This window comes from Trematomus bernacchii, unplaced genomic scaffold, assembly GCF_902827165.1.
Source record: "Trematomus bernacchii unplaced genomic scaffold, fTreBer1.1, whole genome shotgun sequence".
Lineage (NCBI taxonomy): Eukaryota > Metazoa > Chordata > Actinopteri > Perciformes > Nototheniidae > Trematomus > Trematomus bernacchii.
In genome coordinates, this window is record NW_022987648.1 from 11,464,622 (window position 1) to 11,608,800 (window position 144,179).

Below are 144,179 nucleotides of genomic sequence, written 5' to 3' on the forward strand. Positions count from 1 at the left end.
GTACTGTAAAAAGCACGACCAATCATTTTAGCCGGCCCGGCTAAAATAACTGGATGGCCTACCTGCCTGTCAGCCTTCCATCTGTGCACAAACTTATCTCGTGCCCTCATTGGTCATGTGCACGTTCGTGTGTGTTGGAGGAGGGGCTCTGTAAGGAAGTGGCAGATTTTTTCTAGCGCACTCGAGCTGGTTTCTCCAAAATTACCTACCCCACCTTTAAAGTGGACCTATCATGCTATATTTGAATAATATAGTGTAGGACCATACCTATATAAGGCATATTTATACTTTTTTTTTTTCAAAATACCAAACAGATCATGCATTTTAGCCATGCCTCATTTTGCTCAATTTGACATTTTTTAGCTCTGTTTTTGCAAGGGCAGATTCTGTGAGAACAGCACCATCTACAGGCCTGGCATATGTACTACAGCGTCTCCAGCGCTTTCGAACGGCCCAATAGCCGTAGCGCCACTGTCCTGACGTCAGGACAGTGTTCGATTCTGGATCAGTTTTGATCAGATCCGTTGCAGCCCCTTTTTTAGAGATTTGGGTATGGAGGAAAATAGAGAGGGTTGTGTTTTCTGACACTTGGTGAGTTCCCTGGAACACCGGGGACACATATTCATGTATAAAAGATGTACAAAAGTGCATTTTGCATGATAGGTCCCCTTTAAGCTAGGTCGAAGCTTCAGAAATTGAGCAAAACGTGAACATTTCTTAAACGTGTGGTTATCAAATACTTTATTTCATAAATGTACCCAGAAAACCCTACAAAAAAAACATTGATTTATATTGAGATTGAGAAAGTGAACCAGAAGTGCTAAAATGCTAACTCAATTTCAGATTTTAGGACACCACTACACTCTTAGCTTTTAGGGTCAAATAAACCGAGACAGCACAGGTCTTATCAAATTCGGACAAACAGGCACTAGAGCTGGTACTGTTCGTTCACCCTAAATACATTAAAAAAAAAAAAAATCTAACATTACAGTGTGACTTCACTGAACAGCACACAGCGTGAGAGGTTGCTCAGTATGCACATAGGGTTTGATCCAACACATATTGACAGGTATGTGGGCAAGAGCAGTGAAGTAAAGTTGGCTGTGTGGGTGAGGACAGGGAGTATAAAACACAGGCATGCTGCTGCTGGTGCCAGTAACACCCGCTGCAACACACACTCACACACCGCTGTGCCACCTACCCAGATGAAAGTGTTGGCTCTGTGGCTCCTAGAGGCCCTGTGGAGGGTTATTGTTGCTATTTATAGGAAAAGAAGTCAGCAGCACGCATGCCAGTGTGTACCGTACAGCATGGTGTGCCTGTTTCTGCAACACACACATATTTTTCTTGGTGTTAACGATTACTTATGTTCCATTTCTGAAGAGAATTTGTGTATGAGTGCTGTGTCAACTTGGAGCTTTTCAGTAAGAGCTGCTACATTCACACTGCGGCTGGATGCGCATAGGTCAACACACACACACACACACACACACACACACACACACACACACACACACACACACACACACACACACACACACACACACAATCCACTGAGGGGGGGAAAACCCACAGCCTTGGATGGTTTGAGAGTCTTAATGTCAACAACCACCTCTAAAAGCACAAGTATTTGTGGCCGAGCTGTTTTAGATAAGCCAACGGCTACCGAACGGAAAGACTGATATCATCATAACAGAATGTGCTGGCTGTACCGGTGACTGATGAGAAATGTTTTACAAATAAATAAGAGAAGGGGGAAAGAACCAGGCACTGATGATAAAATGATTCATAACAGAAGCGTGCAATGAAGGAATGAGAAAAAGGAAGAGGAGGTTTTTTAGATTATTCACAGTGAGCAAGAAGCATGGCATAGAAGAAATATTGAATAAAGTGAGGGATTAATGAAGGAAAGTAAGACATTGGATAATAAATATAGGTTGGAGGACAAAACATGATGAATATATATCATAAGAATGGATAACTGGAATAAGGAATGAAAAACATGCAAATAAAGAGTTAATCGTACATAGAAACAGTTGTTCAGGTGAGCTTTAGTGCTTGAGAGTAACTTTTTAATTTGGCACAAATTCAGAGACCGTTGCCAGCACCTGGCAAACAGCCAAACAAATAAAAACTCAGAAATGAAAAAGCAATAAAGCTTACACTGTGATAAGATTAACAACAATCTTATTTGTACTGGTGTGGTGAGTAAAAAAAGCTTTTGTCTGATGAAATGTAATTTGATTTAGAGGCATGCAGCCATGAGTTCGGGACATTAGGAGAGCGGGGGTGCTGGAAGCTGCCAGGACCAGGAACAGCTTTCTCACCCAGGACGCCCACCCAGGTGGCGGACGACAAAAAAAAAAAAAACATGTAATGGATTTTATACAGTCTATAAAGGAGACATTTTGCACTTAGCTTACTTCATGTTTTCTACAAATTGAAAAATAAGATTTGGTAAAAGGCTACACAGCATGCAAATTAGATTTGTAGCTCTTTATTTTAAAAATGCCTTTTAGTCCCGTCCCATCTTCGCTGATCTCAGTGCGCCTCCATTAACTCTTAATGAAATTATAAGGATTTAAAGTTTATTTATGTGAGGAAATTAGCTGGGAGAAGGGAAGCAAATATGCAACAGTTGCAAATATGGAGGGAAAGAAGACAGAAATGTTGGAAAAATATTTGAACAAATTGTTTAACACACATATACTTATTTTGATAAATGATACAATAATTTGAAGGACTGGAAGTATGAATGACCAAGTTGCAAACATGCAGGATAGAGAAGGAAAGAGGAAAGAACAATTGGTTCATTTAGTTTCCATCTCAGCAAAAAATAAGTGCATCAAATCATCAGTTTTCTTTGTAGAACTAACAGTGTGATTTTGCTCAAACGAATGAATGCACGAACACTTACATTCAAACAGTAAAATCAATGTCTTCATTCCCATCCTAAACGAGGCCAAATGTTGGAATATTCTATGCAAATATTGAGTTTGTACTTATTAGACGTTGTTTATTCAGTGTTGTTGTTGATGTGGTGACACACAGTATGCAAATGTATTATATTTGTAACTGACATTATATTAGGAGTGATGGTTCATCATAGAATAGCTGAAGGGTTAATGCCATTGCCTAACAACGAAGAGTTGTATCCTTTTCAGGGTCTTTCCATTTGAGTTGCCTCTTGAACCTAGGCAGGTATGAATTTATATTAGATCACAGAAATACACATTTAACCCAAATCTATTTTACAGCTGAATCTGATCACTTAGCTGCCAAGACTGCAGCAGTCCAATAAGAAGCAGGCTGACCACAAAAAAAGGACTGCCTGTTGGTTTATGTGTGTGCATCTGGTTGTGTTTGTGATAAAAGGCGAAGCAGGGATGGAAAAAGTATTATTGGAGGGCAGGCTGAGAGAGGAGGAGTGATATAACTGTTGGGTAATGTCTGCTGTGAATTCACCCTGATACATTCTAAATTCAACCTTTTCAAAGCTAAAGATGGTCACTGGATCTTTATGCTGTAAGTCAGGTATCATGTCACATTTCGTTTTCCATTGACCAGTCTTTAAACACTTCCAGAGCCCATACTGTGTTCGCTTTGGTGTTTACTTCCTGTTTGTCTGTTCTTCTAAATTCTCTGACATTCAGCTCTCTTTCTGCATGGTTCCCTTTACTTGAGACAGTTTAGCCATCATGAATCCAAAGTTTTGTGCTCTCCACACAAATAAAAAATAAATATAAAAACATTTGTTCAACAGCTTATTTTTTGGCAACGCTGACCTATACTGTAAATTGACCAGACTTCTTTCTGCCGTTGATACGACTGCACATAGTCCCTTGATCAGAGTTTCCTCCTTAAAAAATAGCAGACTGCAGAATGTTTGAAATTGACCAATCAGCTTGGAGTATTCAACTAAACCATGTAATTATGGCATTGATTGCCTTTTAAGTGTTATAACTAAAAATATCAAGTGTGAATTTGCCTAAAATAATTTGTTTAATACTAACCTCTTAAGGACGACGGTCCCCCCATTGGACCCCTCCCACCGTTTTTTTTTCGAGACAATGTCAAGGGCTTCTTAACATTTATGAAACTATTAATGTGTAGCACCAGATTAACGGGAATAATCTCAGCTAACTGAAGATATGAACCATTTTTACCAAAACAAAACACAAGTCTCATAAGAAGCGTCTAAATGACCCCTGAGCGAAAAAATGCAAACTGACTTTGGCACACAACTCAAGATAAAGATACCCTTATTACTTATCGCAGCTGCACATACAATATATCCGATTAAAGATGAGACTCCACAGATTATATAGTTATAGTATCATCACTGAGCGATCCGAACTTGCGACAGGGGAAGCAAACACAGACATCACAACACGTACCTTTACGGAGCTTTTACGGGAGATCGTCTCACCGTAGCTGTCAATCTGATCAAAAGACGTGTTCAATGGCATTAAAACGAAAAAAAAAGAGGCTACAACTGTTGATCCATAGGTTAATAATGTATCTGTGCCTTTGAAAAATTATTTATAATCCATAATTCCATTTTTATGTAAAAATCGGAGCGAAAAAGTTAGCTGCTAATGGTAGCCACCAGAGTGTATGCAGCTTCCGGTTTTGGTAACGCGTCACTCTCACTCCTTATTTGTTAACGTGTTGGTGTGTATAGAACTTTCCCTCGATTCCATTGGCTCTAGCGGTTATAAAGAGATTTCATTCATCAAAATCGACCAAGGGGGGCCAGAGATAGGTCAAACCACCCAAATGACCCCAGAAGTGGTTTTCTTTTGTTTTTCTTTTGGCTAAATCTCTCTAAAAAGGTCAAATGTCACTTGTTTTGCATCAATCTTGATACAGGGTACTTATTATATGTTGTACTTTGGATTCCTAAAGCTTTTAGTCGACTAACCCATCATCCAAGGGTAGTTTTCACTATAAGTAAAAAAGAATTTTTGGACGGACACTATAATTTACAGTTTTTTACTATATATGTAAAATCTGAATTTTCTTTAAAATAAAAAACATCTATATTGATTCTGACTTTTCTACATCCAACTCACAGGTTTATCATTACTTTGAGAATAAAGATTATTAATTTAACCCTTTTAGAAGGGAAGATATGGTAATTTGTTCTGGGAATGTCATTTTCTAGCCTGAGACCTGAAAAACAGGCTCAGTGCTTAACAGGATAACACTAAGAGGTTGCTACAAATACATATTTTTCTGTTTTGTTCTAACAAAAGCTGTGAAATTAATATTCATATGTAGCACTTTTCATTTTATGAGTCTGTCTGTGATTGTGTGTGCGGGTGTTTGAGTGTGTGCGTGTCTGTGTGATGAGTGATTCGTGCTGCTAAGCAGAAATTTCAAATTTGTGTTAGTAGGTTACACACTCAGCAAAGGCCAACCACAAGAGACCTGTCTGAAGTGTGTGTCTGCATCCAAGAAGAACGTTCACACAGGCATGCTTGAGTTTGTGTGCGCCCGTGGATATGGGAAGATGAGATCTGGACCACGTCATTATGTGGATGCAAATCACGGATCGTGAAATCCCTGAAAATCTGGACCATTAAAAACATTTCTACATCCCCAAGTGGAGGAGACAGTGTAAAAGAGAAGTGTTAGACATAGAAAGCTACTTGATTATATGCAGCACATACTTGAATCGTATGGATTAAATGAGGGAATGAATCCAAACTTCTATCGGTATGCATATGTGTGTGTATTGTGTGTTTTCATGTCAGAGGGTGTGGGCAGAGAGCAGGACTCTGGAGACAGACTGTGTTTACATCAATGATGCTTGCTGCTCAAATGTCAAATGTCACAGTTGATGGAAAATGTTTCCCTGCAGAATTTTAAATGTTAAGATGCTGAACATTCAACTTCCCAGAGAATTCACAACTGTTGCTGCTGTTTATATTCTGACTGATAAAAAAGAAAAAAAAGGAAATGCTATTCATTAACTATTATATTTCTATTATGGAATTTTGACGATGTCATTTTATTTATATTTCTGACATACTATAGTATGCTGTTTTTCCTAAATTGTCGGCATCCCATGCAGTTTTTTCTGATATTTTCAACATTCTATACTGCGTCGTTTATTATGATATTGTCGATATAATATACTATGTTGTTTCTTCTGATATTTTCGACATACTTTGATTTGCAGTCTTTTCTGATATTTTTGACATTCCGGGTGTTTCTCAATGTCGAGGAAGGCTCCTCCAGAGCAACTATTTCAAGGATGCTACGTCATCAAGTCCCGCCGAAGGACTGTTCCAATGTCCAGGATCCTTGGAATTCTACCGAGGCCGGCGTCCTTCGTTGCGGGAAATTTCGAGGCAGCACATGTTTATCCTCCGCGGTCTTAAAATCCCCACAATGCTTTGCGCACGGACCAATTTCCAAAATCTTTGGCGGAAATCGCGCTCCATTTAAGGCGGGGCCTCGCACACCTGTTAGCCTGTTCCACCATTCTTCATTTTCCGAGGCTAGGAAGGATTCTTGCCTCGCTTCTGAAGGACCTTCTCAACATACTATACTATTTAGTTTTTTCTGATATTTTTGACATACAATTACTGCGTCTTTTTTTCTGATATTTTCAACATAGGCCTACTATACTTTGTCGTTTTTCTGATATTTTCGACATACTATACTACGTCGTTTTTTATGATATTTTGGACATACTATGTCGTCTTTTCAAAACTTAAAACAAATATTCATGTACATTATACTATACTATGACTAGGTTTTTGACGTGCTTTACCATATACCATACTCCGACAAGTATAGTATGACTTTTTTCGTCATATTTATCAGAATACTAAAACAACGAAATAAAACTTTTTTCATTATATCTTTCTTTCATGATATTCTTGACATATAATTGTTCTAAAATACTATACTATGAGTTTTTTTATATCCTTTTAAATTAATTTTTTTTAAAACTACTCATCTAAATCAAAGAGGGAAGTGAGGGTAACAGATTTGGTGCAGAACACCCTGAGAGGATCATCGCCCACATAATCTTATGATCATCCAGCCATATCCAGCTATAACACTTGACTGGTGGACAGCAGCGTGAGAATCGGGTCGGTCTCCTAAGGAGAAGAGTAATAGTGAGATAAAGAAGCAATGAACAAATGAGGGCAGGAGGTATGAGAAAAAAAACAAGAAGAAAGAGGTGAAGAAATGCTGATGCAGAGAAATCACTGATAAGGGCTCTCCAAGCTAATTAAAGCGCTATAACCAAACTAGAATTAGGATGCATAGTAAGGAGGGCCAGATGGTCAGGGATGTAGGGCAGTCTATAGTGAAGTTTTAAATGCTTTAGAAAAAAAAGAAAAACACCTCTTTAAATGTGTTTTCTTCTAACTGGTTTCAAATACATTACTGCCTTAATACCCAATTCTTAAATGTGTTGATTTATATTGTGCAGACACCCACACGCAACATTTTACACTTGCATTATTTCCAACTCTAATCTAGTTATCCCAAAAACGTCACCATGTTCAGTCCAATATAATAAGCTCCAGGCTCATTATTTTATGCTTTAGATAATATACAAAAAAGACAACAGATGTTAAAAATGTAAATCGAAACACAAACACACACTTTTACTCAACTATTAATTATGAGCCATAATAATTTTTCCATACTTTGTAGAATTTGCATTATTCTCTTAACTGACAAACTTGCAAGAAGATATTGTTTTTCTATCAGTATGACACAAAACGACTCTTTTATGAGTGGGAGTGTTAAATGTGCTGTAGGTCAAACATATTTACCCCATACTCTCCTTTTATAAAACGATAAACCCTGAATAAAACTCATTACATGCTTTGGATGTTTGATGTTCGACTAGGTAAGTTAGTCATATAATTAGCACTAAAACTTAAGACAAATAAACACATACAAAATACACATGAGCAATACAAAATAAAGAACCAAATCACTTGTTATTTAGCCTTTATTAAATAATAATAATAACATTAAAAAAGAAATTCTTCTGTACAAAGTCTACAAACAACAGTTTGAGTTATCTGGCCAGTGCCGTAGGTTTGTGTGTGTACATCTTAATGCATTTGTCTGTGTGTGTGTATGAGTGTGTCGGTGTATTTATGTGTGTATCCATCGAGACAGAAGAGGTAATACTAAATGGACTTCAAAGTGTTAAAAGACAAGCGGGAGAAACAGAGAGTCTGGTGTGTGTTTCTAAATGACCTGGTGTTCGTTTGAGAGACATAATAAAAGAGCTCCAAGGCACTTGGAAAACAGTCCAATGAAAACGCAGTTAGATGGACAGAAAACCCTCTGTCTCTCTCTATTATATCCACTCCCTTTATCTCTCCTTATACGATCTTCTTTCCACACCTTTTTATGAACCCACTATTTTCTTTTGTTTATGTCATCTCACTAGGCATGTTGGCTTTATCCACACAATACCGCTGAAAAGGAAGAGATGAGAGAGACAAGTGCGACATGTTTTTCCCCAGACTTTCCTTCCTCTGTTATACTTTCTGTGTGTATGTTTGTCTGGTTTGTCAGCTTTCACCTGTCCTGCTGACAGTCTCGTGTTATTGTCTGTCCTATCAGTCTGTCAGACAGATACATTTCCAGGCAGACAATCACCTTTCTGTCAGCGCAACTCCAGTTGTATAGATGAATGTTTTCATATAAATCTTTCATAGACTTCAATTGACAAGTTAATCCAATGTTCAAGTCACATCTTTAACTGCAGATAGTTTACTTCAAATGCACGTGTTATTTTGACACTAAAGAAGTCAGTCTCCGACTATTTCCAATTCATGTATATTTGTAAAATTGTTTGAATAAGCATTCTGTCAACACCGAACATTGTGTGTATTTTTAAGTGCTTCAACAACTATCTTGAATGCATTTCCGCTGTTTTATACCCATATCATGTCAAATTGCTTGCTAGCTTGCCTTCTCCCTTGTTACACATTTGAGTTTCTGCATGCTTGTATAGATGCTTGATACAAACAAGAGACATTGCTCCATTGCGCTACTAGATATAAAAAATGAATTAAGCTGAAGCCAAATAATGACATGAGATGTATTTTTGTCGGAGAAACAGCTGCGACCATATAACCATATAATAACCATATAATTCCCTTGTCTCTTTCTTTCTTCCTGTCTAACTTGTGTGTGTGTGTGTGTGTGTGTGTGTGTGTGTGTGTGTGTGTCTCCTCCTGTTCATCAGCAGCACTGGCACTCCTCGATGGCTGTCCTCCGATACAGCGTTTACTGTAGTTAGCTTAAGGCTCGATTGTGTGTCCAAGAAAGTCGACGGTACGATTTCCACTATCCTCCTTTAGTCATTTCCTTCTCCTTCCGTTTTTTTGAGCGTCCTTCATTCAGGGGGGGTGACGCTATAAGAGCGTTGGATAAAAGGCAGGGTGATTTATCTCTCAGTCCATTCTCCACCCGGCCTCTTTTAACACTTGTTCGGACCCCCTGTGCACATACACAGCTCTTTGGCAATCCATAGGTTGCGATAAAACAATCACTGACATTTTGTTCACACAGTGTCTGTCCATCATTTGGGCATCATACAGTCTGAAAAGCAAAAAAATATAGATATATACCAAAGACAAACCCTAGAATACTGAATCTAAATCACGACTCCATAACAGCATGTTAGATTTAAATAAACCTCTGATTTTCTGTCTTCCATCTTCCTTTACCTTCCTTTGTAAAGTCTGATCAATGGAAAATGTGTGAAAATAGAAAAGGACTGAAGTAACAGTTAAGACCATGGAGTCCAACACAACGCTAAAGAAAGTCTAAAAATGGCGTAAGAGCTCTACAGGGCGGCTACGAACTGAAGCTGGCTTTTCTTTAACCTTTTTTTTTCCAAACAGACACAAGTCTAAAACATAACAAAAACAGTCACCATTACTCTTCTAAGCCACTGGTTTCACAAAGCGCAGGCCTCGGTCAAAAAACAAAGGAGCGAGCGGCGCCATGTGGCGCACTAATGGACGTTTTAAAGCCCCAGAACTCATATCTAAAACTCTTGGAAACAAATAAAAAGAAAATGTCCTTTTTCAATCTTTCTTTACCGTTAGATTCATTTCAGTTTGATATCTTTTAAAACTTCTTTAGGGGGGGGGAATAGGCATTCGCTTGATATGTGTTGATTTCAGTCAAAAGTACCCACATTGAATGGTCCACTGGTGCTGAAGTCTTCACCAACAGTCAGAAGCTGGAGCTTTTTCATTTCAGCCACATTCAAATTAAAGCCAACGAGGACACAGTTCACATTGCCCATGTACAAAGTACCAGTAATGGGCACATGTCACATTTGAACACCTCACATAAGACTGTGCTGTCATTTGTGGTCCAAACGTCCAGATTGTCACAGTGCTACAGTCCATCAACATCCAAGCTTCATTCCAGTGGCTGGTGGGTTATATTCTATGTTAGATCTGTCATTCATATTCATTTATTCATTCCTTCAATCATTCACAGGCTTTAAGAATCAAGCAGGCTCTCTCCTGCAGGCAGAGGAGATACGGTACTGTGGGGAGGAGGGATTGGGATCAGGTGTTCCCCCGCTTTAGGCCTCATTGGGAAATCAATGCCTACTGGCACCCAAACAGGTGGGGACACTCCAGGTTGAATGTTTCCCCCTTCAGACATCAGAGCAGGATAAAAGGGAGGGGATTGAAATATCACATAGTGCTTCCTTTTCATATTTTCTTTGTCCAAACCGAGAACCAAAAGAACTTTGGCGAGGGATCTAGTTCCCTAAAGTCTTCTTCCTTCTATTCATGCCTCTGAGCAGCACCTCTGCTGGTTGATCTTCACTTTATGCTTGATCCCGTCGTACAACTCGAAGTTGTAGTTCTCCAGCGTTGTGGAGGAGCGCGAGGACAGCCCGCTGTAGGAGCACGTGCAGTAGAGGAGCAGTCCCGCACACACCGCACCCAGAAGCACTCCCAGGGAGCTCATCACGATGATGGTGAGCAGGATGGGGTCCAGTGTGTACAGCCAGGCGTTGTCCTTCTCCGACGATAGGGTGACGGAGGAGGGGTCCACATCGGAGGAGGACGGGGTGGAAAAGGACGACCAACCTGGGAAGACATAGTCTGGAGAGAAAACAGGAAACGTTAGGGAACACATAATTAAAACATGTTTATGTTCAGGAAGCATGGATTATCAATGGTTTTGCTTATGTAAGTCATTTGACTACAAATCATACTTCATTTCAAAGTGAGTCACACTGGTGTAATTGATGTGTTTTTCCTATCATTATACGCAATCATTGGTTTTCATACACTTCCATTGACATAATTGTTGTTTGGCACCAAGGTTGAGTTGCATTGATAACAAGTTTAATGATTGCATGCATCATTTAAATTAATAATCTTAACCTTAAAGGTTAACAAGTTCCAAGAATACAGTAATTGAGAAATAAATGGAGATACAAAAAACTGCCAAGAAGCCTCAACAGTATACATGTACAAACATTGGAATATTCCTTTAAATTGAGTAAGTTTTACTTTTGTTTAATAGCACCACTGAGGTCCCAAGTGACCATTATGAAATAATGGGGTTGCACTGTATTATAATGGTCTGAGAGGAGTCAGAAATGGACAAGTGACTCAATCAAACAGGAATAACTATCTGAAATTGAACTAGAATTAGCCACTATGAGATAAAGGTTATGCCATACCAAGTCAAGCTGTAGAAGCAACAACTATTTGATTTGACCGGTCTTATACATTACATAGGACTTGTGTATGAGAAGGATGTGGTATTTATTTCTTCAACAGTGGAAAAGTCTCACAAATGTATTCAACATGCATCAGAGGCAAATGTTCCTTTCAGTATCCCCAGAACTGTTGTTGTTATAGACTTCATTAGTTTGGAAACATAATAAAATGAATTAGTGTAAAGGAGCTCTCCGGTGTGTCTTGTGTGCACATCTAGTTGGCATAAGCGATCATGCTAATCCACTTAATGAATGTATACACATGAACAAGCCAATCTGCAATTAAGTACTACATTTAGAGTGTTTTATGGCACACACACACACACACACACACACACACACACACACACACACACACACACACACACACACGAGGTAAAGGCTGAGTACTCTTCTTGTATCTGTCAGGGGGGCTGGGAGAAACAAGGGATAATAACTCATGCATGTGCACATACTGTTCACAGACACAACTACAGAAACACACACACCGATACTGTTAACAGACACACATCCAAAGACCTACAGGAAGTAAAGTGTGATTGTTACAGACAGACGTTTTCTAGGTGCCCAGGAGGAAGCTGTCTGTCTCACTTTGTCTGCTACGAAACATAAAAGAGGAGGAGAGGAAGCCCACACGCACGCACACACACGCACGCACACACACACACACACACACACACACACACACACACACACACACACACACACACACACACACACACACACACACACACACACACACACACACACACACACACACACACACACACACACACACACACACACACACACACACACACACACACACACACACACACACACACACACACACACACACACACACACACACACACAGCAGAGATAGTCTGTCACTGTTGCCACAGGCTTGTTCTTGTGGAATCACAAGAAAAGAAGAGCCATGGGCATGCCTCTGCTTAAAGAGCTGTTTCACTATTATGTGGGTGAGACTTGTAAAACAAGCCAGTACAGCCTCAGGCTGAGAGGAGAGGGAAGGAAAGGAAAATAGGGGAGAGGTGAGGGGAGGGAAATAAAGGAGAGGTGAGACACAAAAATGAAATTAAAGGAAAGCAAAAGAAGGAAAGGAAAGGAAAGGAAAGGAAAGGAAGGGAAAGAGGAAAGGACACAAAGTTAAGGAAAGAAGCGGTAAGAAGGGGACTTTGAACCTCACCTCCATTGATGGATGTCTTCGGGTTGAAAACAGGATCCTTTCCAAAATCCATAGGCCTGGGATCTGTTAAAACGATACAGACAGAAAATATTATTAATCTCAAACATCCAGTCAAGTCAGAACTACTGAAAAGTGAAAAAACATGTTGTGATAGCATCATCCATTTGTGAGCACACAAGCTCTATTTGTAGTTGGAAATCAAACTACACAAACAGTGAGTGGTCTTGTTTAAACTGTCTGAAGATAACAGGCTAGAGATCGCCTTTAAACCGTGTTATTTCAAGAGAGAGAAAAGGGGAAACTGAAGTGCGAAATAAAAGGACACAAAACCGTTTCATAGAAAAATATCACTTTTATTACCTTCACATTCCCAACAATATATTTTCTTTTTTATTCCAAGACCATGAAATTCAACAAGCTAAAATACCACATTATATTTCTGAGGCAGGCTGAAGTGCATGGCTTTGAAGGGATTGGAAGCTAAATTCTGCTTCATTTCAGTTTTATTCAAGGAAATTGATATTAAAGTCCTCAGGAAAAGAAAAATAGAGCAGTATCTGGGCAGCTAAAAATCATTTATTGCTGGGGCAAAGGATCCAAAAACATATTAAATGAAACCGTCATAGATATTCAAAGATAAGAGTTGAAAAACTAATTTAGTTGATAGGAGAAAGGATACGGAGCTTCATTTCCTTAGTTAGATAAGGTCATTTTCCTATGAGACAATCTTAACGGGGCATTCAGACAATGTCTCCTATAAACAGCTTTTACGAACTTCCAATACTTGTTATTTTGTAAATAATAACACTAAATGAATACTTTGAATGACACCTGCTATCTGTGAAATTAAAATATTCGCTCATGTATTAAATATGAGGTAATTTCCTTGAAAAAAAGAAGTGAATCCCATCCTTTAAATGACACAAAATTGACTTCCAAATCCAATTATAGAATAACCTAAAAGAAAGCGACTCAATTGGATTGTAATGTTAATAACAGCGAACCAAGAAATCCTTTGCTAAATGGAGTGTAGTCTTTCTCTGATGTTTTAGAATTTGCTTATTTAATTATTTGATTATGGGATGGAGTATGGGTGCCGCTTGGCTTTGTGTGTTTCTCTGTAGTTCAATATTTAATTAGCTTGAAGTGCGAGACAGTAAAATGCAGCGCGAGTCAAAAAGACAATCATAAAGTCGAGTTATGTCCCTCACAGAGTCAGAGGAGTAAATACAGTGAGGCGGCTGAAGCCAGGGACGAATGTTCAAGCACTTCAACGCTGGTTTTAAGCTAAACTAGTCACAGTTTAAGTTTAAACCAAGTTCATCCCTGGCTGAGGCCATGCTTCAGAATGATCAGTCAGATTTACATCACAAACAATCTTTCTGATCAATAAAAAAACTATTATTACAATAAGAAATCAAAGAACAATAACAACATCATTGAATCACTTAATAGAAATGGCATCATCAAGGTCGATTTTCGAAAATAAAATAAAAATAAAACTGTAGATGCACTTAACCCCTAAAATGTGTGATGTCACATTACCAAAATTAAGTGACAAATTAGTAAAAAGTGTTATATAAACTCCAAATTTGACTGCAGATTATGAACATGACTTGAAATGATGTTTGTCTGAAACACCCAACAAAACAAAATAAGGTTGTCATGTTATTTAAAGGGGCCCTATTATGCTCATTTTTGTATAGTGTGCCTCTACTGTACCATGCTTTAACTTTGAAAAAGTGCTTTATATTTGTTATTTTTCACTATCTATCTGAAACCAGAGCCCAGTCTGCTCTGATTGGTTAGCTGGCAGACTCTGTTGTGATTGGTCAACAGCTTAGAGATGTTCTGCCCCTTAGCCTAGCTAGCCAATAGGGGCACGAGTGTAACACATTGATGACACTATGGCGTTTCAGGCAGGGGCGGGGAGGTATGTGGGAGAGAAACTCCCCCCTACTTTTTGATTTGAGCCTTTGCAGAGCATTCCCATGCAGATGAACATATATAAAACCCCAAAAGCATAAAAGGGCCCCTTTAATTTAAAGTACTGCAGTCACTGAGCGGCACAGGCAATCAGTAGTGAAACAACCGATACTGAAGTTATAAATATGGCTGATCCCAGTAGTCACACTGCAAATTATAATATGTTCTGGAGGTCTCACTGAAATGTTCTCTCCATGTAAGACTATACATTCGTACATACACTTGAAAGCATCTAATTTGTTCTGGTTGTGTTAATGTGCAGTCTCACAACAGACCCTCCAGGCTCTAGCTTCTCCTCTCTCACAGTCAAATGAAATCACCACAGGCCTTGACAAAACATTAAAGAACGCAAAAGAATCAGGATATCGGGGAAAAAGAGAGATGGTTGGACGGGCACTCTTTGGACGACTGTTGAACACTTTCTAATGATCCTGGCTTAAAGCCCTCAGGCTAGGATCCTGAGAAGAATCATCATGCGGATCTGAAAGGAGATTAAAACTCCCCGTAGCCCCATTTTATCTCCACTCTCCAATTAGCAAAGAGAAGAATAAAAAGGGGGGGCTTTCTTTATTCGGGAAAAGACATGGATAGTTCTTTGGCACCATGCGCTGTTGCAGCGGGGACCCAAGGACCTGTTATAGTGCTTTCACTCGTAATATTTCTCCAGGAGACAGAGGAGGAGGAGGAGGAGGAGGAGGAGGAGGAGGAGGAGGCAGGGGGGGAAAAGGAAAAAGAAATGGCCTGAGGGCTAGAAATGCTTACTGCAGGGTTTTATGAATGCAATCAGCTCCATTAACTAATTAGAAATATTAAAGGGCTTCAAAGTAGTCTGTGATGGAGCAGCGAGAGGAAAGTGAGGGATGGCTGATTTCAAAGTGCGGCATGAAGACAAGCCAGCACATTTTCCAAATCTTGCAAAAACTTTGATGGAGGGAAGGAGAATGAAAGGGGGAAAAAGTGCATTGGTAGCACAACATAAATACAGTAATATATCATTCCTCCATTAGAATTTCGGACCCACATTGATTGGGTTAGAGCGCAGGGCTGCTAGAGTGAGTCATATAATGTGTAAATCACGCACAAGTCGATTGAAATGGAAGGCAGAGGGGATGGATGTGCGAGCATAAAATAACGAGAATACAAAACGAGACACAATTTGAGGAAACACGTCAATATGGAGAGATGGTTTCTGAACATGCATGCAACTATTTGAGTGACTGCATTTTCTCTGCTAACACTGGTTTATGTTTGTTTGAGAACATGTGTGTCTCTCCATCGCTCTGTCTATTCTGCCAAGACTTCTTTCATCTGCTGTTGTGTTTGAAACAACCTGCCCTCCTCCTTCAATCCAAACCCGACCTGCCTCCCCGTTAGCCTTCCTCTCGGAGTAAAAAAGAAAAAATCTATCTTTAGAAAAGTATTTTTTTTACTTCTTTCATCTTCCTCCATCTCTGGGCGCATTCTGTGGAGGTAAAGGGGGCTCGCTTAATGGGCCCTTTTCCTCTGAGAGAGTTTGCTCTCCTCTCCTTTCTGCCTCTCATTTTCTCTCCTGTGTTTTCTTTTGCTGGGAGGATTTTCGATAAAGGGAGGAGAATAGGAGTAAGCGGGGTTTTGATAAAAAAAAAGGCTAGGGGATTTGTGCATGAACAGAATGATGTAAAGGAGTAGCCTACAACATAAGATGGTGAACTGCTGAGAAATACTACAGTGGATCGAAAGTTGAATATTTTTCAACCAAAACCAAGCAAATTCCTTAAGTTTTGTTCATGCTTTGGATAATTTCAACATGACATACTTAATGTCTTCCATTTCCTATCCATATACCACTTAACCTTGAAGATGGGTGCTAATGAGGGAAACACGTTTGCTGTTGCAAAATGGCCTTCATTGAGTATTTGACATAACATTAAAAGTCAAGAAAAAGTTGTTAAGATCATCTCAGTGAACACAATCCACATAACTGTTGCCTTAAAAACAACAGCCAGTGAGTATAAAAATAAACATTGAATAACTATTAAACATCAAAAAGCACATGGAGGCATACTGTAATAGTATGTGATAACAAAGCAAGAAAAATATATTCAATTCACAACCAGTACATTACTCCACTTTTTTATATTAAGATTCACAGTAAATGTAAGAAATTGTCAGAATGAATCATCAAAGCCTTCAAAATAATCATTATCAAGAAGCGAAAAAGTGCTAATGGTACTCTCGACATTGCAAAAATGCATCATGGCACACAAGTTTTATGCTAACGTATCTGTCAACGTTGGAAATCATGAGAAAATGCAAACAAATAAAGTTGGATGGATAATTAAGTAGACATCAAGAAATAAGTTTGATTTTGAAATACCATGGTGAATGAAAGGAATAGAAGCAAAACTGTGCAGCCACAACAAATATTTTCACAATATATTAAATTATTAAAGGAGAACACAAAAACATTTACCAGGTGCAAAGAACTTCAACTTGCACAGACTTCAAACTGCATCTTAAGATACTCAATACATTTTGGATTTGTTTCATTCATTCAGTCTAATGTGTGCAGGACATACTCAGGTTGAACATTAACAGACACAGGCATTGGATTATCTATGAGATCAAGGCAAAACTGTCCATTCATACTCCTATTTGACACTGAGGCACAACCTCGTTCTGGAGGTGAGGAGGTAATCGTTTTAAAGCACACTTTAAGAAAGGCATATCAGGATGTAATGAAAAATGCACTCGGGGCTTCACGCAAGACTCAATTATTAGCCACTTAAAAGTTTCCGAAGTGTCCGTGCATATGTATTCGAGACTGTGTGTTGCAGAGAGGAATTGTGTCTAGGTCTGCAGGATGCGACTTAAGCTGTCTCATCCTATCTACCCTGCCGTGTAAACCAGACAGAGAACACTGATTCCTCCTTCACCACCCACGGTGGATCTGTAGCCTTCTATCTGTCACGGCTGGACGGGCAGCACTAATTCTATCCGTACTTCTTCCCTTTTTCTGTTCTTAATCTGTCTCTGTCACTCTCGGTCTCTCAAAGGCTAGTGGACAAATAAGCAGAGGCTTCATTCTGCCCCAGAGAAATAGCCTTCTCTCTTTTAATGCAGCACACATTGTGACTTCTATCTCCGTGTACCTTTGTGTAAATCCCTTCTCTATTGGAAAGGTTATTTGGAGGCAGGCAGTGTCCAAACGGCAGCCAGATATATCCTACTCTGACATTTGTAAAGGAGGAAAATATACTGTTACAACAGTGACAATGTACACTACATGTGTTATGTCCACAGTCAAGGTGCAGCTGTAGAAGTCAGAATTCTCTTAAGTACATCAAAAAAGTAATCAGGCCCTCCTCAGCCATCAGAATTGGCAATTTAAGTTCTTTCATCTACTCTCCCTGATGATGGTAAAGTCAGGATTACATTCTGTCAGTGTCAGCCAACAATATAGTTTTATCAAAAGTGCATGCTGATCAGACAATCAGATCAGTCATCAGCAACAGCAGTGTCTCTTCCATGTAGATCAGTGAAGAGTGCCGATTATGAATACTGCTGTTGAGGGAGATTTCACCCACTTTGATCGCTTTATTTGACAAAGCAATCCAATCAAATGTTATCATTCACATGGTGTCCAGTTGTTTTCAACACTGGGAGTCATAGCTGTCGTCTTTATCCATTCTGATGGTGAGCATGGGGTCAAGGCTCGGGCTCGGCCCAGTAGCTGGGTACAGGTGGTTTTGGTTGGGGCTCTGGATCCGATTATAGCTGAGATTTTGGTTCTGGTAGCAGTTTTGGTGACCTTGCTGATTGGGTTGCTGGCTGTTGTGGTACATCACTGAATGATGGTGACCAGTGCTGGACTTCTTTGGCGCCCAGTGGTACCGATGGCAGCACAGTGTCACCACCACGGTTACAATCACCAGCAGTAAGAGAGCGGCGACTCCTGCCAACACATAGTACCAGTAGGTGGGGACAGGCTGCACCGCCACTGTGTCTACTGTGGGCTCCATCCCAGACATGGCACCCCCTGGAGGGCAGGAGGACACATTACTGGTTGGCACTATGGACCACGGAGGCAGGCATGCAGGCCGCATTGGAAAGTAAAGGTTGTTTATTGTCTAATTGACTCTTCGCTAAAAGCCCCTAGATAGAGTTTGTCAAATCATAGCCTAGCAACCATAGCTCATAACTAGCATGGCAGGTCTGGCAAGCTTTGGATTCCTCTACATGCTGAATTTGTGTTGAGCTGTAGTTAAAGCAATACTCAACCTTTTATGAGTTTGTAGGGTTATGTTGTTGAGTAGCCCTCCCAAAATCCAAAAGCAAAGTATAAGGAATGGATTAAACAAAGTGTAATTTAGCATTAGCTAATCAGGCTTAGCTAACTAGGTCTACTTATGGTAGCAGAAATGATTGCTTCCTGGGCTCACAAAAATAAATAAAAGTAAGTTACTAATACAGTTTGTAGAGTTAAGTTTGTAAACTAAACAGATTTATGTTGGAATGTCTCACTTTTCATCTTTACCTTTTGTTCTTGAAATACTAGCATTTTCTACACGGATCATCATCTGGTTAGGATGAGTACTTTTGGCCTGGTACATTGAGCTTAGCCCAGTTTTTCAAAAGTAAAATATCAATATAGCCATTGTGCATGTTCAAAAACACCTTTACAGGTTTCTTATTTTAATATAAGTCAGCTGGGGACAGCACTTTAACCAACTAATGATGCTAACGTTAACTTAATTAGCTTTGCATCAACAGCTGATCAGATCCACCATTTTAGCTGCCATTGATGAGTGACAGCTAGAAACAAGAAGCTTTTTCTAAAATCAAGGGTCTATTGTTTCAAATTAACCAATAATTGAATTGTTAATTTTACATTGTCATCAAAGTAAATTGCATACACAGTATGAGAGTATGGAAAGCTTGACAGGCCTTGTAACAGTAACTTAGGGAGATGGGCGAATGGTCAATTAGTGCAGCAGTGAGCTAAAAAGTATTGTGCCTGGCTGGTATTCAACACAAAATAATATGTAAGATCAACAGTAGGCATACAAATTATTTAGCTTCCAGATTTAGCTCACTTTCCAAACATTTAAACATCCAATTGCATTCAATCTAAAGTCGCCTTCAGTCTTCATTCTTCAGAAAAAAATGCAAACGTCACAAGCATTAGCTGCACATTGACACGCAGAGGCTCATGCGATACGTTGGACTCGATCAGAGAATGCAAAGCCTTGATAATGCAGGGACTGGCTGATTTGGACAAAGGGTGGGGAGTTTCGAGTAGTTGTATTCGGTAGAACGCAGCTGCTTTTATCAGGGTAAGATGGCATTAAAGGGAGTCGAGTGGAGGAAGAAAGAGAGGGGAATAGGGGAAATCAGAGAGAAATTACAGGGGTAGAGAAAGGATAAGAGAGAAGGCTTTACAGGAAGAAAGAAAGGGTTGAAATAGAGAGGGGTAGCAGAAAGTGAGGAGAGAGGGTGGGAGGGAGGCGAATTGAAGGCAGAGAGCTAATCCTGCCATGATATCTTTAATCCTGCATTAGAGGGTTTGTCTGAAACTTCAATACTCTGTCAACTCACTGTGAAAGAAACCCGCTGAGAGAGAGGTCGGGGAAGAAAGAGAGACAGAGAAAAGAACGGAAGAATGTGAAAGAGAAAAAGAAAGGACGAAGAAAAGAGGAAATAGACACAGGGCAACTACAGTAGATGGAGACGAGAGAGCAATAATAATGGGACAAAGGAAGGAGAGGTGCCGAGTAAGACAGGAGGAAACCAGTGAGCTTCATTTTTATTTTTTGGGAAATTCAGACATACTCTTTAAGGGTTTAAAATAGCTTTGATTGTAAAGCTGGGCTCTAAGCAGCCTGCACAGAGAGCCTTCCCAGCAGTGGATTAAGACACGGATGATTTCTAGGGTTTCAAAAATGGACCGTTACTTTGCTTTTTACGGAGGGATCTGGGGAACAAAGGGAGTAATTTCTCAAGAGCACCACTCCTTAAAAGAGCTAAAAAAGTGTGGCTTTCGAGGAACATTGGTTACTAGAGTTTCTGAATCGCGGAATTACTACCTTTCCCATTCAAGGTCTGACACTTCACACACTGAATCTGTCCTTTTCTGAATGGCATTCAAAACATGGATCTATACCTACTCTGTATAGTCAAACTGGAAGGCAGAATTTGCTTCTTTTCTCCATTTGTGTGTAGCATGATTGCTCAATGTGCCGCCAGTCTTTTTCTTTCAAGAAGCCAAATGCCTCCTTGGTTGCCATAGATACAAAAAAAACCAACAGTGTGGCACACTGGTCCCCGTCACACCATAATGAGACTGCCATTGTTGTGAAATGAGGATCATGTTATCAGGCTATAATTACATATTTCATTTAGAATCTGATCTCCAGTCCTCCTGAAGGTTCTCCCTTAATGTGATTTTGGGTCAATTGATTTATTTTATTAAATATAATTGTATTCGTTTTTCTCCACTGGGCGCATGTCATTTCATAGAAGAAGATTATAGGAGGATTATAAGAAAATACAATTACAACCTTGCCCTGATCCTTGATCACTTTTTTCCTCCTCACATTTGGATTAAGTCAGTCTTTACATGTTGTTTAAATTAAGTGAATTTAAATAATTGTTCAATTAATTTCTCTTTTTATGCCTTTATCACTTAAAATCCAGTTTCAACCCCCTTTCATCTGAATAATGTTGGTAAAAAACCCTGCTTGTCCAAAGCCACAACTCAAACACTATGTGGATAATTAGAGTCAGAATACCTCTGTGGGACTAATAAAGGTATTCTGACTAACTCTAATTATCCACATCTAGACACAACAACAAATATCAAAACCAAGGCACTTCTATATAAATCCTCTTGTATAGGCAGTATTAGTTCTAGATCACTTTTCAGCAGGCGTCTCGCAGGAGACATGTAATCCTTAAGTCTGGGGCTCAGTCTCATGAAAACACACGTATGCAAGAACTGACACTGTTGTCATGCTGCGAGTCATATGATACCCGTACAGAATTCAATAATCTGAGGAACTCGCGAGCATTACTGTAGGTCAAATACTTTGTGAGTCAGGTGAGTTTTCCTTGTCAGGCTTTTGCTATTATAGGGAATGGTATTTTAGTTTTTATTAAATTGTATTGTGGTGAACAAAACTAAGTGCTGCTCAAGTATCCCACAGTATTCAAAGAATGTTTTTGATCTATTCACACACTAGAACACACACACACACACACACACACACACACACACACACACACACACACACACACACACACACACACACACACACACACACACACACACACACACACACACACACACACACACACACACACACACACACACACACACACACACACACACACACACACAGGATAGAGCACACAGGATCTGTATTATGGACCTAAATCAACCAAATGTTGTTGATTGTTGTGCTTTAGCCCCCAGGTTCAAAACAAAAGTCTGTCCCAGAGAGTGATAAAAAGGAGTAAAATAAATAGATTTGATCTTAACCGTGACAAGTCTTGATATAGTGCTCAGATTGGGCAAATACATACTTTTTTTTGTATGTCGTCCAACTTTGTTATCATTCCGTGTCACTAAGGCCCGGGCTACTAACAGTAAAAACACCAGTGTTCATATTTTTGGGGAGTAGCCTTTTAGGACCCGACCCACACTTTGAAAATAAGTAGCATAATCTACCTACGCCCTTTATATCTGCTTTCAGACAGGTCTATTTGAGGATAAAGGATATAAAAAGGTATGGTGAATAGCTCTGAATTTAATTCAAGTGGGAGCACCATCTTGCTGGGCAAAGTTAAACTGTAGATTGAGGTGAGAAGAGGATAGGAGTAACAAGTAATAACATCTGGAAACAAAGGTAAGAAGGGAATGAAAACCAAATATTTGAGGTTGAAGTAAAGAATCAGCAAAAAGTAGGAAGAGGCAAAAATAGATAGATTGCATGAGAAAGGCTCCTTCTATGGTGTTGAATGAAGGAATGCAGAGAAGCTTACTTGGTGATTGCAAATCAGCAACAAATAATCAATGAGGTGCGAGTGTGCTGTTCTCTACAATTAAGAACAAGTTGGGATTGACTGAGCTCAGGACAGCAGAGGCAGGTTCTACCCTAATCCTTTTAGACTCATTGAAAACAAGAGAAAAAGGCAAGATGGAGACTTTTGGACTTTGTTTGAGCAGTTCAACAATGACCCTTCTTTTCCTATATCACCTTTGAAGTAATTTACCATACGAACAAAACAAAATGAACAATGTTTCAGTAATTGACTATGGGTCTGAGCACACTCACTGCATTCAATACCTACACACAACAAGATCTTGCATACATGGTACCATGAAAGACTTGTATTGGTATGTGCAACCCTAACCCTAACCCTAGCCCTGGTACTCAGTCTGCCAATGTTGCTGCTGCAGTAAACTATCTTGTGGAACTATTTGTTTATGTAGTGGAAAATAGTATTTTCTTTCACTGAGGAACATACCAAACTACTCAACCAAGAGTGTCAGCCCAGCATGCAGGGAGTCATGCTGGAACAATGCAGTGGATCCATTCCATCAAGTTGCAACATTGTCACCATATTTTTCTTAAATGTGGCAAAAGTCTACATCCATCCAAAAAGGTAAATTAACTGACAAAGTCCCACACTTTGTATGAAATGCATAGTTATGTAGATGCATCATTCAAGTAAGACACCAGAGTTGGATTCTTTTGACAACGTTTTCAGTTAGAATAAGTTTGGTTTGTGTATATCTAGCTGTTTGTAACACACATAATGCACTTTCAAGGTCGCTCAGGGTCGGTGCAGTTGCTGCGAGCTGAGCTAAGCAACAAGCAGAAAGCACAGACATTTTGCACAGGAAGTACACATGGAAGAGGAAGAAGAACTTACTGGTTATGCCAGGAGTTAAGGCAGGTAAAGGCTCTGTAGGAGAGAGAGAGAAAAAGAAATATTATTGATGAAAGTTAGTAGTTGATAGGTGTAATAAAGCAATGAAGGTATAAGGGCTGCTGTAAACCAATGTGAGATCATCTTAGTTGGTGATTAAAATGTAGATGACTCATACTGGGTGTGAGTTCAAACATTAACTCTCCTCTTCATGGGGACTTTTTCAGTGTTTTTTATACTCAACGTTGTCATTAATATAATAAGGTAATATCATATCTGTTATATTTATATATATTGTGCATTTTTTTTCACTTCATTTCATCTTGGTGCACATTTGTACATTATTGTTCAGCATAAGAGTGAACGGTAAGCATCCACAAGCCCCTACAGGTCCAGAATGAGCTAAACCATAAGGATAAAATATGATGCATGACAAGACTTTGATTAAATGCATTTGTTTCATTCTAAAGTAGCATTTTACAATATGAAATACAGCACCAAATACATCATCCCTAGGATTTGCTTGGTCTCAGTGTACGGTGGCATATTTCCATGATTAAATTGACATTGAACAACTATATTTCTGATGATTGTTAACAGAAATGCATTTCAGTACAGCTGAATTGCAAAATTGCAAGACGCCGCACTGTTTTGCAAATGCACTTGTTTCTTCTTTTGGAGAAAATCAATAAAGATTTGTTGAGTTCCGACATAATATAGGAGTCTAAAGGCCCCATAAGTCTTCCTGGATGACAGTCATTCTCACAAAATGGAGGAAAACAAAGAAATGGGCTGGAAGAGAGGAAGCGTGTCCTCCCTGAATGTCTCTATGTCTTTGTGTGTCAGTCATTTCAGACTTGCTCACACTTTAAAATATTTCTGCTTTGTCATTCTACATTTCGCCCTCCCGAGACTGCTCTCTATTTTCTTAAGGTGACAAAAAAATGTTAATGGCAGCAGACATGTTGGGTAGAGAAGAAGAAAGAAGTGGGTGGATGAGAGATGGAGGGTGAAAAGATTGAAGAGACGGGAAATAGAGCACTGGGAATGAAGGCTGGAGGTAAGTTTAAGGGTCATGGGAACAGGGACTGAAATATACTGCTGTTTATTATTTCCCGGAGGATACATCATCTATTATGAAAGTGAAAGAAAAAGAAGAGAAACGCAGAGGAAAACACAAACAGAATGGCAAGAAGATGCAACAGTGGGTCGAGAGAATACGTTCTTGTTCCTTCGCCTGTTGCATCTCTCCTATTGGATAATCATAGTAATATGGATGTATGCAATACTGAAATGAGACACGTAATACATTTAGTAAAGAAATATTGGCATAAGAAAATCATACCAAATGTAATATGTGATAACAGTCGAAAATAAATACTATCTAGTATTTACTATCTTGGACCATTGACCAAGAGTCATTTCAAAAATTCAGGAGGTGTTCATGCTTCCATAAAGTAAGGGGATTTGTGAAGGACAAGTTGAAATAAGGCCAAGATATCCTGACTTAAAGTTCCAAGACAGAGTAAGACACTAAAGATGGTGGATCCTACAATTCCAATGATGCAACTGGACATCATTTTTCATTAGACCCAATCCACCTGGTTAAAGCCTTAAGGGAAAAAACCCCAACCCTTAAGGTACAGTACAGTTTTTACATGCTAAGTATTATTCCTCATGACTAAATCTTTATTTGTGAATCAGTAAAACTCCCAGACTTAACAAATATACGTTATGCCTTATTTCAACATACTATGAGCCGAGGAGGTGACCAACAGGGCAACCGGAGACCTTGCCTCAATGTTATTGTGGTTGGTAAGACCTTTAATGAAAAATAAGTTGGACAAAGATAATTCAGATTCACACGAGGCTCAATTTAACAGGGTTCAAAGAGAACCAGCTTGAAGTGTTTTAAGCTTGTTATGTTTGTGTTTTGCTATCAAAGCACTACTGTGGTGGTCATTACATGACATTCTACATTAGTGTGTGTGTGTGTGTGTGTGTGTGTGTGTGTGTGTGTGTGTGTGTGTGTGTGTGTGTGTGTGTGTGTGTGTGTGTGTGTGTGTGTGTGTGTGTGTGTGTGTGTGTGTGTGTGTGTGTGCTCACATCAGGCTCACTATCCTGCTGTGCGGAGTGAAAGGCTGTGTCGCTACATTAAATGATAACAATATTCCCATTACTTCCCAGAGAGAAGAGTGTGGGTGTGTGTGGCTGCATGGGTAAGAAAATTATGTATGTCAAATGGGGAAATATGTGAAGGATTTAAAGGCTAATCCTGTGTCTAGTCTCTGTGTTTCAAGTAAGTCTGCATTTTTCTGACAGTAATAACAAAAGCTTCCATAAATGAAGTCAATCAGTAACAACAGCAGTCTCGATGGCCGGTTTGTGTGTAAGAAAAGAGAGAGAGAGACAGGCAAACACATAGTCTCTCAAGCATTTTTCCCACAGAATAACTACATGCACAAGTAGTATTTTTTTTTATGTTTACGTCTTATGGCCTATAGTGAATGAAAGACAAGGCTAGGGATAGAGAATAAGAAGAATGAAAGAAAGAATCATAAAACGGTGGGAGGTAGAGAGAGGGAGATATGAAACATAGATTAGAATCCATGCCCAAAGGCCGTTTGTGGCCCACTTTCTTTTTTATATATATATTTCTTTATGTGTGTGTGTGTGTGTCTGTGTGTAAATGAGAAACATTATGAGTTTTATCCCTTCTCTTTCGCTCAACCGGTCTACTATGAAAACAGTAGGTTGTGAAGAAGTAAGAAAATCAGACAGATGGATGAATGTCTGAGCTTTAGTCAATGATAAAAGGAGAGACAGGTATACAGAAAGGTTACGAGACTTACGTGTGCACTCCTCCAGCTCCATGCTGCTGCTCATGTGGATGTTATCTATTCTGATGTGTCCTCTAGTTGGGTGATCAAAAAAGCCCTCGAACGCCACCTAGATCATAGAAGAAGAGAGACATATTATAACAATCTTTCTTTACCCCCATAGTTGAATCTCAGCATATAAAAAAGAATAAATAAACGATTGATAAGTTATAACTTGATATGGAGAAAAAACATGCAAGGAAATGTATATTTATCGGAAACCGATGTCTTTATTTACACCTACCCTTTTTTACAATACGTTTTTTGTTGACATACTGTATACAAACAAAAATCAATAATGCAACCTAAGTTTAGAATTTTTTTAAGCCATTTTACAATGAAGGCAAATGTACTTACCGTTCTCTTATTTCTTGATACAGTGTGGAGGTATTTTCTTTTTTACTTTATTGATTAATAATGCCGTTTCTTAGATATAAAATAATAAGTTAGTTTGTTCATGATAGTACCAGTAAGCTCTGTTCACAATTCTTAAATCTGTCTTTTGTAGCATAAAGTTGATTTGTTTTGTATGTATTTGCCTCCACATTTAATGTATATTTGGCAGTTAAAGTCTTCCCTAACTAAACCCTTTGCATCACTTTAACTACTGACTGCTTGTTTTTGTCCCTGGTTATGTGCAGCAACTTAACCTAATCCCAGTTCAAAAACAACCGTTACCTGATACTCCTTGGGGCTTTGTGGCAGGATGGTGCGGCCCTCCCTCCAGCCGTTCCCCTGGTCTCCCTTTAGAGCCCACAGCAGCGTCTCCTCCTGCTCGTTGTCCCTCAGCAGCACCCTGAGGCTCCCCTGGGCCTCCCCCTGGAGCTGGTAGTAGAAGAGGAGGCAGAGCGGGCCTCTCTCTGGCCCCACCTCGGGACTCAGCAGGCGGGCTCTCTTCCTCTGGGTGTGGGCCCCTGCATCCAGGTGGAGGTAGTTCCCTGAGAAATCTGGAAAGGAAAGGGAGAGACGGAGAGGCGGAGGATTGTCAAATGATTGCAAGATCAGTGATATATTTCAAATTAATGACTTGAAATAAATGATGCAACTACTCTTTGTAGCTTTGGAATGTAAATATGAAGCCACATGTGTGTCCTATTTGCATTTTATTCATTTAATGGATTCCATTTTAATGAGTTTTATGATTTGTGACAGTGCTGCTGCACAAAGCAGAATCCCTCTTCACTGGTGAAACTGTCGTAACAGAGCTGTCGTAACATCATGATGTAGTAATGCAGTGGGATGTGGTTACTTAGCGTTTAAAGACATCACTACCATCATTCTGTGGTGTGAGGCTCAGACCGCACATGAGACTGCCATTTCATCATGGGTGCTAATGGCTATGGATACAAATGAACACACACACACATACACAAAACTGCTTTAAACAGCCCTAATCATTTTGAATGCTGACACCTCGTTGTGTTTTTCTCCCTGTTTTTGCTACTTAGTCAGCACAGCCATCATACCAATAGAGTATGTGTCTGTATGTACACAATTTCACTGTAAGTAAAAACAAAGAACATCTAATTATTTTCCTAATCTATCTTCTGAGTTTAAAGAATTGTTGGGCACAGACATACTGTTATTATAATTATTTGTATTTGGTAATTCAGTTATGTTTCACTTTTTTCCTTGGTTTTAATTCAATAATTTTATTACCATAATATTTTAACGTATTAATGTTGTACCACCTTGTACAATGGGCTCTGGCAATACTGTGTTTTTGACTTGGTCATGCCAATAAAGCTTCTTGGAATATAATTCAATTGAGTAAAGGAGTGAGAGAGAGTGGAGAAAGAAAGGCAGTGCTCCAGTGTGCCCCCCCCACCCCAAACAGGACCATAATCATTAGCTTGCTGCTGTGTTTGGCTTTTTGTCTAGTTTGTGTATTATGGCCGCAGAGAAAAGGCTTTGCTGGAGCTGCAAGTAGTCTTTTTATCAACGGGAAGACGCTGTGTGTGACACATCTTTTCTAACCCTATCTATCTATCTATCTATCTATCTATCTATCTATCTATCTATCTATCTATCTATCTATCTATCTATCTATCTATCTATCCATCAATCTATCTATCTATCCTCCCTCGGCTGAGACAGAAAAGAAAAGCATTTGTCAGATATTTTGCGGCGCATCTCACTTAATGAATAATGGATCTGGGTTGAGGTAACTCTGTTTTCTTCACTCCGAGGCAATGAAATCGGGGACCTCAATTACCGTTGCTCATTAAGTGCAGTTAGAGAAAGTTGCAGTGTTTTTCTGTTTCTCTTCGTTTGATCTTGGCGAACGTACAAAGGGAGGGAATGAATTAACAACTCTCCATGGGAGGGATAGGCAGGGAAGTAGAATTGGCTTTGAGGGAGGGAGTGTGTGTGTGTGTGTGTGTGTGTGTGTGTGTGTGTGTGTGTGTGTGTGTGTGTGTGTGTGTGTGTGTGTGTGTGTGTGTGTGTGTGTGTGTGTGTGTGTGTGTGTGTGTGTGTGTGTGTGTGTGTGTGTGTGTGTGTGTGTGTGCATGAGGGTTGCACTTCATTTCTGGGTAACTTTGTTTATGTTTGAAACTGCGTTTGAGTTCATCTGTCAGTCAGTTTGTGAGTGTGTTTCTAAGAGTCTTTTGTGTGGGTATCATTTCATTGTTTTGCATTTATGTAGATATATGCAGCATTTATTTTGGGGTATTTTCTAAAAGTTAATTGTATGTGTGTGTGGTCCTTCTTCACAATGTCAACTCATGTTCTCACTTGAGTTAAGTGCACCCTAAAAAAAAGCATGACTGGGCAAAAGCATGAGTTCTTCTAATACAGGGGTCACCAACCTTTTTTAGGGTGAGGGCTACTTTAAAAAAATAAAACAAGTCGGGGGCTACTTTTACTCCTCTTTTTTTTGTTTTTTGCAGTGTATATATTTAGCACATTTTAACATTATGATATGCTGACCTTTAACCTTTGTGTGCTGTTTGGGTCTGTGGGACCCGTTTTCAGTGTTTACTAAAAGAACATACATGCAATTTAATTATTTTAACCTGCTTTATTTGGGGGTGGACGGGCCTCACCTCCTCTAGGGGGGTCCTCACCTCCTCTAGGGGCATGCACCCCCGGGAAGATTATTTTTAAATGTTGAAGTGAAATGCATCAATCTGGAGCACTTTGAGCATACTTGAGTATACTTTTCAATAATCCAAACATCTTTAGAATATGATCACAACCAATAACAAATAATTTAAACTGGTTTATTCTTATCTTATGTTACCTAGTTAGCATTCTTTCTTTTTATGTATGCTTATTTTACTAATCACTCTCCTTTCAAACAGTTTTTTGTTTTTTTTACTGTCCTACAGTATACACATTGGAATGATTTCTTACTTTATCTATATTAAATAGATAAAGTTGTGCTCTCCCTAGCTCTCTCTCTCTCTCTCTCTCTCTCTCTCTCTCTCCCTCCCTAGCTCTCTCGCTCGCTCTCTCTCTCTCTGCCTCGCTCGCTCACAGAGGCTGTGTGCTCCTCCGTGGCGATGACGGCTTGCGTTAAAAAAATAAAATAAACATATTTTTAAAGTGGGGGGACACAAACGGGATTTCGAAAAGAGCGGGGGACATTTCCCCCCTGTCACAGGTGGAAATTACGTCATGCGTGTGTGTGTGCGTCAAGTGCAATAAATATATATGCAAGTTGCAACACACAGAGTAAAACTCTGCCCCTCATGTGCTGTATAGGCTGGCATGATAGGCTGTTCAATGGGGCTGATGTGTTGTGTAGATTCTGCCAGAAGGAAAATCAGCGGGGAGGTGCCACATTGCTTTTCTTCCCGACTGCAACGCTGGTCCCGCAAATCAAGCAAGAACGTGATTGGTCGATATTCATTGTGGGGGTGGGGGGAGGAGGGGTGTTAGATAGATATAGAGTTGTACTAAGTAGATAGAGTTCGCTATGATTGAAGTTTCGTTTATGCATAGGGTAGATTCTTTTAATTACATTTCCTTTTTTGTTTTGTGTATTTTATACATTTTGGATTTGCTTGGCGAGCTATTTTTAGAACATACCCCGCGGGCGACTCACGTTGCCCCTGCGGGCGACTAAGTGCCCGCGGGCACCATGTTGGCTACCCCTGTTCTAATATACAGTATGTCAAACTGATTCCTAACTGATTCCCCTAATTACCACAAAATAGCAAATGGGATCCAGTTGAATTATCTACTTGATCTTAACTGCCGTCATGCTGCATTCCTTTTCACAGGTTATTCTGTACAGTTTGTATATATACGTATGGAAAGGTATGCACAGAGTTTCAGTGACAACCTTTAACTGAGCCTTTTAAGGTTTCATATTTGTATTTAGTGTCTCTCCTGTGACATGTCTCCATGCTTTAATGTTCAAAAAGCTCTTTATTTTTCTCATACTGCCTTTGCTGCAGCACCTCTTTTCACCCTCTGTCTGAAACCAGAGCCCAGTCTGCTCTGATTGGTTAGCTGGCCGGTTCTGTTGTGATTGGTCAACCATTTTGAGATGTCCTGCGACTAGCGTATCACGTACAATGTGTTGGAGCGCTAGCCAAACGAGTGTTATATAGTGATGTCATTATGTTACGGAATTAAACCAAGGACAACAAAGGAGGCCTTTCAGGCAGCGGTTGGGGGGTGGAATTTGTGATTGTTGTTGCCTTTTCAGACCATTTACCTGCACAAAAACCTAGATTACACACTACAGGGAAGAGAGACCCACAAAAAGGCAAAATAGTGCCACTTTAAAACAACTTAGTGACATCATCAGTAGTAAAAAAACTCCTATTATAATATTGATTTTCATTCTATTTTACCTCTTTTCAACTCTAAGTCCTATTTCCTTTCCTTATCAATAACTAAACCACTTGAGCTCCGCGCATTGTGAAGTGTTTCTTTCGATGAAAATCTCCACAGAGTAAATAACTGCAGTCTTGCCCTATCCGAGATCAAAAGAATAACTTAAGAGCTCCGTTCAGTTCTGATTGTCTCTCTTTTAAAAACCCTAAAAGGGCTTTCACTGACAAGGTTTGGGAATTTGATTTGCATACGGAGACAGCTTCCAGACAGGGTGCCGCGCTAATGTTGCTGTAGAACAAGACTTAATGTCATGTAACTGTCTGACAACGGAGACAGGGATGCTGCTATGTCAATTACACACACACACAGGCACAGACACACACTCATTTCACACAGCAGTATGATGTGATGTAGAGCCTTGCCTTATGTCACGGCCCTGTCTGTTCATAAAAGAGCTGCTCAGTCAACCAGAAAGTAGATGACTTCAACAGATACAGAGAAAACCTTGGTGAATGGCAAGGTCGTGTGTGGGAAACTAACCCACACACCTTGAGTGTTTAATACGCGGGCAGTCCCACCTTGAGTGGTTTGTGTGAGAGTGTGTGTGTGGGGTGCCTCAGGGGGAGCTGAAGAGCTAAGGCAGCACTTCTGTCAAAGCCATCATCTGACTTATCAGACCGCTGTGGGCGTTGTGTGTGCCTTATGGGTGTGTAAGCGCAGAATGTGTGTGAGAGAGAGGCAGTAAAAGTATGTGGTGTGTGTGTGTGTGTGTGTGTGTGTGTGTGTGTGTGTGTGTGTGTGTGTGTGTGTGTGTGTGTGTGTGTGTGTGTGTGTGTGTGTGTGTGTGTGTGTGTGTGTGTGTGTGTGTGTGATGGATAAAACAGTCTTGGTTATCCTCCTGCTGTCTTATTAGAGATGGACAGATGTGGAAAAAAGGCAAGTACCACTGAGGGAAATGGGGGAGAGGTCAGTGAGGAGAGGAAGATGTGATCACAGTGATGGAGTGAGAGGGATGGAAGCGGAAAGGGACTTTACAGTATATACTGAAGTCGGAGATGAATAAGAGGGAGATGAATGATGGAGGAAGGACGGAAAGAAGGAAGCGTGGTAACAGGGAGAATTGTAATGATGTGGAATTAAGATTTGAAATACATTTTTAGCAGCATAGTAAAGTTATTACAATATATTAAATGTACAAGCAAAGGAATATGGGATAAAATACAGAGATAAAGTGAAAAGAAGAGGTAAAACTCCAAGGATTATACGAAAGGGGTTCTGGATTAAAAGGGAGGTTGAAAAAGTAGAAATAAACTGATAAAATGGATAACAAACTCGATTAGGGAAAGTGAGACATTTTTGAAGAAACTCCAATTAAGTTGTTGTACACACTTAAAGTGGATCAGAGTGAAATCCTTGCATCATAGTTAGTCAGTGTTCCTCCCAGCGCTGGATTCCACCACGGGACAACCACTCTGCTCTTAATTAGCTACAGTTATCTTTAAAACATCCCAACATGACAGTGCCTTTTCATTACTGTGTTTATAAAATGAGGAATGTCTGAAATGAAGAATACCCAGAGAGATGACAACTGAATGCGCATTCTAATAAACACAAAACGTTTTCATAAAGTTATAATGTTTAATACGATAAGTTATTTGGGGTTCTCAGAGACTGACAACCTAAACATAAATACTGTATGCAACTAGCCTAATTTACAAGATCTAGAAAAACATAGTTGATTGGTGAATATGGTTATACATTTGAATGAAGATTTTCATAACTATGTTTCCTTTTCTGTGAAATAGATCTATTTTTACATCCTTAAAGAAGTTAAATCAAGAACTGATAAGAACTGGAATTGATAAGCAGAACTAAAATTGGAACCGAAATTGTTGAAATCAAAACTATACCCAACCCTAGTTCTAAAACTGTGGAGGTCTTAAAGGCAGATACATACTTTTGGTAGGTCAGAGAGATGGATCTAGTAGTTGTGTCTGATTGAGAAAACATGGTGAGTAATGTGATAAAATGATCATAATGATCGGAATAGGTGCATACTTGAAAGCATACAAAACTATTATTTAATACTTATATAGAGTGTTGTCGGTGACATATGCCAATACATTTTGATGTCTTACTATTAAACCTTTAAAACGCTATATATCTCTGGTAATTTCTGTTATAAAAGTAATACTTCATGGGAAAATAGGTGTAATGCCCCTTAAATGCGTGCATTTAACTGGCTAGCACAACAGAAACATGTCCATGTGTTTTTCATAATGTCATTTGGCTGTGATTGCTGCACACAGACATTTAAAAAACATGTTTCCTGCATACATTCTCAACTCCCATGCTCCATTTTGTCCAAGATGACACATTTTGGAACTTGAAACTCTAGTAACACAGTGTGGAAATAACAACAAACTAAGAACGCTTCTATTTTATATTACCCAAGTTTCTTGTATAAAATGCAATTTCGTGTGATTGCCAACAAATCGGTACTCACTGTCTGATCCCAGCGCCAGATCCTGCCTGGATCCATGTGTGACGTGTCCAGTGGAGCTGCTGCTGGCTGTGTGCAGGGACCAGCTTACACCTGACTGGGGATCAGCCGACCAGCCGCACAAGCTCTGCTCAAAGTCGCAAACTGCCGACAGGGACGGGGTGGTGGCTGCGGGGTGGAAAGAGACACAAAAGATTTTGAATTAAGACATATTCCAGTGCATCTGCGTTGAACATCATTTTTTTTTTTGCAGTTTATTTTTCTCAGTTTCTTGTTGTCTACCCCCTCTTCATTTTGATAGTGCCTTGAGAGATTCCCATTGTGTTTGCATGTTTTGGCAATAGTGCTCATGCAATATGACACCTCAATAGGCTGAACACAAACATTGGAGTACAAGAGAATGGCAGGGTTAGGGAACAGAAGAATCAGCTGAGAATATAAAACAAAGTGAACGTAGACAGAAAATGGATATGAAGAAAAGTAGTACAGTGAAGTGTGTGTAGTTTGGGAAACACATTGAAAATGACAAAAAAAGGAAAGAGAAAGTAGAGCATTGTAAAATACACTTGATGTTCCTGATGCTGTAGTCAGTTAAAGTCACTGTTAGTTCTCACACAATGAACTAACAGAACTACATCTATACCTTTACCCCATGCCCAAGAGTTGCTGACCTATAGCTGTGAAATGATATTATCATGTGTGTGTGTGTTTGCGTATGAGAAAGTAAGATCCTCGCTGTGAGAGCTTATTTTCACTCAAACAGAGCCTCCTGTGGGACTCTTGAATCCAACCGACTTCAAAGCCCGGAGGCACTGTGGTGCATGATGACATCACGAGTTTGACCTTAAGAGCGTAAGTGTGTGTGCAAGTGTGTGTGGACGAGAGACAGAGACAGAATGAATGCATGTCAGCTTGCAATTCATCTGCATGACGAATGAGTGTGGAGAAGCTGTGCTGGAGAGTGCTTAAATTAAGTGTGAGTGTGTGCGTGTGTGGATGTGTGTGTGTGCGTGTTTACCAGGTCTCATTGCAGCAGTGGTCTGTTCCACTCTGGGCAGGGTGGGGGTCACAGTGTCAGGTATAGTGGTGGTTTCTGTCAAAAGGGGAAAAAGGTTAAAACTGAATAAATTAAATTAAACAGAACGAGATGACATTGCAGAAAATATTTACAAAGGTTGGGTGGGCTTTTTCTATGGTCGCCAGGTTTTTATGTTTTGACATTGTTATAGAGGGCTTTGCAGTGGCCCTCTATAACACGTTTGTATTTCCACAACAGCACCAGCTATCAGCTTCATGAGCTAACAGCATGTTAGCTAACAACAACTAGCTACATTGTATATAACAATTGGACATACTCAACATGACATCACATAGTGGTTTGTGGACTACCGGTTGGAAGCCTTGCGTTTTGGCATTTTGACATCGTCAACTACTATTTTTGAACACAAGAGGGTAGAGCTAAGTACAACCAAATGCTAAACAAGAAATGTTTTGGTCAATAAAATGTTTATACTAACTTTTACATAGATGGAAAAAATATTGTAAAAGGATTAAAAACTAGCGATTAAGACCATAAACTCATGAGTGAAATATTTACTTAGTTATTAAATCACGTGAAGCAGAGTCATTTTCTCATAGACTTCTATACAATCTGACTTATTTTGGATCCAATGAAGTTGCCCTCTGCTGGCCATTAGAAAGAATGCAGGCTCAATGCACTCCAGCATGTGCTTTGATTTTCAGACCTGGAGGTTGCTGCTTGTCAAGCTAAATAGCATGCTGGCTAATCGGAAGCATGGTGCCCAAACCACCAAGTAACACTCACACTGTCACGTAAGTTGGGAAAATGAAGAATGTTCAATAACCTAATTCAAGCTCTAAACATTCACAATTTGTTCTACAGCTGCTTCACCGCACTGGGAAAAAAGGTATGATTCTACCAGTTAGTGCAGCAGCAATGTTTAGGCAAAACCAGATTATGATGTTTGTACACACTTCACCGTTGATTTCTAGGACTGTGCATTAAGGGTGAAGTCTGTCGTGATCCAGAGTGAGCTGGCATCAGCTTAGGACTGTTTCATACCGCTTTACCCACTGCAGCTTGGCACACACAAACACCCACAACGCTATGATGATAGATGCTGCACTAGAACTGACCTTGGTGCACAGCAGCATGCGACCAGTGTATGATAGATCAAACACACGCACACACACACACACACACACACCCACACACCCACACACACACACACACACACACACACACACACACACACACACACACACACACACACACACACACACACACACACACACACACACACACACACACACACACACACACACACACACACACACACACACACACACACACGTCAGCAGTGGGGTATGTCGGTCTAACCCCAAGACCTTCTGGTCTTAATAAGCAGTTTTCTACCGTTGGTCCCTTAAACAGCCCTGAATGCTTCACCAACTCCCTCTCACACACACACGTTGAAGTAAGTCTATATGTTGACGTAAGGGAACAGAAAATGGTCTGGCTCGTGTGGCGCAAGGCTCCACGCCGCAAACCTCTTGCCAAATTATTCTTAGAAATTAGTTATTTCTCTCTCTTATTTTCTCCCATTCGTTTCACGTTCTGTCTTTTATTTCTCTTTCCTCCCTACTGTACATCTGTCATTCGGCGCTGCAAATCCCCTCCCTCTGCCTCTCTCTCATTTGTCACAATAAATATGACCAGTTTCAGTCCTGCTTTGAAAAGCCATCAGCACCGCAAAAAGCTCTTTCTACACACACACACACACACACACACACATGTGCTCTTTCACGTACACACGCAAAGTCGATCTCGCTTTTTGTGAAACCCTATCTACTGTTGTTTCTGTTTTACCACAACCGCAATTTTGTTCCCCATAACTCTTACTCTCTGTCATCTCTCCCTGAGGCATATTTAGATTTCCAGTCATCCTTTTTTGCTTTTGTCTGCCCGCAGATCCTTCTATCATTTTTTGTTAGGACTGCATCTCTTTCTTTTTGCTTTTTTTTCTGCGATCCCTCAACCTTTCAGCGCTTCCCTTCTGTGCTGTAACTCTGTCTGGTGTTATTTTATGTCTGCTATAACCACCAACTGAGTACATTTGAGACGTTGATTTACTGCTTGTTTGGTTGTTCTAGATGTTTCCATGACTCACTTGGTGATATCTATGGGTATCTGCATGTATCTTGTTTAGCGTGAACTCTTACCCTTTGCTAGCCTTTGCTAATAGCTCTGAGTTCTAATGTGTATTGTGTATGTGCATAACTTTATTCGGTTGTTGACACAGTCTGCTCACAGTGAAAGTATGCGGCATTATAATGTAAGCCCAAACAGAGTGGTCTCATTTTGCCGTCCCAACACACACACACACACACACACCACACCACACACACACACACCACACACACACACACACACACACACACACACACACACACACACACCACACACACACACACACACACACACACACACACACACACACACACATCACACACACACACACCACACACACACACACACACACACACACACACACACACACACACACACACAGAATTAGATATCAACATTGGATAAGTAGCTCCCAGCTGCTGACATTAAGCTGTTTTAATTTGGTGCCCTTTACCACTGTAATTAGCCCCCCATATGGAGGGAAGAGAGAGGAAGGAATGGAGATGAGGAGGAGAGACGAACAGAGAGAGAGAAGGACATGGAGAAGGGAACAGAACCCTTTCAACCTCTCACCACCCTTTCCCTAATTAGTGACCACACACAGCTCCTGTCAGCCTCCCGTTTCTAACTCCATCCCCTCTCCACCCGTCTAATCCAATTTTGCTCTCAGTCTGTCGTCTCCTGTCCTGTTATTTCTCCCTCTCCTCTTCCTCTTCATCATCTTCCTACCCCCTCTCATTTCTATCCATCATGGCTCTCTCAGTCGCTACTGTAAAGGTCAGTGAACTAATACGAATAAATTACTTTATAATTAAACTCTTTTTAAATGTGCTACTGTAGTTTTTTATGGTATGAACTTTTCAACTTTTAATGTAATGAACTATATGTGACTATGGGTGCTTTTACAAGCCATAGTCCGTTTGGCTACTTTGGTCCTTTTTTCGATTAGTGCTGTTTACATTTCACAGTACTAAAATAAAAACTCTAATATTTTCTTATTGGCCAGAAATGTGTTTGTGTACAATGTAATCAAAAAGCGCTGAGAAAACACTAACTTGATCATATTGGCAGTGATGCTGCTTTGATGCTCCCACAAAACACATTTGGAGAGCGTTCAGAACGTACGCCTCCAGTAAAGGCTCCGGGTTCTCAACAATATGTTGATCCACAATTTCTAAATAGGACATGCTGTGATCAGAGAACATTGTTATGGTTGACTTCCAGCAATTACATTGGATTATGTTCTCACTGAAATAACACCGTACTAGGGATGGCCATTTTAGGCCGCACCGGATTACAATGCTTTCACGACTAGAGTTTATTTAAAACAGAATACATCTATGTTTGTGAAAAGGCCAACACTGAAATATGCAAGGGCCAGAGTGTGTGTACAAGTCACTTTTATGACAAAACAGTCATCCGTGTTTTAAACACAAGGATTCAAGGAAACACCAATCTTTACATCTTTGGTTTGCAGATGGGTCATCCTAAACACAGCTGAATTACAGCAACCTACCATGATTCCCCATCTCTTTCTCTCTCTCTGCACACACCTCAAACTGAGAAACAGTAGGTGTTCTGTTTACCAGATACACACAGAGACACACACACTGTCATAGGCCCATGGGCTTATTGTGAAGCTGCTGACTGAGCAGGGCGAGGCGGAAACAGAGAGACGAAAACTGTTCAATTATGGAAAGAGCTCTGGGTATAAATCTACCTCTGTCAGCCTAAATAATGACTACTGACACAGTGTGGGGTATGGTGTGTGTGTGGAAGAGAGAATGTTGTTCCTGCTCAAATTATTGGTGACATAGTGCATGTGTGTGTGGTAAGGGGTTTCCTTTACTTAATGACTATGTGATTGACTGTTTTTTTCTAATAAGAAACTCCACCTTTAGGTAATGAATGCTATGATTGGATAACATATCTACCGTAGGTGTATAATCACTCAAACCGATTTTTATCTGAATACGGAAATCTATCAAGAGCTTATGATATACAAAAAGTGACACATTGGTAAAGAGTAGAGAGAATTCATTCTTATTGATAGGAAACTAGGAAAAGCCAAAATTGAGTCATGGAGTACCAAGAATAAGACTGGTAAATGTTATGGTTTGAAATGTAATGAGATGTGGTGGTGGAAAACAGAATGCTTTTGGATGAAAGTAATCGCCAGTCATCTGAATGGCAAATCATACAACTGTACTTAAAAAAACAAAAGTGCAGTTTCAATTTATACGTAGCTTTAAAGTGCGAGCCTAATTATGGCTCCCTCTTCAGTATATGAGTGGGTGGGAAAAGGAGTTCTTTACAGCAGGAAACTCTATCGAGACTAACTGCCTAATTAGCCCATTGTACAGCGAGCTACCAATAATATCTGGTTTTACGTTAAGTGCTGCACTGGACCACAAGTTCTGACGACTGGTAGACGTGGAGAGAGAATTCCTGTAACCTAGTATTGGTGATATTACACCAAACACATGACTGTAGTTAAATCACCACCATAATAGAGCTTAGAGTGTGGCTAAAAAAAGAGCCGAGCCATGAGCTACATAGTTGTGCCACTAAAAGCACAAAAGCTCTTTATGTGAGGAAACTACAGACAGAATTGCTCATTAGTCCATTGTGCAACAAAGCACCACAAGGTATGTGACTGCAATTGTAGCCTTAAGTGTGAAGCTAAGTACGACAACAACTGAGATGATAAAAAAAGGCTGCCGGCAATGAATGGCAAACTACATCAGTGAGCAGTAGTCAGCTACAAAGGAAATGAGTTTAAGTGTGGCAGAAGCCATTAAGCTAAGTATGCCATTAACTGCTCTGAAGAAAAGAAAGACAGCTTTCTTGTTCACCAAGCAGTAATATGTTCACAAGGAGATGGTTTCCAAGGCTCAATAAGTACTTTTCGGCCATTTTTAATTACAGGTAGATTGACAGACTTTATGTACATTTTGGGTAATGGTTGTAACACTTACAAATCTTTTGTATCAGGAACATTTCAGATATATCATCTCATTGTCAAGGGGAACCCAGTAAAATGGCAATTGTATCCCTTTTGTATTATACACACAGAAGCTAACCAACATCAGAACAAGCTGAAACATAAATGGTTATTCTGTGTACTGTTTGAGAATGAATGCTCGCCTCAATAGGTGTGAATTTTGAATTAAATTAGAATGTCAACAAAATTGTATAAGAATCTAACAACAGAATCTATTGTCGCATTACCACTATAGGACGTCAAGACTTGATTCAAATCAAATCACAAATCACAATTCTAATTTGGTTTCCTATTGACAAAAGTTATGGATATACATTTTTTCCAATTTTCGCCTGTATTTATAGGGTGCTAACCGTAGTTAAATCTAAATTGAGAAACTCATACTGAAAGCATCACAAATCGAGCTTTACCATGCAGTGGAATTTGGGCATTGGACCCTACAGTTGATTTATAGATGGACAGTTGGATGCATAAATAGTCAGATAGAAATAGAGAAGAAAATGCATCAGTTTCTGGGAAATTCTGCAAAAAGGTGGCGAGCCAAACCCTTATTATTTATATTGGAAGAACACAAGCATTTCTGCGTACACAGGCCCTTATAAACACATATGCACCCACAATGAACCAATGCCCAATCCGAAGTGTTTCCATGTGTTTTCATCTAAAAGAATGAATAGAGGGAAGTCATCCACTTAACTGTCCTCCTAAAGTGAACAAAGCATGATTGTATGCCGTATGGTTTTAAAAACCTTCAGAAGTTCTTTGGGTTAGAACAATCATGTGTTTGGGAACTGTACAAAGGTTGATAGGTGGTTTGGCTCTGGGGTTATGAAACATTTTCTGCTGTGGGAGAACTTTAGCTTTCAAAGATAGCACTGGTGACAGGTTTAAAAGGCTGTGGTAGATGAGGGATAACAGGAAAGAAAGAAGGGCCTGTAGAAACAACGTGAGCAAAATGAGGGCAAAGAAGAGAGGGAAACAAATCCATGGGGGTAATGAGGTCAGGGGAGAAGGGAGGATGAAGACGTAAAAGAAAAGGAGTGTAGGTGTGCATCTGTGTGTGGTGGTGGGGTTGTTCCTGTCGCCTTGGCAGGAGACAGGAATTATTACATTCTTCTAATGGGGAGGGAGTCAAAGGGGCGGAAACGGAGTTGGTACTGCTAACCATTGATTGCCCTTTTAATAGTATTAGAGATACCTATTACTAGTATAAACAGTATGTCTTAATAAACAATACATAACTAAATGCCTATATTTAATAGTATACTTCTTTGCAGAAAGACATGACATGCAAAGGAGGACCAAAGGAGAGAGAAGAGTAAGTAAGGACACATCCCACCGATCCCATAAAAGTATCTGGACCGGAGCCACGGCTCACATGTGAAACCTATCAGCAATGTTGTACAAGGGAAACACACACAGACACACACTCTTGGCTAAACCTGAAGGATTGGCTGGAAAACTGGAACAGCGGAACACCTAGAGAATGTTCTAGATAGAACAAGAACTCTAAACAACATTACCTCCTGGGTGCCACTATGGTGATGGACATGTGGATGTTTGTGTGAGAGCGTGTGTGTGTGTGTGTGTGTGTGTGTGTGTGTGTGTGTGTGTGTGTGTGTGTGTGTGTGTGTGTGTGTGTGTGTGTGTGTGTGTGTGTGTGTGTGTGTGTGTGTGTGTGTGTGTGTGTGTGTGTGTGTGTGTTTTCGAGCAGATTCAACACTATTAGCATCTGAAATGGTGACGCAGAGAAGTTTCTTGGTTATATTATAACCTCAGTATTATTTAACAAGAAACCGCTAGGATTTGTCACATACAACCTCTCTTTTTTTTTAGGTAACTCCCCAAGTTATCCAGATCGTCAAATCTGCAACACTTTGCTATAACTGGCCCAACTTAACAAGGCATGGGATAGGATTACACCAGCTGTATCGTAACGGCCCATTGGGCTAGCCATGTTAAGTGGAGGGACCAATGACTCATCTTCAATTCCTTACTCGGACCACCTCTTTTTGGACTTGTGAATTGAGTCTTGACTTGAGGAAGCTTCATTTCTGTCAGGATATGTTTGGTAGTGTTTAAGGTTTTGAGACAAGTGAGGATTCATGATCTAAAGAGCAGCAGCAGCAGCAGCATGAAGACAAAGCTGTTGGAAACAACTCAGAGACAGCGGACACAAAGCCGCCTTTCTCTCGCTGTATTTCACAGTCTCTCTGTTATTTTCCCCTAGTAACACTGCAGTTTTCAATGGAGATGAAAACATAAGCATGTATTTACACAACTACGAACAAACCTTTTTCTTTATGCCAAACAGGTGGTGTGTGTGTGTACATATCTGCCTGCCTGCCAACAACTAGGTGTGGAGTGAAAGTGATGAGAGCATAGCAGATGTTCTGATAGCTCGGTCATTTAAAACTGAACAAAACTGGCAGCTTGGCAGCTCTCATCATCCAATAGTCGGGGGTTACAAGTCCTAAATTACATGTTGCCTCCAAAGCTAGCGTGAATGATCAGAATGAGTTTTGCAATAATATTCTGGCTTTTGTTTCTCTTTTGGGTTTGCCACAAATAATGAGATGCTAAACTGCATTATTGTGTGCCCTGTAAGAACCCTGTATCCGTGATTTGGGATTTCTTCATTGTAATTGGGTGCTGAGATTGCCCGTGTGGGGAAATTGTTTTACAGCCCCGAAGCGGGGTCAATGCACTTCATTTGAAATACAAAACAATACAGGGGCAATACCGTAATGGAAAAGCAATTTGTGAGTTTGTTAAAGCTGATGTTTAGAGGATACAAGGTTTGTGATTGGCATGGTATCAGATTGGCTTTGTCTCTACTGAACAATGCATAATCTAGAATGTTAAGCATGCTGCCTTCACACACATACAGTCCATAATACTTCTGATGTATGATGTACAATGTATAGCAGTAGACTGGCAATATGGATGGTTAAATATGGGAGTAATTCATATGATCTCAAATGGTTTTACTGGGTGCAGATTTGTTATTTATGTCAGGGTTCAGAGGCCTGAAAATAACTACTGAATAATGGAAAAGCCACTCTGATCGCTGCATCCACTGCGGGCTGGTCTGTGTGTGTGTGTGTGTGTGTGTGGTGTGTGTGTGTGTGTGTGTGTGTGTGTGTGTGTGTGTGTGTGTGTGTGTGTGTGTGTGTGTGTGTGTGTGTGTGTGTGTGTGTGTGTGTGTGTGTGTGTGTGTGTGTGTGTGTGTGTGTGTGTGTGTGTGTTGTTTGTTAGTGTGTCAGTGAACATGTGATTTCCTTACACTGTGGATGTCTCCTTTTATTTATTTATCGATTCATTAATTCCTTTACTTCCTGAGCAGCACTGAGCAGCACTGGGACATGCTGAGTTGTTAAAACTACTTCCATCCTGTTTTTTTAAAGGGAGGAGGCTTAATGAGCGATTGTGCTAATTTTCAAGTTCCTATTTGGATTCTTTGCCTCTACCGTGACATGTTTACAAGGTTAAATGTTCAGAAAGGTCTTTATTTTTCTCATACTGCCTGTGCTGCAGCACCTCTTTTCACCCTCTGTCTGAAACCAGAGCCCAGTCTGCTCAGATTGGTTAGCTGGCTGGCTTTGTTGTGATTCACTTAGAGATGTCCCGTCCCCTAGCTTATCAGAGCATTAGCCAATAAGGCATGAGTGTTACGTAATGACGTCATTATGTTACAGAAGTTAACAAAGGTATCCAATTTCAGACATTGGGAGGGAACTTCTGGATTTTAGCCTTTGCAGACCATTTACATGCAGAAAAACCTATATAACACACTACAAGGAAGCATGGTAAGGCCCCTTTAAGGATGCATTGTTTTGGTAAAAAGAATGAATCAAGGTTGAATCATTTGAATGCTTCTGGTTTATATAAATGGAAAGTATTAGATGGATAAATGAAAACAACCTCATAGGATTTCTCCTCGTAGAAAGGAGATGAAAAGGGCCTGCATGACTTTATATCTTACTTCCTATCTGCAGCCGTGTGTGTGTATGTGTGTGAATTTATAGAAGAGGGCCACTGGAGTTAAATGTCTGCTTCTTTGTGTGCTGGTGACTTATGTGTAAACAGCTGTGCTCAGTGGACTGAAGCTGATGCACTCTGTTGAATATTTTATCTCCCGTTACAACCCAACACACACACACAAAATACCAAACAAGCGAGAAGAGAAACAAAGTCTACTTTGTCTTTCGGATGTGTTTTTCAGTTTTATTGTTTTTATATATTGCCCTTAAATGGCTCCGGCTGCACGACTTATGAGATCATGTATTTTTTAGGGTTATTATCCCAACTTCAGACAATTAAAAACCAGACAAAGTGAAATCCAACTAAATCTATTTGCTCTAAGCCACAAAGATGTAGAATGATCTTAGTGTGTGACTGTGTGTGGTATTTAGGGATGGCAGCAGGAGCACTTGCTGTGCTGTAAAGTGGGAATCAACTGTTATTGTGCACAGATTACATCCAGAAGGCAAACATCTGGCACGCAGACATAGAGAGCTGACGAGCAGACAATCACAGAACCTGCAATAGCCAAGAGGTTGATCCGTACTGCGATCCTGGAGATGATGGCTGCAGATAGCACGAGTGAGATGTCGTTAGGTGCGATGAAAAGCAATGTGTACGGGAAGGATAAACCATGGCCGGTGCAATTACATGATTTGTCAGCTTGATTGGACATATAGCACACATTCATCTCCGTTACAAAGAAAACATTTGCTTCCATACATGATAAATAACTTGTAAAAGCTCTAAATCAGTTTGGTAAAAAAGCAAAGATTATTTTTATGTTAAGTTATCACTGCTGCTTTGTTGCGCCTGAGGGTCGCTATATCAGCACATGCATATTTTACATGAAACAAAAAATGTGGTTTAATCAGGATAAAAACATCTACACAAGCCACCTCTGAATAAAGGGGCCCATTATATGCTTTTTGGGGTTTTCCCATTCCTGTAGTGTGTTATATAGGACACTTCTCGTCCACTGGGAACAGGTACGTGTCATTTCCTGTTCTTGTCTTCACCTTTCTCATATCACAGTCTGACTAAAGCAGTAAGATCGGCACATAAAGAAGAAGAGAGGGGAGGGAAGAGATGAGAAGAGGAAGGGGGGGAAGCAAAGGAATGAAATAAAAGGAAAGACAAGGGAAGGAAAAAAAATGAGGAAAGGAAAGGAAAGGAAAGGAGAGGAGAGGAGAGGAGGTTGGCCATAACAGTAGCAATTTAATTGTCCCATTTTCAACTAAGGAAAGAGGCTGGTAAATAAAACATTTAAATTCAGTTACTTTTTTAGGCTTTTCAATATTGAGACTTTATCTGAACTGATTGTTTCATATTAAGAAAAATGTATTGCTGCCAATTTTATTGCTCACGTTTAATAATGTGGGGAGATTTGTACAATGGTCTGCTTCATAATACAAGTTATTATGCAGCTGAGAATCATTTGCTTGCCGCAGCTAACAAGCTCCCCACAACAGTTACATATTGTTATAAATGGAGCTCACACAGCTCAATAAAGAAACATACAGACTAATGGTCTGCATCCGCCGCTCTTTATAAACAACCTTTTACACAAATCATTGAGGAGATCACGGATTGATCACAAATACCAAAATTCACTAGACCATGTCCTGTCTACACCTAATCCTTCACAACACATAGGCTACATGGTATTAACATAATATAGTGCAACTACACAGCTGGCCACCATTAGTGAAAGTCCCCTGACCTAGACATGTTAATCCCTGTCCAGACATGCTCCAATACCTCCTACAGAGCAAGATGATTCACTTTAACCTCTGTGCACGCACACATGCATTATAACTGTATACATACAGTAGCTATAGCTTACTATACTCTATACACAAACAGATACACAAAGCCAAACACAATACCAGATTAGAACACAAAAAGAAAGCAAACACGCACATTCTAAATCGTCATAAGCACGCATCACATTTACGTCACTAAGGTTTGTTTGTGATTACGGATTATGTAATATATGCAGACATATTATTATTATTATAACAATAATGTGTATTATTTAGATAGATAATAGATAATATGTGTTTAGTGGACTACATGTTAAATTCCAGTATGTTATTTACGAGGACCAGGAAAGTTCAACCAATATTTGTTAATATGAGCTACTCTCTCAAAGCAAGAAACCGGAGAAATAAGTATCACACTGATGATGTCATCGATTACAAAGACTGGAGCTGCTCTAGAGAACACAAATAAGAGAATTTGTGGACACAGAGGATGTGTGTTTTCTTGTTTTGTATCCATACAGTATGAGCTTTTTTCTATTGTATTGTTATGAAACAGAAAACATTCCCACTTAGAATATTCCCCCTTGTTCTCTCAGTGTCTTCTATAATATCTTTATTTCTCAGTTTATTGTTTATGGAGCCATACCCTACGGAAGAGAATAAGGGCCACGTGCAAAATCTTTTGGGATTAGATCAAAAGTTAATTATTTTTTTAGTTCTGAGATTTAAGTCAGAATTCTTACAAAAGGTCAGATGTTATGTCTGGAGGTTTAAAGTGCTCTATAAATAAAGCTGTATTGTATTGTATTGTATAGCCTTTTGTTATCTTGCATGTTCTTACCTGGCAGTTCACATCCGAGGACCTCCATCCTCATGCCGATCCCAGCAGGCGACCACCTCTCCGGAAACACTCTGATGAACTGGGCCACTATCTCATCGAACCTGCGCACCTCTGGAGTATCATAGTGGCCGTTCCCCTCGAAAATCTAGAAAAAAGGCAGGGCAAAGGCACGTTATACCGACGTTAATAGAGAGATCTCTACTATTTTCACATCACAAGTGAGATAAAACATTTCCTATCTCGTATAAAGGATATTTTCATGCCAGTTTTAACACAATAACACTTTACTATGATCCATTCACTCGATTTGAGAATATAGTAATGTTCTGTTGCATGCTCTACGGATGGCAGCTGTTTTTTGGCTGTGGTTCAGCACAGTAAGATCCCTGCTGTGACTGAAAGGAAAATGTGTAACAGTATCACTCTCTGTTTGTCCTAGAGTTTGTCTTAATGCCAAAGCTGTCTGAGACGTTTCTAAGATACAATATAATGAATGATGAGCTTTCGTTTGTTTGATAGATATTGCATCTGTCAGAGTGGGAACATTGTTTTGAGCTGAAGAAAGCATGAGTGTCCTGAAACAATAGAGGAAAAGGTAAACGCTGCAGAGGTAGTTAAATGTGTCATTTCCCCATTCTGCCGTTCATGTCTCATTGAGAAACAATAGCAGAATCGTGAGCCTGTCTCTCAACAATCATACAACAATCCAAATCGGCATTGTTTCCAAGCATGGTGTGACATGTGTCATAAAAATAACAACAGAGACTCTGTTTCCTTTGATTTTCAAGTAATTTCTTTCAGGCGGCTCTCAGCAGCCTCTGGCAAAAAGCACAATATTTATTTCAAGCTGAAAACTGACAAGACTGGCTCCAATCTTTTCAAAATATGGGATCTGTGAAAGTTGCAATATTGGTTTCATTAATTTAATTATATTTCCCCATTTCTAGAATGTAATGAAAACTGTATGATGAGTTTCCCAGGATGCTCATGGACAGGCAGATGAGAGAGAACAGGATTTTAGCATTAGGAGAAAAGCTCTAAGTAGCACTATTAAAGCGTTTTAGGACGGAGTCTCAGAAAGGAGAGTGCCCTGTCTCGCGTCACACTGCCAGGAGTGTTGAGTGGTGATGCAGGAAAGACATGTTTAATTAACACCCATGAGAGACAAATAGAGGAAGAGACTCAGAGAAAGAGCAGAGAGGCAGAAGCAGGGAGAAAGAGGAGTGAGGTGATAAAAGTGAACTATTATCAGAGCAGAGGCTGTAATAAAATGTATTTTTCTTTTTTAAATGACATGGCTAAGAGAGAGAAAGACAGGGAGAGTGCAGAGGGACTGAGTTGAAACAGAGTTATATATAACCTACAAATGAGGGAGAGCTGGCAGTAACAACAGGAGAGAGGAGAGTACATGTGTACTTGTCAGAAAACACAGTTCCTCTTCTTTACCTTAGCAAACCCAGTCTTGCTGTCAATCATGTACGTCCAGTCTTTGCCGTTCAAGCTGTGGGCCAGTTTGTACTTCCTGACAAACGCTCTGTTCTCAGCACCGGTGCTGCCCTCCAGCCCTCTTGCACCCTGGGTAATGAGGCCACGCACCGTCTTGGGGACAGCAAGGTCCACCTGCAACACAGAGAAACATCATCATCACAGATGCCCACCACTTTCCAGATTGTCTGCCTACTGTGTACCTTCCACTGAAGCCAACACAATGCTGGTTTTTCATTATAGAATTTGTCACAAGTTGCCATGTTTAAAAACAATGTTCTTTTGGGCATTTGTATGGTATTTCATGAACTGGCTACATTCAGAATAACAAGCTAGTGGGTGTCTCTGAATGGTGTCCAATGTAGGACTCATGTTTGTTGGGCATTTTATTTGTCAGTCAGGATAACGGTAAAAACTACTGGCCTACTTTCATAAAAATGGGGGTAAAGCTGTGGAATGGGCCAAGGGAGAACCTATAACTAGGGATGGGTATCGTTAAGGTTTTAACGGTACTACTACTTTTATCGATACCACTTATCGGTCCGGTCTTTTAACGGTACTCTTATCGGTTCTTTTGGAGAAAAAAATAAAGTAAACTAACTAAACAAATTGTGAACAAAACTAACATTGCTTTTTATTTAAATTAAATACATAATATTTCACATCAAAAGAAACAACAACGTTTTAACAAATCGTATTAAATAATGTGATGACAGAACTGTAAACAGAATAGCTGAAACTTTAACAAACTAAATAACTCAGTTAGCTCTAATCATCAACCCATGTTTGTATAATTGAGTTAACTCTGTGTGTTGCTGCTAACATACATAACACCTGACGAGGAAACATTACTCGTGGACGGGGCTGCAGAGTTACTAGAAAGACAGTCGAACCCGGTGCATTTCTCCGTCTGAATGTGGTGCACTTTTGCTAAATGTTTAGACAAATTGCTCGTGTTACCGCCCTTACATGCTAAACTCTTATTGCACTTTAGGCAACGAGCATTGTCCACATCGAGACGGGTAAAGCTTAACCACACCTTGGAGCGCGTTCTCTCCGCCATCTCCTCCGTGTGTGTGTGTTGCTGCATGTAGAAGCTGCGTGTGTGTAAACTGCCCCGCCCCCTCGTACACAGACGGGGGAGAGAGATCTCTCGTCTAGATTGGAAAGATCGAAAATACTAAAAGACGCATTTTGCAGTCTTTTTGCATATTAGAAACGGAGTTGGCGACACTAAAACTGCAATATAATGTTTGTGTAGCAATAATACACATTACATATTTTTTACATGTCTCCAGTTCCGATAAAAAGACCGATAACGTCGGAGCTTAACGGTACCACGGTCTTTAATAATTCAGCCCCGGGGCCCGTTTAAAACCGGGGCTCGGTACCCATGCCTACCTATAACAATGTGGGGCTTATCTGAAACGGCAATATGTTTCATATGTGTTCTCCAAGTGCCCTTCCAGTTGACATATGGTTTATTCTCAGTATTCCTACACGTTGCAATGTAATCTTGTACACTTTTTGTTTCTTACAACTGATTCCAGCACCCATACGTTATCCTAAATGGGCTTTGAAATAATAGTTTGTCCAGCATTTGTCACCAGTCGTTGCCATTGCAGATGCTTTAGCTAATGATGGACATTTTGGTTTGTTAGATGGTCCCAGTTTTGATGGTATGACACATTTCTGACACAATTACGTTACAGCAATTACAACCCAATGAATATGAAGAATAATGGAAATAAAAGCAGAACTAGTAAAGAGGCTCCCATTCCATCTAGCAATAGTTACCTTTCAGATAAAGTAGCATGAACCCAACCTGTAGCCCCTGATCTCCTACTACAATCGTTTTGATATTAGAAAAAGAGCAGCCAGTACTGCAGAACATATCCTTGGCTGTAAAACCAGCATCCCTCTTTAGGACAAAGTGACGTACCTGTATCCATTCTTCTCCAGCTATGGGTTGTGTTGGGTTGGGGAACCAGCCTGTGCGACTGGCCACCAGCCTGGCGGCCCCCATGGAGCCGTGGATGTCTCTCATGGACGACGCAGAGATCTGGGAGTCGGGGAGCAGTCCAGACAACATGCCTTGCAGCTCTGAGCAGGGTGCATCTGAACAGAGAGAGAAGGGAATAATAATATGTTATGTCACTGCTGTATACAGCCTTTTTTCAAATAATGTAATCAATAGTAGAAAAAAAAAATCTGAAAATCCATACAGCATTAAACATTTGACAGTCAGCTGCCAAAAAAATACCCCTATTTTTGTCTGATGTGAAAATGATACTGTTTCTTGCATTAAAGGGTTAACGTTTGAGCTTTGTAGACAACTGAAATGGGCTCAGCATGAAACTGCGTTAACTGTGATGAAATGCAATTGACAAAATAGTTAACCAAATGTTTACTGTGATTGATTTTACATCTCGAGTCTGTGAAATGAAAATGTAAAATTAAATTCAAGGCTGCCAGGAAGGTCAACATTCAATCTGAAACATTTATATGGAAAAGGTTAGTATTGATGGAAGTTAATGGACATATACTGTACATGCTATTATTATCATCATCTTTTGGATTTTCTGGCTTTTAAATTCAGTCTGGCTACACTTGATGAATGAATGTGACTTTAAGGTCAGGAATAAGTTAGTATCACTGTTTGATCTCATCTAGAAGCAATCATTTTGTGTGATTTGGTCCTGGATTGGTACAATTCTGCACTTTGCTGCTTTCCATCATTTAATTATTTCTCCCTCCTGCAGCTGCAAAGTTGATGCATAACTTTAACTGAGTTTCCAAAACGGGAGTCTTCCTGTTCCTGGGGAATTGAGTCAGAGAACTCCCAAATGGAGGAAGTAAATGAGAGCATGCTGAAGATCAAAGGGATACTGTTTATTATGCTGACAAATGTGTTTAAGTCTAACAAGCATCAGCATATGTTATTACCATACGAAAATAACAAAGGGAATGAAAGAAAATGACCGTTCTAATTTGAAAATGGTGGACTAAAGGTAGGTTAGTACGGTGGCTGACAGGTGCCAATGCACCACAACATTTCTTAAGAAAGAAACGCACTGCAAGTACAAAAATTATGCAAATATAAATATTCAAATGTGCCAAAGCACATGCAAATGAAGAAACATCTTCACCAACTTGACAACACGTGAGGCATTTAGAAAACATTCACCAGCTTGACGGAACATGCGCAGCCTTTCCAAGAAGTAGTGTTTATTATTTGCAAGAAGCTCAAAACACATCAGACATGGGCACACCGCTGGGACCGGAGCGCTTGTTGACGAAATATAAAGTTGGCCAACTGTCACTGTCACTGGACACTTACCGAAAATGTCAGTTTTATTGGATATTTCAATAATGTGATTGCAAGATTTTATTCCTATTATTGCACACCTGCTTTAAGCTAGCTAGTTTACTTAGGCACCCTTTTCATTTCAAATGTACTGACAAAACAATTATAAACCCCAAACTCCGTTTTCTTTTGATCTTCTTGCAAATTTGCAGCATTTTTTATTTGCAGCATTTTGTTTAAGCAGCGCTTTTAGTAAATGCTGCGCTTGTTTCATGAAGTTGGTGAATATTTTCTAAATGCTGTGCATGTGTTGCCAAGTTGGTAAAGATGTCTCTTCATTTGTTTTGGTCTGTTGTAGCACATTTGCACCTGTTGGCCACTGAAGGTTGAGGATAAAAGGTGAGAAAGAGGAGTTGAAGGACAAGGAGGAGATAAAGAGAGAGACAAAAAGGTTGAATAGAGAGACGGAGAGGGTGAGGAAAGATAAAGGGAGATGCTAGTGAAAGAGAGGAGTGAGAGGCAGGTTGACAGTGAAGGTGACGGTGATTGATGGTGACATTCTTCAAGTCCACATGGAGATGAATGTTTAATGCTGTGACGTCTGCGAACACGCCTCACTGTGGTAAATAATGAATCGACAATAAACAACAGCAGCTAAGCCATGCTAGCTCCCTCAAGCCTTTAACAAAACTGATGAGCCACAAGAAAACCCTGTTGTTGTGTTTATTCTATGTTTGTTATTTGTGTTGCTTCGGCATCTGCATTCCAGCAGGTTTCTTTAATACAGGAGTGCAGTGGGAGTTGTTGAGAATATCATCTCTGGAGATTGCAGAAATAGCTAGATCTCACACACTTGATAGGAGCCCTTTAAAAACCCTCTCACACACCAGCACATAGAAGCTGAATAGTCACACACGTTCCCTTGCATATGCTCTGATGTTTTAGCCCACACACACTGTGCTTTCATGATAACAGGGTCTAACAAAAGCTGAAAAGTACACCAGTGAGCCTCTACCTAGCCGATACACATGCACAAGGCTACACACACACATTTATAAAGATTTAGAAACCTGCACACTACATAAGCCTGGTGAGAAAAAATGATAAAGGTGCTAAAAATAAATGATTGATAGGTGCTGCGGGGGTAAAATAAAACGAGATTAATGAAGGGGGAACGGTGAGTGGTATGAGATGGAGACAAGGGGGAGATTTAGGGGAAGGGATAGGGAGGAGAAAATGAGAGACAGGGAGAGGAAAGAGGGAATGGAAGCTGTGAGCGAAAGGCAATAGAAGGACAGAGGGGGAGAGTCGAATGAGAGGGGAGAAAAAACATTAAAGAGGGATAGGTAGAAAGTGCAAAACAAGAAGTAGAGAGAGACATAAAAGTGTGATTTAAGCTAATGACATGTCACTGACTGACTGCTTTATGTCTGCCATTATAGGCCTGTGTAAGGCATTATCACATCCCCCTGGCAGTGTGTTCTGGCACAAGCTTGTAAATATGTCTATTTGCAGGGGGAAGGCAGAGGAAGAGATACTGCATGGCCATTAGCGGGTATGGCTGGTTATAAAGTTTCTCTGCAGGTTATAGACATATCTTACTGAAAGTGTGGCAGGATTTCCACTCTGCACACTTCTAAAGTGACTAGATGCTCTGTCTTCCCCTGCAACAAAAGCCAAAGTAGTCCAAAACGATCAAGATTTCGCATATAAAGTCGGTGTTTTTCCCTCAGACCGTTGATGGATTGAGACATTACAAGGCGGCAGAGATGGGCAATACAGAGCAAATCAGAAAAAGGGTTGAATGGGTTCTCACTGCTGGGAGTAGGGGGATACATGGTGCAATTTCTGTTGTTAAAACAGGGTAAAAAATAGGCTCTTGGTACACAACAACAGGCAAAGACACCTGATGTATGCCATGTCCCTGTCTCTTTTACCTCCACACACACACACACACACACACACACACACACACACACACACACACACACACACACACACACACACACACACACACACACAACACACACACACACACACACACACACACACACACACACACACACACACACACACACACACACACACACACACACACACACACACACACACACACACACACACACACACACACACACACACACACACACACACACACACACACACACACACACACTCAAAAACAGCATCATATTGTTTGGGTGTGATTGTGATTTGTGTGGGTGCTGAAATAGCCCTCCTAGATAAGAGCATATCTGTCCCTCTCAATGGCCCCTATGATGGCAGCAGAGAGAGGCACTAACCCAATAATGATACAGTGGAGCTGGGACACACACACAAATGGATTGAAACTGTCTCTCTTTCACCATTTCTGTTCCACACACACACACAGAGACACGCACACAAGCAGACAGTCTAATTAAGTTTGATCTATTTATAGTATTGAGCTGATTATGCTGGTTGAAATCGTGTTTGTTTGCCAGGGCTACAGATGAAAGCTGAGAGCCTGTTACTCTCTGATGTTATCACCCACACATCACACTCTAGTATTATTCTATTAGGACCGAGTGTGTTTCTTTTTGTGTGTGTGTGTGAGTGGGAGACAGAGAGGGAGGATATGTATATGAAAGAGCGAGGGCAAGAGTGTGAGTGCACATGAGAGTGGGTGTGCATGTGGAAGACAGAGAAATGGACGAGAGGGAAGTATGAATAGGAGATGGACAAATGACTGTATTGTTTACCATTAGGTTATGTAAATAAGGAGAGAACAGACGCCTTGTTCATTTGCGTGCTTGTTTTATTTCCAGGAAATGTTTTCTGAGGGAGTTATTTTTGCCGTGACCCACCTTCTGACCCGGTGTAAAAGCCTGTATATCACTGGTATAAACCGCAACTGTGTTTTTACAAGGGTGAGTCCCACAGGGGAAGAACTCTGAGAAACTCTACATAAAATATTGAATCTTTCTTACCTGTGATCTGACAGCCGTAGAGCTCGAACCGCATTGCGACGCCGTTCTTCCACGTCTGGGGCTTGATGCGTACGAAGCGGGCCAGGACCGGCTGCGGGATCCGATTGAGAACCACCTCTGTGGCGTCAGCGTTGGCATGGAAAACCTAGATAGAGAACAAAATGAATGATGTTGCATTAATGACTGTAGGGATTTTCCATTTTTACCCTGTACAGGAAGGGCAGAGGGGTGACACAGGAGAAATATATCAACTATCGGATGGATTTTCTTGACATTTCTTGACATTTATGGTTCCCAGACGATGTCTGCTAACGACTTCAGTGATCCCCGTCCTACTGGAAGAAAAATTTCCCAAACGTTTTTTTTTCAGTGCCCACATGAGGTTCCCATTTATTGTCCTGAGTGAAATGTCTCAACAACCATAGGATATATTGCTATGAAATGTGGTACAGAAAATAACTTTGGAAATCCCTTCATTTCCTCTAGCGCCATCATCAGGTCCAAATGGGCACATTTTCAATACTTTGGTTTATGATTACTTGCATGCAAAAGTGATCACAGTTTTCTGCTCTTTGCATATTTTAGCTTTAGGTTTCTGCCAGCTAATATCTCGAAAACTTGACAAACAATCTCCAAACAACTGCATTGCTGATTCCACTTAGGCCAAGTAAGGAAATAATATATTTAAAGAATATAGACAAACATTAAAGGATTTAAGAGAAGGACATCATCTTTGAATGTGTAGTTGTAGTTCAAATATGTTTAGCTTAGCTTAGCTTAATTCATCACAGTAGAGTTTAAAACAAGGGTGTTTGTTTGTCTGTCAGCAGGATTACGGAGTAGCATGGAAAAAGGAAGAACACATTACATTTTGGATCCATGGCATCCCTTGATATCCATAGTGCCAGATAAGTAATTTGTGCTGCGTTCATGTGGTGTGTGAAACATTTGTTTCCAACTAGAAAAATAAATAGGAACGCTTTTTGGAACAACAATTCCGAAACAGATATTATCGTGGTGTTAAAACACAACACATTCTCTTTGTAGCGTCCATGTTGTTACCACCTAACCAGGTGGTAACAACCAAGGAGTTTAAGGCAGGGGGGGAACTTTGGGATTTTAGCCTTCGCAGACCATTTACAAGCACAAAAACCTATATAACACACTACAGGAAAGGGAAAACACCAAAAAGCATAATAGGGCCTCTTAAAGCTCACTAACTAATATAAAGAGAATGGTTTCCCCACTCGGGAAATGGGAGAATCCGTGGGGCATGTGAATGCACCATTGGCCTTGTTGGAGGTCTGCTCTCTACGGGTGGCATTCTAGTTTACAGTCTATGTTGTTTGCATAACCCGTGCATACACAGATGTGTCATGACAACAGTTACATGGACAACTCAAATATAACTTCATGGTCAACAATATGTAGCGTGTAAATCAGTTCGCAGAACAAGTACTTTTTAACAACAGGTATCCATAGCAACTATATTTATAGTTCACACTGGACAGTTTTATTGTTATAGTTGTATTTTATATGAGTTAACATAACAACATGACTCATCTTCTTCTCCTATGTGCACACATACACACACACACAATGAACATATTGCTTCTGCTCACAAAGGAAGAAATTAGTGCAAATGTTTTACCACACACACACACACACACACACACACACACACACACACACACACACACACACACACACACACACACACACACACACACACACACACACACACACACACACACACACACACACACACACACACACACACACACACACACACACACACACACACACACACACACACACAGTCCGAGGGCATGCAGTGTGTAATAAATCAAGTGTGTAAGTATGTGGAAGAGCATCCTCTTCTCACGTCCTCTTGACTCCACCACACACTCACACACACTGGAAAACATCATTTTTACTCTTTCACGCACAGAGAGCAAAGAAAAACAGTCGCTGTCGCCCCTCAGCGCACTGACACATGATACTGTCTCACATACACACAGAACACACACTGTCTACAAAGTGCCTTCGGAGTTCCGACACTCAACACACACACAAAGTCATTTCCTCACACAAAAACAGATGAAAAATAAATGCCAGCGCACATGGCCAGAAGCACTCTTTTTGTCTCTTGACACAGAGTCTTTATATTTTGGTCTATCTGACAGAGTGTCACGTCTTTCCTTCTTTAAAACTCCCGTCTTTATTGGGCTCACCACAGGAAATCACAGTGTGTCTTCTGCTGCTCTCCCTATCATTTTGACTGTCTGTCTTCGTCTCCACCACTTCATCTCTCCCTCGATACCGCTATCATTTAAGAAAAAACAAGTCTATCCTCTTGATTTTTTTTTATTAGAGAACCTCAAAGGCCTTTTTTACCCCTCGGTGTCTCTAACTCTCTTTCTATTATGTTACATCAGTCCTGAATGGTGTGTTTATTACAGAGAACCTCATTCAACAGAGCCAAAGGCCTTGCAATTACTTGCTTGGGTACTCATTTATAGATGTTTTCTTTGTTTTTGGAGTGTTTCTGTGTGTGTGTACATTTTCCTTCAGTTCCCAATCCATTAAACAGTAGGACCCGTCAGGGGTGACAGAATACGGATGAAAGGAACTTGCAGGAACGGGAGCAGGGCTGCTGGGCCAGCTGAGAATTGAACCCATGGCCCACTGGGTGTACGCTACAAAGCCACATGCAGTGAACTCATGCCCTTACAATAAACCTTAATACCAGAAACTGTGACCAGTTAAATGATGGAAAAACGCCTAAAGGCCCCAAAATACGTAATGGGATTGTGGAAGCGGACTGTAATTACAAGTGTGTGTCGTGTGTGTGTGTAAGAGTGTAATTATGAAGTCTGACTCTAAGGAGTTAGGGGCTGGCGGGTGCTTTCTGATTTCCCTCGGTGCGCGCTGGAACATTTTCTCAGTGAAAGGTTGTGCATGGACACACACACACATTCACAAACACATGTATGTGCTTTAATGTATGTGTATAAGAGTGTGTGAGATTTTTCATGTGCAACTGTGTGTATGTGAATGTATAACCTTGCTAATGTCCGTTACCAGCTGTTGGAATTGGTAACAGAACGTGTGTGTGTGTGTTTGCCCTTCTGTATACATGCTGTTCTTTTTTCCCTCTATTATCAGCTTTGTTCAGGGTCTCCAAACAGAGCTGCTACAACCGCTGTTGATGCAAACACTTCACTGTTGCAACGGCTGCCCTTACAATCTCTTCAGTACACTGAAATCTCTCTTATAAGTAGCAGGCTAAAAACATGATAAGAAAATACGAGCAGAGACTGCTGTTAGAGGTCAGGACCTCACACGCTGATTTTTTTCATGAGGACTGCCAAGAAAGTCTCTTAAATATTCTAAATCAATGCCAAACTGACCCTGCTGTCAAAATTCAAATATGCTTTTTCTGTGTGTGCATATTTTATTTAGCTGTGTGACTTTATCTCAAGTTTTAACCTCCCCATTTTGGTGTTATCCACCCACGCTGAAGTGATCACTCACATAAAGTGCACAGTGTGTAACCCTTTATCTGTTATGTTTGATAAACAGCCAATAGTTAAAGGGGACCTATCATGCAAAATGCACTTTTGTACGTCTTTTATACATGAATATGTGTCCCCGGTGTTCCAGGGATCTCACCAAGTGTCAGAAAACACAACCCTCTCTATTTTCCTCCATACACAAATCTCTAAAAAAGGGGCTGCAACAGATCTGATAAAAACTGATCCAGATTTGAACACTTCTATGTCGTCACAGAAGTGGCGCTACGGCTATTGGGCCAACTCTCCACCTATCAGGGGAATGTGGGGTTGGGCCACGGCCGGCCATTGCCGCTCGAAAGCGCTGGAGACGCTGTAGTACATATGCCAGGCCTGTAAATGGCGCTGTAGTCTGCCACAAAAGCAGCGAAGAAGACTTCCCGCCCATAGTTACCATGGTTACCCTTCTGTTTATTCTCCGCTGTGGCTTTTTTTCTCCCTCCCCGAGGCAAGCGTTTGCTCCTGCTGCTTTAATTCAATGCAATCCCTCCCCGTCGAGGCAAGCACTGTAATTCTCTCCGGTTAGTCCACCAGCAGATGACAAACACCCACCTCTCCGCCTCTTCCAAGGAACGAGGGGACCGTGCAGCAGAGTTTCAGTTTCAGTTTCTTTCGCCGGTCAAGATGTCCGTTAAAGTTTAAATCTTCCAGACAAAATTAGAAAAGTGCCGGTCAAAGGTCTTCTTTGTTATTTATTGAGCTTTAAAACAAATGAAAAACGACTCTATATAATAAAACACGGAGGACGGAGATCTCTTTTTCTCCCGCTCTTCTGACAGCCCAGCAGCTGATCAGAGCACGGCTCACCTCTCCTGCAGGGGGGCGTGGTCAGAAGAATCAGACCCGTAGACAGCAAACAGCACATAGAGCGAAATGAGGCATGGCTAAAATGCATGATCTGTTTGGTATTTTGAAAACAGAAACGTATAAATATACCTTATATAGGTATGGCCCTACAATATATCATTTAAATATAGCATGATAGGTCCACTTTAAGTTAAGATGAACTCAAATCAGGTTGACATCTGCAGAGTACTGCTTGGCCATCTTTTAAGGTTAGCATGTTATTATGCAGATGAGTTGACGTTTTGGGGATTATAAAATTGGCCAACTGCCACTCTCGATTTAGTCTGTTTCATAATTGTAAGTGTTGATTCAGTATATTGCAAATGACTAGGTGTGTTACATTAGCTAGCTAGCGTGCTTGCTTGCAGCAGATCTGCAACAATATTGTAAGGAATCATGCAATCACATTGTTAAAATAAGTCAATAAAACATATATTTTAGCTTCCAGTGATAGTGACAGTTGGCCAGCTTTATAATCCCCGAACGTCAACAAGCGTTCCAGTCCCAGCTGTGTGCCTCACTTTATAGTGTCACCGTTTCCATTTTGAGCTTCTTGCAGCCTTTTTTTCATTTACATTTGTTTTTTTATTTGCATCTTGAAAGTGAATATATTTTGGGCCGTTGTAGGTGAGAGTACACACAGTGAGGAGGTGTAAGGGGATATGTAGCATGACTGAGGTCTTAAACTTCAAACTGTTAACAGTCTCTTTCTATAAGGCTTGTGCAACAATCAGCTAATGGACATCAACTCGCAACCCAGCTCAGTTTGTGTGTGTGTAAACATGTGTGTAGTGTATGTGTGTTTTGTGCAGGTTTGTAAAAGGTCCAATATCTCCCCATTTGTTAAGAGACACGGCAAGCTGACACCAGGATCACTAGGGTAAACATATGCTTAACTTTAGACCCTTTCTCACACACACACACACACACACACACACACACACACACACACACACACACACACACACACACACACACACACACACACACACACACACACACACACACACACACACACACACACACACACACACACAGACAAGCAGAGGCATTAATACAAAACCAACACTATAAGAACATTTAGAAAAAGAGAAACGTTCTCGATTCAAATAGTACTTTCATCTCCTAGAGAAAGTCAAAGGTGACAAACATGGAGTGAATACGGTTTTCTCCTTCATTTACATACTTCCTCTGCTGAATAACAATAGTGTGCAGGGTAGAAGAACACATATTGTGTATAGCTGCTTCTGGTTTGTAGTCAATTGGTGAAAAACCAAGTCTAACGCGTAACTACAGGATTGAACAATAACACCACCACGAATATGCTCACCTCATGGGAAAGAATAGGACAGGTGTGTGTGTGTGTTCCCCTGTCGTGTTGGCCGCAGTCAGTCACCGAGGGAGGACCAGCGCAGACACGCTGAATTATTCAAATTTCCATTCTATGAGTGTGTGTGCGTAGAGTTATAAAATAGTAAAACATCCAACCATCTCCTCTCATTTCATCACAGAAAGACACATACACAAGACTTCTGGGAGGTAGCCTGCGTTTGACAGCTGAATCTTGGTGTGTGTGTGTGTGTGTGTGTGTGTGTGTGTGTGTGTGTGTGTGTGTGTGTGTGTGTGTGTGTGTGTGTGTGTGTGTGTGTGTGTGTGTGTGTGTGTGACCAATCCACAAATCTCACAAACCAAGTGGCACCTTTAAGATTCCCCCCTTGGTCATCTTTCTCCCTGCTTTTCTTCCGTCATTTGTCACAAACGTTTTCCTCCCTCCACCCTTTGACCTGGCCCCCCATGCTTCCTTTCCCTCACCTCGTCTCCCCCCCTTGAGTCCTCCCACTTCTTGTCGTTTCATTTAATTTCTCCCCCCTCCTGACATTCTTACAGGCTGTGTTGCTGATCTATCCGGAGGGATTTGTGGTCAACACTCTTGTCTGCTATTCTCATTATTCCTCCATCCTTCCATCCCTCTTTCGTGGTTCTCCTGTGAACACTTTCTGTCCCCCCTTCTGCCTTCTTCCTTCACTCACTCGCCAATGAACCTCCCTTTTCTCCCCTTGGTTTCCACCTCTCTTCCTCCCTCTGCGCCGCTCCGTTACGCCTTTCGCTATCACTACGATGCTTGACTGGTTGACCTTTTGCTTATGTTTTCTTTTCTTCCTTTCTTAATTTTTCTTCCAACTTTCCACTCATCAAGATTCCTCTCCCTCCCCTCCGATTCCACCCACGTTTCCCACCTCCCACCCTCTCTCTCCATCCTCCCTCCCTCCCACCGATTAAGGTGGAAATAGGAGGTTTTGGTTCTTGGCTGAGGTCCAGTGTTCTGCCGGCAGCGATTCGTGGGGGCTATGTAATGACATTCGTACCACGTCGTGCTTAAATGTACCTGTACATCAGAAGGTCTATGACTCTTTCAGACCAAAAGTCAACACAACATCATCTCTCAACTCAAGACCTCAGGTCAGAGAAAATTGTTGTCTTTTTTCCATCATGTGGGCAACGTCTCATAACCTCTGGAGAATTCAATGCACTGAATCATGGAACAGTTATACAGATAGTGTCATTATCCCCGTATATTGCTCACATGTTGGTGCTCATGATGTTTCACATGAGCAGTCAAATGATCTGTCATGACCTTTATATATACAGTCTATGGTCATGACCCGATCGTAAAGAGGGGATGTGAATAATGGCTGAGGCAAAGTAAAAACAGGTAAAGAGTAATACGGAAACACTTATGGATAAACAGACGAAAAAGGGAAAAACAGACATCAGCTACAAATTGGTTAAAGGATAACATTATATTACTTTCTTTTTAGCTGACGCTTTTAGTCAAAGGCATTTATAAGATACATACAAAGTCAATGCTAAGATGAAAATAGATGCATGTTGTGCAATTGTGCGAGATTCTTATTATCCACATGACAGGGGGTGTTTCTCAATCGCGAGTACGCTTGCTTGGTAGCACATGTCTTCCGAGCGTCTTGCTTCAGAAGCGAGTCAAGAATACTTCCTGGCATTCGGAAAACAAAGAGTGGAACAGGCTAGCAAGTGTGCAGGTGTGCGTCATATGAGAGGCCCTGCCTTACATCTTCCGCCACAGATTTGGGGAAATTGGTCCGTGCGCAAAGCATTGTGGGGATTTTAAGACCGCGGAGTCTACTCATGTGCAGCCTCGAAATGTCTCCAAACGAAGTACGCCGGGCTCGGTAGATTTCCAAGTATGCTGGACATTGGAACAGTACTTCGGCGGCACTCGATGACGTAGTATGCTTGAAATAGTGGCTCTGGAGCAGCTTTACTCGCGATTGAGAAACACCCACTGTGTCATGAAAGCCTATCAGAGTTGAGGTTCTCCTGATGAATACAAAATGGTGGAATAATCTGTTCATTTTGCACTCATACGTGAAGCAAACATTTGCTTATAGCTTTGCTCTGTTAACAAAGCATTGAATCACAATACATTTTTGAGAAAACACACAGCTAATTGGTTCTGAAATTGTGATTTTTTATATAATCTTGTCCCCCATGTGTCTGCTTTCCCCCACTCTGTCTCTGGTGAATGCCTTGAGTTAGTACCTGTCATTTGTGAGCTGTCAGTGTAATGTAGGAACGAATGCCGTATGAATATTACTTTTGCTACTTTCTGAAAAGTTAACATATATTCCATATGTCCCATCTGGTTTACGACAGGGATTTAATGACATTATCAAATACATTACAGATCACACAAATCATCCTGATGCTGTGTGACAGTGGCGCCGCCCACATGGGCTGGCTTCCAGATGTTTAAAACCAGAATGTGTGTGTGTGTCTCTGCGTGCACGGTGACTGCTTTATTAAGAATTGCTCATCTGAGACTAATGGTAAAAAACAACAAGTATGCATATGTGTGTGTATGTGTTGTTTATTTGTGTCTTGCATGAGCATTGAAAGATTGGCATGCTCATACTTTTGGTTTTAAATACCCATGAGGCTCCCATTAATATTTGTCCTCCTTTCATGCCTCTTGCTCATAAAACACTAATTCAATAATTCTTCCAGATTCACACACACACACACACACACACTTTACCAAGCACAAAAAGTAATTTGTTCGAGCAGCATAAACTTGCCCGTCTATATCCTGATGACTTTCTCAGAAACATATGGGGGGGTAGAAAAGGAGGAGGGGTAGAAAAGAGAGCAAGAGTGGTGGGATGAGGTGAATGAAGATGTGAGCGTGGAGACAAGAAAGGAGGATTTGATTGATGACAGATAGATTTTGAGAGAACTAGTGAGCGGGTGAGTGAATGAAAATGTCAGACGAGAGATGGATGGATAATGGAACAGTTCAGAGCAGGTTCAAAAAGTTAAACAAAGAGGAGTTTGGGTAATTATATCCCTTGCCTTGTTCGAAAATGTACTTGATCTTAAAGTGAATCTTACTTTAGCTATTTTGTGTACATTGACATGCTTTATCCCTACATGGAATGATCCAGGATCTGCTCTAAATTATGAAAACTATTTCCTTGGATTATCCTGAGAATGCAGACACGCCCGATATTTAAAACACTTGATCTTCTGGGCCGTTGATGTTGAGTTATTTATATTTCTTTCAAACATAACAGACAGACTCTCATTTACGCCCTAAATATTGACAGTGGGAACGGAAAACCCGTTGCTGATTGGCCGCTTGAGGCATGTCAACTGAGAACGGCCCAAAGATGCTGACACCATCATTTCAACATCAGATAAAGGGCCATCACTCTTTTCGTCTTCTTCAAGCTCTCTTGCTACCCTTTTCTTCTTCTTATGTCTTTCTTTCTCAGGACAGAGGCAACACTATGACATTGATACCAAAGCCTGTAAAATGTATACTTAAGTCCATTTCAATACTTCTCTGTTCAAATACCCTAACCCTACATGTATGATAGGGAACACTCCTTAAAATCTTAGCATATTTCTTCCAATCACAAAGATGCTTGAAGGCAACAATTACTTGTAAATCACAGCATAGTAGGACTAGTCGGAAAACTCTTGGAATAAAGAGGCGGATATAGATGCCTCGCGTACAAATACACGTAGTGAAAATTACTATATGGACAACCAAGAAAACAAACTGTTAATATACATCTGGTTTGTATCCTTAATGTACAAATGAGAGTACGTTTTACAGTATTTGATCAAAAGAAAGGTCTGACGGCCCTTGGCTGATCCATCAGATTACTGCACAGACTGTCTCACCATGGGGGCTCAAGGTTGGTTGGTTTGAGGTTGCGCATAAATGTGTGTGTGGAAGACAAGGGAGGGATATTCTACCAGAAGCTGCTGCTGATTTATTCTAAACCCCTCCTCCTCCTCAAAGACCCACACTCACATGCACACACCCTTTTGCGTCTCTCTTGGCATTCAGCTTTGAAGCAGCTATCAAGGGTTATCCAGGAATCTGGGGGATTATGGGCGGTGACAACAACAACAGCCCTTAAAACATCATCAATAATTGGTTTTGTGTATTGGATTGTAACTGTTTCATAGCCTGTTGTCAGCAGAATACTTCGATTTGACTGACAACAGATGTGATTTAAGGGTGGATTCATTGATCAATTGATTTGTTGAACAATTCCCCATTTTTTTTTTTAAAAGATGTGAATTCACGTGCTCTCACTTCACCAATTAAAATAACATAATCACATTTTTACTGAGCTTAAAAATGTAAAAACCTGATCTACCTTTACACTCACTCACCACTCCTCATTCTTCTATCATCCCTCCATTTATTTATTTATTTTTCTCCCTGACTGCCTTTCTCCACAACCCCTGTGTTTTATCCATCAATCATTTCTCTGGGAATTACATCCATAAGCCATACGCAGTCCGCAGAGGATCCCCAGATGGTTAGACTGGATCTCTTGTTTCCTTCTCAAAGCAAAATAAGCATTTGCACTGTACACATGCATCTGAGTGTGTGTGCATGTATTAAGTGTTCATGAAGGAATAAGGGTTTTACAGCGCAAAGCCAGACGTGGCGTTACACCGCAGGACAAACATATGTGACCGCTGTGGTGGTGGGAGAACGGCCGTGATGGAAAAAACTGCCGCAACCACTGGAACGCTGCTCTACTTTAATTGCAATTGAAACCATTTTAAAGAAACTCAGTAATGTCTGCTTCGTTTTCTACCCAGGACCCCCATACCGCAGCACTCAATGATGATTCATCGTGTATTAACACCGCTGAGAGAAAGAAACAGCCTCCAAACCTGGTCGATACTAGGCAGAACTCTGACCGGTGAGTAACAGAAACCAGATGGGATGTGGAAAGCGACTCTGCAGTCTACTGTAAGCGTAGCTGCACGCAGTGATGTAAGGTATCACTTGGAGACGTGTGCTGATTCTGGCTTGGTCGTAAACCCTTAAATGAAGCCAACTGAGCGGCGGTGGAAATGGAATGGCTGTAATTGCATACACCGGTTGGAGTTTGGGCTTGTGGTCAAGTGTTGCTGCATTTATTCCGTCTCATATGTTTCTCTGCCCCTTCCATGTGTGTGCATGTCGAGGCATGTTTGTCACCTAAGAGCCTCCAGACTCTCTCTCTAGCCATGACTACTTTGTGTTTTTTGTGCATCTGCTGTTTGATGGTCTGTGCGTAAGTCTGAGCTGTAGAGGATTAGGGTGAGGGTCAGGGGAGGCTAAGCTGGTTACCTAAAGATTTCGTTCACATTCAACAATACTTCATTGTCAATTGAATTTAAAATAAAATATTTATTGTTGAATTATAATGTCAATAATTGAAAACACAAAACATACTTATTTATTTTAAGCCAAACATGTTTTTTTGTTTTGTTTCAAATTACATCATTTACCATCCATAAGTAACCACACTTCCCCGTAAAGTAATTTAAATGCAGTTTTATTGTATGGGAAAGTAATTTCTTTGAGACATTGTTAAAATTGGGATGCCATTCCCATTGTTTTGTTGGTGCAAAATGACCAAAATCCATATTGTTGACCTGACATCCCCCCTTTTCCATCACTTAGTGTAGTTGAATAAGTAAGTCTGGCATATCAAATATTGTTAACAAATGTACAAGTCAGCTAATGAGTCGGGGCCTACCTTATGATTCTTGCCATGTCTGTAGACCATCCAGTCCTCTCCGTTGGTGCTGACCTCCAGCTTGAAGGTGGTGACATGGTAAGCCTTTTCAGTTTCCTTTGAAATGGCGCCCTGGGTGGCAATGCCTGTTAGCACCTTTAAAGTATGGAGGTCCACCTGGCAGGGAGAAGAAAGGAGGTTTTATCAAAGACTAAAAACATCATGAACAAAACATAGCAAACAAGCTGACCCTAACCCTATCTGATCTCAATTGAATCTTTACCTTACCCAAAACTCAGGTCATACACTTAAGAGATGCCCTCAGGCTGAAGCTCTTAAAACATCAATTTGTTTAAAAGATGGACATAACCTCATACATATACACTTGAACTTATCAGCATCCATCTCGCACCTTTTCCACTCTACTTTCATCTCCTTCTTTCTCTCCTCTCCGTGCCCTCTCCTGGCAGATCGATAGTAAGGACCTGGGGCTCATTTTAATTTCCTCCCATACAATAGCCATAATCACCTCCCCATCCTGATTGTGGATGCTAGGCTACGTGTCTGGCATGCTGCTGGCCGTGTTGCATTATACATGGCCAGCATTGTGTGCTTAATGCGAGCTTCAAAATCCTTAATTTCTAGGTCACTCAAGTCGAGACACATTTGTTTTCCTTTAGCGTGCCCACAATGAGTAGACAAAGCAGAACAATGAAGCCCTCTATATCAAATTTGAAAGTAATGGAAAATGTATTTTCATATATTCTAATACATTTAAAGTAATAGAAAAAAACAAGATATGATATTGTTATGTTATCTAGGGTTTGTTGAGGTTCATCTGCAACTGTTTACCATGAATACTTCACATGTGTAAGCCCTACATTTACATGAATGATGTTCTCTGTTAGGAAATGAGCTGGAGATCCAAGTCCTTATTAACACAACAAGGCCGAGGTGTAGGGACAGAGAGAGGGTGCAGACAAATAAAGAGCAGAAGATGAGAAAGATTCTGCTGTAGGTTATAACATCTATTCTCCCCTGTTGGAGCTGCTGAAACCTGTAGATTAATCAGAACTTGTTGTGTGTGCGTGAGAGAGTGTGCCGTGTGTCCCACTGGGGTATAGTACAAAACACCGGGGGAGGTAAAATGCTGCGTTTGTTATCTGTCAGCGAGACAGGTGTTTTAGATTACTTCCAACACACACACACATACACACACGCTTACGGCCAGTCAGGGATCCACCAAGACAACTAATCGATGGTCCGGAACCGAGGAGAGGAATGGATGAGAAGAGGAGGGGTGTGGAGTAAGAGACGGAGAAAGAGAGCGAGAGAGACCGAGAGAGAGCATGAGAGAGAGAGAGAGAAAGAGAGAGACGCTAAGTGAGCCTTTCCAAGGAAGGGCTTCTCATCAATCACAGAGTTGTTAGAATAACGGAGGCACAGGAACTCGCATCATCAATCTGCACCACACCTCACTAGACCATACCAGAAAATAACTGAAAAGATTGGAATAGGAGCACCTTGGCCAAGTGGTTAAATGGCATGACATAAAACTGCAATGTCCGAGCTTGATACTAGCCTTGGGACCATTGTTGCATCTAGTACCACTCTTTTAATTACATTTCCTATTCAACTGGTTTTATTGGGGTGGGATTTGATATGTACGGTGGCCATCAGATGTAAACATGATACAACTGCCCAAAGCATTTACACTGAAAACGCAGCTTCAGAAACAATTCAAATATAAAACACAAATGTGCCAAAACACATGCAAATGCAAAGAACATCTTCACCAACTTTACAACAAATGCAAGTACAAAACGCTGCAAATAAAAGAAACGCTACATAAGCTCAAAACACAACTGAAACGGGGAAACTATCAAGCGCTTGTTGACATTCAGACATTATGAAGTTGGCCAACTGAAAATGTACGTTTTATTGGCTTATTTTAACAATGTGATCGCATGATTCCTTCCGATATTATTGCATAGCTGCTGTAATATAGTTAGCTAACCTAGCTAACCAAGTCATTTTAAATATAAAGCATAATAACCTACTGTTAAGAAACTGGCAAACTGTGCCAACAATGACAGTGCCCTTGTGTTGTTAAGTTGGTGAAGATGTTTCGGCACATTTGCATTTCTGTATCTGCATCATTTCTGAAACTGCAGAGCGTTTCTCCTAACGAAAATGTTTTGGACCGTTGTAGCGCGTTTGCACCTGTCGTCCATCATAGGTTTGTGTTGCAAATCACAAGTACGATTATGAAAGACACTGAAAACACTGAGGTGCACTGTCAGTTTTCAAACAAAGGCCGAAATGCCTTATAAATATCTTAAAAAAAATATATGGAATGAAATTTAACTAAGTGCCCTGGCGAGAGATTTAAACCACACACGTGGCCCTTGAACCAACATAGCCACACACACATGCCTGACTGGCATGGGCACATATAAACAAACACACACACACACACACAGACATGTACCGATGAACCCACACACTCAGTTATAAGAGACCAGGGGGTGCATGATGCGAGAAAGAGAGGCATGTTGGCATTTATGACAGCTGCTTGTCAAGAAAGGAGGTTGCACGCACACACATACACAACCACACACCAAAGTACACACACATACACACACACACAAATGCAGGGGCCTTGCTCTCTGCTAGGTGCTAACGCAGGGGAACAGCTGAGAGCCTCAGTGGAACGCAGCAACCTCACCACAACACCGGTGACCAGAGTGAGACTACACGAGAGGAGCACTAGCCTATAGACAACCATCAAGACAATTTCATGCACAAATCTGATGTGTCATGAACAATAAGAATTATGGACTTGTGATTGAAAGCCTCCACCAATCAGTTAAGTTGAAGTTTGTATCCATGTTTGTCATAAATATCATAATGTTATGATTTAAGCATAGTAATGATTGTGTTATTGCTGGATACTTGTTTGGTGAGGTCAGAGTGACCCTGAACCTTGAGCAACAAAATCAAATCAGTTCATCATTGAGTCCAAATGGATGTTTGTTTCAAGTTTTAAGAAATCCCCCCCAGGCTTTCCTGAGATATTGCGTTCCCGGATGTACAGATGTCCGGATGGACAACCAAAAAACATAGTGCCTCTGGCCATGGCTTTTCTAGGCGCAGATGAATAATACAAATTTAAATCTGGGGTCTATCCATGGGCTAAGAGGACCAGTTTGGCAATCTGACATAAAGGGGAAAAACATTCAAGAAATATGGAGTGTTTCAAGCTATTCATGTTGATCAAGAATGTCAGCTAATTCTGAGAGTATGGGCCAGAGAGAGTGAGCTGTCAGCTGCACTGGAGGTGAAACAGGAAGGAAGCGTGGAGCTGATGGGGCCTTGGCCTCATGCTGTCTCTTGGCCACATTCCCTTCCTGTGTTTGCCTGGCCCAGAGTTTGGCCCCAGTGGAGCTCTGACAATCAGAACTACTGCTTCTTTTCCACATTTGTCTTTGGCTATCTGTAAATGTGTTCCAACAAATTAACAGAAGAAGGGCTTGCCTGGTTCTTGCCACTTTGAGCAAAACACTCATTTATCACTGTCTCTGTGAACTGAGGAAACGTTTGATCATTACTCAGAAGCAGCATCTCTTGGTTTGTCTAATCACAGACTTTAGAAAAGATAGAAAAAGTATGCTGCACAAAAGAAAGGCTTTTTCGTGCCAGTTTTTTTGTGGTGTTATTGTGCGACAAGTCAGAAAGGCTCTCGCTGGTATCCTGAACCAGATGGCGAACTCTAAGAAACGATTCAGGCAATGAGGAGAGTTTCTGACTCTTGAAACACCTTCGGCACATCTGACATTGGGTACAGGTTCAAACTGATACCTTAATGAAGGGAAATCATGAGTTTACGCCTATTTCACAAAGGCTTGTTGACAATAAGTAAAGACAAAACCTGTGCGCAGTCTTCGCAAGGCTACAGGAAGGTGACACCCAACAAGATCATCTGTTGTTTATAGAAGGCCTCACTCTGAAGAGCGCCTTGCAGGCAGGTTGGAATTCATTCTGTCTGAGGGGTGAGTGAACCTCACACTCCCTTTCCCCTCTCACCCAGACAGCCTCATAACTCAAGCTTGGCACAGGGATGGCAGGAAGTTGGCACTGTGATAAAGTACAGGAAACAATGCTTTACCCAGGCATCTAGCTGCTAAACCTTGATATCACTACACCTCCCACTCACTCTCTCTCGCTCTCTCCAACATACGCTGTCACAAATATAGCTGTGGTGAAGTTATTATGTGTGACATGTCAACGCAAGAGAAAAGATGCTATTAAAGTAGGAGCAGAATCTGTTTTTAGTTTAGGCAGAGTAAACTTTTTTTCAGGAATAAGATTCTGTATTCCAGGATTGGGATCGTGGATTTGTGCCGTATCACGAAGAATTCTCCAAGAAATTATTTTTGTATTATTTCTTTGTATTATTCTTTTTAAGTTAAGTTTATGAACTTTTTTGTAACCTTCCACATACATGGTTGTTGTATCCAATATGTGTTAGCACTATCGTATAAGTTATGGTTGTTGTTGTTTTTTGGGGGGGGGTGCTTCTTCCTGTTTTTCCTTTTTCCTTCTTCTCTATTTGTGATTTGTGGACGGTTATGTAGTTATTACATGTATTTGAGTATTCAGTTTGGTATGTCTTTTTTATAATGCCATAAATACATTAGAAAATACAGCTCGTTTGGGGCTACAATGCCTCAATGAGGCCATGTCATAATGAACACAAAAGTACATTTGAGGACAAACTGTTACCTGTATGAACTCCCTGTTGCTGTCTTCATTGGGCGTCCATCCGTTGTCATGGTAATTGAGTCGGGCCTGTCGTGGCAGCCAGTGTTCATCGTAGAAACTCGACGAGGCTGTGATCTGGTCATCTGTGATCTTTCCTGACTCCATACCGAAAGCATTACTACAGTGGAAAGCTAAGAAGAGGAAGAGCAGAAGAGAGGGAGGTTTAGAAAGAGATATTTACAATATTCTAGTATTTCTTGAAATAAAAAGCCTAAATTAGACTTACTCTCACTGACTTCCTTGTGAGTCATGTTGTATCGAGCCGAGAAGCCATCTTTAGCCACAGCCATGTCCGTGTGGAAGGCCAGAGAGAGAATCCCAGTGGACGATTGGATCTCAGGAGGGACCCTGGTCCCACAGTATCGACCAATCAGAGGCCCCACTGTCAATCAGACAAGATGTATTGGATTGGTCAGTGTGTCGGCAACTTATGCATTTCATCATTTGCTGTTTTTATTGTGTAACTCATGATGCTGGTAACACAAGACATTACATCTCATTCCTTTATCAATCCCTTTACCCTCACATGTGTTTGTCTATATCCTTTGCTTGTCTTCCCTTTCTCCCACTATCTCTATCACTCCCTTCTCATCGCTCTGCCCTCTCCTGTCATCGCCACTCATTCCTTCATCTTCATGAACTCAATCTCTGGCCTTGCCATGCTTTTACAATGTGCACTATATATAGTATATGTGTGTGTAAATCCAGGGATCTAAGTGATTCCTCCACTGTCCTCTTCTCTAATACCACAACTTGTATGTGTCAACACAAACAGATGAATATGATTTAAAGCCCTGGGGTGTGAGTGTGTGGGGTGGGAGCACAAATAGTACTTTCATCCTGCTACTCCCTGACTCCTCTCACACACACATACATTAGATACTGTACACACACCAGGAGCCTTGTGGAGGAGGAAGAGGAAGAAAATAGCCTCCAATCGATCAGTGCTATTGATTTTTTTCCTACCCTGTTGGAGCGGGTGGATATTTGAAATAGGGCTCTTGAACAAATAACGGCAATAACTATTTTCTTGATGGTGGCTCGGACAGAGAAAAAAACAAAACAAAGAGAAGAGAATCTCAAATCCACCAAGATGATTTCTGTAAATAAAAAAATAACCCATGTTTGTATGTAATTCTGGTTGAATAAATGTGATTTTATTTGGAGGATTTCATTTTCATTATTTGTAGCTTACAGGCAAAAACGGTCCTATTTCTCCATCTCCCTCTTTATTTATGACTTAAATGCCATAATAGAAGGCACATTTGTCCCTTGCCTCACCCCATACAGTATGTGCACAGGCAGACAGTTAAACCAATGGCATTGCCCCCCTTCATAGCTTCATCATTTGGTATAGAGAGGCGAAGTCCCTCCCTTTCCGGTGGACCTCCATGGGACCTTATTTCGGAAAAATTATGTATTGAAGTCAATGGCGAGAGAAAAGTTATCTTTCGATCCCGTTTGAATTGTGCCACGAATTACACATATGATGTTTGTCAATTTAAAAGATAATTTTGCAAGTTAAAAAAAAAAGTTTTGCCGTAAAACTGTGAAGTAAGACTTTTTTTGTGTGAAACCTCTCAATAAACTGAGCTGCGAATAGGTAACTTGGCTTATAGCTGTGACACATTTCAAAATAACTAAACTAAAGGAGGACCACGTTTGTCTTTCTTTGTCATCCAACGCCCGGCATGAAACAGGTGACCTAAATACCAATAAACCACACCCATATGACAATTGCTGGAAGTGCTAAACAAATACAAATAAAAGGTAGTGTAAACAAATACCAACCACCGCTTTATTGCACTCACAACAATCAAACTAGAAGTGCCTTTTCATTTTTTGTGGTTGAATGAATACATCTTTCAACTTCTGCTCCCTGCCGCCATCACATTTTAGCCCTACAAGAAAGGAACGTGGCTATTCTTGTTCCCTGTCTGTCTGTCTTTTATCTTGTCTTCCCTTCTTACTTAGGACTATAGACTCCTGCAAAGGTTGAAACGTAGTCCTTCACCTCTGAATCTCACCCGGTATATTTCCTTCACTTTCAATATCCTCCCAATTTCACTTTGCTTCCTTTTCTTTCATCCCACTATCCTTCTGGTTTCTCTCCATCACTCAGGGCAGAAGCCTCTTATCCTGTCTGTCCGTTCGAATCCCTCTCCTTGTTTCTGGTCATCTTCATTTTTTTTTTTACTTTGCCTAACCTCTCTTGTCTTCTATAAAATCCTGTGAAAAGAGGGAAAAGAATGATGTGGCTTTTTCTGTTTCTTGTTTCAACCCGCTCTTTTCTTTGTACCATCTCTGTGACTTTTCTTCAATCCTCAGGCTGAATTCATACAGAAAGTTATTTAAAAGAAGAAAATAACCATTGTTTGCTCTCCTTTACACGTAATGTTGTTCAGTCTTTTCTGGGGAAGTTCTAAGTACCTTACAAGATTTGTGAATTAAGCAATAAAACAAGGTCTCCAATCAAATTGTTCCATTTCTGAAACCTGGCCTAAATATCTCACAAAAAACTCAAAATAAATAGTTAAACCAGAATAGAATGGTTTAGAACACTGCAGCAAAGCATCTTCCTTCCTCTGCCATTCCCAGCTGCCTCAGTTCTCTTTTTTTTTCCAGCAGTGGAGGAACCTTTCCTTGCCCTTCTTTTTCTTTCTACCTCTTCCATCTCTTGAAACCAGATCCAAGATCGTTGCACTTTAGAGTTTCTAAACTCTTCCATTCCTTCCAGCAGCTAAAACAGAAATATCCGAGCCCTCTACCGTTCCTCCTCTCACCTCCCCTCTTTTCTCCCTCCTCTCAGCAACACCTATTTTATTTTCCCCATGAAACGCTATGTTGTTTCTCCACAGAAGGTGCCAACATCCTATCCTGCCTGTAAGCTTGGCTTTCATCTACCAACGCAGAGCCACTAAAATAGTTGCAGTCAATAATGATGTAGGCAGGGCAGAATTTGCAACATTTTAACTTTGCTCTATGTTTTGCCTCCAGAAATGGTTGAATCTTTGTTTAACACCTCTAAAAAAGATCCTCAACATCAAGAATGGCCAAAACTGTCTAATACAGGGGTGTCCAAACTAAATGTGGGCCATTTTGAATCGGTCCTCAGCAAATTCAAAAAGTATAATGGGATGCGGGCCACAAATGAAACTTGAGCTTGTCTTTTATTGTATTGTACTTCTACATATATTACACAGTAGTGTTCATGTGTTAATAAGCCCACTTTCAGTCAATTAAAGTAGAAAATATGTTCTAACAAATCTAAGTTGATAAGAAAAAATCCCAATAACTTATTTACATAACAACCTTGAATTATACCCTTCCTATTTCCTCTCATGATAAGCAATCTAATGCTTCTGTTTTAAGGAATGAGCTGCTAGCAAAATAAATGAAACCCTATGGAAAGCTGTCATGTAGGCTTTTGAATCCAGCATAATTGACTTACATTTGATTGATTTTGCTAACTTATAACTTCACTTACAGTATGAGGCAATAAACCTGACCTCTAGTGAGTGGCCCAGCCCTTCAAATATTTTTCTGTATGTGGCCCTCGGTGAAAAAGGTGTGGACACCCCTGGTCTAATGCGACCCATAATCACATCAAGTTGACCAATTTCTCACCTCCTGGGAGCCCGTCCCACACTTCCAGCCAGTCGTACTTGCACTCTCCCTCTCCACCCGGCAGGGGGTCGTTCTCCAGGTCAAAAGTGAGGAAGGTGAGGGTCACATCCATGCTGGGAGGGACAATGATGATGAAGGAGCACTCAAGGTTGTGGGGGTATTTGTCAGGGAAGCCTGGGGACTCAATGAGACCCGTGGTACTGGTGAAGTTACGGGAACAGTCTGAACCTGGGAAGAACACACAGACATAAAATATATTTAGAGACATATTGAGCAGAAAATAAAAAATAACCGTAGTTTGAGATTTAACAAATGAACGTTCAAGGGATGATACCTCAAACTAACGAAATCATTGTGAGAAGATGCTCAGAGGTGCTGTTTTGTTTTCAAACTGCCTCACAATTGTATGACTCCCAGTAGCTATCCCGCTTTATTGACCAAAAAGAAGTCTGGCTTTAATCTGAATCCACATCATGTACATTAAACAAAGAACAGGATGTATTTAGAGCCCAGTTGGGTTTGCTGAAGTCTGGGTACTTGAAACGGTAGTTTTAATGTAGACGTGAATCTTGCTGATAGAAATCTCACTCAAGGACTTCACAATGGTCAACTAGGAGGAACGATTAATGGAAAACGAATTGATTCAGGTTTACCAGCTCAAAAAAACGTACATACATTTTAACAAGAAGGGTTTAACATTAAACTATTGACACTGTAGAGACTATATGGCGCATTTCCACTGCAGGGCCTCGCACGGCTTAGTACGGTATAGTTAGGCCTTGGTAGGCCAGGCTCACTTTATGCTGCGTTTCCATTACAGTTTAGGAACTGGGGTAGTAACTATAGTAACGCAGTGTAGGCGGAGCCGTGACGCCATATTCAATGCGAAACACAAAACCAACATCAGCCGTTAGCTGTTAGCACTCAAGCTCACAGCTCCTCATATCTGTTCAGAAACTAGACAAAAGTTAAACAAGTACAAACCACAGACTGTCTGTGTCATGGTGAATACAGTCGCTGGTTTATTTATGTCTGTATAGGCCGTTTTTGTGAGTGTGGATGGTCGGAGCATATACTGCGTTAGCTTAGCCGATCTCCATAAACCGCGCTGTAGTGGAAATGCGCCACAAGAGGACTAGTATCAACCTTATAGAGCAGTGGTTCCCAAAGTGGGGGTCGCGAGATGATTACAAATACAAAATTGAAATAATCGTTTTAATTTTTTTTAATCAATTTCTTTTAAATTATTAATAATAACGTGTGCATAGACATTTTTCAGGGGCGCACTGGCCATCTGTAGAATTCCCCCCCCCCCGTTGACAGAGGTCGCCAGTCTCTGGCACTGTTATGTTGGGGGTCGCGGGCTGAAAAGTTTGGGAACCCCTGCTATAGAGAACTAAGTGGTTGAAAGACCAATTGTGGGTGTCGGTAACAAAAATGTGCATCTACTTGTGTGTCTTAAGTGTACATCAGCAAAATGCTAACCCTAACCCTAACTCTACAGGTTCCCGGGGGAAATGCAGGGGCAACATTAACTCAGAAGAAACATTGATATTTGCGTATTAATAAATAGTTACGGAATTCAATTAAAACAGCAGGACATACTAATAATGTAATGTTTGTTTATTTCCTGAAAATGTATGGTTTAATTATGTTGTTTTTGTTCATTTCTTGATCAACAAAAGGCACCATATGACTGAACCGTTACGGCTTTGGTGCCTTGCTCAAGGGCACCTTTGTAGTGCCCAAGAGGTAAACAACTCTCTAGCCACCAGTCTACACTCTTTACTTGGTCAGAGATTGAGCTTTAGCTGTTCTGAATAAAGAGAAGAAGAAAACTGGAGCTTAGGGAGACAGAGCAACAAAGAAATGAAGATATGATAAAGATGTAAACAGAAGAGACAGATAGATATTATCTGTTGATAGTATCATGGTTGGGTGGTCCAGTAGTTATGACACACACACACACACACACACACACACACACACACACACACACACACACACACACACACACACACACACACACACACACACACACACACACACACACACACACACACACACACACACACACACACACACACACACACACACACACACACACACACACACACACACACACACACACACACACACACACACACACACACACACCACACACACACACACACACACAGATCTGGGGGTAATCTGGAGCTCTCTTCCTTTCTGAATAACTGTAATACCCTCTCTATTAATACTCACACACACATGCTATGGAGTGGATGTGGTCACAGCAACTGGACCATTATTCCAGTCTACCCAGCCATGTATGACCAAGGACCCAGACACACACACCCTATGTCTAAGCCTCTTATGGTAACCCATTTCTCTCCAGTCTGTTCGACTGTCAGCTATTGTGCTGGCGTGCTTGCATGAGTTTGTGAAGAGAAAGTGTCTAAGAGCACATTAAGAGAGAGTGTGTGTACTCGGGCATGCAAAGTGCATTTAAACATGTGTGTGCGTGTCTATGTACAGTTAGGTGTAACAATAAGTCTGCATCAGACATATTTTAGCCCAATTTTGTGTCTGTCTCGAGGGTCTATGACGATTTTACTCCCATTTTGTGTTCATAACTGGAACAAAAAGTGTCTTCTTCTGACTTGTGTGTGTTGGGCTTTGAGTGCTGTCAATATTGAAATTGGTCTAGAGCTAAAAACGGCTAGTTTTGCTGGAAATCTCCATGGAAACTAGATTGCTAAACCGGACGAAAACACAAGCAGAATGTGTGCGTTAGGCCCTGCACTTTCATGATGAAAACAAACTTTTCTAGGTGTAGCCAGGAATATTGACGTTGTTTTTTTCCTGTCTCCACCCTTCCTCTTCTACTTTAATTTTCAATCAGTTTAAGTTTGTTCCGGAATTTCACTGACCCTGCACAGCAGCATCCTAGGGTAAAATATTCCAAAATCTGTAATATGCCCAATATAATGTGGTGTTTTACAGAAGTTGCCCATGTTGGTTTGCTTGCTAATCTATATGAATGCCTACCAAACATGTATGTGATTGTCCATTTTCCACAGCAACCAATCTATTTATAGTGCATCAGGGATTGTCTGTTTGTCTTGATCCATCCCCGTTTGTCTGTTTTTCTGTCCCACTTCCTAGCCTCATTTGCGTGTTATTGTGACCCCTCGTGCAATGATCTCATATACAAGCAAACACACACTTGCACGCGGACACACACTGTCTCTCACTGGGATCCCCTTGCGTCTGGCCCCCCTGCAGAGTCAGTCGCTGGATAGCGCCGGTCTGCGTGAGTAAGAGCATGTGTGTGTGTGAGTGTGTAGTGAACGCCTGACCAGTTCCGTTGCCGGCAGCAATTTTATTCCCTTCTCATTACTTCATGTTCATGAACATCACCAAAACACTTGTGCCCTCCTTTCTTTCTCAGTCTGTACCCTTCTTCAGATTCTCTCACACGTCTGTCTCCACCTTGTCCCTCCTTGTTTCTATTTTTAAAGTAAACTGAAACCCAAAAAAGGAATGTATTTGAAATTAAACTATTCCGACCAGCATGTTGTCTCCCCTGTACATATTTCTGATTTCTATGACTTTTGTCCTGTTCAACTTCTCCTAATTCATTTCTCCTTTCCTTAGAAAATGGTTTATCGCATTTCTCTTCTTTTTACTGATCTTTCCAACTGTCTTCTCTCCTGCTGTTCTTTTTTTTACCATAGTCCCATGTACCTTTTCATCTTCCACAGCTCCATCACTCCCTTCCCTCCCACTGTCTCATTTCCTATTCTTTTCTCCTCACAACCCATCTGTTTGAATTGGATGACTGTGAAAGAAACACCGGTTTCACTATGGGGTAAGGTTAGAGGAAGTGTGTGTGTGTGTGTATGTGTATGTGTATGTGTATGTGTATGTGTGTGTGTGTGTGTGTGTGTGTGTGTGTGTGTGTGTGTGTGTGTGTGTGTGTGTGTGTGTGTGTGTGTGTGTGTGTTGCCGGGTAGATCTAGCTCTGGTGCTTATGGCTCAGTGATCTTGGGGAGACAGGATCAAATCTGCCAGTGTGTGTGTGTGTGTGTGTGTGTGTGTGTGTGTGTGTGTGTGTGTTTGTGTGTGTGTGTGTGTGTTTTCACTTTTGCATGATGGTTCATTTAAACTGTGTGTTTATTTCCTTTATAACAGTATATAAAAGTGTGCTTGTGTGATTATTCTTTGTGTGTGCGTGTGCGTGTGTGTGCGTGTGTGTGTGTGTGTGTGTGTGTGTGTGTGTGTGTGTGTGTGTGTGTGTGTGTGTGTGTGTGTGTGTGTGGTGTGTGTGTGTGTGTGTGTGTGTGTGTGTGTGGTAAGCTGGCATGCAGACATATACTTTCATTTAAACTGTCGTTCATGCCAATGGGCTATTAGTTGGATCAAACCCATAATTATGCCCTCCTTCTCTCTAACGCAAACACACAGACAGACACACACACCACAGGCCCACACACAGCTCCAAACCACAGCTTGGGTTTTCCATACATATGGTTAGATTCCACCTCAGTTTCATTTAAGTTGCAGGTTTGTGGTGCTGAAACTGCTCTGACATTATATTTCAGCCTCTGTCACTGAATCACAGCAGGGATTTCCCCCCACAATAAACTCCCTTTTCAACCAAATTAACGCTGACATATGAAATCCAACTCTCACAAGAAAACCACCCCTTTAGCTATTCCAATGCAATTTGCTAAAAGCTCCTACAACCCAGCATTACTTTACTACAAGTAAATCAGGGAAATATTTATTCTTGATTTTGACATGCTGGAGAGTCTGCCATAACTCTAAAGACTGCCTGTTTTATTCTAATCACCTAAAACACCAACCCACATCAACAAATATTTTTCAACAGAAATGAACACATGAAGTTTGTCTGTGTCCTGTTTGTGCCGTTGGCATTTCATTTTGTTTCTGCTGTCACTAAAACAAAGAAGTGCTTCTCTTTCATTTATGGCTCTGCATTATTTGTCTGATGTTGATAATATGAAATAAATTACTGTTTGAATAACTATCTTGTTCAGAGACAAGCAGCACTAAGCTTACGTGCTGAGCTAACGCACTGAGCTAACGCGCTGAGCATGCTATATATCCCATAATTCCCATTTTTTAAATCCTCTCTCAGTAGGTGGCGCTTAAAAGGTACATTTAGGCAAAGGCACTGCTTGATTAAAATATATTTCAACGCATTTGTTTCCTCTGCACTATTTCTTAATGCTCTTAATGTTTTTCATCTTTGTAAAGCACTTTGAAAAGCCTTATGTTGAAAAGTGCTAAACAAATAAACTTGCCTTGCCTTACCTTGCCTTGCGTAATTTGCTTCACTTCAGACCAAGGAAATGAACATAGGTGTACCTCAGGTTTAAATCTGTTGTGCATTTTGAGGGAAATTATACCTCTGCTGTTTGTTTAATTAGCCCTACCACAGAGCTCCTTTTCTCTCCACACTGGGTCAAATCTGGATCCACTTTCCCCAATGAAAGCCAGAAGAAGAATGAGGGAGCAATCTGATTGGTTGGACGGTGTAATAAACTGGCTAGATGGGTAGTCGGACAGAGGCAGAGAGGAAGTGCCTAAAGGTATTTGGTAGAAAGTAAACAGCAGTTATTGGAAGGACTGTCACGATAGCTTCCACATTATACCCCCTGAGGAGTGTGTGTGTGTGTCTGACTCACAGAAACTAAGCGGTTTTGCTTCTTATTAAGGTCCAAAGCTAGTCTCCATAAGGTAAAAGTGTTATAAAATAAGGTTATGATTAGTTTTTTTGGTAGAGGTTAGGGCAAATCATAACCTTATTTCTTAACGCTTTTGGTAGAGGTTAGGGGTTAACATTAAGGCTAAGGTAAGTGACCAGAAAATGGATGTACTGTCCAACTAATTGATACGAATAGTGTGTATGTGGGTGAGTGAGTTAACATTTGCGTGCAGACATGCAAGCTCCCCTGCATTTGTGAGTAACTGTCCAGCCAGCATTAGTGCATTCATATGTGTGTGTGTGTGTGTGCACGTGCGTGCGTGCGTGCGTGTGTCTGGAGAGTTCTGGGTCACAATAACAGCTGGGGGCACACTGCCTAGACAGTGAATGGTGATTGGTCGCCACATTCCGGGTTGCTGTGTTCCTATTGGCTTTCATTTTACTACAGTATCCATAGCGTTAGAGCTGTAAACAAAAACAAGTGTGGCATGTGTATTTGTGTTTTTGTGTTCAAGTAGTCTTGGTGTTTGTTAAAGCACTTAATTTTGGCGTGTGTTACAGTGTTTGCGCACGTCTTTGTTCAAGTGTATGTTGGCATACTAGGGTTAGGGTTTATCAGTACAATATGTAATAGGTCCATATTTATAATCTTTCTATGTGTACTTCTGTATATGTTGTGTAAATGTAACTGTAGAATGGAAAGGGTCAGGGTTAGCCCTAACACATGCTTATTTTTGTTGTTTTTTTACGTGTTTTCTAGGTTAGATATGCATTTCTGTTCATGTATGTCTGCCCGTTTTCAAACTCATTAGACTGTTAATCTTTGAAGGGTCCAGTAATTAGGACACCCGGAGAGTGGGGGACAATCCCCCCAACATATACGCACACACATTCTCATTACTCTAATGCTGCGTTCACACCGGACGCGATGCGACTATTCGCTTCGCTCTAATCGCTCCTATCGCATCGCTCTAAACGCTGGAGGTTCACCGCGGCTGCCAGCTGTGTTTACTCGCATCATTCAAACAAGACGCGCTGGCTCGGGAGCTACAACTACAACAAATGAACATATTTTACCGTGATTAAATTGTAATACACGTTTCTAAATGATGCCGAAGTAACAACATACTGATACCGGTTAGTAACAACCATGAATTAATGCTTTGACAAGTCTGCAGACAAGACGGCAGGCAAAACACCTTTTAAAATGCTTGTTTTCTGAATGAAGATCGGGTCAACCAGGCTAAGCTAACGTTGTATATGCTCATTCCACACTCATAACAACGGCCTACAGACATAAATAAGCAGCGACTGTATTCACCATGACACAGACAGTCTGTGGTTTGTACTTGTTTAACTTTTGTCCAGTTTCTGAACGGATATGAGGAGCTGTGAGCTCTGTGTGCTAACTGCTAACAGCTAACGGCTGATGTTGTGTGGTTGAACGTCAGTGACGGCGGCTGAGATCCTCACCGCTGATTGGCTTCCGCGAGAACGCGTCATGTGAATTTGACGCTCGAGTTGAAAAAATTGAACTCTCGCGTTTAATGCGGCACCGTTCAATCGCCTCAATCGTGTGATTCGCGCCGCGTCCACCGCTTCATGCACGCCGTCGGAGCGAATTCGCGTCTGTCCACGTCTCTGCATTGACTTTACATGTAATCGCGCCGCCCCCAAACGTCGCATCGCGTCCGGTGTGAACACAGCATAAGGGACAGTAAGGGATTGTGGGATTGTAGCAGTGACAAGGGGATGATGGATTAGAAAGGAAAAATGCAAAACCATTATCAACACTAGAAAAAGGTTATTAGACTCTTGTTTAAAATATATACTAACTATACTGAAATATATACTATACTTTTTTTTTTTTTAAAGCAGCTTGGTTTAATAATTATAACACCAATTTAAACAAGTTTGGTCATGACCCATGGAAAATGCTGTCACTCGAGCTAAAAAGATAATCTCACTAAATAATAGAAAATGCTTCAAGTAACAGAGATTATAAAGTAAAATGGTGAGTCCCCAAAAAGTGATTCAAGTAATGAATAAATGATTAAACTCACATGTGTTTAAACTCCAAAGTGTATTTTCTAGACTTGAGTTAATTTACAAAAAGAAAAAACTGATAATATTACATTTTCTTAAAGACAAAAATAAAAACCAAAGACCAGCGATTATGTAATGAAGACAAACAAATACATGTAATTAAACAGTGCCTCTATCCTTATTTTCCCCCATTTTCTGCTTCTAGTAGTGACAGTATATATGCTATCAAGTGAATGCCTTGGAAATACAAAAGAGAGACTTTTCAATTTTCTTTTGCAGTGGGTTTAACGGAACAGAATGTGCAAGGGTAACACAGACAGAAACATATTTGACGGTTCACCATGAGGCTATACAGTCAGTATAACAGACACACAAAAAAAATCTAGTCACCCACGTAACCAGACGTTCTGCTGCACCTTCCAGGATAACAAGATCTTGCTAGCAGTATGGCAACAGCTTGAATGTTCCAAATGGCTTAATTATTACTGCCAGAGAAAGCTAGACACATAAATACACACACTCACACAAAGTTACACAAACAGAGACTAAAGAAGAAGTCCAGTATATGCTAATGCATATTTTATCAATCAAAGCAGACGTCTTTCCAAACAGAAAGGTTTTTTGCATGTGGTTTATCCCTCTCTAAACGAAGTCCGTCCAAACCAAAAATCAGAATAGGTTGTTTCTGCAAATGCCCCTCAACAACATGTGTTTACACTCAAGTGACATAGCCTAAACATATTGTCCAGCCGCTGTTGGTTTAAGGGGTTTCATACCGATTGTCAATGTGGCTTTCTTTCAACAATAACCACTCTTGTTCCATGACCTTAACCAAGTACTTATTTGAACCCAAACCATGATCGTTATTTAAACCTACCCAAACCTTGACTTTGAAATTGTCACATTTCATAAAACAGATATAATTTTTAACAAAGATTTGTAACAATTATGAAAGGCAAAGTAAATCCTATCACCCTAACCCCTAACCTTGATTTACCAAACCTTTACAAATCCAACCAGTTACAAACCCTAATCCCAACCCTTTTAACATGGTTCCCTTAAATAACGGTCATACCTGTTTGTTTTTTAGTTTTTTATTGTACTGAAATTGTGAGCTGATGTTTACGATGAATAACTAACTGATGTTCGTATTAAAGCAACTCTCAATTTCTAAATGTTTCCCATGAAACTATGCGTAATAGTGTTTGATGTTTAACATGTAATTCGTACAAAATCGATTTTTATGGTTCACAAATCTCTCTCTGTTTGAATCTCTCTTTATCTCCCAAGGGTGCTAGGGTGTGAACACTGACACCCTTGTTGTTTTTAAGTCTATCTGGTGGACTCTGTCTGGCAAAAAACACACACACAAGAACTCCCAAAAGGCTGGTGCCAGCGAGTGAGAAACACCGGCAAGCGCACGTGTTGTGTTAGTAACCTCAGCCCTCTGTGCATATATGTGTGTGTGTGTATGTGTGTGTGGGGGGGGTGTCTCTGGGGAACATGGCTCAGGACTCAATTAAGCGGGCATGTGTGGAATGCTTTCAGGGGGAACGGGACAAGATGGCTGTGGGGCCGACACTATGCGCCCCTCTGTCTCACTCGCCCTTGATCTCAATTGGTCTCGCTTTGGCTGACCCATGGCAGCGTGAAGGGGAGCCATGTCAGGCACACACACATGTACACACACACACAAAGTGCCATGAAGGGGAAGGATGTCTCGCCTGGACAGTCTAAAGGGCTCTCAAGGGTCCTCTGCCGTGTCTCTCGTCTCTGTCTCCCATGACACCGGGGAGATAAACGAGACTTGGTCACCTAATGAAGCATGTTGAGTCCTCTATGAGTAGCTTGTAATACAGTTGCTAATAGCCTATTTGTAAAGGTGAAATCCTACCAAAATCCTGTTAACTTTTGTGAAGTCTGTTCATGTGTGAGGGTCGTTTACATGGATAATGTGCCTCTTGAGGGTCTTGGATTCTCAGAATATAGGCTTTAGGTAGAGAATCGCTTTATCAGGAAAAAGTATGTCACATCCAGGGGCCCCCTGGAGTCCTAGGGTTTAATCACAACGCTCACTGTTTGAGTCTGGCCATTATCCCCAGTTTCTTTCTCCATATTTGCTGTGAACTCTCTACTGTCTGTACAGTTACAGTATGTAATGAAATTGGGAAATGAATGTCAATTTTCTGCAGAAGAACTGCTAATCTGTTTGCGCCTTATTCAATTACTCATATATAGTGAATCATCAAGGTCCAAAACGTTCACATGAACTCGTGATTCGACATTCATTTCTGAGGATAAATAGTACAGTATTTATCTTCTCAGTTCATTTGGGATTTTTCTACAAATTAACCCATTTGCATTCTATGCAACCCTGCTTCTGCCGACAAAATACTGTCTGTAAAAAGTAATGCTATTTGAAAAAAAAGAAAACGAAAGAAGGGCACTTGGGGTGTGAAGATCTGCCTGCCAAGGCCAAATGCCCTCTCTAGCAATCTTAATAAAAGTGAAAGATAATTTGTATTTTAGACCTGTGATCCAGATCTTCTTCAAATTTTAAAAGAATTGTCCATGGCCTTCCTCCTTTTTTAAAACAAACATAAACATAAAGATAGCTAAAAAGCCAAATGGCAGAAGTACATAACAGAAGCAACCACTTACCGGTTTTGAATATTTCGTAGCGCAGCGAGAAGCCCGCCCCTTGGTGGGCGTAGTCGGATACGAACTTGATGTGGAGTGAGGCACCAGACGATATGATTGGTGCAGGAGCGATGTTGCTGCAGTGCTTCCCCAGAAGGTCAGCGGTCTCTGAGTTCCCATCGTGGATCTCTACATAGTCATACCTGCAGAGGACCAACAAATATCATTAGATTACATTTAGCAGATGCTTTTATCTAAAGCGGATGACAATAAGTGCAATAAACCGTAAAGATACAACAAAAACAAGAAACATTCCGGTATATTCGCATCAAATAATTTTTGGGGGGGATTTAATACATCAACCTCCTCCAAGATTAAATGCACTACCACAGGGGTATTAATAACCTATGCTTGATATCTACTGTACGTTCTTGATGTACAGACATTTAATAAATGTCCTAATTAGGTGTTCTGTGGGGGAGGAGCAAAAATACTTTGATTTAAGGAACAGGAAATGGTTGAATCCTTTCAAACTGCTTTGTCTCTGATATTATTAGATTTCTTTTTTTTCATCATTCGTTTTTTCTTCACATGGGATTCGGCTACGTAACGGAAGCTACGAGCAAATTGTTTGCATCTACAGTATCAGTGGCTATAGAGGGACTTCTGAAAGCACCGTTACCATCAACCGAGGCGTCATTACAATTCCTATGAATGCAGCAAAAGACATTGACAGTTCACAGATGGTGGAGGAGGAAAAGAACCACCTGCATGAAGAAAAGTAGAACAAATAACTGCGCGGTAATAGAGTGATTATATACTCCAACTGATACCGGATTCATCACCATTTTATAGATTTGATTTCAAACAAAAGGAGAGCGCACATTTAGAATGACGTACTCCCTTTCATCTGGCATAGATTCACATGTCTGATGCACTTTAGAAATTCTATTAAGAAATGAATCCTATCTCACACATTTAACTCATTCTGAGTTACTTGTTATTCTGTGAATTACAAGATTCATGCTATTCTGAATTAAGGCAATGATATGCCTTCAAAAAATGATAGCATTTTGTAAAATGAAATTGATATGAAGAAAGAAAATGTGTCTATTGCTTTTTGTTACACTATGGGGTCAAAGTGAGAGTGTGAGAGCTTTTTGAACTGCAGATAAACCCTGCAGCCTTTGATGCTAGAAATGGATTAATCTGGAACAAATGACTCTAGTTTACATCTTTGCCCAGGTCTAATTCAATAATGTTTGTAACTCAGCCCGGGGGCCTTCAGTTCTTGGAGAAATTCACATTTTCCACATTTTCCAGTGGATTTAGGTCACTTCGGCCTTTCCTGGTTCTTCTTTCTTTAGTAATATCTCACATTTTTTGTTATAGGGGGACTCAGCAGACACATAACTTAATAGGATTCCTCAGTGTCTGGAGACCAAGGACACACCTGCCTCACTCTAAAATAGATTTCTGGACAGAAATTCCTTGAGCAACTTGACTTGGAAGGAGACTTGAAGTTTGACTCCGAGTTAAATGACTTCCATCTCAATCGTGTTGTTTTCTTTATATCAAAGATACATTGATATAAAAGGGGTGATAAGCTTTTCACTATTTTTTACAATCCATGTCCAACCCTTAACTAGAACAAAAAAAAAGTCAGTTGTTGAATTTTAGGGACTAGATTTATGTCAATAGAATTGCAGCAGTACAATATCAATAGTTCCATAATAAAGTCCCCCTCCTAAAAGGGTCAAGATGATGTCTGTATCTGCATGAGACCCTGCCTCTGCCTGTATTTCCCTAATTGATTGTATTACAGGGCATTACTGGGTATCAACTTTTATAAAGAAGTACTGACCAGGTGCTAGATTGTGAGCAATCATCCAAAAGGCAGCTTTCACCCCTGGTGAGAAACGTAACCATCGTAAAACCGGAGGGGAGGGGCTATCTGTGAAGCCGTGTTTACAGACCGTCAAATCCTACCCATTGTACCTTTAATGTGGCTGTTTGAATAGCGATTAGAGTAATACTTGTACACACACAAAGACACTGAAATAGACACAAAATGTACACATGCTCTAGCTAACAGAGTGACCTATCAATCGTGTGTGTGTTGTGTGACGTGTGTACGCATTTGTCTTATTGCCTCTTGTCTTGTAACACAAAGACACAAACAGACCAGACAATTGGAGCAGATTGAACTCACAAAAGAGTGTGTATGTGCATGCAGTTTGTGTGTGTTTTTTGTCAGGTGGATAAGCTCCTGACATAATGATGGCCCTACACCTCCCACACTCCCATCATGCTTTGTGTCTGTGTTGCGTGGAACTAACACTACAGTTATGACGCAAGCTGTCGCAGCACAGCGAGCATGTGTGTGTGCATCTGTGTGCGCGATGCTACAAGCGTGTGTACGTGTCACAGTTCCTGTCATATTTTCCCAAGAGAACGCCTCGTCCCTGCGACAGTTTCTTCCTCCTCTTTTGTGAAACGACAACTTTGTTTAACGGCTACTCCCTCCCTGACAAGATCTCTTTTTCTACTTCTTCCTGCCTTGCTCTTTCTCTATTTTTTTAATATTTGTCTTTTTTCCATCATTCCTTGAATTATTCCTTTTTTCTCTCCGTCTCCTTTTCCTCTAAAGCCTTTTTGTCTGCTGTCAGGCAGTGGCCAAGCGCCAATGTGTGGGCGAGACAGAGGATGCCGAGATAGATGGGGGAGAGAGGATATTAGAATTTATGAATATTTGAATTTGAAACAACCCTTTTTTATCAACGCTGAGAGGGAGGATGGAGATGAAATAGATCGATAGATTGACTCACATGTTCTGGTTGATCTCTCAAAGCGGCCCTTATGCTTTATTGGGGTTTTCCCTTTCCTGTAGTTTTTATCATAGGTTTATGTGCATGTAAATGGTCTGCAAAGTCTAAAATCCCATAGTTCCCTCCAGAGGGTGTTTCTCTCCCACACACTCGTGTGGTGCCTGAAACGCCTCCATAGGAATCCTTTGTTTACTTCTGCAACATAGTGACATCACAATGTAACACTCGTGCTTGTATTGGCTCGCGCTCCAACACATTTTCTATGTTAGGCTAAGGGGCGGGACATCTCTAAATGGTTGACCAATCACAACAGAGCCGGCCAGCTGACCAATCAGAGCAGACTGGGCTCTGGTTTCAGACAGAGGGTGAAAAGAGGTGCTGCAGCACAAATATTAACATTAAAGCATGTAAACATGTCTCAGTAGAGGCACAACGTACAATTATGAATCCTGAAATTAGCATAATAGAGCCCCTTTAAAGATGAACAATGGAAAAATTGCCACTTCTTTGTCCCATTTGTTCCCTTTTCTGTGTTGGAGTAGATTGTGTATAAAAGCCAAAATCTAGTGGAACTGGGACAAAAAGCCAAGGAATTGAAAGCTCAGTTTTCCACAACCACACGAAACTAAATAAACAATGAAGGTTTTTTTTCAGATCTATCCACTGCAGGCTGATTACAAAATCTCTCTTTTAGGGTGTGGGAAATTTGAAAAGAAAAATATTTCTCATTCAGCTGGGACAGTGTGGACGTAGCCGGAGAGAACATGACACTGCATCCACCCTGCCAGCTCCTCCCCTCAGACGGACAGAGACAGGTGTGCCTCCTGCCTGACAGACATACTTCTAAGTCAGCATACAAACACACATATGCGGGAGGCCTGCACAAACACACACACTTTCTGCCTCACAAATAAACACACTGGTGCACTCACACACTGAGAGCCTGTGGCCATGCACCCAGCAGGATCTATAGAAGGGTTTGAGGTTTCCTCCAATGTGTCTCTGTGTAGGAGGAACACGGCTTCTAACAAACTGTTCAATCCCATCATCCTCCTCTCTCACTCTTTTGGAGACTTGCCGTAGGGAAAAACAAGAATTTGTTTCTCCCACCCTTTTCCTGAAATTCCCTTGTAGACAAGCAATGCATGAGTTGTTTTTCCTTGCTAACATGAAAGACATGGTTGGAGAACAAATGTTGCTTCCAAAATGAAGCACAGATAATGATGGATTGTTAAACAGATTGTGGAAGTTGAAATAAAGGACTACTTCAGGCCCCAAAATTATCTTTGGTGTATCAACTACTCATCCTTTTTTAGCTTCAATGTGTTAAGAAATCTCAGTTTTTCCTGCATGCATTCATGTGGAATCCAAAACCGGAGGAAAAGTCTTAATGAATTGAAGGTAATGGGGCTAAAAGTTATCAGATTGGGAAGTAGCGAGCATGAAAACAGACCAATGTGACTTGGATTATAAGGCACATCTAGTGTGAGAGTTTCTAACAGTATTTTGATATGTTTTTGCTATTGTCGCTCACATTTACTTTACTTCTTGAGATCTTATCTGTTTTTGTGGTCCTCCTTGTTGGAGGCATGTGGGAAAGTTTCCCTCACTACATTTAAGGTAACACAGGGTGAGTAACTGGTACACAAAATGCTAATTGTTAGGCTGAAATATTCCTTTGAAGCTAATTAAAACAACTGTTGCTTGAGAGTCATGTGTGCGTGTGTGTGTGTGTGTGTGTGTGTGTGTGTGTGTGTGTGTGTGTGTGTGTGTGTTTGTGTTTGTGTGTGTCTGCAGACGCTCTGTCTACAGCTAAAGGCACCCCTGATGTTTGAAGAAAATGTGCAGGTGTAAGAACTCCCGACCTAAAGAGAGAGGGGGAACGTGTGAAAGCCAATTAAGACCCAGGCAGAGGGGGGGGGGGGGGAGCATCTGTGTCCAAACCTTGTTCTTGGTTCACGTCAGACAAGCTGTGGAGAGCTTTCCCGTTCAACACCAAAACACACACACACACACACACACACACACACACACACACACACACACACACACACACACACACACACACACACACACACACACACACACACACACAGGAGCTGAAAGCAGGCCAGACTTGTAGTAGTATGTGTCAATGTCTTCACAATATAACCAAGAGAATAAACCTTGTTTAAACATAACTGTCATAAATTGTATTATTTGGCCAACGTTTCCAAATGTTTTCTTATGTTTTGTTGTCCTCATCACGTTTGTGCACAAAAAAAGGAAAAGTCTAAACTAAATTAAACTTAATCTATTTGACTCTGCTCAGCAAGAACATTAGATTAATTATGAAATTGAAAGGCCAACTCTAATTTCAAATTAATGTTCAAACAGACAATTACTGGGTATCATATTTCATTACAAAAAGCAATGACATTTCCAATATCACCTTATTATTCTGGTTTTGTTATGACTATTTTTTCATTTGCCTATGCACATTTAGCTGAGAAGTGCATGTCACAAATCAAGTTTGGGGGGTCTATAATAAACATTTGGAAAATAACTGAAACAGTTTATTAGATATAAAAACGCATACATGCAATTTTCCTCCTGAATTCATGTGAATGACATAATCCAATTCTAGCTTATACCATTTATTTTAAGGTTGGTTTATAGGGAAGTGAAAATTGTATTTGTAAGGCTCAATTACAAACCTACCCCTACACCCAAGAAAGCAGAAGACCGACTGTAGCAAAAATCAGATATGAAACAGAACAAGAAACGAAACTAACGGTTTTTGGGGAGTTTTATCATAGTCAGAGATACGTTGATGTGAAAGCGTTACTAGGACAGTTCCTGTTTCTGCCTGAGAGAGGGGAATTTACACCCTCCACCCGAAAGAAGGGAGCCTCATTCAGCTGTGATTGTGACTCCAGAGTGTGTGGGGGTCGGATTGAAATTCAGCCTCTATGTAAAGTGAAAAACAAATATGGAGGTGGTGAATTCAGCCAAGCTCTCTGACTGTCCAAAGAAACTTGCAGCAGCACTGACAATTCCCATAAGCCATGACAGGCTGTAGTTTAGCAGCTGCGACAGATGACTCTTACTTCACCCACTTCCTAGTACTTATTTTTCTCCAATATACTACAAACATCTCTGGAGACGAAAACTTCAGACCCAACGCAACCATTATACCATATTAAAAAACACAGACATATCCAAGCTAGGAAAGCCTCTTGCATATTACTCCTGAATTAAGAATTAGGAATCCAAACAGCCATTATAGCTATTATCTCAGCTCTGAAATTGGTTTGCACTAATGCACTCATTGTCATTAGTAGTCAATGTGATCCACAGTTAGTGAATTATAGTCAAATTTTGTTTTGTTTGTTTTAATGGACCTAGGGATAAGACAGTGGGTGCCCTGCAATGCTGGGTTTTAATTTGGTGTGAGGTGTGTTTTTTGGATATGATACACACACTCACCCTGCGTATGTGTAGTATCAAAGTCAGTCTGTCTCCCAAGCCGCTAATAGAGAGTGAGGAGGATGACTGACTTCACTGTTATCAAGTAATAGGCCTATCACTGCAGACAGATGGACAGTGTGTGTGTGTGTGTGTGTGTGTGTGTGTGTGTGTGTGTGTGTGTGTGTGTGTGTGTGTGTGTGTGTGTGTGTGTGTGTGTGTGTGGGCATGTGTGTCCGGCAGGAGTCTCCAGGACAACCAATCGATTCCTCATTATGGCTTAACACACATTGATCAGGGTCAGTCCTTCAAAGACACATACGCGCGCGCACACACGCACACGCACACGCACACACACACACACACACACACACACACACACACACACACACACACACACACACACACACACACACACACACACACACACACACACACACACACACACAGGTCTGATCAGGCAGACCTTCAGGGCCTCAGGGAGCGACTGTAAATCAGACTACTGATATTATCATCATTACCAGAGTGTGTGTGTGTGTGTCTGTGTGAGGCGCAGTGGATTTCCCAAAATCACATTCTGGAGCTTAAAAATCTTGATATTTCGGACCTTCTTCCGGAAAAGCAAAGATTGTTTACTTTCTGATAGCAATCCAAGAATGCATTGCCCCACTGCATTTTGTGGCATGAAAATAAAAGATCAAAGCCTATCCAAACTTGTAGATTGACAGGTCTGTAGGAGGAGACCATACATAGACAAGCAACACATTGATAATATTAAGTGTCAGAAATCTGAATATACTGCAAACTTTTCAAATAAAATATTGAGAGTCTGATATACAGGAAGTTGTGACTGAAGGAGTGATTTAGGATCAATCCCAGGTCTCTTGATAAACGAGGTGTTGATTACAGGGGAAAAGCAGCAGAGTATGCCTTTTTCTAACTTCCAATAGTGTGGGAGTCTCTGACGTTCATGCACTCTGAAGGCGATTTCGGAGAGACAAACTGCACCTCAGGTTGATTAAAGCTTCACATCACTGCTGCTTTATCGCTGCTGTTAAATTAAAAGAATACAAGGAAGTACCTGCCTGACTAAACTATCAACCACATAGTGGAGGAAAGCCAAGCAGTCCTTTGCTGCTGACCAGTCAAAGCTATTCAATCTCAAAGACAGTGAAAGTCACATTCTGAGCATAAGTGAATGAATATTAACTGAATATTAACATTTGTAGGTACAAATGGTGTATTAGGTAGGCTACATTTTATTTGTTTGGATGCTTGCCTTTTCTAAAGAGACCTCATTATGCGTTTGGGGTTTCCCTTTCCTGTAGTGTTTTATATAGGTTTTTGTGCATGTAAATGGTCTGCAAAGGCCAAAATCCCAAAGTTAACATCAGAGGGAGCTTATTTCCCAACACTCCCCCCCCCCTGCCTGAAACACCTCCATTGGACTTCTTTTGTTTACATACTGACATGTCTACACATGTCTTAACACCAACTTACCATATTGTGTTGACCAATCACAACAACAATATCATGTATAGCTGGCAAATAAGTGATTCATCTTTGATCGATTACAACTGTAGGATGTTTGCATCCCTATTCAGGTATCAAGCAATCTGCCTTTAACATTTTGGCACTGAGGATTTTTGATTTATCACCAACCTAAACTGTGTTGTAATGCACTTCTGCCCCCCAAGGTGTTCTCTCCCCTGCTCTCTCTGTAGCTTTCTAATAACATTGTCTTGCAGCTTTGGGTCAGGATGCTTGTCTGGACACATGGCTCTCCTGCTGGTAGAGTTGCCGTGATGCTAATTCAAACATGCAGGCAGCTGCTAAATGCCCACAGCTGGTAACCGTACATCCACTGTAACACCAAATGCTGCTCTGATGTCTTCCTCTCTCTGTCATATGGTCTCTTCATCTCTCCTCCACAACTCTCTTTCCCCCCTTCTGCCCTGAGGCTAGTGTCACATCACATCACTTTACCTATTGGTCTACTTTCGATCAAGTCCCCAGGACTTCCGCATCGCAGAAAGGTGTGTCTACATGTGTGCATATGATCAAATAACACTAGATCTTTATACCAATGCAGAATGTAGAGTCTGTTTTACAAGGTTCATTTTCAAAGAGTTGGTTAAAGGGGGGATGTTTTCCAGTTGATTACTTACACTGAGAACATTATTTCATGGTTTTCTGTTCAAATACGCACATCAGTATTTATCTTACTAGATATGTGCTAATTAGCATACATTTCCAGAACATACATCTGAACATTTGATAGAAAACAAGCTTTGAAGATATATTTAGTACAATTCTATACCTTTCGTAGGAAAATACAATTAAAATGGGTAAAAAAGAAGGAGAAAATGTAAATTCTCTAGTAAATAATGAGGCAATGATTACTTTATTACAAGTTTTTTGTGGAAATTGTACGCTTAAATATGCAGATGATGAATTATTTGATGTTAACTTGTAGCATCAAGAGAAGATAAGTGAAGAGAATAGATGGGTTGAGGACACAAAAAAAACCTTGCATGAAGTGAAATGATTGATCGAGGCAGAGTACAAAGACAAGGTCTAAATCATTAGTAAAACCATTATCGTTGACTGCAGCTTCTCTGTCATATAAATCACTTCTTAACTCACTGCTTTGCTCCACACTTATTGTGGAAGCCACATCTCCGTGAAACTGCCTACGTGCGTGTCTGCTTAATGTGCTCTTACTTTGTTCGAGTTAGTTTGAGAGCCCAAAGAAGTCTTACACTGTACACGTGTGTTTGCTCTCTTTATATCAATACTACAGACTTATCTGACTTGGGAGTGATGTGAGGTAAAGGAAGACTGGAGAAGGGGGAGAATAAGAGACAGACATATATAAAAGGGATTTAAGTGATGGATAGACAGAGGCAGCAGGATAAAGGAGGATGAAGACAGATATAGGCTGAGCGAAGAAAGGTTTATAAATGATAAAGAGAGGAGAATATATGCAGTGGGAGGCGGGGGGGTGAGCAAATAAAAGAGTAAGAGAGACAGAGAGTGTGGCATTTGGTTCTCCGCCTCTGTTTTCTCATATACAACGTTGAATAATGATCTGGCCTATAAAAGATTGGCACTATGCAGAAGGATGGAGGAGAGGAGGTGCTAAGGAGGGAAGGGAAGGAGGGGAGAGGAGACATTAGAATGCAGGAGAGGAGAGGTGATGAAGAGAAGAGGTGGGACAGAGGAGCAGGTGAAAGATGATAGATGGGCTCCATTGGGTAGTGGTGAGGGGGCAGGGGGGTTGGAGAGGTGAGGAAGGGTGAGATGAATGGAGGGAGGAGGAGAGGGAGAGAGAGCCAGGAGGAAAGAGGAGAGGAGGTAGCTGTCAGGATGATTTGAGCCTGCCCTCAGCGGACCCTGACGCTGCACTTTTCCCTAAGCAGCTGTGTGTGTGTGTGTGTGTGTGTGTGTGTGTGTGTGTGTGTGTGTGTGTGTGTGTGTGTGTGTGTGTGTGTGTGTGTGTGTGTGTGTGTGTGTGTGTGTGTGTGTGTGTGTGTGTGTGTGTATCTCCAAATAGAGATCTTGCTTTCTGAGATAGAGCAGAGCTGTGAGCTACAGTACAGTAAGAGGAAAATGTGAAGCAGAAACCGACCTCTGCTGCAAAAGGCTACATGCTGTACGTTACAGAGGGAAAGACTCTAAAGCAGTTCTTTGACCTTAGCTTTCTTGGCAGTTGCATCGTGGACAAGATGAATTTGCATCATAAATATTCATAAATAAAGAGAGGTGCTTTCTCTCCTCTACGATTAAAAAGAAAAACATGTAAATGAAGTGGCTTTTCTCTCAAATACAGTTTTTACAAACTCAAAAGAAGTATAATAAATCTAAGAAATATTGGAGCACTGGACTTCTTGCTGTGTAAACACCTGGGTTTAAAACGTTGGTGTCTAAGAGATTTGAAAGGTTAAAGCAATAGTTTGACATTTGTTAATACGCCTTGTTGCCTTCTTGCCAAGAGTTAGAGGAAAAGATTGATTTCATTCTCATGTCTGTACAGTAAATGTGAACCTGGAGCCACTAGCAGTTAGCTTAGCTTAGCACAAAGGCTGGAAGAAATGGCTAGGCTTGCTCTGTCCTGTCCAAAGAAAATACAAGTCGCAATACACCAGCAGCTGTACAGCTAAGTAAAGCTGACAAGTTGTACCTTTAGTGCAAGTTATGTGTCGGACTGTTTCTTGGCCGGGTCACGGTGACTTTCAAGAGACTTGTCGTCACGGTGAGGCTGCCAGGCAACCTGTTTCCAGTCTATATGCTAAACTTAGCCAACCAATGGCCTGGCTGTGGCTTCATATTTAATGTACAGATATGAGAGTGGTATCAATCTTCTCACCGTACTCTTGGCAAGAAAGCAAATCTCAAACTATTACTTCAAGCTGCTGCTTGAAGTGAAAGTGATGGGTGGAAATAACTGCAGAAAGGAGTTGTTTAAGACTTTACAGTGCGTACACTAATCTCTCTCTTTACAGAACTAACAAAGGTTCTAGGCTAAAGTCCTGTGTCCACAGAACATATTTTTCTGAGCGCAGTTCTCTTTTGTCAATGGTTCCCAATGACAAGTAGGCAGTCGCCATTGCATTTGGCTTAGCCTAGCCCCACCTTTTTGCGCGCTCAGCCAATTTTGTGTGGTCACTCTGAGCAATACTAGTCCAAATAGTGCTAGTTGAATATATCACAACTTTTCAAATATATCCTGGTGATGTCACTGTAGAAAATTCAGAAGAAGCTTACTGTATATTTGGCCTTGTTTGTCTATCCTGAATCTTATATGTCTACGGTAACGTATTTCTGCCAGAAAAATGACACTACATGGTAGGTGTTCTAATTAACATAAGTTACACCAAACATAAAGTTCTTCACATTTATTTTGCCTTCTTGGAGCTTTTATCAACTGTAACTGCAGCTGTACGTTTGTACTCGTGAGCTGCATCCCCACACAGTCTCCTCTGTCCTGCCTGTGTACCAGTCCATCATGTGGCCTGGATCTACACGTCTTTAAACGCTTCAGCTGCAGCTGTTGGGTGATAACTGAAACCTGCCACCAGTGACGGACTAATGTGGCACCATGGAGCCTGTCATGTGAAGGGAAATGGGAAGTCATGGTGAGTCATGATTGGCCACGGCTAAACTGATGTTAGCAGGGGGCACAAGTTTTCTTTTCATCCCTCTCACCCCCCTCCGGATGTCTCGTGGCACTACAGAATATGAATCTTAATGAAATCATCTCTCTCTGTCCGACCACCTCTACATCGATCTCTCCTGCACAGACAGCAGAGGGCTCGACATAATGTGATGCGTTATGGATTACAGATTACCATTTTAAATTGCAATCAGGACAATAAGAGATTAGATTGCTTCAAGGCACTGACATAATAAAACAACCCTTGTCCGTCCAAAGCATGCAGTGTGTGAGTGTGTGTTGATGGATGTTTTCATGAGGGACAGATGCAACTGTATCATGAGCTATAAACAAATAGACAGAGGAACCATATTGAATGCTTATAATGTAGCCTTTGTCTACAGACACAGACGACTCCTTTGTCTCAAACATGATTTGTGTGTTTGTGTTTATTCTCCTCTACATGAAGTGAGGATAGATGAAGTTTTCTGTTTATCAGAGCTGTAGTAAACATATCTAAATGGACTTATCTTATCTTAATCTCATGATTTGAGAATACATGTTACATATAAAAGGGTTGTCCTTGATGAACTAAATACTCATCAGATAATAAACAGGGATAATAGACACAGAAAGACATAATTGAAATAAGTCAATGAGCATGACTAAGCATAAAGAATTACTAATTTACTAAATAAGTCTTAGTCGACTTTGACCGAAGCTACCAATTGGTTGACTAAACGACTAAGAGGTAATAATATTTGTGAGATAAAAAGAGAATAAGTGGGCAAATGAGACGCCATTTGACATCCAGACATGGAGCCGGAAACACTGGTTTGCATGTCTGTGTGTGTGTTTGTGTGTGTGTGTGTGTGTGTGTGTGTGTGTGTGTGTGTCAGGGTTGTTGCTGACAATCACTCGGGGACCACGTACGTCTGCCCCCTGCAGACACACACACGCACCCTTTGCTTTACCCCCTTGGCCTCTTTGCCCTCTGAACCCAACAGCTCAATTTCAGCCTACCCCTGCACACACACACACACACACACACACACACACACACACACACACACACACACACACACACACACACACACACACACACACACACACACACACACACACACACACACACACACACACACACACACACACACACACACACACACACACACACACACACACACACACACACACACACACACACACACACACACACACACACACACACACACACACACTCGCCTGCTGACTTAAATAGCACTGCGCTTTAGGACACTTGTAAATAACTAGCCCATTAGGCTTGGGATATTACCTCCAACTCTGTACATACCACACCCTTACTGGCATGGTTTAACAATGAATGTAAATGTCGTTACTGGAAGTGAAACTAGGGATATATTAAGACATGTACCCGAAGTCGTACAATATAGAACATCCACAAATACACACTTTTTGATGTGCATAGGCTAATAAATAAATTAGAGGCTGTTGTTTCTAAACAGACCAGATTCTCTCCTCCAGGGAAAATACTGGACTTTAAATGGATGTAAGAAATTCAAAGAGAAAGAGGAAAGAAGGCCAAGGGGAGTAGGGGATGGGGAGGGGGAGAAGGAAATAGAGGGGCAGACAGAAAGACAGAGAAAGCATCTAATAAAACTGATCCCAGGATAAGAACTGCAGAGTAAAACAGAAAAATTACGAGGACAAGGAGACAGAAGAGTGTGCTTTTCATTTCCACAGCACAGCGCGAGAGTAAAGCGAAACAGAGCAGAGCACAGCGGGCCTTTTCAACCTTTCAGCCTTTCAACAAACAGCCAGCCGGTGAAATATTGATGCTTCAATTCCAACAAAGAAATGTCTGAATGATTTCGGTACATCTGAGTGGGGAAATTCGCCCATCTATAATTGATACAGCTGAAATGTTAATAACTGGACAGGAAAGCACCGGAACAGAGAAATAACGGGAGATAGGGGAAAAGTGTAAGTGTGTGTGTTTCTGCCCTTTTGCCTGTGTCAGTGGGTTAGTGTCTGTGGTCTTTTAGATTCCAGAGAGCCACTCTCTACTATGTGTATGATGAAATTGTTCATGAAATAACGGTCCCACAGTGATAAGGGAAGGCTAAAAGTTTAAAGTAAGACGAAAGATAGAACACTTCAAGTTGGTGTGTGTGCGTGTGCGTGTGCGTGTGCGTGTGTGTGTGTGTGTGTGTGTGTGTGTTACTCTCAGTTACTAGTAGCTTCCCTGTCATTCCAATTGTTTTCATCACTTTAATATTGGACTTTAATCGTGTTGTACTATAGGTATAATTTCCATTTTAGGAGCTGCAGCTGTTGCCATCTATGGAATGGGGATCACTTTTTTGACAGCCTGCCGAAAAATGTCCAGCAACTTTTATTACGTGTTAATTTGAATAGTTTCACAGGGCTTGTGCTGGATCAGACTCGGTTGCAAATTCTGCCCAAAAAATCCCAGTTAGACTTTATTAAGACGATTTCATATCCAATTGTATAAAGCACATTTGAATGTATAAATAAAGTCTCAAATCTCTCTGCCAGCACTGTTTTTCTGATCAGTGCTGTATTTTTATTTCAAGCTGCAGAACGCTTTGCCTTGCTTTCCGCTCTACCATGCAACCAAAGCCAAACAGCCAAAAACAATGATCGACACCCAATCCTCTGATCTCTGTGTTAATTCTTCCGAAGTGTGAAAATCATGCTGTAACAATCTATGTGTTGTAATTAGACTTTGATAATTAAGAGACAGGGGACCAGAGGGAGGTCCCAAAGTGATTATTATGGGATATTCCAAGCCAGAAAAACAGGAGGAGAGTGGGCTGAAGTTCACCGAAAACACCAAATACGCCAACTCTCACACAGAGACAGGCTGGTGGAGACAAAAACTCTGAAGAGACAGAACGTGTTTTCACAATACTGTAGTCAAAACTCCCCTCACTTCTTATCCTTTATTAGTTGAACTCTAATCAATTAAATGTTTCCCAGTTCTTATTTTTAAATCTCCTTAGTTCACAACCCAATCTATGACTTTAAAAGCCAGCCAGCCGTCCAGCCGTCCGTCCGTCCGTCCGTCCGTCCGTCCGTCCGTCCGTCCGTCCGTCCGTCCGTCCCTCCCTCCCTCCCTCCATCCATCCATCCATCCCTCCCTCCATCCATCCCTCCATCCATCCATCCATCCATCCACTCTCGACTTTACCTGCAGTCCAGTTTCTCTATCTCAAAGTGCGGGTTGAAGTTGAGGACGATGCGTTGCGAAGGCTCGGGGGCTGTGATGACCCAGCGGCAGTTCTGGTGAGGGGGGTACTCCAGAGGGTAGCCGGGGGTGGTGATGTAGCCTGGATCGCTGGCATCTAAATAGCCACCGCATGGCTCAGACGCTGGATGGAGAGAGAGATATATAAAGTGTCATTATCAGCATATATAGAAACCACAAAAGTCAAGTTGATTTAGACATTTTTATTTTTTGTGTCTTTAATACTCTATATCCCGTTTTTGTAAGATATGGAAAAGTACTCAAAGCTTTAACCTGTTAAGCCCTGAGCCTGTTTTTCAGGTCTCAGGCTCGAAAATGACATTCCCAGAACAAATGACCATATCTTCCCTTCTAAAAGGGTTAAATTAATCATCTTTTTTCTCAAAGTAATGATAAACCTGTGAGTTGGATTTAGAAAAGTCAGAATCAATATAGATGTTTTTTATTTTAAAGAAAATTCAGATTTTACATAGTAAAAAACTGTAAATTATAGTGTCCGTCCAAAAATTATTTTTTACAGATAGTGAAAACCACCCTTGGATGATGGGTTAGTAGACTAAAAGCTTTAGGAATCCAAAGTACAACATATAATAAGTACCCTGTATCAAGATTGATGCAAAACAAGTGAAATTTGACCTTTTTAGAGAGATTTAGCCAAAAAAAACCCACTTCTGGGGTCATTTGGGTGGATTTGACCTATCTCTGGCCCCCCTTGCTCGATTTTTATGAATGAAATCTCTTTATAACCGCTAGAGCCAATGGAATCGAGGGAAAGTTATATACACACCAACACGTTAACAAATAAGGAGTGAGAGTGACGCGTTACCAAAACCGGAAGCTGCATACACTCTGGTGGCTACCATTAGCAGCTAACTTTTCCCGCTCCGATTTTTACATAAAAAATGGAATTATGGATTATAAATAATTTCTTCAAAGGCACAGGTACATTATCAACCTATGGATCAACAGTTGTAGCATTTTTTTTTTTCGTTTTAATGACATTGAACACGTCTTTTGACCTAATTGACAGCTACGGTGAGACGATCTGCCGTAAAAGCTCCGTAAAGGTACGTGTTGTGATGTCTGTGTTTGCTTCCCCTGTCGCAAGTTTGGATCGCTCAGTGATGATACTATACCTAAATAATCATTGGAGTCTCAGCTTTAATCGGCTATATTGTATGTGCAGCTACGATAAGTAATAAGGGTATTTTTATCTTGAATTGTGTGCCGCAGTGCGTTAGAGTTTTTTCGCTCAGGGGTCATTTAGACGCTTCTTATGAGACTTGTGTTTTGTTTTGGTAAAAATGGTTCATATCTTCAGTTAGCTGAGATTCTTCCCGTTAATCTGGTGCTACACATTAATAGTTTCATAAATGTTAAGAAGCCCTGAGACATTATCTCGAAAACAAAACGGTGGGAGGGGTCCAATGGGGGGACCGCCGTGCTTAAGAGGTTAAGTAAATGATCTTTCCATTGGTTAATGCACATGTTTACACATTGGACAAAGGTCATTGATTAGTTTTTCCAAATGTGATAAAAGAAAGTGACAGGACAAAGACAGTGAGAATATGTCTTTGAAAGGGAATTATAGGACAGGTGAAGAACTATTGAAAGAAAGATTATATTTTTTGCAAAAAGAGACAAAGATTGAACAGATAACCTTCCAATAACAATACACAACCTAAATACCTTCCCTCACAGCAGCAGATTTAAGTGGCGAGTACCATCGGGATCAACTTTTTTTTTACACGTTTGTTTATCAAGTGTGCTTCTTCACTGGGGGAAACGGTTGGTAAACTGATAACATGCTGATAGGAGTTTTGTTTGCAGAGACAGGATATGAGAAACAAAGAAGCGTGTGTCAACGTGTCGATGTAGACATGGTGTCAAAGTTCAACTGAGCATCACGACATACAAAGACTCCATTCTGACCCATGAAGACTGACACACTCACACACACATAAACACACACCAACGTACACACACACACACACACACATCGAAAGCAGCTCTCCAGATGCCACAGTCACTGTCACAGAGCGGATCCACTTGTCAGCAGTCATAAGTCTGTGTTGTGTTGAAAACAATGCCCCTAACTGTTTCCCGCAGATGTACCCTGACATAGATGGGGTAACTCATATGTATCTGTGACACCCGACAGCATAACACACACAACTCCACTGTATTACGACTATGGTATGTATTGTGCGCCATGCTGCCTTCCCTGTTTGATGGACTGTCCAGACTTTCTACACACTGAACATCTTCATTGTTTAACATCTGCACAACTTAAGTTAAACCATCATGGGGGATACACTGAGTACCATCTTTGTTAAGTCCGAGCACTTTCAGCATAATGGCAGTGTATGAGCCAACATCTGCAAGAAGAAGCTGAACAACCAAGGTTCTCATTGAACAACCCCCAAAAAAACAATTTAGGGAGACTTTCATTTTTTGTTATATGTCACATCCTAATTGTAGAAAATATTGTATAATAATCCTAATTTGCAGTAATTAATAAACGTACTAGTAAGTCAAATATGTTGCCTAGTGATTGACAGAAGAAACTGGCAAAGATTGGAAATACATAATTACAAGTACCTCAAAATTCAGAATTAAGTACTTAAGTAAATGTACTTCCTTACGTTCCACTAGATGTGTTTGGGGAGGGAACAAAAAACATCAGTGCTTTATGGCTTAATTTGTTAAGTAGACTTTTATTCTCCAAGAACTACTTTACCCAAGGAGTTATTCTGCACAGAACTGTGATAACCCTGTACATTTGGACCCGAACAGATTGATTTCAACAAATATTTTGGGTAAAAAGATGGCCACCACGGACCAGGTTACGCTAATAAAAACAGCATCTGTGCATGTCGGCTGCTTGCTGGGAAGAATTTGGCCGGTGAGCAACCCCTTAGATAATTTCCTGTTTGTGAGGGAGAAAAACAAACTCACAATCAAGCTCCTGACTGTCTATATTATTGTTTCAATCAGGATCCTCAAGGAAACTTCCTAATTGAAAGAAACGGGAAGAAGAAGTTGTGCTATGACGTTTATTTATTGCCGCTGTGCTGAGTGGGGTGACATAGCCAAGTCAAACTACTCAGCAGAACACAACATATCTCCAGACTATAAATAGACCGGCTTCTGTAAACCTACTCTAATAGGTCACACATGCACACACGCACAGCATACACACTTTATCAGACACCACCTTCCAAACTAATTCAAGGTGAAACAATCTCAACTTGTATCAATATGCATGCACACAAACTGACGCACATACACTCGAGGGGGATATAAGGGCGAGGTCACATCCCAGCACCCTATGCAAAGTGATTGACACTTTGGCATCTATATCTGGTGTCTACCTCACACTGCCTGCTAGCAATTAATGATTCCTCGTCTGTATCTCTCTCTATCTCCCCGCCTCTGTCTGTCTCTCCCTCCTCCGTCATGCTGTGAGCCAACTAGTCATGTCCATCTCCTCCTATCCGTTTCCAATCTCCCTGGTGACATGCGGTAACACAGGAGTAGAGTTTCAGGGCCGATGTAACCCGGCCAGACGCATTTCATCTCAGCACCACCTGGATTAGTGTTTAACCACTGAGGACTCTCACAGGAGCCAAACACCACTTTTAGAACACGGAGGGCCTAGCTAACGGTCTTTAATTAAAAATCTGCTGAGGCGATGCTAGGGGGTAAACATCTAGGGTTGTTAGTACAGTCTAGTTTATTGGCACATAAACACGTGTTTTAAATAAAGAGTCGGTACGATTTTGAGAAAATGATAATATTAGGCTTTAGAACATTGTGCAAGAGAGGTTAAAATCGAAAAATGGCTTACGAAGACACCTTTCCTTTTAAGAATAAATAACCAAAAAGAAAAATTATAAAAAGATAACACACAGGAATTGCATATTTTGTGAAGGTTTCAAGACAGAGCAAAACAATACAAAACTGACAAAAAGTGTATGTAAACAAGTAAAAAAGCATTAAAATCTTTGCTTATTAAGGCATTTTCAAAAAAGAAATGTTTTGATTAAGGCTAATGTGGATGTTTATTTTAGTGATGATAGGAGGCTGTTTATATTTATATGTATTTTTTATAAAATATGGGGACACATTCAGTAGCGTGCTCTACTTTGTCTGTTTATCTATTTTTTTGTTGTTTTATTTGATTTACGCTAATGCAGATGTTATATCAGTGATGAAAGCAGGCTGTTTATATTCATATATTTATTTTTCTTATATTTGGCATGTGACTAAGTGAGGCTCTTTTAAAAAAAAAATATGTAATATTTCTACTCAAGACTAACTAACCCCTATTCTCCACCCCTCTCCTATCTTCACCCTTGGCGTGCAGTCCAATGAAGACTGCACCTCCCAGAGTCTGATGAATAAGACTGGTGTGACGGAGAGACACACACTGTTTGAGCGTGAAGTGTGTGTCTGCTCTGCTTCAGGCGGATATCAATCTCCAGACACACACAAAGTAATGCGACCGTTATCAAAAACAGGGCGGGAAGGGACAACAGTAGCGGTGATGAGTGCATGGATGACATCAAATCCTCCAGCATGAGGTGCAACCAAACATATGCTGAGCTCATATGTCATTATAATGTAGAGTTCCCACAGTTTTTTACCAAGAAACAGTTTAAATACAGCTTCTAAAAGTAAATCTATAGCCGTGCTAATTTGTATTCCTCACATGGAGCACTCTGACCTGCTCGCTGGGAAGAGAGTGTAATGTCTGTGTGCGTATGTGTCAGATCAGAGGAGATGCTGAGTCGGGAAAAAAGCCAGAATTCATGTCAAGCATTATCAAGCAGGTAAAAGTGACACAGAGACTGGAAAGGGGGGAGGGTGATGGAGAGAGTGTCAGCGAGAGAGAGAGAGAAGGAGCAAAAAGGATGTGCGGCAGAACAGTTATTAGTGTAGGTGTTGAGAGGAAGAGGAGAAAAAAGAAGAGTGTTACAGTTACTTTAATAAGTCTTAATTTGCCCCGTAGGACTTTAATTTAGAGATGTCACTCAGTCCCAGATCTCAGTAATTCTCAATCAAATGTTATCTTAAAGTGGACCTATCATGCTATATTATAATAATATAGTGTAGGACCATACCTATATATATATATATTTTATATATATTTTGCATGATAGGTCCCCTTTAACCTATGAAGAAAGTACCGAAGCCTATTCCATAAGTGAGGAAAAAAAAATAAGAATTACTCCCAGTATTCAGATCCACTCCATGTTGGAACCTCTGCCCATTCAACACCCTTCGACGAAGTTTAAAGAGGACAGTTATGCACATTTTCAGGTACATATTTGTATTTTGTGCCTCTACCATGACATGTTTACATGCTCTAATGTTCAAAAGCTCTTTATTGTTCTCATACTGCCTGTGCTGCAGCACCTCTTTTCACCCTCTGTCTGAAACCAGAGCCCAGTCTGCTCTGATTGGTTAGCTGGCCGGCTCTGCTGTGATTGGTCAACCGCTTAGAGATGTTCCGCCCATTAGCTTATCAAGTACAATGTTTTGGAGCGCTAGCCAATAGAAGCGTGAGTGTTACATAGTGATGTCACTAGGTTACGTTAGTAAAACTGGTGTGAACTTTGGGATTTTAGCCTTTACAGACAGACATGCAGAAAACTATTAAAAAAACTACAGGAAAGTAAAAACAGGACGGCAAAATGATCATGCTGACCTAAAGAAATTGGATCAAATTTGTAATAAACGAAAATCCTCCTTTAAAGCAGTAAAATGCTCGACCATACACTTTTGCAGTGAACTGGTACTTATGGTTAATAAGATAATATAAACGCATAATGAAAGTGAAGAGCCCTATCACCACGTTATCTGTCTGTCCCGTACAGAAGACACACACACTTGCTTCCTCTTGACCCCGGACACCAGACAGCTTTCTCCTAACCACGTCCACATGTGTGATCTTCAAGGAGAGGTTGTATTTTTAAACCGCATATTCACAACAACACGCACAAAGACAAACTGCTGAACATCACTTATCCCCCTCTGGCTTAGACGTCACTGAATTCAGACCACACACACACACACACACACACACACACACAGAATAAGCAGCAGTAAACGGTGCTAAGCAGTCAAGCAGCGACACAAGACAGATCGCTGCATTATTTATGTCGCTCCGCCACGTTTAGTATTGCATCCTGATAACACCTATTCAGCAACTTTTCCCCCACATGCGCATACCTCAACACACACTCCCATAAGGAAATGTAATAAAAACCTGCATGCACAGCAACATGCACACAGGGAAAGGCACACAAAGTCACAAACATGAAGGAAAAACACACACATGCTGCTTTGCAAAATGTAACTTGTTTGTTGGCCCCAAATGCAAATGTTCTGACCTTGTTTCTGAGCTCTCTCATGCAGATTCATTTTCCCAGAGTCGAATTCTCAAAAATACATTTTTCAAGCTGTCGCAATCGATTTATTAGCCTGTGAGAACTTTGCTATTGGACCATATTCCGCATTCATTTAAATTGGCCGGCGCCCATAATGAAAGCATTAGTGGTTCAGCGAGTGTTTGTGTTTGAAAGTGAGAGCGTGTGTCTCACCCTGCTAACCAGAAAGCTTGTTAAGAGCGGGGCTATTATTTGGCAGAGCAACTCATTATCTACCAACACTAGCACAAATACTCCAAACTGTATTCTCTTTTCATTATCGTGACCTTGTTGGAAACAGATTTAAACAATCAATATACATCTGCATCAAACCCTGAGGGAAAAAAAGGTAATTTGCCAATTGATTTATGAATGTTTTACAGTTTAAAATGTGTTTTCAGTCGGATGGCTTCAGTTACAGCATCACAAAGCACTCCAGGCGGTGTTACCTTAAACGGTAGAAATACGCATTTGTAGCAAAACGCTCTTGTGCGACTTTGGGAATATGAGAATATTAGAGCTTTTAGTCATTGAGACCTGGGAAATCTCAGGAATGGACGCACAGAGAGAGAGAGAAAGAAAGAGAAAGGAAGAAGGAGGCAGAGCAGGACGACAGAAACAAGGAAAGAGAACACAATGCCAGAACATCTGTCTCTCATCATCGGAAAACAGAAAGTCAGCAGCTCCGAAAAGCTCACTGGACAGAAAATACAACTCTCGCACAACCACACACACACATACTCACACACGCCTAAACACACGCGCGCTCACACACGCCTAAACACACGTGCATGCACACACACACACAAACAGGTGGGGAAGCGCTTTTCTCCAGGTGCCTTACATTAAGCCACAGTGGAAAACTACAGACATAAAAGTGTGTGTGTGTGTGTGTGTGTGTGTGTGTGTGTGTGTGTGTGTGTGTGTGTGTGTGTGTGTGTGTGTGTGTGTGTGTGTGTGTGTGTGTGTGTGTGTGTGTGTGTGTGTGTGTGTTGACGGAGGACTACAAAGGATCTGAGAAACAAAAGAGGAGATGGGAAAATGGAGAGAATAGAGACAAGGACTCTTAAAAAAATGAAAGATGAGTGTGTGATACAAAAAAGAACTTCCTGATCTTTTGGGCTTTAGTGAGTAGAGCAAGAATATGACAATGAAAAATACAGATAAAGACTTTAGGTCATTAACAGAGAGAGTATCAATGACTAAGTGAGATGATAATAGAAAGAGAACAGTCTAAAAGGAAGAGGTAGACATAATGTTGTGGGAAAAGAGGAAGAATTGAAAGTTAAAAGACCAATAAGCTGTTTCCAAAAGCCTCAATGTCCACAAGATAACTGTGGTTAAGGACTTTCACATAAAAAACAAATAGTGATAATGCGCCATGTTGAAATCCAAATTGTAACCCCGAAATACCTTCTCTGTCCATTTCCTCTACAAGAACACATTTAAGAATTGTCTGCAGCCTCTGTCCGTGCCTTTCTTAACCGTGACAAATCACTGCAGAAAAATAAATCAGTTTTATGATGTGACGACGCTACGGCCTGACCCTTTGCTCTAGCCATTATCAGGGTTAGAATAAGTAGCTAAAAAAGGGAGTAATACTACATTGTAGAAATACACTAGTTATTGAAGACATTATCTTCCTCCAACATGAAGTGGAGTAGAATTCAAATTGAGTAAATATACTAAGTTATATCTTACCTCATTTTTACAACAGAGACTGTGGGGCTTTATTACTTGAACATAAACATTTGCAATGTCGGGACACTTGGTTAATTCTGGCATTTGTCTTGGAGGACAGTCTGTTTCTATCAACTATAATCACAGGAGAGTGCAGGGATAATGTGCTTTTGGTGACCTGGAGAGCAAAATGTTACTGTCCCATTTTCAGTTAGTGGGGGCATAGCTTGTCAAGATAGGCTCAGATAATCTACTCTATATAGGTTGAATAAACACATGGTACAGGTAAAGGGTCCTGGCACCGTACAAAGTATATTGGGAAGGCCTTTTTGGTAAATGATCTAGAAACTACATCCAAACACAATTGTAGCAGCATCTTCAGGTCCAGTTATACTTAAGAGTAGGTCAAATATCTAAATATTCCTTCAAAGATTCTGAATTTAAAACATGTTGACAAGTGTTTCTTTGAGCAACTGGAAGAAATACTCAAAGCAGCCTACTTAATGCGATTAAGAAGCCTTTAAGATGTGATTGAATGAAGTCCCTCGAACAAACCAAAGCTTTATTCTCCTCCAGGCAGAGCGGGATGAGAAAACATAGATTGACAGAGTCAGAGAGAATAGACAAGAGTAAAAGTGTATGAAAGAGTAAAGACATTTCCCACCGTACAAAGCGGTTGCGAAAAAGAAGATGGGGTGGGGGGGTTCTTTAATCGGAGCGAGGGAAAACACTGACATAGTGAAGTGTGGAGAAAGAGACAGAGAGCACTATTAAAGACGAGGTGAAGTGGCATGAAAAGAGGAAAACAACAGGATGATTCAGCGTGAAGGGGGAGAGAAAAGGAAAACAACCTGTGGCCTCGCACGGCACCACTCCGGAGGGACCGTGAGGATACACACGGCTTATAGCTGACACACACACACACACACACACACACACACACACACACACACACACACACTGCTTTTCTTTGCTCGGCTAAAATAAAAAGTGAGGACAGGCAAATGTCTTCATTTGAGGCATGTCCATGATCTCCCTTTTCCTCTGAGGACTTTTGTTCTGTACAAAAACATGAACACACACACACACACACACACACACACACACACACACACACACACACACACACACACACACACACACACACACACACACACACACACACACACACACACACACACACACACACACACACACACACACACACACACACACACACACACACACACACACACACACACACACACACACTGCTCTCCCCATCCTCTCTAATGACTCCAGTCATTACCAATGAAGACACTGGAATACTAACAGTTTACTAATGACATGATAACTGTAATTAGAACATCCTGCTGGACCCGCTAATTGTTCTTTCCCTTTTTACAGACGAGAATAGAGACAGAGGCGTGCAGAAGGTTAATTTGCTTAATGTTTATAATGTTTATTCGTTCACTGCAAACTAGCTTGTTGATGTCAGCGGACCTGCCCTTTGTTGTTTAACCACAATTATTTTAATGAAGGGAAGGCTAATGTCCTCTCATCTCATTTTGTGCAGCTAATTTAAATGTATTTTCTTGAGAAAATTGCTTTTAAAAAAAAAGGGAAAAAAAGGAAATGAAAAACCCAGCAGTCTGAATCAGTGGATGAATAGGGATCACACTTAATCCTGAAACCTGGCGGAGAACACCTGCTACCTGCAGGGTAATTAAAACAAAATAGGAAAAGTGTCACCTGCCACAGCTTAGCATACTCGGTTGTCACGTAGAAAAAAATGAAAGCTAACCATCAGAGTAAAAAGGACTGCTTGAAGTGAGTTTGCTACAATTGTTTATATATTTCACTTAGTGAACATGTTGTACGGTGGCCGACAGGTGCAAACGCCACAACGGCCCAAAATACAATTATAAAAACATTAGTGTGTCAAAACACATGAAAATGTTAAAAAAAAAATCACCAACGTGAGGAAACATGTGCAGCAGTTACCAAAAACCGCTGCATAAACCAAACGCTGCAAATACAAGACATTGACGTTTCATGAAGTTGGTGAAGTGGTTTTTTTATTTGTATGTGTTTTTTTTAAACTGCAGCGTATTTCTCCTTATGGAAAGGTTTTGGGGCGCTGCAATGCGTGTGCACCTGTAGTCCCCTGTAGGGTTGCCTAATACATTTGACAACATTTGGAAACTAAAATAAATCTGATATCTTAATTTTTGCTACAGTAACTACAGTACAATGTATTTTTCCTATATTACAATAATATGCTTTTCCTTGGCCTGAAACCTTCCAGTGCTCTACGGAGGAGAGGAATACATCTGGGTTGTTTTACTGCAGGTGGCTCCACTCAACTACTGCTTCACACTCTGCTGCTTTCCTCCTATTTCACTAATGCCCTCTCATGCTCTCTCACTCTCTGCTTCTCCTTTTCCCTCTCTCTTTGGCACCACCAAATACTCCATCCATCTCTTTCTATACTCATCTGTGCTTCTCTTTTTGTTCCTTTGTTGTTTCACTGTGATATACTTGGATGGATGTTCGAAAGCCACATTTGTAAAGTGTTTTCTGTTCTTCTTTATCTGCCAACACATCCAATAATACAGCAGTAATACAGAATGACTCATGGGGGAAAAACAATCAAAGACAATAAAGAGAAAATATGGGAAATATAGTGACAAACGTGTGTAGACGAGCTGATTTCAGAGTCACCAATGGCCCTTTCTTCAAATCTTCATATGCAAGTAATTATGTATAGAAGCACACAATTACAAAATAATGAGAACAACTACATTTATATTTTAAGTCTATGATATATGTAATATTCCAGGCTAATAAATAATCTTTTCCGACATAAAGTCATTATGAAGAACGTCAATTCATTGTGTGGTGAGCCAAAACAGGGTGCAACCCCATCGTGTGAACAAATGACATGGATGGTTTGTTTTATCGATGGCCAAATGAAGCTTACATGCCATGGCATTATGACCTCCATCAATGTGACATTTAATTATTTCAAGCCGGACCCCCACGGGTCGACACAGCACCAGGTTGTGTTACAATTGGGGCAAAAGCTCAGGGCTAGTAAATAAGTAAAAGCATTCATAACCAAGCATTATATGGGTGTGAAAAGGGAAGCCAATGCGGAAGTGCCTTAAAGTTTAGCACCTCTAGTGGTCGTGTAAGAAACAACAATTTGCGGCATATGCTCCCATTGATTGCAAACGCTCCGGAGGGTCGTATATTCACAAATAACCCTCTCTGAAAAATCCTAAATTGTAGAATAGTTTGGCCATTAAAATGCTTTTTGATTAGATTTCTAGCGAGAAGTTTATATTGTACCTTTAGAATCCACGTCCAGTGGATGTGTAGGATCTATAGTTTGATAGATATTACGAAGATGATTTGAGGTCTCGTCAGGAGAACGTTAATATACTACGTCTTTCCCCACAGCGTCCATATAAAGTTGGCGTCAACCCTCACGGGGTGAAAACAGTATTTCCGGTCTCTAAGTTTTCATAATAAAACCGGAAGTATTCCCCTCACAAATGATTACACAGTGATATTTACTCATCCACTAAAAAACATCAGTTTATCCTTGTTAATTACACAACATTGATTGGTCTAAATTGTGTACAATGCTTTTGTGTTTTTAACCTTCGATTGATTCTGAGAAACAAATAGTTTTTTGGAGTTTAGGATGGCCGAAGACACTACACTACCCATAATCCTCAGCTATCGTTTGGGACTACAACATCCGCTTTGCTTGACAAACCCTGTGATTAGTGCGCCAAGGTTACGCCGAGCGTCAAACAGCTCTATGAAATGGAATGAAACCACGGCAGACTACCCCCCCCCCCCCCCCCCAGAACTACACATGCTGGCTATTGTGTTTCGCAACATGTTCTATGGCACGTCTCTACTGGGAGACTGGGAATAGTTTTAAAATATGTTTTCGTATTTCCCATAATTAGAAGTTGCCAGTATTCAACTGTGTACACTGGTATTATCAAATTTAAAACATATAATTCATAAATGGGTGAATATTGCTTGTGTCCATAATGGGCAGCATTAATATACCCACATGACAGCTAAGGTCAGAATAGCTTTATTTAACAGCTGGTCTTATGTCTCTGACCCCTCCTGTTGTTAATTGATAAGCCTGAAACATGCACTTGTCAAGGTTCAGAGGCACATTTTGCAAATATGGCAGTAGCCATCGATCATCTTAAGATAAGATAAGATAAGATATACTTTATTGATCCCAAGTTGGGAAATGTTTTTGTTACAGCAGCATGTACAACATGCAATGTATTATACTTTGTTCTACTCCACTACAATTCAGAGGTTAACCTGGTATTTTTACTCCACTACATTTATTTTTGTTACTTTGCAGATTCTGATTAATGATGTGAAATATATACAACCCTTAAATCAGACTTTAGTTACACCTGAGTAAAATTCAGGGAAGGTGATTGTCAAGTGCCAAAATAAACTATGCAATATATTAGACGTTAAGTACTTTGTTAGACTTAATATTTATCTCTTGATACCCCCAACGTTTTGTTCTTATTCAAAAGAAGACCTTAACTTAAAGTATTCTTTAATGTTTAAATTCAGCCTTATCAGTTTGTCTGTTATCCCATCCTCCTATTAATATCTTTGGACGTCCTCCACTAGCTGTTTTATTGTAGAGATCACTACAGTATCTTCTTGATATTTTCTATTCTATATTTCTATCATTGACCTTCTACTTTCCCCCTATTTTGTATGTAGGCTACTCTTAATATTTGAATGTTTTCATCAAATATAACATATTCAATAAAAAAAATTAAATAACGTGCTTTAACCACTAGGCGGTGCGGGTTAAAAAACTGTCAAGTTTACAGTGTTAAGACAATAAATTAAACGTTATCAAGATGTTACAAATAACACACAGCATACAATGCCATAATAACTTTGTATTATTAGTGTAGGACACTTATGTATGTATAACATCTGAAGATGTGTAGTTTTATTCATGTTTTCACATAATTGTACAGGATATTGCTATATTATTTCACATATTGTAGTTCTACACATTAATATCTGAGGTATATCCGTCATTTAATGGTAAGCTATTGAGATTGTGATTCCATAGATGTGTCTCCCATCACCCAAAACCCCTGACTATTCTCTCAACTCAGTATTTACATTCTTTAATTCAAAGAAAATCAGTAATATCTTTAAAAACTACAAGTCCTTTTCTATCAGCTGTGCACCGTTATGGTGTAAATACAGCCTATTTACCAATTGGATCAAATATAAAAGTCAGCCGAATTACTATTGATACTGCAAGGAGACGTATTGTGTGAAGAGAAATTGAAGATGTTGTTTAATTGCTGATATATTTATGACCCACGTCACGTATTCAGTTTTGGTGGCAGTTCTTCCAGTTTGTCCAAAGGTCTTCTAATCAGGGCTCTATAAATAGAGAACTATGGCAGATATGTAATATTTAATGCAGCCGAACCGTGTATTACAATGCCGTTATGTGATGACTTTCAAAGTGAAAAGCAAGCACACTCGGAATAAAGTATTATTTTCTTTTTTTTATAAATGTTTTTATTATGAAAACTTCGAGACCGGAAATACTGTTTTCACCCGGTGAGGGTTGACGCTAACTTTACATAGGGGGAAAGACATACACGTTCTCCTGGCGAGACCTCAAATAATCTTCGTAATATCTATCAAATTATCGATCCTACACATCCACTGGACGTGGATTCTAAAAGTACAACATACACTTCTCGCTAGGAATCTAATAAAAAAGCATTTTAATGGCCAAACTATTCTACAATTTAGGATTTTACAGAGAGGGTTATTAGTGATTATAAAACGGACACGTCAAATCAAGCAATCTGATTGGTTCTTAGCCGTGATATACTGAGCGTATACCACGGGTAGAATTGTAAGTTACTTTTCACAACAAGTCAGTATCCCTCCGCGTCTGAGAAAAACAATATACAGTTGGGCTGAAAAGCAAACTGCTTGCAGTTTGCTTTTCAAACTGGAACAAGAAAGCAGCGGAGAAGTAACGGGGCAGAAACCCTCCTTTTTACGCAGCGGTCCAGACATAGACATCAAACGGCAAAAACATATTCAGTGTGCAGTTCCTTTGGCATTAGGGCAGGGATATTTAGATACTTTCCAAGGTTTGACATAATTAATTGTGCTACTTTTAAAGCAAGCAACGATGTTTTCAAATCTGTAATCAAAAAGGTCCGCAAAAACATTTAAGATGAACTTCGACCTCCGGGGGGGGGGGGTCTTACTATGGAGGAGTGGATTGAGGAGTGCCTATCTCCAGAACAAAAAGCACCTAAACGACGACATGTAGAGCTACGTGAACAGCAGGTAGTAGACCAACTGGAAAAGTATCACCATTCAAAAGCTTTCTGATGCGGGTCTTGAAACAAAGCAGAGAAATTATGACCGTTGGTGGCCACAGGTGCGAAAGCTCTCTCCAGAGCTACTGGAAGCCGAATCTCGGGGACCGGAGAAAGTGGAGCAATATTCTCTCCACGCCAAGCAACAGCCTAGAACAACCTCAGCCTATACAAGTAACCACGTAAGCCATGCTACTGATGCTGGACAGTTTTTCAGTGGGTGCACAATAAACGGCAACATACACATTAATGTAAATAAATAGCCAAATAATGGATCAACGCTCTCCGTCTAATATGTTCGCTAGCTGTTGTTAGTGTTGTTGCATAGCAACCACCTCGCACTATGTTTCGTGCAGAAGGCAACGGAGGGACTATTTTATTTTGAACATCATTATTTACTAATAACAACTATTTAAATTAGAGTGTGTATTTTTCTTTCATATTGCCACACTTGGTAACCGTTTTATAAAAGCAATAGCTCACTTCAGGCCGTGATATATGGCCATTATATCACAGTTAAGGGGGTTGTCGACCCTCCGCTTCGCGTCGGGCCGAACCACGCCCCTTAACTGTGATATAATGGCCATATACCACGGCCTGTCGTGAGCTATTGCTTAAATATACGACCCTCCGGAGCGACCACTAGAGGTGCTAAACTTTAAAACGTGACTATAGGTCGTAATAAGCTGCTGAACAATCGACCTATTTGGTCGTATGAGTTGGAGGACTTGTTGAAAAAATGACCCTTACATCTCAATTGATTTCTTACCTCAGTAAACATTTTCCTGAAGGGTTTATTGTCTCAATTTCTACTTTTGAGTCTTTTACAATACAGCACAAAGTTAATGTTGTTCTTTATGTTCCCATTTATATTAAATGTTACATATGTATACCGGCTTTATCTGTGATTGATAAGTTCCAACCACTTTGTCGTCCATTTCAACAACCAAAATCCCTACAATAGGCTGAGTTGTAGACTTTTCAAGCCCAAAACCTGGACAACAACATGTCTTCCCCTCTGTTTTGGACTTTTAAACAATCCCATCAGATTTGTTGGATCCATCAAAAACAATCTTATAAACCAGTTGTTACTGTATACCTGTGGGCAAGTCACTCCCACTGCTTGCTTAGTTCTTACACTGTGCTTCACAGTAAGCCTGTTTCATCATCCAGCACATTTCAGCAGAGACACTATAGAAGCAGACAGCTGGTCTTGAGTGGCCAATTATGTCCGTTTATCTCCCTTGCAGGCACAGCTGTGATCAAACGGAATGAAGAAACAGGATCAAACAGCGAGGCTAAAAATCATTCTTCCGTTTCGTTCACTTCTTTTTGCAGCTTCCCTCTGCCTGTTTGTCTCTGTTACTTCCTCGCCCTCCATCCCTCCCTCCTGCCGCTCGCTATATATACACTTCTTAGTCTCACTATGCTTCCCTTGCTCTTCTCTCCGGAGACGGAGGAGCAGAGGCATCTGTAAAAAGTTTACTGCTGAGGAAGCTTCATCCTGCATCGCCTACTGCTGAGCATGTGTGAGTGCTCCAGTGGTTCTCTGGGTACCATCAGGGATCTCTAAAGGGAGCTTGAGGCAGTCCCCCTAGGGAATTTAGGGTGATATATTGGCAGACAAATAATAGAATATCAATCAATCCTCATCTCTAGTTTGTGAGTGTCTTTCACAACATCACATATAAGTATTTTTTCGTGGTAATCTTTATATCTTAAAGACACCTCATGGTTAAAAGCAGAACTTAAACTGTTGGTTGAAAGCGGAAGAGAAACCCTGGTCAGATTTAAAAGTGTATGTGAATTTACCCTTCACACCACAAATTCCTTTTCAATGTTTGCCTTATTAGAACCTCATATACTTGCTAATTTGCAATTAATACATAGAGTCCATTTTAAGATGTTGATCAAAGTTTTTACATGTCTGGAATGGACCTGATTTGCAATGGATTGTACATTTGGTGTCAGCACTTATCAATAGTTTGGGAGGAACTAAACATTCAGAGGTGACATCACCCTAACCGCCTGTTCACAGTGGCAAGGCACATAGGCTATCTCACATCAGAGGTGAAGTGTGAGGTAAAGAATGCCTCCCCTGTTCTCTCTGTACGCTGCTTTTCCTCCAAAACAACATTTGGCAGACGGGCTACTGAATTCAAGTCATGAGATCTGCAAAAAGCCCCGGATAGCCTCCTGAATAAGCTCTAAATCAATGAAACCTAGAATGCAACTAACTTCTTCATAGGTGTGTTTTTCAACTCCCTGTATTGTAAGCTGTGTACACACAAATACATGTATCAAAGCAGAAGTTGGGACAACTTTTTGTTGCTAAGACAACTTTGAGCAATCATTGGAGACTATGAATGTGACAAAAACAGATTGTTTTGCCTCTAAATCCATAAAAAAACAGGGACTTCAACTGTAAAATATAAAACAATTTGACTTTTCTTCAAGACCATTTGTTTTAATAGTAGTTATCATTGGCTGAGACCCATCAGGGTACCCATAAACACCACATGTAGGTTTGTTAACCAACTGAACTAAAATACTTCTCTATTCTAAACCAAAGGGACAATCATGCATTAAAATATGTTTGCAGTGTTCACCATGTGCCTAAATATTGTTTTCATACCTACAAAAAACTAACATTTAACCTCTTTTACCAGTGAAATGAACTAACAATTAGCCCTGCAACATGTAATCGAGTTCAAACCGCAGAGCTTGTGTCTCGTGTCTCCCATCAGAGAGAATGCAGCCACAGACAGACTTTAGAAGTCGGACCTCCGTGCGTAAGGAGCTCCTGTGCCTGCCTCCAGACGGAGACAGTAGCCCGGTCACATTCACCACCTCCTCATCGCTCAACCAACAAAAGCGTTTCGGGTTGCACATTAATCTTGAATCCTCAAGTTAAACATTTTTCTAAGGAATGTTGTAAACCTGAACTATAGGGACAATGACATTAATACAAGCGCGATAACGTCTTCATTAACTCTCCTGAACCTTAAAGACTACTGGTATTACTCCCGATAGGAATATAAGGAGGTTATTACAGTGATTTTTCCTTATTGAACGGCTCTCCTGAGAACGGTCATTGATTGCACTGCAGATTAAAATTAACAGCATATGTTTAAGATCTTTTCAAGATGACAAAAATCAATATTGATAGGAAGCCAGCCTCCCAACATCCCTTAGCAGAGAGGAGCGGAACCAGCAGTGCAGTGAGGCGATGGAAAGGTTGATAATTATAAAAGTGAAACAGGCGATAGTAAGCATTAACCCGAGTATGTTTATTAGGGATAACAAGTAAATGATTTCGTTTTCGTTCATGACTTATTGCAAGTTATTAACTCACTTTTTATATTTAAATTCCCACTGCAAGATGGGTCAATGATGTTAATGAAGACAGGACATCCTATAATAAGGATCTCTCTCCTAACTGTGAACTAATCAGCGTACCAGTGACTGTCATAATAAACGCATTGAAATTGAAGGCTAATATAAGCCCCCTGAGCGTAATCATTTGGGTTTCCTACAATGTTATTTTTTAACATTTATTACGCATTTTCGTTACACATGAAACACCAATTGTCCTTTACGAAACACTCCATCTTTAATGTGTTTTAAAAACGAATATTTGTGATGTGGATTGGGGTGATGTTCCGTTAAAAGAGCGGGTTAATTCCCATTTAACACCTCCATGTGACAGTGTGATTTGAGCGGGCAGCACAAGTGTCAAACTTACCTCCTTCCTCTGCTTTAACCGCTGAAGGCAAGAGAAAAGCCAGTAAACATCCACAAAGCCATATGAATAAATCCATATTTTTCCTCGGATATGGAGAAAAAATAACCTCTTCTCCTCCTCTGGGGTTTATTTTGGATATCAGAGACAACACTAAAGTCCAAAGTCTCTTTTTCACAGTTTTCAGTTTCTCTCAAGCGCAGAAGTAGTGCTAAAATCCACAACAAATGCCTGGTTGCGTACAGCGCGCTCTCCAAAAAGATTACCAACAATCTGCGCGAGTTCTGTCCGTGTGCTTCCTCCTGTAAAGAAAATAAACTAATGTGCGCAAATTGATCTGAAATCAGCCTCAAAATCCATTGCGGTGCGCACAGATGGCAGCCCCGTGTCCCCCTGTCAGTTTCAGCGCGCGTGGGGGTATAAACCTGGCTGAAACTCGCTGACAGACTAAAATCATAAAATGCCAAAAAAGTGAAAATCACAGGTGAAAACCATCAGGGATCATCAAAAACATTAGCAAGCGTCCATTAAGTTTGAAAAAACCTAAAAAAGTGTCACTCGTGTTTCCTCTTCTTCTTGATCAAATATCCCAAAATCTTTTGCTCCGGTTCTCTTTACCAACTGCGCATTTACTTCTTAAAATGCACCTGTGACTTAAGAAAGAAACATATATTTCCCAAACGGTTATCTTCCTAATACTGTCCCGATAACAGTCCGTTCTTGCGCAAACACGAGATCTCCTGTGTAGAGGCAGCTCCGGCGTGCGTGCGTAAAAGTGATCTGGTGAAGGCAGACGTGCAGCATGTCCGATGTCCTCCTGCAAACTGTGCGTCTCTCCGCTGGAACACGCTCCTCTATACCGCTTCCCTCTCTCTCCCTCACGCGCAGTCTCTCTCTCCGTCAGTGCGCTCCTTCCCCTCCGCTCTCCGCCGGGTTTGTGGCAGCGCGCAGGACTGCTCACTCAATCCCCTGTCTCCGTGTGCGTGCACGAAGTGCGCGCGAGCGTGTATCGGATTACAGTAGGCACCTCGGCCCGCCTCCATATAGCCCCTCACTGATTAAAGAGCAGTTTCATCTCCCTCTCACTCCCCCTTTCTCTCTCACTCCCCCTTTCTCTCCCTCTCCTTTTGCCTCACCTTCCAATATTTCTACCATTCCCTTTTTGATTCATTTATACCAAATGTCTCCTTTCTCCCATTCCCCCCCACCTATTTTCCTTTCTCTCTCTAGATAACTATTTTATTTCCTCTCTATTTTCTTCCTCCACCTTTCTCAGAATTAAATAGAAGGAGGTGAAAAAAAAGGAAAAGCAGAACCCAGGGACAGCAGAGACCCACAGCACAGCTTTACGAGCTTTGTAGTAGGGCTGGGTGTTTTAAAGGGAACCTGCTGCATGGTTTACAAGCACTAGGATGGAAACATCGACCATGTGCATGTATAAACTAATCAGAAGGGAGAGGAATCTGATAGTAAATTACCAAACATGCTTGGTTAATAGACTTTGATTTGCTATAAAGATTAACAACATAATGTTTTCAGTGAAAAACACAGATTGACTTACCATGCAGAGCAGCCATTGTGGTAATAATGGCTGAGCTCTTGGATGCAAACAGACACACACACACACACACACACACACACACACACACACACACACACACACACACACACACCACACACACACACACACAACACACACACACACACACACACACACACACACACACACACACACACACACACACACACACACACACACACACACACACACACACAATTTGATGCATTTAAGATGACTCCATTTATTTACTTACAATTTAAACCCCATGCCACTATTTCTCTCTCTCTCTCTCTCCTCTCCCTCTCTCCCTCTCTCTCTCTCTCTCTCTCTCTCTCTCTCTCTCTCTCTCTCTGTTGCAGTATAACACAGGGAGGCTGTCAGTTGGAAGTGTGTTTTAGGGCCTGTAGCGACACCAAAGCTTTAGCGGTCTGCAAACCTAACCAAACCTTGGCTCTGGCGCTGCCTTCCCAGGACACACCCTGCAAACATTCACACACAGATGCACAAACATGTAGGCCATAATGACGCAGCTGAACTCACCATTGACCGCTTAGTGAAAATCATGTTGCGCACCGAGTTATCTCGTGGGAAGTAAAATCCCTCTCAAACCACTTTATCTTTGAGGACAAGAAAAAGACACGATTGCGGATCCTTTTTTTTTTTTAACATCATTTGGCCTTTATTTATAGCCGATTTACTGGCACACGTTTTTCTGAGAACAAGTGATCTTCAACGCTGACATATGATTACATATTCCAGTAATCACTCATGTCTTGACTGCTGAAATGGTCATATCTCACTTCCCGATCAGTTTTACTTTGACTGTCACAGGCCTACAATTAGCAGCAGGCAGGTGAATCACTTGTCTCAGTGACATGTGACACACACACGCAGGCGCAGATACACACCATCAAGCCGTCACTCAGATGTTTCAACATCTCTGGAGGTCTCAAGGTATTAAGTTCTTTTTCCGTGACAGGAGAGAGACAGTAACAGTCACCCTGCTCATGCCTGAGGTCCCTGTCATCGTACGACCTCTGTAACCTGCGCCTCTTACCCATCTCGCTCCCCTCGTCCTGCGTCTTTCCACTGAAACTAAACCCAGCCCGGCCAACTGGGGTCTGTCAAGTGATGAGAGCACTGAGCAATCACATGTTGATATCAATCTAACATTCTTGAGCTGTTAGAAATCTCTTATTTTGACCAATAGAGATCAGAAGGATGCACCTGAGATGTCTCGTAGCATAACATCTCTTTAATCTTGACTTTTTCACTCATGAAATATAAAATGAAACACTCTTTTTTGACATAAGTTTTGGCAGTGGTGTTTAAAGGTTAAAGGTGGGGTAGGTAAGTTTGAGAAACCGGCTCGAGATCGCTAGAATTTGAAAATACACAACCGGAGAAAATCTGCCACTTCCTTATAGAGCCCCTCCTCCAACACACACGAACGCGCACATGACCAATGAGGGCACGAGATAAGTTTGTGCACAGATGGAAGGCTGCCAGGCAGGTAGGCCATCCAGTTATTTTAGCCGGGCCGGCTAAAATGATTGGTCGTGCTTTTTACAGTACTACGGCTTCCACAGATGACATTTTTTTATGGATTTTTTGTCAAAGCACTTAAGATATTCATTGCTATCGGGATGTTAAGAGCATTCCATGGAATATAACAAAAAGTGTATCTCGAGCCGGTTTCTCAAACTTACCTACCCTACCTTTAACGGGTCCACCTTATATTAATTTGCAGAAAGGCAATCAGTTCTAAAATTGGAGTGAAATAATGAAAATGGCATTATATTGATGTTTAAGTTCTTGTATCTTAGAGAGCTTTTACAAGCCTTACAAGTCTTTTGGGTCGGTCCAATTCAGAGGGAAATTAATATTTTTTATTAGTTTTCTATTAAGTGTGGTTCAGTTTCACAAAACACTAGTTTAAAGCGCACCAAATTAAAGAAATGATTAACTAAGAAAGAGTTTACAAAGGAGTTTACAAACTTGAGAGCTTCCACTTTGATCAAAATGCAATAAATGTCAACTTTCTTTTCTGATCAACTGTACGGAGGAATCCTGCTCCGGTTCATTAAATATGATTTATTATACATCACTATTTTTGTGCACGTAACTACTGTAACATATACGGTGTGTTCTCTTTTGCCCAGCAATTAGTTGGTCTTCGGCAGAATTACACGTTAGTCCCCTTTCACTCACGTTAACCTGTCGCTTACCATTGTCTATCTCAAGTAATGCAAATGCAGGCAGCCCATAATGCCTGCATTTCTGTTCACTTCCCTTAATTATGTTGGAATTTGTCCTTGCTGCAATTGAACTGCACTTGATTAAGCTTGGAAAAGGAACAAGACCACCTCTTGTAAGACTTTCAGACCAGTAGTTTGGTCCGGACCAGAGTAGGATAACTGTGATCCTAACAAACCGCAACAGATTTAGATAAAACAGAAGAAAACACATTTGATTTAGCCTTTAACATCCAAAATATGGCATTGGGCCTTTGTTCAGAAAGAGTCAGCAATAACCCTAACGAATCATCCTAATTCACAGCAACTCAACACATGGACCCAAGCCTTCTGGACTTCACGCATTCCTGTGTATAACTTGCAACAGTATGTTGTGAAATGAGGATATGCTAATCCATGACACCTTTTCTGCTTGGCAAGCAGTGGACTGGGTTTCACAGAAGTTAACACTGACATCATCAAGTATCTATTTTAGGGAAATGGACAGAAATGCAGCTCATACACATTTGGAGTGTATGTCACTCACTGAAACTAGAACTGATTTCCAGGGTCATAACATGTTAAGATGAATTTGTAGGGCTGTGTTTATGAGATGCCACTCAATTATCTTGACCTGGCAAGAAAGTGCCAGATGATGCTGATATTCTACTTAAATGTTGTATAGTCATGTCTTAATCGACAGCTTTCTACCAACTGCTAGATCTTTAACAGGTTGCAAGTAGTTAAGCCTAACCAGACTCTACTAGCATCTCATGGAATGGAGAGAAATAATGCATTCATATGAAAAAGATTTTTGAGAGTAAGTTGCAACAGAGCTGTGAGACCAGCAGAGGGTAAGGGGATCCTCGCTCTGCGTCAGGGGGAGAGCACGTCTGCTGCCTGTCGACAGGCACTACTGGCCCTGTCCTCACCTCGCCAACACATCGCATCCTCCATCGCTCTCTCTGTTCTGCTGATTTGATGAATGATCTCATGCACTCTTTATGTATCTTCATTACCCTGCATTTTAGGTTGTCTTTTTGGACTATCCCCACTGTGTTCCGCCATTTCTTCCCCTCTGTTTATTTCTTAGTTTTCAATCTTTGTTCTCTCTTATGTATTCTGAGTTTTTTACCCATTTTGTCGCCTTTTGTCTTCGATTGTATTTCATCTTCTCCTTCCTTTCCTCTCCCTTCCTCTCTTCTCTCCACACATTGCCACCCTCTACTTCTTCTCCCCCTTGTTTCTGTCCCTCCGGGGGCCAAGCAGGATTCGTTTTCAGCAGTTAAGCGATGCAGACCAACTGCCCTGAGACTTGAGACCCCACACGCTTGAAGTTGTTTTTCTTTTTCTTGAAGAAGAAATCAGCCATATCAGTGTTTTTGTAAAGGGCCCCCCAAAACCAATCTCTTCTAAAGTCCTCTGAAAAATAAGGTCAGCCCCAGTCGTTGGAGACAAACCACAAACCAGTGAAAGCCTCTAGTTTTACCTAATTAGAAAACATTGCTTTGACACTGAATGACAACTTAAAAACGACTGTAATAACTTGAAAATTAACCTCAAATATAAGATCCAGAAAAAATACATATTGAAATTAACCTCAAATCTTGACATTTTTGCTATTTGCAGGAAGTCACTCCTTCATCTTGTCAGAACATCAGTTTCTAGGGATTCCTGTATATTATTTTAACCAGAATAAAATGGAACAACGGCTAGGCAGACAAAGGGACACAATTACAATTTCTCAAAACCTGCATAGGAAATGTGAAATAATAATAAAATTACCATATTTGCAAATTGTGCTGACCTCTACAAACATCATTCTTGTATTTTATTAACCATTTTTAAATCTACTACTGAACTGTGTAAAAATAACAATATACCTGCTGTACACTTTTGTTTGGATGTTTAAAATCGGCTAGTAATTCAAAATAATTCACGAAATGTAACATGATTTCTCCCGATCCTCCTGATTACCACTTTAGCACCTCCATCCGTCTCTGAGGTTAATGGCACATGGAGAATGTGGTGAGCTCAGAGGGGCCGGCAGCTCTACATCCATCAACCTCTCCTCACTTCTGCACATGTGTGCCTCCGAATAAATGTTTGTGCATGCGTCTGAGTTAAAAGATGTCTGTCTGAGTGCGGATATTGAAGCTGTCCTTGGTTTTTTATTTTGTTTTACCTGCAACCTGTTGGCACCTCCAGACTCCAGGGATGTCTCTGCAGTAACCGTATTTTTCCAGGTTTTCACCACTGTCCAATTTCCTGTTCTCCAGCTCCTTGATCCGGTTTCCTCTTCTAATGTCATCATTTTAAAGAAAATGCAGAGTCAGAGAAATCTAGTCATGGGAAAAATAATATTCTACATGATTGTAACCCCATGTACAGATACAAAATAAAATCGATGACACGTTCATACTTCACCTGACCCTCAGCTATCAAAGTGTCGGCACGAACAGACACATTCATGCACAGAGAGTAAATATTTATGTGTGCACACATCACCACTGGACCGACCGTATTTATCACTGGCGCTGCAGATATTTCATCTACGGTATGGGTACACTAGCACTGAAAACACTCAGTAATGCTAACACACAAACACACACACTCCCTGTGGCCTCATCAATAAGCCATATTACTGAGCAGGTCTTACGGGAAGCCACAGTAAATTAGTGTGTCAACAGTTAACATGGGCTTCACTGACAAACTCATTTACGGCTGGAGCAGAGCTGAGACACACAAAACACACACACACACACACACACACACACACACACACACACACACACACACACACACACACACACACACACACACACACACACACACACACACACACACACACACACACACACACACACACACACACACACACACACACACACGGCAGAGTACATATATAGACACACAGATTCAAGAAGATTTACACATGCAGAGATGCACTCTAGCACAGTCACATATATGAACATGTAACGAGAGGAACACATAAAGCTGCCAACATGCATATAAGGATGGATTACTGAAAAGGCCTACCACGCACAGGTCCAGAGGCCCAGTGTGTCAGGGGTTCTTCCCCTGGCCCAACGTATGAATGTCACATTAAGACACACAAATGACTACGAAGGGACCCAACACATATATAAAACTTCTATCAAGGGACACAAAAAGAGATACGAAAAAACCACAAGAGACTACCAACAACTATACAATTAGCACACACAGCAACTAAAATGAGATGCAAACTGACTATAAAGACACGCAAAATGACTACAATAGCAAGTACAATGGGACACCAAATCTACAAAACATGAACAAAATTACTCAAAGAGACTCCCAACGACTATAGAAATTGCCAAAACAACAAGAAAGGCATACAAAGCAACAAAAATGGTACTCAAAAACACAAAGAGACCGAAAAAAGGCTCCAAAGAGACACAAAAAGACTACAAAGAGATAGAAAACAACTCCAAAGAGATGAAACGACTAAAAGTGTCACGAAACAACAACAAAAAGAGGGTAAACAACCCTGTAGTCTGTATGTCGTGCTCCTATGTAACAGAGGTGTTGGGGCCTTTTGCATCTATGCCTAGGGGCCCCTTGTCTCATAATGTCCATGCATATACGATCCATCCACATGTTAAACGAATGTATCTGAGTCAAAACTATGCGTACCGCTGAGCGCTTTATGCGTATACGTGTGCATGAGTGTGTCGACAGTGCGTCTTTCATACGATGTCCATGTGCATTTCTGTGTGGGAGCACAACTAAGTGGTGATAATCACAGCACAGCCTGTAGAGGCTGCAGGGAGTCCACTCAGCTATTAGCAAGGACACAGAGGTGCTAGAGAGAGACAAATATATACACAGCCACACACTGACACACACACACACACACACACACTAACAAGCACAGGCTCACTGGTACACAGACACATACAACGAGCTGCGTCCAGGGATCGCAGCGGGCTGTCAGAGCCAAGCAGAGTTGGTGAAAAATGTCTGCTCTTTCTAATAACCCGCTATCTTATCTGTGTATCTTCTGTATGCCTCTTTTTCAATTTGGTTTTTGGTATCATTGAACTATCTTTTCCCCTCGCCTTCCTCCTTATTTCCCGCTCTTTAATACTTTCTTTCTGCATTTTCTTCCTCTTCCTCTTTCATCCCGTGCCATTATCATGTCTCCCCTCTGTCTGACTTTCTCATTTACTGCCCCCTCTCCTACTGTATTTCCTCCTGTCTGTTTCTCCTCTCTGTTTCTCTCTGTGTGGCTGCAGATAAGGATGTCCTCTCTGGGTGTTTGACTCCGCTGGTCGAGCAGCAGCAGCAGCAGTTAGCAGCTTTAGTGTTCCTCAGTGGGAAATGACAGGTACTGCGGTACTGCAAAGATGTCAAACTGACTTTGTAACTCCTCGTCAGAGTCTTGTAATTGAAATGCTACTTCTTTAGGAGTTGGTATCAAACACACATCAAAGTCTGTATTAAACAAAGTGAAATCAAACGCAGGCTCAAGAGTGTTATTTATTTTTAAGATTAGGATTTAATGGACCCTCTCAAAGCCATTGTTTGACACATTATGAATTACATTCCCTTCAGCAGAAGACTGATTATAAGTCTATATGAGGAAAAGCCATTGAGTTCTAAGAGTTGTAGTTTAAATGTAATCAACTTGTGTCTATTTACAAATACATATAATGTTTTATAACATGGCTTGGTTGAATACTCAATTCTGATTGGTCAATTTGGACCTCTCAGAGGTTGTTAATACTCGCCAACACACTGTTGCCATGGAGAACAGAACGTTGATCATGGATCCGGACGAGAAGGGTTGCACAATATCCATAACATACAAACTACTTTCATTGATGTTACCTAGATGATCATTTTCATTTACGGTGAACACTTTGTCCGGATGATAATGTTGTATAAATACATACAAATATAAAGGTCTTTAGATATTTTGAAAAAAGACAATCTGTTCAAACTGCGTTTAAGGTGGTGAAAAGCTTCATCCAATTGTCAAAAACTCCCAAAACTTTTGTAACGTTCCAACGCCTTTGTGATTTTCCAGGTGTGCAGAGGTGTGAACATGTACAGAGTTTTAAGTCACCCTCAACTTTCCTCATATTTCTTCAACTGTTATTTCCAACGTGAACTACTGAACCGCACCGATCGCCTCTGTGTTGGCTGCAATCAGAGGCGTTGTGTTTCCAAACAAGAGGTGGAAGTGGGATCAAGTTGTGAACTACAACTGGGGCCGATAAGAGCAGAAACTTTGGCTCTCTCTCTATCACCACTCAATCTTTTTTACACACTGGGAAATGCAGCTATACACCTGTAAATGTAATATTATATTTGCTGCAGCCTAATCCTTGATCTTTTGTCCACCTTTTGTCCAACCATGAAGGTCAGTTAATCTAAGAGAGTGTATCCACTTTGACTCTTTCAACATGGTGGACGATGCATACTCAGACCTTTCTCTCTTTGACAAACTTAACCGAACACAGGGCTTTTAGACTTTAAATACAAACAAGAAGCATTCCTGAATTAGGTAAAGCTTTAGTTACCATATTTAAAGTTTTGTATGTTTCTAGAACAACCTTTGTGAATTTTGGAAATACACATGGCACTGATATATTCTATCCATTTCCAATGCATGGTACCCCACAATTCTCCTCAACTCAACTCTCTCTTTTTTGACATTGGAATGAGTTGTGGAGAGTTCCTAGTAATATTACCGCAAATAACTTCTTACACCACGCCATACCATTGACTAAGAACAGACATTCTTTCATTTGGTAGACGATCAAAGGATTCAGAGAGTGTCGAGTATCCGTGTAGCCGTGTAACTATTCAGCTGGAAATATTTGCTCCAATAGACATTATTCGAAGTGGAAAATGAAATAGAAAAATAGACCTGGAATCATAAGTGAGTTGAGTCCAGTTGAGAGCGAGGGAGTGGAAATGAGGCATGAGACAGAGCATCAGTCTGATTACAGGGGTTTGTTTTCCCTTCCCCCCCTTGACATTTTACAGTTACGTGGTTATGGTGTGACAGCTTGAGGTACTGTGTTTAGCACCATCAGTCACTGTCTGACAAGACAGCTTACAGTGAAGTGAAAGGGGGGAGAGGAAAGAAAACCCCTGTCACACCCATTTAGCTCCACCAACCCCCCCATTTGCATCCCCATCTTTTGTTTTCTTCTGTCTTTTATTATTCTAACTTCAGATCAGGTCATTAGTCGAACCATTCTTCTGTATCTGAGGCCCAAGCAATAGTGACACACACACACACACACACACACACACACACACACACACACACACACACACACACACACACACACACACACACACACACACACACACACACACACACACACACACACACACACACACACACACACACACACACACACACACACACACACACACACACACACACACACACACAGTTTTCAAGACCCACTACCGGCAAACAAAAGGCAGACCTGTTTATGGGCAGGTCACTCAACTGTAACACTGGGAGTACAGTGAGGCGCGGGTCACTGGTCACTAGTATGTAGTCCATACACTCATACATACTTTCAAAACAGGATGCATCTTCACATCCTCTACTGTTAATAAAGACATCCTCAATAACAACAGCCTTGGGGAGCCGGTGAGTGTGTCTGGGTGTGTTTGAGGAGTGGATCCCTCGGGCTGTGGAAAGCACAATAACAGTGGTTTTCTTTGCGGGGGGAATCCCTTGTTGTCTTAGATGACACAAACTGATAGGATTATCAGGAATGGATTAATCACACACACAAGCAGGAGAAGTCACACACACACACACACACATGCGGAGACAGAGTGGTTTCTGATCAGTGATAAGATTACGGGTCAGGAAGCCTAACACTGATAAAATGGCCTCTAACCCCTTAGAGGGCTGATTACACAGACAGTGTGTCATGTTACAGCAGAAAGGGTTTCCCTCAGTCTATCTTCACTTTTATTCTTTCTTCTATATCATACCCTCCACATCGCCCTATTTTCTACTCACCCTCGTCCCATTATCCCATAGTAGGCATGGTCACTTCTTACACTAGTTTTTCTTTCCTACCATCCTTCCTTCTGACCTCCCCTTTTTCCTACACTCATTCATTCATTTTTATCTGGCAGAGATACAGCTTGTTTCCCACTTCCTCACTACCCTTTGTATGCTAATGTTAACTTGAAATGATCATGCTGTTGTCTTAGCTTGTAATTAAGGGAAACAATACTCCATTGCCCACAAACAAATAGACACACACAAACAAATATAAACATACACACATTCAATGAGTCAGAGACGCATCCCAGATATCTAGCTGGATCAGTCAGGGAGCTACAGCCAATGAAAGCACAGGACATAGGTTGAGGGGAGACTTGGGGGAGGGTTCGACTTTAACCGTTTGCAATGTGTTGCATTTTCAACTTTACCAGTTGTTTTTGTTGCATTTGAAGGCAAACAGATGAATAGCATAGAGTTGTGCAAGCAGGCTATTATGTGAACATAGAGTATGTGCAAATGTTAACATGGTTTAATGAATATTTTTATTGTCACTTATTGGTTTTGTTAGCATGACAAAACGTAATTTGGATATTGTACAGTACATACTAATCGGGAATTTGGTGTGTGATCATTCATGTGGTTTGAAAACCACAATGACTTTAAGGCTCCCCCGAACAAACCAGCGGTCTGACAACCTTTGAATGACAAAGAGGGAGAAGATAAAACTCCACTGAACGCAAACAAGGAGACTCCCATTGAGCCTGCACTCTTCCCACAGCTCATTTTCAAGCTTTTCTAAAGCTCATACACAGCATGGGTGACATTTCCATCTCCTATATGAAAATATTTTGACCTTTATGCAACCATACTTATAGGGTTGAATGGAAGGATTGAGTGAGAGCGGAGGGAAGGTTGGCAGAACTGAGGGATGAAGAAGGCTTGTATGTGCACATAAGTTTAGGCAAAGGAGGCGATGCAGGGGTGAAGGAGATTGAGAGGAATATAGGACTAGACAACATTTAGATTGAAAACTGGAAAAAACAGCTGCATAGGTTTGAGAGTGCAGCTGGATACCAGTGAGACAATGAAATAAAACCATGAGTTCAGTTTAGTATAACATCTAAGAAAGGAAAGGGTTTTTTAAGAAGCCAAAACAAATCACAGCAGTTCACAAACTTTGAGCTTCTGAAACAGTATTATATTTTTGGTACAAGGATTAGGGTTAGGATTAGGGTTAGGGTTTTGTTGCACAGGTTTTTGTTGTAGCAAAGGTTGAGATGCTTTAAAGTTTTCAGTTCTAACCAGGTCAAGCAGGTTTTAATTGTTGTTGTTCTTTACATTCACTGTAGTTTCTCCAACCCCAACAGTGGTTGTGTTTTGTTATTGTTTCTTTCTCTTTTTTTTGGTCTTCTCATATTTATGAATACTTTGCCATCTTAGTATTGGTATTCGTGACGGAAACAGAAGATGAAGTGACTGGTTTGGGGTTTTACTGTTCAATGAGCAAATACGTTTACAGGTATGAATACAGATTGTGATGTTTGAGATTGTTGGGGGCTCATGTTTCCCGGTCCATGTGCCCACCACAATTGGGTTATTGCCGTCATTATAGGAACAAGATTTCTGATATAGACAACGTAAAAAATAAACCAAAAAAAAATCAGTCCACAGTGGACTGGGTTACTTAAATGTATCTACATACGATAAATAACGTGTTTTAATGCAGTAGTATTGTTGGTCTGAACCCGACCTGAAAGGAGTGACAGCTAATAAAATAGGAATATCCGGGGTGAGGCAGCAGGCATATATTCTTGGATGAAGTCCGTTTTTGCCTTCATATACATTCATTGTGGTGTAATACAATGGTGATGTGCCTTGTAGTTTACAGGAAGTCAATTGTTTGTTTTGAATAAATACAAGCAGTGGGAAGTAAGTGCGAGCTGTAATTGCAGACACTGAAAATAACTCCGCCTACATAAACCAAAAAAAAAAAAAATTACAAACTTGGTGGATTACCACTTTGATGATGTGAATTAAGGCGGGCGTCACCGGGGAACTTACAGTTGTAGTAACACATTTATTTATACGAAAGAGGGAGGAGGAGGGAACGAGGACCAGAAGGGTGGGAGTGATATAATAATTGGAGTTACTTCCAGGGAAAATCCTATTTTTGCAATCTGGCAGCGATATGGGGACATGTGAATGGATGGGGGATCGAGAGGAAGGGAGGAATACACAGTTGCTTTCTGGAAAAAATCTTATTTTCTCAGTCTGGTTCTGAGGAAAGGAAAGACATATTGATCGCTGGCTGGCTAGATGGATGCCTGGATGGATAGATGGATGAATAATCCAAATATTAATGTGGGAAGGGTTGATGAATCCAGATAAAGTGAATAAATAGAGGATGGTTAGGTTCAAAGTGTGTGTTAAAACAACAAATTGATGGCTTGGTAGGGATGGATGGAGAGATGGAGGGATGGATGGGTGAGTAAATGGATGGAGGGATAGAATTGCCTCCAATAAAATCCTATTTCCTGCCGCTGGTAGATTATAGCACCTGGTGTCTTCAGATTACCATAATAATCTACCATGAGGAAATAAACCGATTTTGTATATGTGTGTATGCACTTGTGTACTTGTATGTCTTCATCCAGGATGTCTACTGGGTTTCTGTGTGTGTGTGTGTGTGTGTGTGTGTGTGTGTGTGTGTGTGTGTGTGTGTGTGTGTGTGTGTGTGTGTGTGTGTGTGTACGGAGCAAGGAAAAATGAGAAGGGGAAATGAGGGGTTCCTATTCTGGCCTGCAAATTTGATTTGGAGCTGCCGCTTCAATGAGACGCTTGACCGCTTCCACCACAACCCCCCCTTCCCAACACACACCACACCACACACACACACACATATTAGTGGACCCTAATTGATTGAGGAGCGTTGCTTGATGGACAGAATCTCAGATGGGTGGAAGAGATTAGAGGGGGGGTCAACAGCTGTTTCATTTCCCAGACCTAAGTGTGTTAACAGGGAACCAACACACACAGTAAAGCGCGGACACAAACACACACATGTACAGTATATACACTAATACAAATGTGTGCTACCACATTGGCTGTATGAAATGGAAAGACTGCTAAGCTGACACACACACACTCCTACGGTCTTATAATGCTATCATACGAGCTTGACTGATCACATAAAAAAACATGTGTGCTGTCTCTGAGTGAATACATAAAAAGACACACACACACACACACACACACACACACACACACACACACACACACACACACACACACACACACACACACACACACACACACACACACACACACACACACACACACACACACACACACACACACACACACACACACACACACACACACACACACACACCCGTGGGAGTGTAACATGCGCCACTGTCAGGTCACCATTGGATGGCTAGCAGGGGACATGAGCGATCTTGTCTGATCATTAATCCGTCAAGCAAAAAATCTGGGTCAAAGACTCAAAGATCATCAAATACTGCTGACGGGCCGCCGGCGCCGTGACTGAACAATAAGAAGATATATGAACAACTTTTCAGCTATTGTTGTCTAAAAACATCATATTCATTTTGAAGATTTATGAGATGTAATACAGTCCAAAGGGCTGAACAAGCTCACTGTCAATAACTGTCTGCTCCAATGATTGACAGTCTTTAATTAAGTGTGACACAATATCGTTAATTATTTGGCCACAAGAGCATGAATGATTCCTACCGAAGCAATTAAGCAACATTTCGAAAAAACAACAACAATTAAAATGTTATTAGTGTGGCTATCAACCATATATATTATTTGGACTATACTATGGACACAATCGTTGTATTTCAACCATAGACTGTATATTGGTTTTATTATAATTTGATTTCAACCAGGTTTTGGATTAAGTCAATATGGTTGCTGTGATTATGTTTATGTTAGAATAACAATATATCAATGCCTTTTGCTATAGCCAATAAGCCATGGAGCAACATGCAATACATCTCCCACTCACAACTTCCTCTTATTCCTCTCTTCTATACATTAATACATGAACATACATACATATCATCCCTAACAACTCCCTCTGTCCTTCTCCTTCCATGTGATTATTATATGATATATGCTGCTTTTCTTTCTTCATCATCGCCTCTCTGTCTTCTTTTCATATCCTTTTGTAATATTTCTCTGTATACCTCCTCCGCTTTACATATTTCTCCATGTTTTACCTTCTTATTGCTCTCTCCACATTCATCCTGCGATATAAAGAATCGGAAGCACTGACATAGAGAGCAAAGGCAAATCAATTATACTTGATGGCCATGGGCCCTGTCCATTCAGAGAGGGTGCATTTTTCGGAAGCTGCTATACAAGCAAGAGGTGCTGTGAAGTGTACTGCCAGATTTGCAAGCCGCCTTCCCAAGCTGACTTTTTCAAGAATGTTGCCCAATGAAGGCCTGCCAATGCCTCACCTAAACCCACAAGGGGCTCCTCCCACAGCAGTATTCTTCCCAGACCCGCTGACGTAGACCCCACCCGTCGAGAAGTGTAAAAATAAGTTTGCTTCATTATTAAACTGCCATATTTGCCCGTTTTCTACTGTGTTCCTGTTGAAATCATCACTGAAAATCATGCATTTGTCCCACTGAAATCAAATATCTGTAGAATCTTTGGATTTATGAGTCAAATGTCATTTTAATCAAATCCTTGTTTCCAAAATAACTACTTAAAGGTTTCAAACAATGCAACCTTTTCACCTTTTTGAGCCTTGTTCAAAATGAGCGCAGCTGTATTTGCCACCTTGTTACTCTTTATGGCCAGTAGGGGAATAATTCTAAGCAATGACCAGAGCTTAACAAATGTGCAGTGGGTGTCTTTCGCCCATTATCTACTAAGCACAGTAATGAGCCCAATCAGACTTGCCACAAATGAGGTTTTAGACGCTACACTTAAAAACATACTTGAACAAACCACAAAACCAGACCTTTATAAAATAAAGGGTGATTTGTTTCCCAAAGATATCAGCGGTTCAGGATTTTTTCTTTACCTTTACTTGTTTTCCGGACCATTGGCAATAAACAAAATAGTATTTCTGGATGTAACACAGCTAATACAAAGGTCTGAAATGAGAAATGGATACTAAAAATACAATAACTCGGAGAAAAGGATCTGCTTGGAACACTTTTGCAATAACCCTGTTTACTCTATTATTGTTGTCTGCTTTTCTGCTCTAAACACTCTGATGATCTCCTGTCCACTGTCCTGTCAATCCTTTTTATCATGATATTCTTCTATTTCTTACTTCTTTCCTGTGATAATGGTACTTTTTGAAGATGTATTGACAGAAGAAAGGTCGATAAGAGTGGAAGACATCGCTGTAGCTCAATCATTTATGTTTTCTTCTTTTCCATTTGCTTCCCTTTTTACAGCTGTGGACAGCATTAGAACAAGGCACAGGATGAAATACAAAGGATTTAATGAAGCAACTCTCTCCCTCTCTAACATACACACCCCCCCCCCCCCCCCCCACACACCAACGATTCTCTATTTACAGCTCTGTGGTTTTAGGGCTCTTGTCTCACTCCAGACTTTTATGGTGCTGTAATAAAACAGACAAAAGACAAATGGTCAGTGAAGAATGGCCTCTGAAAGGGCCGTTTAGTAGTCATTCAGCTGGTCAGTTAGCCGGTCAATAAGTCGACCATGTAGTCACATAGTCCGTGTCCATATACCAGGTGGCCAAGCAGGCAGTAATCTAAGCTCAGTCTAGCAAAGGTGCCCTTTATAAAGCAAGTCTAATAGCATCAAATATTTAAAAATAAAGACAAAGGCAGACATAGGACATCACTTTTCAGTAAAGCAAAATGTCACAACCTTTGCGCTGGAAGATCAGATATTTTTGCAACTTTGAGAACCCATTGTGAAGTTATACCAATAGAACAAGGACACAAACATACTTAGATAAAACCATACAGACCAATCATTTCTCCTGCTGAAACAATGGCCCTAATAATCACAATTGGTCTCTTGGTGTGACCCCCCGCTGCTGCCCCACTCCATCAAGAGTAATGGGTTGTGAAAGTCACGCACACACAAATACACAAAAGAGCATACCACTGCAGTGAGATAACACAAAACACTGGGCTGATCTGTTTCAACAATCTCTGTGACCTCTATTAGCCTGAGATTTGGTTGGCATTGTTATAGTTAAAGCAATGGAACCCAGGCATACATTAATTTCCCTTTTCACTACTTTTTACTTGAGTAGAAAAGATGCAGAAAAGAGAACTGGGTACAGTGTCAGAGTCCGGGCCGAGTTCATTCCTATGGAAGCTGCTCAGTGGCGTATGGGCCCAATAGAGAACCGCAGTGACGCGTCCTAAAACCCGGAAGTAAGTTAGCATTTTTACCACGTGCGGTTCCTTCGACAAAAAGCAATGCAATTTCTCCATAGGATTTGGGAAAATAGCTCTAAATAAGGTCTGTGTTTGACACAAATTGAAGAGACAGATCACGTTTTGTTCTACGACATTAAATACATCAGCAGTTCACGTGTCTGAAAAACGATGGTTGTTAACATGTGGCTGAATAGGACTACAGAAGTTGTCGAGGCCGTTGTACGTCATTACACCGAAAACGTAAACACTCCCGCTAAGTTTGTTTGCCCTGTTTTGCTTGAAAGCAAGTACCTGCCTCCTTCAAACTGTTAAAACAAACGCTTCAACTTGTACAATTTTGAATCTGTAGTTTTTAATATGGATCTTAAGTTGGCGTGACGTTGAAGCAGCGACCCTGCTGTAGTTCCTTTATAGCATAACGTTAGCATTTTGCTTCTGGCGACTAGATTTATGATTAGAAAATTATAAAAGTAGGGTAGACATGTGGATATTATCCGGCTGAACAAAACGTGATCCGTCTCTTAAATGTGTGTCAACCACAGATCTTATTTCCAGCTATTTTCCAAAATCCTATGGAGAAATTGCATTGCTTTTTTGACGAAGGAACCGGAAGGAGTTTACTTCCGGGTTTTAGGACGCGTCACTGCGGTTCTCTATGACGTGCCAATGTAGTACCACCGTTTGGCCACTATGAAACGTTTGCTTCATCGACCGTCGCACTTCCGGGGGGCTTGGTTCAGAGTTTGGAATAACCAGTGATATGCGTGGGAGTGAGACTGGTTTTGTACATTTTATAGATTCATGCTTCTCTGTACTTAAAGGTAACCTATTATGCAAAATCCACTTTTTCATGTCTTTTACCCAAAAACATGTGTCCCCTCTGTGTTAAGAGATTCTGAAAGTTTCAGGAAAAAATATTTGCCCCTTATTTTCATCCAAAGTAAAATACAGAGAATCAGCACTTTTGAAACAGGGCTGAAACAGAGGGGTTTATGCGATGCTACAATACATGTTTCTTTTTTCGAGCCAAACACTTCAGAGACATGTTTTGTATATAACTGAGAACTATAATATATTGATGAAAAACAGTAAAAATAGGGGACCTTTAAAAGTGTTGTCATGTTCATTATTTAAACACATTTACATGTTTACTGCTTGCTAGTGACTGTGTGTAATCTATTTCCTTTGATCTACAATCTTCTGAGGAGTAACACAACTTAAGACGCAGTGATGATGGTGATCAATAAGTCTGAGTGTACTGACTAGTGTATGTGTTCAGTGATTCAGCGCAGGGAAGCGGCCACATGCTCCCTCATCCCCCGCCCAAACCAACCAGGCCTCGCCCTGCAGCCCACTGACTTCTAATCTTCTTCCAGCTGTAAACGGCACCCACCACCCCTCAGAGATGAGAGCACCATAATGGTATGTTTGGCAGGGTAGCAGCCCATAACTAAAACAAGTGCCTCTCCGCAGAGCAGGGTGTGGACTCTGTCCCCCCATTTACACTTTCCCAAACAGTCAGAGTTTCTCACAGGTGTGGCAACTCTCTCTAGTGAGCCTACGTAGCTCCTTACGTCATTTAGAAAGTGTTCAGCAGCCGTTTTTAGTAAAGACTTATGGAAAGTGAATAAGGACATATGAGACCGGCAGTGGCTCAGTCAGTAGGGGCTTGGACTGGGAGCTGTAGGGTCGCCGGTTCAAGTCCCTGACCAGACCTAAATATGGAGTGTGGACTTCTACTTGGAGAGGTCCCAGTTCACCTCTGCCCTGCCGTGGTGCCCTTGAGCAAGGCACCGGACACCCCCCTTCCCCCCTCACTCCCATTGCTCCCCGGGCGCTGTACAATAGCTGCCCACTGCTCCTAGTACTAGACTCCTGGTACTAGGATGGGTTAAATGCAGAGGACACATGTCACTGTGTGCTGTGTGCTCTGAGTGACCATTACAGAGGGGGTTCATCCCTCCTAATTCTTCTTCTTCTTCTTCTTCTACTCATGTGCCGCAATTATGAGGTACTTTTTGGGTATTTCCATGTTATGCTACTTTATACTTCTACCCCATTTTATCTAAGAGGGACACTTTGTACTTCTGACTCGACTGAAATGTTTGGTTTAGTTGCTTAACAGATTCAGATTAAAAATAATAATAATCAACACATATTTCTAATTAATCCTTTACCCAGAAGTGTATATTAATACATTTATAAAGTCATTCAAATGAGCTCACGACACCATCTGCAACATTAAGGTGATGAATACAGTAATGCATCACTAATTGTAATCCAATAATATGATTAATATTTTTCTGGAAATCTGCACAATGACTATTCTTGGTATCATTTAGAGTTTTCCTAGACTGTGGCTTTTCTATTTTTACTGATGTACTTCTTTCACCATTGGGGAGGAAATACATGGATGAAATTATTTTTAATTTGATTGAAATGTTGTTTTGTTTAATAATGAAGTACTCTACGATCACTTAGCAATATATTCCATCAAGAACGGCAGGGTGGTTGTCTGACTAAGTACAAAATAACCATCAATATAAGTTATTGTTCCTTTTGGTTTAAGGTAAAGACAACCTGATAACACAGCAAAGCAAAATAAGTCAATCTAAAAAAGATGTCTTGATTGATTGATGTTTTGTCATCACTGTTTACTGACAAGTAAAAACAGCACGCTTAAATGAGATGAAATGAAATATATTAAATGCAATTGATTTGGAATTAAATTAAAATAGATTTAAATGTAATGACCGAAATAGGACAGAAAGGGAAACGAGCCTTTCACAGGTGACGAGGAGAGTGTGTGTGTGTGTCAATTAATGTATTGTTAGGCTAATTTCGCCGACAGCCTCCTGTGGCGACACATTGTTTAATTTCAATATCAAACGGCTGCGAAGGAGAGCTTTTTAAATGGCATACTAATTGTTGTAATAGTCTGTTCTCTCTGCACCTCTCCCCTTTTACAACCTCTCTCTTCTCCTTTCACACTGTATTATAATGACCTGCTCACATCTTCCTCCCTTTCTTTCTCTTGTTTCTCACACACACTAGCGCAGATTTGTGAGTGACAGTTTAATGAGAAGTGCTTTTCCATTAACCAGTCAAAGGGAGAGAATGCATCAATTAGCACTCTCTTACAAACAACACACACTTCTAGATGGGTACGATTTGATGTGTGTGAATCGGAGGCACAAACACACGCAGCGAACAACGCAGACACATTCATTAAATCAGTCACTAGCAACAAATGTATTTATCCCACTAATGCAGATGAATCAACATGTGTTTTTTTCACTCTCTTTCAAAAGATACAATTCAGCTTTATAGACTCATATTGGTCAATCAAAAGGTGGCTAAATTATGATGTCAGCGATTCTAACACCAAAGCAAATAAATCAACCAAAATAAAGACCATATTTTGAAAAAAAAGGCAATTTACGTCCTTTTTCACTTTGTCCTATTCCATTTTAACTTTTAATTTTTTTAACGTGTCCTGCTTCCTCTTTGTATACAGAGATTGTTTTTAGTATATTGAGATGTTTCCACATTTCTTCCTGTGTTCTTTGTGTTTATTTCTGGAGCACGGCTCAGTACATTGCCAGGCAACAGAGTTACAGCACCAGTTCACATATAACATGAACTGTAGAAGTGTTAACAAGGGCGGTACAGACCTATGCAAGGTGTGTGTGAGTGTGTCTGTGTGTGTGTTTGTGGGTGAGCATCATTAAAACAGTGGAAACAAGATCTAGTGAAGATTGTGTAGGTACCAAAGAGACAAAAATTGGATTTTAAAATACAAAGTAGGTTTAAATTAATGAATTCATATAAACAAATAAAGTGCACTCAATAACGAGTTTGATCCCACTCAAGGTAACACAAATGGAAATATATCTATCTTGCATTGTGCCTCACTTAGAGGATCAATATATGACGGTAATCTGTGAATACTTGAAATAAGACCAACAATTATATAACTGTCGGTTGTATTCAACAACAAAGGTCAGGCTTGTTTTTAGCCTAACCTATTGCACGAAATACAATTGGCTACTGAAGCAGCCTATGATCAGTTTGAGCCTTTACTGGCCAGTTCATGACAGTATACAACAGCAAATAAAATAGTGTTGTGTTTTTTAAATTGTGAAATCACTGAAACCTGATCGATGGACACAACTGAAGTCCTTGAGCACATAATCATAAATGAACATTATGAAAACAGACAGATACCCTTGAAGGCTTCTAGGTTTGGAAATATTCTTCTGAGAAAGTCAGCTAGTTTGATAAATCCCAAAGTAAGTTTATTCGGAATTTATACTGTTTGTCATCTCCGGACAAAATATGTTTAATACTAATTTTCACAATATTATTATTAATTCAGGGATGCAATGTTCTTACGGATCCCTCAGCGCAACTGCTCAGACAGATTAACTGTTCAAATATCCTAAAGCAGCAAGTGGTTAAAACCTCCAAAACTCCTTTATGTAATTTGGTGTTTTACTAATTGTGTCAGTATGAGAAAAAGATGACATGACACATGGCAGACATGCCAGACCACCGGCTCACAAGTATGCCAGAGGCAGCCACAAAATGTTTAAATATTTGGGAAAAGCTATAGGTTGCCATGGTTGTGTTGTTCATGTGAATATATGAGTCAAGACAGACAGCAGAGGCAACAACAAAGCAGAGTAATACGAGTCAGTTCAAAGAGCCGAGAGAGAACAGGAACGTTCTTACACATTCATTCAAAGGTAAATTCCCTTTTTCTCAGACAAACTGTGTTACCGTACAACCACACACACACACACACACACACACACACACACACACACACACACACACACACACACACACACACACACACACACACACACACACACACACACACACACACACACACACACACACACACACACACACACACACACACACACACACACACACACACACACACACACACACACACACACACACACACACACACACACACACACACACACACACACACAGGGCAGGAGAGGATGGTTGGACTGCAACAGAGGTTTAGCTCAATAAATGAATATAAACAAACAAATGAAACGCAGAGTTCCTAGCTCATGGACGTGGTGTCCTCTTTGCTCCTTTAAAAGTAAGAAAGAGGAAGGAAAATAAACAGAGAGGGATTCCTGATAACAGATAGAGGAAAAAAACAAAATAAATACAAAAATAACAGCGACAGGAAGAAATCACAGAACAGCATAATGCTAAGCTAATGCTAGGCTTCAGCAGCCTGAGCGACTCAAATCAAGGAGTTATACAAATCGTTGTATACATCTATATACGTTTTATATTAACTTTTATACTATTGTATCATTTTAGTTACAAGGAACACAATATGGGAGTCTTGCATTAAAACTGTGAGCTTGGAAGTAATATTACATCTTTGCAAATGCTATGCTAGCCATAGCTAACACTAATTCCATGCCAGCTAAATAAAGACCTGCCGTCAAATCACTATTAAAAACTTGTATATAACATATTATAACATATAATATGAATATGTTCAACTTCACTGCAGATGATGCCAGTAACTAACTGTCAAATATTAAATACAAATATTAAGAAATGTAAGTTTCTGACTTTGCTTTGATGTTTTTCTGTTGACTACAAACTTTTAATGATCTGAAAACTCTAAGATGCAGAAAGCGTTCCCTGTATAAATGTCTTTTTCAATTTACCGTCTTCAGCCTGAATTCCAAGCAGTATTTACTTTCATAACATATCGTCTTTATCACCTTCATTTTTTGTTAATCTCATCCTGGTGTGGTTTTAACCTCTTTCTGTGTTCAACTTTCTACACTTTTGAATCAAAAGCAACTCATTCCCTGATCAGATAATGATCAAACCCAAATACAACCACAGGAGACAAAAGCAATTTCCATGGCAACACATCAAAGTAAAAATAAAAGTGAACGTACCAACAATCTACTTGACTGAAACAGTTTGCTCACATGCACCGACACAGACTCTACATATATGCGTCTGATTATTAGAATGCAGTTTTTGTTGTCAACACGACTGTGATCTCTGCCCACAGTAAAACAGCTAAACAACAAGAGCCTTATAGTTCAGTTGACAAATAACAGAACTTATTGCTGCCTGTTTAACCTTTGTTCAGTCTCCTCCTGCTCTTTGTGTATACAGCGCCTTTGAACAGCTAAAGATACGATTAACAGTTCATCAGGTATGTTGTCTGAAACTTTAGTATGAAATAGTGATATAATGGCAAATCATGAATATTACATGTTAACTGATTGTAGCAGTCATTTCCAAGATATTACACGGCTCTGATCAAATCCTTATTTCATGAGACAATGATAAAAGAGAACATTAGACGACACAGAAAGTTCAAACCTGTCTAAAGAATGTATCCACCCTACACCTTTACTTTGGAAAAGCTCAGTTTTCAGGTAACATAAATGCTGACTTAGTGAGGACCAATGGCTTAAAGGGGCCCTATTATGCTTATGTTCAGGTTTACATGCTTTAAAACATTTATTAATTTGTTCTCGTACTGCCTGTGCTGCAGCACCTCTTTTCACCCTCTGTCTGAAACAAGAGCCCAGTCTGCTCTGATTGGTTAGCTGGCCGGCTCTGTTTTGGTCAACCGCTTAGCCATGTTCCGCCCCTTAGCCTGTTACGTACAATGTGTTGGAGAGCTAGCCAATAGAAACGTGAGTGTTACTTAGTGATGTCATTATGTCGCGGCAGAACAAAGTCAACAAAGTCAAGTCTTTGGGATGTTAGCCTTTTCAAAACACTTTTGCACCACGAGAAGCAATGGATGTCCTAAGAATCAAGACTTAGCTCACATATTCCCTCAAACAAACATGTTTCTCCTGAGAAGACTACGACAAACTATGTGATCAGGCGGAGTCATGTTGGATCCACTCAAGAGTTAGACAAAACAGACCTGAGTCCTGCAGCAACAGAAAGGGATTCTACCTGGGCCCAATTCAACTGAATACAATTTGGACCAGACCCATTTTTGGTCCCAAGTTGCATTTCAGTTAGCAGCTAAAACAAATAGATAACACAAAGTCAAATTGTGGCACATTGGATTAAAATACACCTTTTTTCCCAATAATTGATCTTGACACACAGAGAGGTTGTGTGAATGCTCATATATGCGTGTGTGTTTGTGTGTGGTGTGTGTGAAGAACACTACTGTTAGGGTTCTTTCATTAAGCCACTTCACAGAACAGCCGGTCCATGTTGGTGGATGGAGTGTGAGGAAAGGAAGGAGGATGTGTGTGTGTGTGTGTGTGTGTGTGTGTGTGTGTGTGTGTGTGTGTGTGTGTGTGTGTGTGTGTGTGTGTGTGTGTGTCAGCAGCTCTCAAAGACGACATTCAGACTTTGAGACAGTTCACTGTTCTTTCTCGTGTGTTGAGAGGAAGCCAGATAAGAGGCGCCACTAAAAGCTTCCTTACTCTCACACACTCACTCTGTTGCTTGTTTATTAAACAGGGTCAATTTTTTGTGTGTGTGTGTGTTTGTGGTGTCGGATTTTTTGTGTGCAGTCCGAGTGTATGACATCCTGAAACAGAGTGGGAGGACAGACATGGAGCGTTGACAGTGACGGAGAGGGGAGGCGGAAGAGTCGCTTGGGTGTCAAAACGACAGAAGGGAGGAAGAGGAGGAGACGGAGAGAGCAGCGGATGAAAAGAGAGACGAGCAAAGGTCAAGTGTTTGAAAGAAGGAGGAAGTGTGTGTGACAAACAATCCCTGATCCCTCTCTTTATTTCCCAACTTCTCTAAGAAGCGGTTTGTTTTCTTTTTCTTCCGTCATGTTGACTGCTGGAACAGTCCCGGCGCGTCCAGCCTTCTGACCCAACGTTTTCTGTAATGACTTGGGAAGAGACGGAGACACAAACACTACACCAACCGGCTGAACAAGGCTCGGCGAGGAAGAAGCGTCATGGCAAAAACACACAAGCTTGATAAAACAATTATTTACTGCCAAGCTTTACTTTACTGAACTTGGAAAGAAGAAAGACAGAACATGTGTAGTTGTACCAACAACATACATTGGCTGCAACCAACATTTCTTTACAGACAATTTGAAGTAAAAGTTTAACAGCAGCCTTTTTAAACATTAAACAATAACAGTTAATACTGGGTACTGTTTGTTCTCGCAGGAAGAGCCCATGGCTGAACTTTACAACTGCAGCTGCTGGTTACACTTCTGAAATAGCTGATGTTTTTAATGTTTTGGCTTCATTCAGAGTGCGTTTACAGCATTTGGCAGAAAACCCAACAGATAGACAGTCGGGGTCAGTAAAAGAACACTTTTCATTCAACTACTATTTTCCTTCCAAGATATACACACTCTTAAGAGCACAGTTATATTGTGATTTCACCAGTGTTGGACAGAGTGAGTGATGCTTTACTGGTTTCGGTCAGAACTGTCCAAACGACTTTTATTGGCTTCCATTTTATCACCGTTGAAGAGAACTGCAATGTACCTCACATTCCTGGGTCTACTTTAACGTTGGTGCTCTTCTTGTATCCACAAAAAGCCAAAAGGAAGTGTTGGACAGAAAAGTGCCGACCACAGTGGAACGTTCTGACTAAACATTTTTAAAAAGGGAGAATGACTCGGGCTCTTGCTCAACAGGAAACTACATCATTGCAAATCTTAAAAGACTTCAGCAGTTTAATATAGCTGATCCAGAGAGAACAGATTAAAAGAAGAATGGTCAAAATGAAAGTCTCTGTCTAAGGGCCAGTTTACGCCAGAGGATAACAGTTTTGATGACATGTTGTCCCACTATGCCAGAAATCCAAATGTTTACAGTGGGGCCACACTGGAAGGCGGAGTAGATAGAGAGTCATAGAGATAGGGAAGCATGCTATTGTGCACATTTTAATGTCCGTATCTCCTTGAAAACAGTTATGCCGCATGTTTAAAGTATCCTTGTATGGACATTGGTTTTCAACAAGCT

The 144,179-nt window shown here is 40.7% G+C and overlaps 1 protein-coding gene across 4 annotated transcripts; it reads right to left on the reverse strand.

Annotated features, from left to right (window-relative positions):
- Positions 1-7,971: 7,971 nt before the first annotated feature.
- Positions 7,972-118,874, reverse strand: LOC117485692 (neuropilin-2-like). Of its 4 annotated transcripts, XM_034134339.1 has the most exons (18): positions 117,955-118,874; positions 99,620-99,800; positions 84,997-85,178; positions 74,571-74,798; positions 71,170-71,325; positions 70,905-71,074; positions 66,141-66,296; positions 54,626-54,770; positions 50,292-50,467; positions 48,311-48,484; positions 46,865-47,009; positions 35,038-35,112; positions 34,023-34,187; positions 27,404-27,672; positions 26,699-26,795; positions 23,850-23,882; positions 12,948-13,010; positions 7,972-11,132 (listed from the first exon to the last, which is right to left on the reverse strand). In XM_034134339.1, exons 1-18 carry the CDS (start codon positions 118,028-118,030, stop codon positions 10,813-10,815), a joined length of 2,811 nt encoding a protein of 936 aa, XP_033990230.1. In that variant the 5' UTR covers positions 118,031-118,874; the 3' UTR covers positions 7,972-10,812. The 4 variants fall into 4 exon arrangements, with proteins under 4 accessions (XP_033990230.1, XP_033990232.1, XP_033990229.1 ...); XM_034134341.1 differs by lacking the exon at positions 23,850-23,882; XM_034134338.1 differs by lacking the exons at positions 7,972-11,132; positions 12,948-13,010 and adding an exon at positions 13,280-18,951.
- Positions 118,875-144,179: the final 25,305 nt, after the last annotated feature.

What these genes read in the sequence shown, in the direction of transcription:
- LOC117485692 (XM_034134338.1), bottom strand. Translation starts at nt 118,030, where the DNA reads ATGGATTTATTCATATGGCTTTGTGGATGTTTACTGGCTTTTCTCTTG. An exon ending in ATAGAGAAACTGGACTGCAG is followed by an intron (nt 85,179 to 99,619) that starts GTAAAGTCGAGA and finishes GGTCCTCTGCAG; the next exon opens with GTATGACTATGTAGAGATCC. An exon ending in GCAAGACTGGGTTTGCTAAG is followed by an intron (nt 47,010 to 48,310) that starts GTAAAGAAGAGG and finishes CCTTTTTTCTAG; the next exon opens with ATTTTCGAGGGGAACGGCCA.